The sequence below is a fragment of the Lathamus discolor genome, chromosome 7 (assembly GCF_037157495.1).
Source record: "Lathamus discolor isolate bLatDis1 chromosome 7, bLatDis1.hap1, whole genome shotgun sequence".
Classification (NCBI taxonomy): domain Eukaryota; kingdom Metazoa; phylum Chordata; class Aves; order Psittaciformes; family Psittacidae; genus Lathamus; species Lathamus discolor.
Genome location: NC_088890.1, coordinates 12,828,324 through 12,972,502, shown reverse-complemented (window position 1 = coordinate 12,972,502; position 144,179 = coordinate 12,828,324). Strand labels below are relative to the sequence as shown.

The window sequence follows — 144,179 nt, the reverse complement described above, 5'->3', positions numbered from 1 at the left end:
AGATTTCTGGTTTCTGGACCCTACTGATGTAGTTGTCAGAGTTCCCAAGTAAAGTCCTGGAGAGTTACTGTGGCTCTGCTGAGCCGCAGTAACTGATTGCTTATGTCCTCTGCCTGTGACAAATACACGTCTGTACCCCAGTGCAATAGGTTTATGCTAATACATTTTTCTCAATTTGCACTGGGCTGAAAGCGTTGGTACAGTCAGCTTAGTGAAATGTAGTTGCTTGTTGATCCATGGCAACTTAATCATGCGTCTGGGTTACCCTGTTACCAACCAGCTGTGCTGGTTGGGTAATTTACCATGGCAGGTAGTTGTTGTGTTTATGGTTTTCAGACAACTGATACTGTTCAGCTGGATGATAAACATTTCAAAACCACACAATGATTTAGGAGCTGTGGACAAAATGTATGGGGGTTGGGTATCTAAATTCATTTAAAGATCTCGCTGCATATTCCTGTTTCTAAAATGTGGCAGTGGGCCAGTTTTCATCAATATTTAAATACTGACAGATGCACTCAGAATAAAAATCTGACGAGGTGACTGTTTGCATCCTTCAACTTCTCCTTTCAAGTATCTAGCATTTAAACGCTTAATTTTCCAGTCCCATTTGCTTGACATAATTTAATGAGTCTGTATTGCTTTTAACAACTAAAGATCTTGGTTAATACAGGTAATTCTGAAAAAAGGTTAAGTTTCATAATCATTCAGAAAAGGCCCTGAAATGGAGTATACGTGAATGGGCTGTTGGAGAAACAGTTCCCCTTCCTACAGCAGGGAAGTTTTTAAAAGTACAGCTTCATGGAGTGATGCTGATAAATAAAGAACTTTTCCACCAGCTGTGTTGCAAAATGAACGAGGTCTGCTTTTCCCCTAGAGCTAAAGTGCTTGGGCAGAGATGCAGGCACTTGAGTGCTCTTTTAGGACTCTCCAGTTCCAGTGGATCCATCCCTGGAAAGTTGCCATCGACAGAACTATGATGAGGGTGATTCACCCCGTGGGATGTTTATGGCAGAGGAGCATCGCTGCACCCTGCCACAGCCCAGAGCTGATGAAATTGCCGAGGCTTGACCCCGTGTTGCAGGAAGTTTTCTTTGCATTTGGTGCCAAGAGGGTGCCCAGAGAGCAGGGGAAAAAGATTAAGTTGAAGCAAATGAAGTGTTTTGGGCTGGGTGGTTTTACGTGTTTCTTCTGATCCGTGGGGTTGGGAAAGAGCTCTCTTTAATGGCATGCCATAAACTTCTGCAGAGTTGTGTCTGTGAATTGCAATAGATTGTTCCTAACACTAAGTAGAGAGAAATGTGGCTTTTTTATTGTTGTTTATTTTTTAATCAACCCTGTGTTAAGCCTGTGCATACATCTGTCATCAGAGATCCTCTTCCTTTTGCACTTAACGGCATTTCTCCTGCCAACCCAAAGATTGACTGTACAGGGCTGGCAATTTTCCAGTGTCAGTTTTTCTTGTTGTCAGCTTTTCTCTTCTTTCTTTTTTTTCCCCTCTTTGTTGACAGTATTTCTTTGTTTGGCTTCTTTCCGTACTAGACTTTTCCACACCGAAAACCCTGTATAGGGACTTCGCTGTGCATGCTAGCGAGAGATAGCAAAGCATGCTTGAAAGTTGCTTTAAATACTCAAACACATGGGAGACATTAGCTAGCAAAGGAAATGTTTTACTGTAAAATAATCTGCAGTTCAATGAATTTATGGAAAGAAATTTAACCGCAAGCTGGGCCTGAAAGGTATGAAAACATGCTGGAAGGAGGGGTTCATCAGAGGAAAACTGCATAAAATGACTACTCCAGAGAAGGAAGAGGGCAAGTTAGCAGGGCATGAGGATTCGTGGCATGGATTTTGTGGTCTATTTCATTATGCATTTGTACATTGGGTGCTATTCATTCATGCATCAGGGTCTGGGCTTCCCCCCACCCTCGCCCCTGCTTTGTATCAGCTATAGCAGTATTTGCTGTTGAACTGGTAGCACAGGCAGCTCAGCTCTTCACAGCTCCTGATGTCTACCAGTAGGCTGAAGTATGTTTGCATGTCCTGTGGACCTACTGGCTTCCTGCTGTGTTGTTTATGTGGCAAGCCTGGGACTAGGACACGATGCTGACAGAGGATCTGTCTCCTTTGTAGGTCCTGGATGCAGGAGGTTTTTAGGGTCTGTTGATTCCACAGGGCTGGAGTGTGTGTATCTGGCTTTTTTTGCAGCCCAAGTCTGTGCTGCTGTGTCAAGGCACAGAGCATGGGGTTTTGAAGCCTCCACATCATCAGCTGGAACAGAAACCTGATGTCATCACCATGTGGAGACCACCTATCGTGAGGACAGCAGCTAGAAATGATAACAAGGCATCTAGGGGAAATGGAAAGTGAGAGCACCTTTCAGGTTTTAAAGATGAAAGGTCCGAATAGCGCTTGTACCCAAGCTTTACTACTAGCTTCAGACAAGGCAGTGAACAGGCTGACAGCGTGAGCTCGGAAGGCCCCGTGAGCTGTCAGCATGTTAATTCACTCAGACAAAAAAACTTCCTGGCTTGGATATTTGCCTCAGACCTTTCTGACTTCGCTCTATTCCGCAGGGCAGCCTGTCTGGAGCTGCATGGATCCAGCACCGCCTGTGCTGGTTCAGGCTCAGCATGAGCAGCTGCAGCTCTATTGCCTTGACAGAGTTTAAGTTTTCCTGTGATCAGATTTGACCCCATCTCCCCCAGCTCTGTGCTGTATGAAAGCTGCGGGCAGGAGACATGCAATTTAGATGACACCAAACTGTTTTCTAAGAAAGTTGCTGTAGTAAGTGCTAGCAGCTTTATTGATGAAATTAAATGTATATCATCCTAAATGATGCCGGTTTGTAGATCTTTACTTTGGCACATTATGGAATTTATGGGGTGTAAAACAATTTCAGAATTGACAGCGCAGAGATCAGAGAACACTTGTGCATTTGGAAATGCAAAGCAGTGTGTGTGTCGCAGTGGGAGAGGTGTTACTGGCTCCTACCCCAGCTGTAAGGGAAAGCAGAGCTGTTGTAGCAAACAGTGATAGTCCTGGTGCTCTGTCAGCTCCAAGTGAAGCAGCTTGGTCAATGCCTATGGATTATCCAGTGAATGATTCAGCTTGGGTGCAAGTGCTCAACAGGCCAATACAGTTATATAAATACCATGAAAACAGAGACTCCGGTTATCAGAGGTAGTAGTAGCAGCTATGACTAAATCATATTTACATCAGTACAACTGATTGCCTGAGCTCTAGATTAGTGAGTTCACACCCAGCTTGGGGGGTTTGCCCATCTGATGGGTTACAGTACTAGCAACTATGGTGGTCGATGGAAGTTGTGTCTGCTCCCAGGCTGTCCTCCTCCGTCAACCTCTTGTGAAGCCAGTGCTGAGGTTAATGTTCCTCCCTTAGACACACGTGAACCTGTTCTGGAGGCAAATGCTGGAACAGTGGAGTTTGCAGCCCTTGGAGAGCCTGATTGTTTCATCCATGCTGCTGCTCGTTTGGATGTAGGGATGGGGCTGCCCTTAGAGGGGAACTGAGGGATCCTGGAGCAAGGTGTGCTGGTGGGGCTGAGGCTGGGACACCAACATGCCGTGTGTCGGGGTCAAATCCTGGTTGCCAGGTCTGGTTGTAACTCCCATTCTGTCACCTTGGGCCTTTTCAGATTGCTTCCTATTCCTGTCCGTGTAATTTAGGGGAGAAAAACAATTATAAACTAAGGAAGATGGTTTGAGTTTGGCCTTTGGGGATTGAGGTCTTTGCTGCTGGTGCTCCTGACAGTGGGAATTTCTTTCTCGCACTTGTTCAGTTGATAAAGCAATGATTGCCTCTAGTACTGCATGGGCAGTCCTCTCTTAAACAGTGGAGCTTTCCATTTGGCAATAAAATATTTGAAGTCCAGCAATTAATAAAAAACAGGAGTGTTTAATTCAGACAGTGAGAACTGACAGCAGTATATGGAAATATTTGGCTTGTATTTCCTTGTGGATAAGGCTGTGGATAAGAACAAAGATAAATTGATTTTCCTTAGTGTCTGTGGCAGAAAAACCTCTTTCCTCTGGAAGACTTGCTTACACACTCAGAAACTTGGAGATAAAAGAAGGCTTGCAGAATAACTTGGTGGAGTCCTTCCTGCACCTCAGACCCCAGCAGATGGGAACGGGTCCTGGTGGGGCGAGGAGGAAGGGTGAAACCAGTGGTGTGTACATGGCAGAATGGAAAAGATTTAAAGAACTACCGATTTGGGAATGTCTGTGGGTTTATGATGTGAACATTTTGGTATTAGTGGAGAATTCAAAGACAGTTGGTGGCAGAAAGAAACTTAAAATAGCCCAAACCGGTAAAATTAGCAACAGTAGAGGAAGCAGCAGAGATTTTAAAAGCAGGCACTTGGGAAACAGGGACGATAAAACTCAGTAAACAAAATGCAAAGCTGTTTGTAAGGTGGTTAGGCTCTTGAGAGGCGTTTCCACTGTGGAAAGACTCATTCTGCATCTGTTTGCACATCTAAAATGGCCCAGAGCAAGATTCAGAGGAGAATTTTAAGTGTTGCAGCTTAGCTGAATGTAACAGAATTTAAGCCTTTGTAGAAATCACATCCGTATTTTGAGCCTATAATTGCCTGCTTTATGTGGTGGGTGAGTTTTCCTGAGATTTATTACGTTTAATTGTAATTAAAGGAATGAAAATATCTCAAGTTTTCCGTGGCTGTGCTATAGGCCACCTCCAGTCTTCCACTCTCAGTAGAAGAGTCTGGAAACATGGAAGTACTGCATTTATTGTTCAGCTTTATCTCCCTTTCAACACAGCACCTGTAGGTGAAAGCCAGCCTGGCAGGAGCTTTTCCTGAGTGAAATCTCAGCTCAGAGTTTTCTTTTCTCAGAGTGCTCCATTACTCCAAGGATTTATGTTGGAGAAGAAGCTGGAGAGCAGCTTCTTTCAACTTCTGGCAGTAAATAGGTTCCCATGTGGAGATTTTTGAATGGGAATATATTATTCTAGTAAAAAAATCTACAAGCAATCAAGTTGGTGTTAAATGTGGCTGAACCATTGTTTGAGGTTGTTTTTTTTTTTTTTTTAACCCCTGTTTACACTACATAAGGAAGAAGCTACCACCTGAATGTGAAAATTAAAATGCTTTTCATGTTTGTATTTCATGGTGGGCTTTAATTGCTTTTTTAGATTAATGTTTTCACCTCTCCTTTGCCCTAGTATCTGCATTTGTATCTGATTTCCCAGGGCCAGCTGCCCGAGGCATATCACAGACCTTGCTACCCTGTCATGCAGAGCAGAGTCTGAATTCCTGAACTTGTCCCATCCATTTCACTGAGGCAGTTTGTAAAGGAATTGCTACACAAAAAGTCTATATTTTCCCTGTCCATCCAATTGCCTTTGTGGAGAAATTCTTGGTTGGTTTTTTTTCTTCCCTAAAGTTTTGGAAACGAATTAGGTAATACTTTGGTTGGGTTTTGATTGTTTTAAAGCTGTCAGCTCTGAGATTTATAAAGAAACCTAGAGCTTATTCTTTCACAACAAATTGTCCCAGGGACAAGCCAGCAGTTATAGCCCATAATGAATTATTCTCCAAGTAATTGTAGAAATAGTCTCACTGCCTGGCTGTATGCAGTAAATACAGTGTTTAATGTCTCAATTGTTTAAAATTATTTGCATGGATGCACAACTATGTGTATATTGCAGTCACACCAGGGGAGGCCTAATGAGGGTTTGCCATGCATTTCTGTAGGTGCTTGCTGCATGAGCTGACTGCTCTTGGGTGCTGGGCAAGCAAGGTTGATCCTCTTTTTGCCTTTGTCCACTTTAACATGTTTACTTCTGGTTGACAGCGTATTACAGAACATTAGCTCTAAATCCAGCCCTTTCTCTGAATTCCAGCTACTGCCTGGATTCTTTTTCAAGGCTCCTCAAGCCTTGTCCAAACACCAGCATGCTTAAAGAGGATCTCTACGAGTGCGCTGCATGAGCCCCTGAGCATGTGGAGAGAAGGTTAATTATTGCATGCTTGCCTTTGGTTCAAGGCACGTTTCTGTAAGGTCATGGCTGTGGTTATCACTGTGGCCTCCAACCCACACATTATGTGTCTGAGAATTTCCTTAAGAGCATTCTTCACCTACAAACAGGTACAAAAGTCTTTGCTTTCAAGAGGAAGAGACCTCACTTCACTGAGTGCCTAGCTGGAAGTCAAAGGGGTTTTGATCCCTACATTGAAAGCAGTTTAAGCAGTCCAGGTTACAGATGAGTCCAGAAAACTTCACAGTGATTCTGCTACATTGTCTACACTAAAAAATCCATAGTTGCTCACATTTACAACTTAATTACTTATTAAGTTAAAAATTAGTTATGTTGCTTGAGAATAATGTACTTAAATTGCATTACAAGCATTGTTTTGGCACTGACTCGTAGCCAAGTAGTTTGCTTGAATTTAATCAACTGTTTGCTTGAGCTCAGACTTGAGTTTTGCAGAATCAAACCCCATATGTTTGTTGTAGGCTCCGAAACTGCGACATTGCTGTATGTGTTGCATGACAGCTGTCATTTTTATATTAATAGTATAATCTATTGAGAACTTTGATATAAACACTGTAGTTGACGTGTTTATGACAAAGAATTGTATGTAGCATTTAGTGCCGGAGGCTTTAGCACTGTGTCTGAGCAGCAGTTCTCTAATGTGCCCATTTGTTTCTCCCACATTCATGTTTACCTTGTTTTCCCACATCCTGAAATGTCAGAAGCTGCACACCTCAGCTCAGGCCACTGTGCCTAACAAGATGAGATTTAGCTAATACAACAAAAAGCAAATTCCTGAGTGGAAGTGAGGTCTGTGCTGATGCTACTACTTTTCTTTTGAATCGGCTGGTTTTACAACTGATTTATATGATGGTGTGTCAAAGGATATTTCAGCATGACTTTGAGTAAGGTGTACCTGGTTGGTGTCTCAGTGTGGACCCTAGAGTAACTTAGCGTGGCAGAGGTGTGAAGCTGCAGTGTCCCAGTGAATTGCTGGTGGTTTGGTAGAATGGCAGGAAGTTGAGATCTGGGTAGGACACAACATACTGATCCCCTTTTGAGCGCTGTTGAGAGTGGCTATGTAGGAAGAGTGGGGTCAGGAAGGAAAATGTTGCATTTGCTGCAGTTAATACTCATGTCTGACCTGGATCTAGGCTCAGGCTTGCTCACCAACTCCTCACTTGTAATGTCCATTAAACACAGGCAGGTCTGTAGGCCACCTCTCTAGAGCCTGCAGGTCCCAGTGGTGGAAGGCAAGCCAGCCTGATGGGCAGCAGGAGCAGAATAGCAACTGAGATGATTTAGGAAGCTGCTTCTGATCAGCCTTTAGTTAGAGCTGCCACTTTGGGGATGGTGCAATGGTCTAACTTCTGGAAGGATGTGATAGCAGCAGCAGCCAGCGGCTTTTGTGGCAGAGCCAAGGAAGGCACTGAAACAAAGTGCTTTGAACAGTTCATCTGAATTCTTCATACACAGTGGCAGTTCAAAAGCAATTAGCATCCCTGCCAGAGCTTGGCTGCAGCACTGTGGAGGGCACTGCTTGGGAGGTGACAGGTCTGCTCTCCATTCGTGCTCCACCAAGTGGTCACCAGGCTCATGGGGAGGAACCATGGCACACTGCCCCCAGCTAAACAGATCCCAATTATGGAGTGCTGCTGCTGTGCTTGATCCCAGCATTATAGCATGGGCAGGTAGCAGGGATGTCCCCCTCTCCCTTGCCAGGAATGGGAAAGTGGCCAAGAGGAGCAGAGAAATACGTAGATATTTGACAGCATGTGACATCCCAACTGCACCGGGCAATGTAACTGTGCTCAGTTCTACCATCATGTGTATTGTTTCTGGCACTCCCTCCGAAAAAGTGTGTCACAAAACAGGGGCTCACAGTCAGTTGTACCATCTGTTGGAAAGGTCATTAGCACCATTTGCATGCCCTCATGCCTAATTTGCACATACAGAATAGTGACCCAGTTGCACGCAGGTGAGACTCTGCCTTTGACTTTTTCCAAATGAAGCTACAAATGGCCACAAACTTTGATAGTTCTCCAAGATGTGCTCTGTTTGTACCATCTCAGTGCTGGGACTGGGAAGGATCATTGGTTCAAAGGGGTAGCTGCTGCTACAGCCAGCTCGGTGTTACACAGCATCCTGACCCCAAACGTGTGATTCTTATTGACAACAATGTCAATCAAAATTGCTAGTTTCTGCAGTACTGTGACACCTGCAGCTCTGTTTGGAAGTAATCTACTGACATGCAAGTATAGGTTTCTAATTCAGAAGGGAGCAAAAGAAGGAATGGAAAATTGTCTTTGTGCTGGATTTAATATTTACATCTCAGACTTTGCCAAATAGGTTTGTTATTTATAGCAGTAGCAGCAGTAATATTCATCAGTTGCCATGGACATACTAAGCTTACCAAGTACAACAGTGAACCACAATCTGCATGGGAATAATTTTAAAATGCTTTCATGCTGAGTGAAATAGTTTGTATTAAATGTAAGAGTTAAGTGCTAGGTTTCTGTAGTGCCATTTCTGGGATTTCAGATATAAAAATGGAAATAATTTATTGGAAATGTAATGGGAAGGGCAGTGCTATACGCAAGAACCCTAAAGAGCTTACTTAAAGAACTAGGTACCATTTAGGATCATCATTTATTGTGCTTAAAAAGCAGCATATATAATGAGAACATGTAGAATTCCATTAATAAGGATATATTTTTGATGAGCTGAAGAACTAGATGGAAAATAACATTTTGTATGTTACCTCTTAATGGAAGCACATTTAGGGAGCCAGTTACTACCTTCTGCGTTGCTGGCATCTTTCTTTGAAGCGGTTGGTCGGTGTGTAAGACATGTGAGATTAATCAGGCATGCAGACCACTGCTATATTCAAATCCTCCTGTTCTGTATTTGGGGAGGCAATCCTCATTTCTGAAATGCCAGACCTCCAAAATATTGCAAGAGATGCAAATTTATCTTTCTTGGGTTAATTTGGGGTAAGTAAAGACAGAGCCATTATCCATGATTTTCTAGACAGAGCCTGTGAAAAGGGTTGAATCTGAGCAGGGATGTCTCAGTTGATATTTACTGGTTATCCAATTGAGCCTGGCCTTCCACATCCCCATCCCAAAGAACAAATCCAGCAGTAAAAGAACAGCTGAAAGCTGTCAGGTTTCATACCTGTAGATAAGGTCATTCCTTAGGGGAGACCTGCTCAAATGCATAATAACATAACCAGGAATGGTAGAAGGCACTGCGATAATATTAGAAGATAAAATAGAGCAGACTGAAGTTCAAACACAGGAAAATCTAAGCTTTATATGGTGAAAGGTAAAAATATTTTGACAGATGAGTGGAAGCTTTTGAGTGAGGAACTGCTCGAAAGACCTGTGAGGCTGGTTAAATCTTTGGGGATGAGAGTTTGAAGACTTAGATGATACAGATAATGGAAGAGGCAGGTTGGGAGAAGAAGCCCATTGGAGGTGAAAAATCAGCTGCAGGAGCAGGTCTGAAGCCATACCACACTGCTGCAGTGGTTGTGGAGCCTGAAATGGCAGTAGGGACCAAACCACTGGTTTGGCCAAGTGGAGGAGCTGCAGGTAATTGGGGAGCTCTCCAAGAGTAACCCTAAAAAATTAGGTTGAACCCAGGACAAAGCCTTCTATTAAAGTGGAGATTTGGTCGTGGCGTAGCACTGATGGATGAAGCGGGCTCTGGGTTTTTTTTTTCCAATAGTTGCAATATTTTGTGCTAAAATTGAGAAAGTTTGAACTGGACTGTAGATAAAAGCATCTATTTTGAAGGGATTCCTCTACTGCGTCTTTTTGGATTAATATTACTTATTGTTGCTTTTTGTCTTTAACTTGCCCTTTTCTTAATGCAGCATCACGTTGCAAACCCCCTCAGTGGGACTATATTTTGGTGTGAGCCTGGTCTGAAAGCTGCTACATCTGAGGCCAGCATGTGGTTTGATAACGAGTCAATACATCTGTCTCTGTTGGGAAATGAGCCTCATCCTCACCAGGTTTAGCTGGCAGGCTGTAGTTAAACCCCTTCACCATGGTGTGTATTTGAAGCTAGTGCTGGATTTTCATGCCTTCTTAGTGGGTTTATCCTCTCTTGTGGTTTGGATCAGGTCATATTAGTACTCAACCTGAGTTTTGCAAGGCTGCGTTCTTGAATTCATTAAACAGCCTTTTGCACTTAACCTGGTATTTGTGCAAAGACCAAGAAATTGCAACCTGTAGTGATGGGAACGGGGCTCACCATCGCTGGAGGGATAAGGGGGCATTTGCTTGTGGGCAGTGGGTAAGAGTGCCAGCAGGTTGTAGTCAGGACGTAAGTACTGTTTTGGAGGGAAATCTGATTTCTGAGAGAGCTGAAGGCTGCCAGGGCCTCTCAGCACTGGAATCAGGATGGATTATGCTTTGGGAATGTAGTAAAGGAAGAATCCAAAGGTGGGTGTTGCCAATGAAATACTTATGCTTAGTCTAATGTTGTATGGTTCAAGACACAAAAGTGATTATGAGGTGGGTGTAGTGAAAATGAACTTCTTAAAAGTAATATTGCAAATGCAATAGCAGAGTGTTACAGTCTGTAAGAAAACTTTTGGTACTGGCTGAGTGGTGCAGTGGCTTTGCAGGTTGCAGATTGCTCATACTCCTATCCAAGCTCTTTCCTGCTGCCAAAACGGCACGGGAGCCCATCCTTCTGTAATATTTTTCTCTTTTCTTCTTTACATGAATAGAGGCTTGACATATCTCAAATAGACTTAGATGTACTGCAGATACTTTATAGTTTTAGCATGTATTCTGCACAATGTGTAATTGTACTTACTAGCTGACAATAAAGAAGTTGTAGGAATGAAAAAAGCCCACATTACTGCTGTATTCTCTCCCTTTTCATACAGTGTGGTGTAGGAGAGATTACTTTCCTGAGATAAAATTGCAACATATGAAATCCCACACTGAGCACTTCAATGCATTTTTTGTACAAGGAAAACAAATATGAAAAAGAATGGGAACAAAATTCACTGTTGCTTTTGTTCAGTTTTGGTTTTTTCTTAGTGTGTTTTTCATGTACAAACTTTTGCCAAGCAAAAAGGATGTGTGAAGTTAAAATGGAGGGAAAACCCTTAAAATCCAGTATGCTAGTCTATTGAATACAGTTCCTCCTTCCTAAAGTGCAGGGCAATGTGGCTGAATAAACTCTCTGGATTACTTATAATCATCAGAGCCATGGCATTAGCAGAACAAGGAGAAAACAGAGTGCAAATGATCCCTCCTTTGCTGTGCTGATTGCATCTCATGAAAACATCATACTTCATTTCAGGGTGTCTTTGTGCAGCTGAGGACTCCAGCAGGACAAGTTTCCCACCTTTGGTTCTGTCTGTAGCTATTCTTTCCAAATACATTTTGTTGAGATTGTAAACCTCTCTGGAAACAGAGGAGTCATCAATGAGGTCTGTGTACATGCCATAGCTTAACACAATAGCAATGTTTTGTATTCAGAAAGCTTAGCTCCAGCTGTTGCAGAAAAGTTAGGGAATTATCATTCGTAGATAAATCTTGTGTCTAACTTGTACTTCTTGGTTGGTAATTTTACTAATTAAAATATCTATCATCCACACACAGCCTCAGACTGATTTAGACTAGGAAGATGACTGTCTTTAATTTAATGAGGAGTTGTACATGAACCGCAGATTCTTATCCGAATGGCTGTGCTGTAATTTATCACTGTGTTATGGCCAGGGCATTCCCAGCGCTCGAGAGATGTTATATGTGTACTGAGTGAATTTGGACAATAACACGCATACTGACAGTGTTACCTCTGTTTGGTAATTCTGTCGCTGAGTCACTGGGTGCCATTCTACGTTGGAGGAACCTATTTCAATAACGCCAGGGGTAATGATTGTTTACCGAAAAGGGTAGATTCAGACTGCCTATAAGAAAGAGTTTTTTTGGTTTTTTTTATGATAAAGGTGCTGAGGCGCTGGCACAGGTTGCCCAGAGAAGCTGTGGCTGCCCCGTCCCTGGCAGTGTTCAAGGCCAGGTTGGACAGGGCGTGTAGCAGCCTGGTCTAGTGGAAGGTGTCCCTGCCTGTGGCAGGGTTTGGAACTAGATGATCTCTACGTTTCTTCCAACTCAAACCAGTCCATGATTCTAATTCATGCATTTGCTTTGGAGCTTCAGACAGTGAGACCGTAAAATGTACCAAGAAGATGCCATTCACCTCGGGAGCAGGACATGGTTGGCACTGTGAGGGTGAGGCCATGCCATTTCTCAGTGGGGATTTCCACACAGGATGCTTATTTTCGCACTCTTGCTGACATTAGGCCCTGGGAAATCTGTGTTTTCTGCTCTGTCTCTGCCTTGGAATGGGAAACAGTATTCCCTGTTCACTGATGTGCATCATCAGTCTTTCAAAGATGCTTGATTTCTGTTTGATTCTTAATTATTATAATAGTTAAGGCACTTAACATGCTTTAGTGATTTACTTTATTTAATTGGATATAGTGATTAGAATATCTTTTATATTATCCTCACTGCAGTTTTAATTTAAGATTATAATCTCATGGCTCTTTTCAGCTCCTCCGGCTTCCATTGAGATACTGCTTTTTCTTTTCTGATTTCATTTTGTTTATTCACTTTTCCTGCTGATTCAGTAAACGTGCTGCTAGGATGATTTCTCAGGAAACCTGAGTGTGGTTATAAATTCTTTCATTCAGTGCAGACACTAATGAATTAAAACAAATGAAAACGATGCATGAGGCCATTCTCAGCCTCTGGAGTTGTCTGTTGATTTTTGCAGTCATTTATTAGAATTAAAATAAAAAAAGAAATATTTCCTTGATGGTGCCTAAAGGGGACATATAAAGAGATGGAAAAGTCTTCACGTGTGTCATGTCCTGCTTTAGTAGATGGGTGATGTACAGATTAAGATTTTAGTGTTTTGAAGCAGTGTGTCATGTTACCCAGTGTAGGAGTTGCTCTGGTGAAGGGAACTGAAGTCCAAGGTCCAGTCCTCACTGCCCTGTGCTGGAGGGCACCAGCATGGGTATGAGGAAAGAGGATGGAGAAAAGAGGGTGCTGGAAGCCAAGCTGAAAAACCTAATTCTCTGTAATCTTAGAAACGAGCAAGCACTTCTCCAGGCTGACAGTGGTGGATTTTCTAAATTAGTTTGAAATGTAGAATAGCATGTTCTTTTTTCATCTTGGTGATGCACAGTCACACAGATAATCCGGCTGGCTTGTCACTGTAGAAGTACATAGCATCTGTATTTTGTCTCTGCTATAGTGCTAAATCCTGAATGTCCTCTGTGACTATCAGTGCTCCTTTTACGGGGAAAGGGCCAATGCAAAAACAGGCACACACAGGAACTCAAGAGACTTTACAGGTCCATTAGGAGAGGAGTGGTTGCTTTGTGGTATTCCTATTTGTGATTAGGCTCAGAAAGCTCAGAGGTCTGAGGTAAAAGGCTTCTCCATGCTTGGAGGTTTGGCCAGCTGAAATATATGGAAGTAGTAAAAGCATTTAATCTGCTTTCTCTTCACCAGCATAGATGCTGTTATTGCAGCACCAGGACTGTGGCTTGTTGAATTCTGACAACGAACTGCCATTGCAAAAAGAAAAAAAAAATCTTTATCATTAAAACATGCCAGTGATCCTGTTCAAACAGAATAAAGGATGAGGTCCCCAGTGCAGTGCTCCTGATCCTGCCCCAAAGTGGCCACTTGGAGAAGAGAAATAGGGCTCATCACCCGCCATGCCCTTCCAGCCCCTGTGCTGGTGGTGTTCATGGCTGTAGACCAGGCAGGACAAAAGGGCCTATTCCTTTTTCTGTCCAAGACAACTAATTAAGTGAAAGCCATGGGTGCATATAGGGCTTCAGAAACAGTCTTTGATGAATTAGTTATTTAGCCTGTGTGCATTTGTGTGCCACTGTGCTGTATCACCTTCCCAGCTCATGTGAATGCACCTTCCAAGCCAGATCCTGGCGCCTTTAATCACTGTGAACTTTATTCTGGGTTGTATCCCAGTGAAATCAATTAGATTTTGTGCAGAGGAAGGGGCTGCTGAGCAGGACTATGAGTACCAGAGCCTGGCTCTGGGTGACCGCTGCATCTGCTCTGACCATGCCGGAGCATCACAGCACTCAACAAGGAAAGCAGGGACTGTCACTACATTAGCATGAATTATTAAAATGGCTCCAGTGTTTGGAGCTGCCAAGTATCACGCCTATAACACATATCCTAAAGCAGTCAAACTGTTGTTATGAATGCAAAAATACTAACAAATCATTGGTTATTTAAACGGAATCATTTAGGGCTCATCTGGCTAATGAGGAAGAAAAAACTGAACACTTCTTTTCAGTTCTAGAGACATGCGAGATCAGCTGTTCACTGGAAGCTATGAGTGTACATACCTCGTTAGCTCCCTTGTGTAAAATTCCTTATCTGCGTCTTATTAGTATTTCATTAATTAAAGCTACAGAATTCTGTAGTTTTTGTTAGCTGTTCTCTCAGCATGAAATTTGGCTAATTCTTCTTCTGCTGGAAACAAAGCTCAAAGATTGAAGTTTATTCTTATTGTGTTCTTTGAGTTATTTATTTCATATTGCTGTCATGCACGGTTGAATTTATATGACGCTCTGACGACCTTTAGAAATTCCTCTGATTAAATGCTGTTCTACTTCATTACAACATTTCTGTACTTGTACTACCAGATTTGATGTGTACAGCTTAATAACACAACCAGATATGAATGCTAATAACTTTACAATTCATTGCATTGCTTTTTTTAATGTGGATGAATTTTAAAACAAGTTTCTCTTGCTGCAGGCTTATATGAATCATATAAATTAGGAGGTAACAAAAGAACATATTAGCATTTGTTAGCCTGGATGCACAAATTTTGTAGTAACCATTTTAATATGTACTACAACTTTTCCAGCCTCAAGTTTAATGTGTACTGCAACTTTTCACCCTTGATTTTTCAGCCAACATCATAATTGAATTGATTTCCTTCTTGCCTAAGGATAATGATTTTACACTGATGGAATCATTATTAGATTCTAAGGATTATACTGATGTTGCCTGGTTTACACAGAGCTAAAAAAAAAATCAGTGTTATTCAACTGTAAAATACTTTTACACAAAGGCTGCTGTAAGTCTGAGATAGATGAACTAATTATTACATTTGGTGCTCTTAATATCCAGCATCCGTAACTGGAGCAAACTTCTTGATGTAGTGGACATAGAGTGCTTTTGGAGATACTGCCCCATTGCATGTCCTTGAAGACTGGCAGGTGGTAACTTGCTGTTGCAGTCATGAAGGTGATGCTGTGAAAGCATGTGTTCATCAAGGCGGGAGATGGCTTCCTACAGATGTTCACAGAAATTACTCTGAAACCTCCTAATCTACAAACACATCTTACGGTAGTGGGACAAGAAGCAGAGAAAAGGTGAAAGAGGGGAAAAAGTAATGTAGGGGACAAGCGTCTTCAGTAGTAGGGATCTGGATATCATTTCAGTTTGTATCTGCAAGATCTGCCCATGTTCCATCACACCTTCCTAGGTGTTAAAACTGATCCAGAGTAGGTGAGAACCAGCTCACCTGCATCTGCCATTTTCTGTCTGCACATCCAAGCACTGCCTCTTGGATGTGCTGAGGGAAAAGATAGTCCAGGTTAAGCATAACTGATGAATTCCTGCTATCCTGAAAAACATTTTGTGGGTAATTACACTTCAGAATGCAGAAATAGCTGTTGAATTTGTAGATTTTACAGTTACTTTCTCATGTGCTAAGTGGGTCTGAGTGGTTGTGTCAAAAGTCTCAGGATGAAAGACGTTCACCCATACCTGTTGAGTAATCAACAATTAGAATACAATATAAATATCTGCAACCTTTAGTCAGACAAAAGAGGAAGAAAATTTTCTTATTCCCCTTAGGTATATTAAACATATTTTCAATTTTTCTTGTCAAATATAGGAAACCTGACTGCTTGCTTACTGGTATGCTTCAGTCAGTTTTGCTCACTACAGAAAACAAGAGTAAGGAGCAGCACCGATTGTTAACTTGCACGTACTCAACTAATTGCATAAAGTGATCAGTATATGAAATCAAATGCCATGTCCATGCTGCATCAAGATGTTACCAAACTACTGTTCTTCTTGGCTACTTTAATATGGTTTGAAGTATAACACACCCGTTCTGTGTGGTTCAGTAGTTTCTTTAAGATGAGATGTAAATGTGTCTTTAAAAAAAGAAAAAACAAAAAATAGGTGACCTAACACTAATAGAGCTGTATTGAACTCATCTCAAATACATGTTAAACTTTCTGGACACTATTACCCTTTTCCTTGGAAAACTTCAAAGTGTTCTTGGCTCATCTGTTTTCAGCCTTCTGCTCTTTGTCCTGAGTATTCTCGTCAGACACAAAATCCTATTAAGCTTCTTTTCAGTATTGCACAGAGCTTTATACTATTTCCGATGCTCAAGTTTTTGCCTGTAACAACAACACAAAATAATTAAGGTGGTTCTAGCAAAGTTAAATCAAGACAGTAACAGGAGATGAGATCTCTGGATTCCAACCCAGGCTCTGCGACTGATTTATTGAACAACCTGTGCTAAACTGTTGAGCGTATTTGCTGCTGATTGCCTGTCTTTAAAGTGAAGACAAATTAAGTCTTGCCTACGCAGAGAATCAGTCACAGTACTTGTTGACTTGTATTTGTGGGGTGTTTTTAAAACACAATCCTCTGTAATGATGAAGTATGTGGATCTGCTGAGACATGAGAGCACACAGCGGGGAATTGGTCCTGGTGTGGCTTTGCAGATCTTGGTGGCAAATCTCTTTTCTCACCCTATAATGAGAACAAGGGATTTGGGTGCCCCATTGGTGTGTGCCTGCAGTCACATGGTGTGGTGTGAGCTGCTGTATTCCTCAGTGAGGCAACAGCCCCAGGTGAGCATCTCCTATCATCTTGGCTGAAGTTGACGTCCTTGGGTACAACCCAAGGGAAAATACCTCCTTGTGAGATGGACAGAAACAACCCTAGCAAATCCTGGGGCTATTTCCAGCTGCTTGACGGTGTTGGTATGGACATGGCTTATGATCTATGAGGATAGAGTGATACTGCAGCGCCAAGTCCGTGATGAAGTGTCAGCAAACTTCAGCAGGATGAGAATTCACCCACTTTCTTTTAGCTCAAGGTCAAAATCTCTGTCTGCATGGCTGCTGGATGCAGAGCAGGCAAGAGGGCATGGTCCCACAGCCCTGATGTCTCTGCTGCTTGTATCATTTTCATGACTGGTAGCAACTTGGGTGTTTTTTTTTACTCCCCAAAGCTTGAAGTCTGAAAATTGACCAGATTTCTGTAGATCTCTAGAGAAAGAGTAAAATCTGTTGCTGTTGCAATAAAACCTCATTATAGACTTGGTGTTACATTTCATAAGGGATCAGTTTGTGAAGCATCTGTTATTGCTCTGTTGGAGAAGGTGGCGAGCAGAATGGCAGAGAAGCTTTAAGTTGAGTTTGGGGGATCAGACATAATTAGCAAGTTGCTGAAGACTTGCCATGTGCTGTAATTAAAGGGCTGCTGTCAAAGGCTAAGCAGGCATAAAAATGTACCTTCCTCTGCTGCTGTCCCCTCTGGTGAGTTCATCTTAATTTTCAGCATTTGATGGAGAATTGAATTTTGAGATGGAAAAGGGAATATCTTATTTTAGCAATACTTTGGTATCTCTTTGTGCTCTTCTGTGGGTATCCCATCTGCATAGGCATGGGAGGAAAGGAGCTGGGTCCTTCCACATTATGTTATGGGCTCTCTATGGGATATGGTGACAGCAGGCTGCGTTAAGTGACTGTACCCTCAGTAGCTGGACTTGAACAACCAAATACGATGTACTACTAAAGGAAACTTGGACCACAAGCTTGGAGATGATCTTGTCCTTGGCACAGGTTATCCCAGTGAGGAGATGTATCAAGTATGTCTAATGGATGAAGGTGTTCCTAATGGCACGTGTCAACTTTTGGCAGATCCAAGCTCTGATGGTGTTGCTGGGATTGTAGTTTAGGTATGTGTTAGCTGGCTGGGATCCTGCAGCAGTTCAGCTGCAGCAGGGCTGAGCTCAGTGCACTTGTGAAGTCCATCTGAGAACCTGAGAGGAATGGCAATGTTTTATCAATTTCTTCATCCTACAGCTCTATGCTCAGGCAGAGAGTGTGCTATCACTAGCCAAAACTAACTTAAAACTGTGTGGAGCTGACAGAGATTGCTCTCATGGGAGTGACAACAAGATAGATACATCCTGTAGCTCTCTACCCACCACGTCAGACCATGCTTTGAATAATTAGGATGCATTCTGGTGGATTTGGTGGTCTTGTTTTCTAAAGCATAGAGGTAGGGGTCAGCAGTTACAAAAAGATAGCTAGAAGACAAGGTTTATATTTTCTGTTGTTTTCTTTCTAAACAACATCTCATTTGGTGCAAGCATTAATATTGACAAGTGTATTTTATAATTTGCAAAAGCACATTAGGCTGAGATGGTGCATTGGTTTTTAATGTTTAATGCACATAGTTTAGATTGGATGCATTAATCATATTCCTATTGTCTTTGTTATGTTAATGGGAGAAATAAGCTTTCTTTTTTATATAAAAAAAGAAAATGGGTTAGACTTTTTTCAAAGATGCATTGTATATCAGCAGCTAATGAAGAGGAAATAATGATGACTCTGCACTGTAATATGTATTAGAACACTAATTAGACTATAGCAAAACTGCTTACGGATGTCTTTTAAACACCTGCTTGGTAATTTTCAGCCCCATGCGTTACTCCATTTAGCAATGCATGCATGATGAGAAGACAGAGTTAAGACCGAAATATGAAGCACAGTACGTATCAGCCCTCGTTTCTGAGATGTAAAAGCGAATGTCTTACTTTAGCGATACCTTGGTATCTCTCTTGTGCAGATACCCAGTCTGCACAGGCATGGGAAGAAAGGAGCTGGGTCCTTCCAAATTGGCATACGGCCTCTCTAGGGGGAAGCTTTATGTATGTTTTAAGAAAAAGATAACATGGAAGGTCATTTCATGGTCTGGGCTTTCTGTTGCCCATTGCAGGTATAGGGAAAAGAGTCAAGAATATGTTGTTTTCTAACTTCTTTGGGACTTGACAAAGCATGTTTTCAAGGCAAGAGTTCCAATTTGGACAGTGGTCTTGCGTGTATGTTAGTCCAGACTCTTATATATTGTATCTACAACATTTGCTTATCATTAGTTTTGATTGTCTTTTCAAAGACTGTTAAAAGCTGTGCATCTAGAAATAATATTGGCCTTGATTTTGAAAGCTATGCTTTGAAGTAGTCTTCTTTTACTGTAATAAGAAACCACAAACATTTCTACTCTATACCGTATTTGCTTTTACATTTTTGCCCATTATGTAAATAATTGAATTATAAACATGAATTATAAATGCAGACCCTCAGCCTAATAGTCTATAATGAGAATAATAAAAAATACCAATTAGAAAAGCAGTTCCCATGTTTCTGTGATGGGCAAAGGCTTCATTTGTGGGCTTTGAACTTGCACTAAAGGAACTAGATATTATCAGTAACTTGGTTCATAAGAATCTAAGGATAGAAAATCAGGAAATGTTTACATGGGACATCTTTCTTTGTTAAGGCTGAAGCATGTTGGCTGAGGTTTGGATGATCCCTACCTTTCAAATAGCAGGACAGCGTATATGCAGCTGGTTTCAAGCTAAGGCCGAGCCCTTGTTAAAGGCTATTAAATTTTGGTGGCTTTATTCCAAATGATAAATGATGTTTTAAACTGATATAAAAATTGCCATAGAAAATCAAGGATGTGCAGATACTTTGGTGGTCTCAGGCTGATGTGTAAAAGCACTGTTTCGGTTTGTGATTATATTTATTTTTTTAAGCTTCTGTAACAGATTAATGGCCCCTGGTGAAGTTTGGTTTGCTGGTTATCCAGCATTCAGCGCTGCTGCAGTGTTTAGCAATATCTGGTATTACTCTGCCAATAGATAGAAGCATATTTGTTCCATGGGGACCAGATCACCAGGCATAAAGCAACAACACAGGCAGCAAAAAGCATGCCAGACCGAGAGGAAAAACAGTTGGTGGCAGTGCCTGTTATCCCCCTGTAGAATGCTAAATCAAACTTTTTTTTTTTTTTTTTAATGAAAAATAAGAGATTTGGGGCAGGAACTTAATTACAGGTTTGCCATAGTGAAAATCAGAATGAAACGTTTTTGTCAGTTCTCTCTCTTCCTCTTGTAACCCAGGAGCACTTTTGCTTCTAAAAAATTCTGTTTTAATTAATGTGCATCTTTCTGTTGAAATTGATCAGTTGATAAATTCCTGTTTGTGCAGACCCACTGATGACTTTTCTGCTTCTTTGTGAATGCAAGAGATCCTTCAGAATTGCATGCCACTCATGTGAGACTACATGGAAAGGGATTAACAGTAAAGTTGAATCTGCAGAGTGCTATTAAAAATACTATGATCCACTTTGCAGTAGTCTATGAGAGTAAAACAGGCTAATATTTGCTGGGAAACTTGAAGGAGAAGAGGACATGCCCCAGATTATATATCCAGCAGACAGCAGGCTTCCTTACTCCAGCCTCCTCACTTAGACTGCATCGAGGCTGACCATAAGTTGCAAAAAACTCACTTATATTTTGTGTGAAGGTGCAAACATTGGCTACATACTTTGCAGCCTTTGTAGCTGCTTGTGTTGCCCACCTTAGAGCCTGCCTTAGGCAGTGACTCCTCAGTATTCCCCAGACACTACTGAGTCTCTGTAGTGATTCAGCTTCTTTTCTCTCAACTCTTCCCAAAGGCAATCTTTCCTGACCGTGCTGTTCACATGTTGAAAGGCATGGAGCTGTTTGTGCCGAGAGCCTGGACAGACCCCAGATGAGCATGCTGAAGGTGATCAACTCTGATTCAGAGCTTTTGAATTTTTATTTTTTATCTTGACCATGAAAATTTTTAAGCGATGCACTAAATCCTGAGATAGTTACACATTTAAATGCAGAATGACCACATTTCTCATAGGGTAATATATTTAAAATTAATAGGCAATATTTCCATTTCATAGGTCTGTCAGAATTCCTTCTCTATTTTAAAATTTTTTGGTACTATCTGCAGTTTTATATAACCCTATTTCAGGTGGCCCTTGTGAGCTACGAATGTTTCCATCCTGTACGTAAGATCAGTTTTGCCTTACAGGGATGCTGCTGTGCTATGTAACTTCTGCTTTGTACCCTAAGTGTATCAGGGAAGCTTGGGGTAACTTAATGCAACATGAACAAAGAAGATATAGTTGAAAAGGAAAAGAGTGCTGGGGAAGTTCAGTGGCGTGCACTGGTATGATTTGAGTCCCAGAAACGGTAGCAGGTTTATAACATACCCAAGGACCAGATGAGGTAGGAGGTGTGAATGCAAAGGGTGCGAAGTAGCATCAGATGCCGTAAGCCAGCATGATTGACCCAGGTGTGGATTTGTTGAAGGAAGAGAGCGAAAAGGAAAATCTCTTCAGACAGAGCAAACCACCAAGACCTCACAGAGTCTAATATTATCGTGAACAGATGCTCCAGAGACTGCAGTAATGGAAGAAGATGCCCTTGGCTAGGAGGTTTGCAGGCAGAAAGTAACAGAAAGCATACTCCAAGTGTAAGACAAGGGACTTGCCTGGATACAGCAAACAGCTATAAACCCCTGAAAACCGCAATCAGTTTTGTCATGTGCGTCATTAGGGTAAGTAGTGGTCTCAGCATAGCAGGTACTTCAGCACCGTCAGTGCTTGTGGAGGTACCAGAGCAAAGCATAAATGCATTCGTGCAAAGGAACTAGAGGGCCAGAAACTGAGTGTTCCATAGCCCCAGGGGGGTGTTCCGCCTTGCTAAGCAAACTTCCTTGCTTGCTGATGCCAGCTGTACCTACCACCGCCCCTCTAACTCTGGTGGTACCCCTGAGAGTAGCTGCTGTCAGCAACTCTCTGAACTCACCCTTCAATGAAGTGCTGAACAAGTACATCGAAGATTTCTGAGTAGCACATGCTTATCTTTACAATTATATTCTTCTGAGGTTAGGTGCTTTCAACCAGTTGTGTGAGAAATTGTCTCTTGGTACCATGAAAGGAAGATGTAGGAGGGGAAGGAAGGCATCTTGAAACAGGTCTTTTTAAGTCCTTCTACATGCAGTTGTGTTGGGAAGTCTTGGGGGGGGGTTGGCACAAGTCTGGGGGGCTGTGTGTCACTGATGTGACTGAGACAAGTGGTTCCTACCTCCTTACCTTGTGGCTTCAGAAGTTGTGCTCCACCTCCAGAGGAGATGAGACCAGTGTGTGTGAGATAAATGATAGTGTAGAAGAACTGAAATAATAACTCTCTGGAGGGTATCCGCTCCTTTCTGGGGTTAAAGCAGTCTCTCCGTGGGTCCTTCCCTGCTGGCTCCCCGGTGCATTTCAGGTGAATCAAGAGATCTTAGCTTCTAGTGCTATTTAGTTGCTCATCTATATGAGCAGTATACTTAGGCATAAACCTTATCAATCTAATCACAAACCCAAACAAACCAACAATTAATCAAGTCCTTTATTTGTTAGCAGGCAAAAGCAAGCCCTCACCTATTATCCATTCTGCATACATACAGTTTTTCTGCAACCTTCATCAGCACCAGGAATTCAGTAGCTGAGGACAATTTTTGTGTCAGTAAATCCAGTATGTATGCCTGCCCCTTTCCTGAATATTCAGATATGTGACTATATTAGTGCTTCTCCTTTGGAAGATGATGACAAGGGTCATAATTGTAGCCTTTATGTCCTATTTCACCTGTTCTTGAGTGCTGAAAGAAGGGCAGAAACTGTACTGGGGAGATGGGTGGTGTGCATAACAACCTTGCAGTACTCAACTGTTTGTTAGGGCATGATGGGAGGATGAGGAGGAGCAAGGAGCTCAGCTGAGCATCCATGCCCTGGTGAGGTGGTACTGCTTATAGTGGTGGGAGGGAGATGGTAGGTATTAGCCCTGCTTGCCCCTCCAGCCGCATGGTACAAAGCTGAGAAGCAGAATTGCCACATCAGGTAGGAAACCTTACATCCTAATAAAAAATAAATTTGATTTCTGAAGATGAGAAAGGTTAAAATTGAGTTTAAATGTCTTGAACTGCCATCAGGGCTGTGTTTAGTGAAAAGGACATGGGGTTTCATGCGGTTGCTTTCTGCTCATGCTGCATTTACATGCCTAAAAAGGTTTAGCTGTCATAGCCCTGACAAGTGCTAAAAAGGTCTTGTTAAGGTCACTGATATCAGAGAAGTGTCTCTTATACAACATCCCAGTATCGGGGCCATCGTTACTGGGAATGGGGGCTGATGTCAGACACTGTTGGCTACAGAAGGGACTGTGACCCTGACATCCTGGCATGGCTAAGCCGGCACTTCCCTCGCTGCTCTTCCTATGGGGAGCTGTGTAATGCTGTTCCAGCTAAGTGCAGAAAAAGCTCTAAACATGCATGACCTTTAAATTCAGGCTGAGGCTGAAAGATCTGATGCTAACTAAAATCTGGGGTTGCTTTCATGTGTTTAAGCATTCAGGGAATAGATGTAGTTTAACATGCAAATGCAGGGCTTCCTGTGGAACGGCGCTGCTTTTCAGGATCTCTCATTTCACGCTGTTCCAGCTCCATGCCCCGCTGTTTCTGTGAAAAGAGGCTCTCTGAGGAAAAGTTTCCCACAGAAATCCAAATGATATGGTAAAACCCCCATCCCTACAACTTAGAATGTAATTTCTAAAATGTGTGTTGCCCATTCGCAACATGGCAATCAGCATCTTCTCTGCTGCTGGTGTTTAGAAAACAGCCCCCTGCTCCCTGAGTTTTCTGTGTCTATACTTTATTTATTTGTCCTCATCTATTTAAGTGAATAGATCCTCATCTATTTAAGTGAATAGATCTTGAAGTCAGGAACCAGAGCTCCTGTCCTGCCATAGGTGTGCAGAGGAAGGTTTTCCCTGTGTGAACAGTGATGCTCTAGTGACCTCTGACACATAGAATTATAGAATAATTAGAGTTGGAGAGGACCAGATCACCTAGAGATCAGCTAGTTCCAACATTCACTTTTCTTCTCTGCATATAAGTTATGGTGATCTCATAACTTAAGTGTTCTGCACACAAAGAGAAATAGATGTCCAACACTTTGTTTTCTTATTGCTAATGCAAAATGCTGATGAAACCCATATACAGCAGCCATCAGGCAGGTCCTTTCCCTAGATGTCCCAGGTGTGGCACGGCACACCACCAGTGGAGTCTGCTTGCTGTTGTAATGTCTATTTGGCACTTCAGATGTCTTCCCTGAGCCACTTCGACATCATCATCTTCTGTTTTTAAAGCAATGTTTGATGCACTATTGATCTGTGAAATACAATGTTTGACAGTTGTTTGACACGATGTTTGACACTTCTCTAATCCCTTACATTTTTATTCTCTTCTGTTTTTATTTCCCATTCTATGCCACTACCATATAATTCAACATTTTAAGTGTGTTGTTCCTCACTGTGTCTACTTATATTTTTTAAGCTTGTCTGGTTATTTTGGCAACAAGAGACATTGTAAATTATGTAAGCAAGTTCTCCCCTTACAAGCTGGTCCCAGCCCTGTGCTGCCTCGATAAGAGCAGTGAGACAGAAGCAGCTTTAGTAACGGCAGGACTTGTTCAACTGCATTTCAGCTGTGCTGTGAACAGAGACTAGAGCACACGGCATGCTGGAAGTGAATTGAAACTACACAGAATAGGGGTTAAAAACAGATCCAAACCTGGCTGTGGTCTGAGACTCCTCTGCAATTTGGGAAGTGCAGTTTGTGGCAATTTAGTGTTGAAGTTAAGGCTGTGCTCATGCTATGGGCTGTGTGTAACAGAGCCCAGTTAGCACATTATCTGGGTCTAGAGATCATGGTGCCTTTAGCTCTAAAAGCTGGCCTTTTATCCTGAATGTGCAGCTGGGAGTTCAGGTAGGTGTAAGGGAGGGTTCTCATCCATGAGGCTGAGATATTGGGTGAAAGCCTCTTGGACAGGGGAGGGACCTAAACCTATTGCACGCTTTTTAGCGCATACTCCAATTAAGTAGGAAAGTGGCCACAAGCAGCAGCATCTCAGTTCTTGAACTCAAGGAAGAGCAAGAGTCCTGCTATTTCCCTGAAGGAAAAGGAGATGTTGGGAAGTGATGAACTGCTCCTTGTCTCAGTACCTCAGGTTTTATTAGACTCCCCCATGATGTTTCTATTCAGGGGTCAGCTTCCTGACCCTCCTGACACTTCTTTCTCATAAGCAATCATTACAGACTAATTGATAATCCTGAGGACTGGCAGCAGTTATCAGGGACAGATGGCCTCTGCTGGGAAACCTCTGCTTGTGAAAGCTCCAAAACATGATGTAAGTCTCATCTTTTCAAGAAAGTCTTTACCAGATGGGTCCAATTTAAAACGTGGCCTTTCTCATTTCTTCCTGGAGGATAGCTAATTAACAGCAGAACAGATAGTTCTGCTCCTCTGAGGGCAGGGGGCAGGCAAAAGTGGGTGTTTGATATTGAAACGTTGATGGGTTTGGTTCTTGTGCATCAGTGAGATGATGAACTCGTTAGAATAAATATTGATAAGTGTATTGAACTTCCCCTTATTCTGAATTTACTAGAGCTGGCCAAAAAGAGGCCAATTCTTGAGAAATATGTTACAAAAGAAGGTCTCTCATCTCATTTTTATTATTGCTCTGCAATGACTAAGTCAATTTGTGTTCTCTCTCATCAGTCCTATTAGTAGACTGCTGCCAAAATTTGTGGCCACAGCTGTGGAGCTCAGAAAGCAGCTCAGAAGAGGATGTTGAAATGAAGCCCTTGTCTTGCTTTCTGAGGGCTGCCTGCTCGAATCCAATTGTTTCTGGCAATCATTTTCCAGTTGATAGTCAGCTTTATCATTTGATATTTGAACCTTTGGTTTATTTAGCCAGGCTCCTTGTGGTCCTTGGTTTGCTGCTCGGAGAACGTGTCAGCCCCAGCCTGCAGCGAGATGCTTTATTCTCTTTTCCTCTCGAGCATCAAAATGGCTCCAAGAGATTCTTCTCCTTCAGGCAGAAGACCCTGAAAACTCTGTATCTTTTCAGTTAGATGCATTACAAACTATGCTAATTGCTAGTCTTGTCTCTCTTCTCTTAAATGAGCTATAACATACCTCTTTTCCTCCCCTCCCCAACTGCACTAAAAATGCTCTATTTTTATATGCTTTTTACAAGCATGTCTGTGTGGTAGAAATGAGGAGTTCTAACTTACCTTGTGTTATGTAAATATTTCTCTGCTTCTAGAATGAAATATTTCTTTTCCTTTGATCCAGCTTTCTTGCAGTCAGTTTAACCTTAAGAAAGAGTCAAAAGAGGTTTATGGAGGTTGCCGGTGGCAGTATTCTTGAGAAAATTGGAGAGAGAAAACTCAGCATTACCAGTATAGCCCATTTAGAAATAGATGGCTAACTAAAGGAAAATGTCTTGTGGAGACTTTATAAGCAGTTTGTTGCTTAAAATAGCTGCGGCCAAATGTAAAAATAGCATTTTCGATGTTTGCATAGTGTTAAATAATGAAAGCGGTGCTTTTCCAGCAGCCTGGGACATGGCTGTCCCCCATCTCTGTGCTGTGGGCAGGATCTCCAGATTCTGTCCGCTGGGCTGTGGTGGAGGGACAGGGTATGGCCAGATGTGGGGTGTCTGCAGGGCTGGATTTGCAGCTTTTCCCAGCACACACACACATTGACCTGTGGGGACTGTCACCAGTGTCACATATAATCCCTTTCAGCTGTAGCTGTTGAACAGTGTCAGCAGAGGAAAGAGACAGTCTGAGTCTGGTTGTAGATGATTTTCTCAACTAGCGGGTGTTCCTGGTGGATAACTTTGCTTAAAATGTTAATTATGCTTCTTCAGAAGTATGCAGTGAAGCAGCTCAGGAGGGGAAGAAGCTGCAAGAGACCTGGGAGAAGTCGCAGCCTCCAGTGTGTTTTGCTCATTAAGCTCCAAAGTGGAGGAAGCAGTTTGAAATGCTGCTGGCACATTTTCCCTACAAGCACTGAAATTGGGCTTCCACTTCATATGTATAAATGCCAATGCTCGTGGGGCAGAGTACCTTATAATGACATGGTTTGGTGGTTGATGTAACAGTGGTTTAGTGGTGGACTTGGCAGTGTTAGGTTGACTGATGGACTCAGTAATCTGAAAGGTCTTTTCTAACCTTAATGATTCTGTGGTTCTATGAGAGTATGTATATATGATGGCAAAGCTGTAGGTATGGCTGGAATTAGATGAGTCAGATGCCTGAGGTTAAGAGGTGAAGTAATCTTTGGGTTTCTGGCTGAACTGTACCCTTTTAAGTGCCAGCTGATGTGAAGGTGAGGCCGGAGCTAGGCCATGCCTGTGGAGACAAGGAGGGGTTGGTGTGGATGAGTGTGCCCATCACACAGCAGCAGGGAGCCGTGTGCTGGTACTGCTTTACTGTGTCCCCTGCTACACCTCAAAGAAGCAGTCGCAATGCTGCAAGGTCCCATATGCTTGCACTTGCCCAGGCTGTGCAAATGGGCTTCTCTGCCCATTGCACATGCAGCCATTCCACCCAGCTGCAAATAGTGGAGCCTCTGGCTCTGCTGTTTCTCCATGTGCGTGCCCATCTTTGAATGGGATTTCAGCCCATTTCAGCATCTATTTGATGAAATACATGTAGTGGTGTCAAGTATTGCTGCGTTAAACCTAGCCCAAATCTGAGACCAGATAATCAAAGTACTTTAGCAAAGATGGTCAACCTTGTGAATGTGAATGATTGGAGAATACTCTAAAATTGGGTTCTCAAATTAGAATTACTTTATTAGAATTAAATTAGAATACTCTAATGCTTGAGTTGGTAGACAAAGATTAGTATTCACTGGAAATGAAAAAGAAGGGACACTTTGCATAATTCATAACTGAGAAGGATTCCTGGTAAAAATTAAGAAGATTTTACTGGAATTACTTTTATCTTTCCTTACCTTTGTGGCTGGAGTTTTAGCTGATGGCTTTAGGCTGTGCTGGCAGGGGAGTGAACAGTCATTCCAAAAGAAAATTTTAGGATAACTTCAAACTCCCTCAAGAAGAGGTTGATCCCGATCTTCACCTGTTTTGTAGAGATGGGAGCAAAAGAAGCAAGCAGTGTGTAGTTAAAAACCATTTAAATAACAGTAAAAGTGATTATACAGAAGATATAATAGTAGGGACTTTTTTATTTGGTAGTATTTTGGGCAGAAAGAACTATATATCAGAAGTTCTGCCTTGGTCTTCCTTTTGTTTTGGAGGGCTGATCGATCAGTCAAAGCTTGCTGAAACTGGGGTAAGGGTTTTATTAGCCTTGGATCAGGCCCTCAGCACTGGATACTCTGGTTGCTTGAAAATAGGTAATTAATAGTGCTTTATTTTTCATGTTTCCAAGGCAACACAGAACCCCGAGACACTGTTTTCCAGTACATGAGCAGAAGCTTTTGGCTGCAGCAGAAGAGCTCCCCTCTTGCCTCGTATGGAGCTGCTGTAAAGGTACCAAAGCCTTATTTTCTGTCGTTATAGTCAATTTACATCCTACATCCAAAAAGTAATGACAGTCAGATGCGGCTGATGAAATGATCTGTTCTCATTGCAGAACAACTCATTCAATCAGCTGAGAGCTCTGCTGTTCAAACAGATAATTAGTGTTGTGACAAGTGTAGCTTTAACTGCCTCAGTTTGGTGGCAATGTTAGGAATTGTGACTACAATTAAATCATTTGCCTGCTTTAACCATGACCCTCCTTGGATTTCTAATGAGAGCAACTCTTGTTAAACACACGTCCCTTTTGATAGACTCCTTTTACAGGTCTTCAGTTGGGAAAAGTGATTTATTATTTGTATCATAGAGGGAATGAAAGAGAGGGGTTTCCCTTATTTTCTCTGAATGTTTTCCTTTTATATCTTTAGCTGATGGAACAGGTCATTGCTTGTGTTCCAGCATAAAAAAGAAAGATCTTCTAAAAACGACATCTCCCGGGAGACTAATCCCAATGAATGCCTTTCCTTCCTGTCAATATTCCTTCTAAATTAATGGGCATGGGTAATGTATTTATATGCTTAAATCTCAGGAGCACCTGCAGTACCTTCCCTGAGGTGACAAAAAAAAAATCTGCCCTTCTGTTTTGGGCTGCAGAGCAGTGAGTTCAGAGTGCCTGCAAACATATCCCTACGTGTGCTCTGAAGTGCCCTGATGTGCTGTAACTCTGTCCAAGGCCCCTCCAGCCTCAGAGCAGGAGGATGCTGCACGCAGTCACTTTGGAGCACAGCTTGCTTTCATTCAAAAGGCAGTGTTTTCATGTTTGCATTTTCATTAACGGCCAGATGGTTTGGTTGCTGGTTTCCAGTCCCACCTCTGACCTAGGGCATGCAAACCCTCCCTGTGTGCAGCTGGAGGATTCCCATCCTGCACCCTCAGCTGGTAATGGAGCAGGGGAAGCAATTCAGTGTTCCTTCTCCACTTGCAGCTGGGTCATTCTGAATCCTGAAGGGAATGGGGTTTGGGAGGCTGGAAGCTAAGTGGGCAGCCGGGAGCTGGAATGTCTCAGTTGCTCTTTCCTGATGGATGGTTCTGGGATGTCTCCCTGCCCTAGGAGGTGCTTTGAGTTTAAATTATCATGAGCTGATTTAATGAACATCTTGGAAGTTACATCCTTTCTGTTGGTGCCTAATGGGATGCTTTTGGTTCTTCCTTTTTCAGCATTTGCCGATGCCTTGATGCTCTCCTACCCAAGGGGAATTAATCGCCAAGATGGAATGAAGAGCACAGCACAGAGAACAGCATGGTCCAGGTCTCACAGGACTTACTATGCTTTTGAAGGGTAAGAACATAATCTTAGATATATTGGGAAGAAAGTGTTTTAGTAACACTGCATAGGGTTACTGGCATGTCTCATGTATTTGTTCATTAAGAGACTTTCAAAGATACTTCCTGATCTCAAGATCAGCAAGAAGTTCAGAAAAAGAAATTTAATACCAATTGAGTTCATCGAGTTTTCTTGACCCCTAAGGGTGGGAAAAAGTTAAAAGAAAAATGCACGTGAGGTCTTGTGAAATTCTATTACGAAAACTCATTCACGAACTGAAAAGTCTCAAACCAAAGAGTGTTCAAAACCAAATGAAAAGCGTGGTGTGTATTACAGCAAATACCACTGCAGACACTGCAACGTGGCAGTTAAAGCTGGTGTAGATGACCTATGGAAGGAAAGGCGAGTGTCTATCAAAACGCTAAACTCTTGAGGAGGGGAGCTTTTTGATGCACCTACAAGAGGCAGGACAGAGTCAGTGGTTTTGATGCACCTAACAAGAGAAAGGACAGAGTCAGTGGTCTGGCAACATACAACCACTGTCAGCAAGAGGAAAATATGAAGATAGACTCAAAATTGGTGAGGGCCTGGGGCTATTTTTTACTGCCAGTCTGTTTTAGTGGCAGGTGTATGCCCAGACAGACACATCTACCCTGAAGCTATCTCATAGAGATACATGTATTCCTCTTGGAAAGATGAGATGCTACCTGCTGGTCAGAGCCACTGTGTCAGAAGAAGCGAGCAGTAGAGGCAAGACAGCGGCTGTGTGGGAGGAATGAAGGAGAGGATGCCACCAAGGAAGTGTCGGCTGCAGCTCTTCATCCTGCAGCCAACTGGTGCAGCAGTGACCAGTCCCACTGGCACTATCGAGGTGTCCACATCCTTAGCTGACCCTGGGAAACACTTCCAAGCCAAAGGTGAGACATTACTAGCACCTCTGAGAAACAGCTCCTGCATGCACAGGGTGCAGGCAGGGTCTGCTTGCTGAGGCAGTTGAAATAGCTGTTAAATTTGGAAAAAGATAAATATCTATCCCTTTCTATAGGATTCACATCTTGCTTCCTGGTGGGAAGCAGGCTGCATGCACACCAGGGAGGCAGCTATGAACTCTGAGAAGTCTTTGCAGGAAAGTTCTTCTCTGAGAGGGTAGGACTGGTATCAAGAGATACACTGAAGTGGTGTACTTTCACCCCCCATCATGTTGCAGCTTGCATATGTATGCATCAGACTGAAAGCAGTGCCTCTTATAAAACAGGCTTGATAAAACAGAATTAACACACATTCAGTTATATCTCTGCTAAACGTATCCTTTTTTATTGCTTTTCAGGAGTTCAAAGCATTAGCATAAAACAATTGAGGAGGTTGTTTTTCCTAAGAGAGTAAGTGCCTGTTTACAAACTCATTTTATTTTCGCAATATTCCATTGTTACTTATTTCAGACAGAAAGCTGTCAGATTAATGCACTCCCTCATAACATATATAACCTGACAGGCACTGTCCATGTCTGCATTCCACCAGTGGAAGGTAAATTAAGTAGAAAATGTAAATCTCCAATACTTCTTAGGGCTAAAGTGATATTAGTTTTTAACTCATTTTGTATTCATAGAGGATCCTGTGTGTTCACAACACATCTGATAAACTGTCCAAATAAAAAGTGTGGGTGTTTTAATTCTTATACCAGCTGCCTCTGAGGAAGTCAGACTTTGGAAGCACAAGGAGGTGTCATTGAGACCCCTCTTATGAACAGTTGTCAGGCAAGAATGGAAAAATTAGATTTTAAGCACAATCAACCCTTTAGAAAAGCAAATCTTGGGAGAATAGGGGTGCAGGATGAGAAACTTTGAACTTAAAATAACCTCACAAGCAGCCCTAGCCCTCCAGACCTCCCAGTCTTAAAGCACAGCACACCTATCGCCTTTGGTACTGGCTTCCCACAGAAGCCATTGTGGCTTCCAGAGGAGGCACACACAGTTGCATAGTATTTCTTTAAGCTGTTTCAGTTCCTTTTTCTTTGGAGTGTGTATCCAGCTGGTGGCAGGACTTCTGTATTTCTTCTCCTTTCCACAAGGACAGTTTGAGTCATTGTCCAAAAAACACCCAGTGGGTTGCCCGGTTTTGTGGAAGGAATCCTGTGGATGCCTCTGTGGTGATGCTGAGGAATCCTGTGGATGCCTCTGTGGTGATGCTGTTATGGGGTGCAGCATGCACCTCTCACCCTGCAGGAGTCAGAGAAAGGCTTGGCTCATCCGTCCTGGGGTTTGCCTGTCCAACTACCCCCAGCTTCTGGCTTCATGCTTTGGGAGCCTTCAGTGTTACTGCCCAGTGTGGAGGAATACAGCTACACTTTGAGGTATTGGAAAGAATATACTTTACAGTAGTGTTTGTTTCCCTAAAAACTGTGACTCAGTCCAACTGTTCTTTCTTACTGGATTTTGCATAATAGCAATTGTAAGTGATAAAATGTTGGCTATTTTTGGTGCAAGTACAAGAAGAATGGCAGAAATACCCTCCCACCATCCGCAGTTCCAGTCACACATGTGATTGATGTTACTCACATGTTTCATTAGTGTTGATTCTTTTTCTTTCTCCTCCCCAGGACTGAATTGCAAACCTTGGTTAGTTACAAAAGCTGCTCTGGAAAAGCCTGCACATGGCATGCTGGCTCAGGAACCTCTCCCCTCATCCTTTACTGGCTCTTCACCTCTTTTTCTAGCCTTTCCCAGTGACAACTTACTTTTACTTACAAAATCAAGTCTGTGTTATTACCACAAATAAATATTGACCAAATTAACATAAAGTGATGGAACAGAGAGAGGTCAGCTTAATGGAAGACTAATCTAAACACTGGGGGGAACACGGCAAGGCTGGTGTCCACCACAACCATCTGAAAGGTAAAACTCTCTTTACTCGAGAAATTACTTGTCTTGCATATACACTTGTAAACATGTTGAGATTGCTATTAACCCTTACTGCAGCATTTGGATCAGCTCCCTATTAGGTAGGTAGAAGCAACACGCTAAAAGCTTGAAATATAGAGTTCAGATTTGTCTGTGTTTCCAGTGAGAAGGTTTTAGTGCTAGGAAGTCTGTGGCTTTAAAATGGGAAGCTGCAGTATGAAAGGAATAGGCAATTTGCAGCGAAAAACAGGCCATACAATTTAATACTAGACAGTGAGACACTAAATAAATTATTATAAAGAACTTACTCTTCAATATAATTACATACAATTTTTTTTCATGGTAAACAGCCCGATTGGATAGATGGGAAAGAACTGGCTTTTTGTCCAGTGCCACAAGCCTGCAGGCAGACGAAAACCTCAGAAGTTCACACACAACCTTTGGTCTCTACCGTGTGCCTGCCTCTGGGACAAGACCGGGATGTATTTACATCCTTACACTTTCCTTCTCCCTCCTGCCCTGCTTTCTGTACAGGTAGGCCTGGGTATATGGGTTGGGATTTTAGTCTCTTGGCAGCAAAACTACCGTAACAGAAGATCCGATGCTGCCAGGAAGCACCAGTTAGCAGAAATATCATGAAGATGCTGTATCATTTTCAGATGCAGTAAATCCCATGTGTGGAAACACAGAATCCAAACAAGCAATAATACTTCGAAATATTTGAGTATCCCTCAATGTAATAAATATTTTATTAGAGTAATAGAAAAAATGCATACAGATAACCATAGGATACACACACAACTGGAAGTTTAAGGATAAAGTTCAAACTTTTCAATATGAAACAAGGTACTTGGTACATATCTCATGGAGATATATAACTAGAAATTAACTAATACAATGTAAACTGCATGAAAATGGCAATACAGGAACTTGGACTAGAATTTTGTGAAACAAGAATAGAAAGAGTCACCCTTTGTTGCATGAAACATAACTATATACTTACTAGTAACACCTGTTTTTCCATCTCCCACCCACTCCCCCCACCCCATTTGCAAGTGTCTGAAAACATCACTGGTTAGCCACATTGAAAAGCAACTAGCCATTTATAACTATGTATGTACAGTATATACAGATCTTGCTTACTTCAACAGTTAGCACGTATTTCCATCTGGATGTGATATTAATAAGGTAATTTGCTATTTGAATGCATATAAGGTTTTTTTTTTCTATAGTGCTACTGTAATTTCATTAATCCTGGTTCTCTCCCTTTATAGTTCTGTGTGTTGTAATAGTACTGTGAGACTTTAAAGAAAGATAAGTCTTTAAAAGGATATGGTTTTATGTCACATGAACACTTGTGCTCTGCCATGTACGTAGGCAGCTCTCTAAAAGCTGTTTCAAAGGCTGATTTGACTAAATTCACAACTATGGAAGTCAAATGGACCAGGTTTAATGTATCATTAATGTATTGCTATGAAAGAAAGCATAGATTTCTCCATAACAGAAAGCCTGCAGTGTCCTTGTGTTTTTATTATAACCTACAGTATTGCCACAAACTTACTAGAATTATATGACATTAATAGGGTGCAGAGTGCCAGACCAGGTGGATATTCTGAATTAGTTAAAAAGCATCAGGAAAGGGAGTTATGAATGAGACACTGAATTAACGATGCATTTACAGTGTGGTGCAATAGACAAAAGAGCAAAATAATTCAGGGCTGCATATATTTGGAAGCACCACATGACAAGGTAGGGAGGTGGTAGTAATTCCTTTTTGTAAGGCCATGGTGCAACGGCATTTTAGTAATGCTCACAACTGGGCACTTTTGTTAGTGAAACACACTGACAGGAGTTCAGAAAAGGGCAATAAAAATGATTCTGAAGTTGGGGGAATTTGGTTATGAATAAAGAACCCAATTAAGAAATACAAGGTGGTGATATAAGTAACTAACTTCAAAATCTATTGATGGAGAGGAAAGTTAGGTGTTTGAAAAGGTACACAAATATATGCTGTGATAAAGCAGAGAACTGTGAAATCATTTCTTAAGAGCAGTAGTGGAAGCCCTGCCTCTCAGACATCCCAACGTGGCCTGTGCAGAACCAACATTCATAATGTGACTTTTCTTTATCTTCCAGCTTTGATTCCTTGCTGTATTTAGAATTACTAATAGAATGGGCAGTAGGAAAACTGATCCAAACCTACTGGATTATGACACTGTCTTAAGAGCAGCTGCTTGGTGGACGTGTTTGTTACTATCTGATTGAAGCGCTGTGTCTCTGATTTCATCTTCTGTATGTAGAATGATGTTATCCTAACAATGCAGAACGTACCCAAAACATTGTCACTGCAAAAATGGAGTTTCTCACTGAGCTAACTCTCCCCTGAAACTCTGATCACAGTGCCACTGCTCTCCCTCACATTGTATCTGAAGTATGTAATATGTAAACTGCTTTGGTTCAAGTATTAAGGCATTTTAGATTCCTCTTTAAAGGATTTGCTAAAAGTTACATGGTATTTTTACTTCAACCTACAGTGAAATACAAAGAATTTAAAACCACATCAGGATAGAAGAAAAACATGCATTAACCACTGCAGGTTTCTTTTAAAAAAAGCACTTTTCTGTAGTAACCATTCCTTTTTTTTTTTTCCCCAGCAAATGAAAATGTATCACAACACTGAATTAAGGGTCAAGGAAAATAGCATTGGGAAGAAGCTGGATACACTGAAGATACTCAAGACGGATGGACCAGAACCTCTTGCATCCATACCTGTGACAAAGGAAAAAGGTATGGGTTAAATGAAAGCATGAGTTTTGTCTGTGCCAAATTACTATTCTTTCTAGATACTAAGCAAAAATTTTATTGTATATTTTTATTTTTGACAAGCAATGAAAATTTAGAATAGATTTACCAAAACTACAGTAAATATTGTAAAACTATAGAAATACCTTGCAAAACACTGGAACTGTATAAATGATCCTTACTTTCAAGGTAATACAAAAAACAATAGTAAAAGTTTCTAATGTTTTTAATACCAATTTACATTATAATTTACCAGTTCAATAGAAGGAAGTTTGTCATGCGTAAGTGCATGAAAAACCGCTAACTGCTTTTCTTTTTATTACCTTATTACCATACAACATACAAGTATTCTTTTTTTCTCCCCATCAATAAGTACTGAATTTCTGCAAAGACAAGCTGTGACAGCTGCTGGGTGTCAACTGCACATTTAGTAATGATTCACTATGCTAAGGCAGAGATGCATCTGTACTGTGGGCAGTATAGAGGAGGTTCTGTCATTGGCTAGGGAGCCTATATAAGCAGCAACAAAATAATAGAGATTCATTTTTAACCTACTAGCTAGCCTGGGAATCAGGATCTGATCGCTGCTAGTGCCATCTCCACCCTCTGTTGTTGCTTTTACTTCTATAATGTAATCTTCATTAAAATGGAGCACAAGTTCAGCTGTTGTCTTGTCTGTGTTCAGCACATTCATATTGCTCTGACTGATGGTCCTGTACAAAACCTGCAATACAAGCAAAGAGCTGTAGTGTGACATATCTTCCAGTAGGACCTGCCCTGCAATTTATATTTGTTTCTTAGAAACAAGGTTTCAGTCTTAAAAGAGATGAGGTGAGAGAAAAGATCCGGTTTTTGGTTAACAAACATATATACTATGGCAGAATTGCATTTAAAGAAAGAAGGTAACATCAATCAAGTGCTTTTATTCTAACTTTAATAAAAAATGACACAATGTATAATGACAATATATATTATTTCATTATATATTTTATATAATTTTTTTTGTTGTTATTATTGTTATTATTAAATAATTTAGTGTAACAGGCGGTGAGTCACTAGCACAGGTTGCCCAGAGAAGCAGTGGCTGCCCTATCCCTGATAGTGTTCAAGGCCGCGTTGGATGGGGCTTAGAGCAACTTGGTCTAGTGGAAGGCATCACTGCTTATAGCAGAGGAGCTGGAAATGGATGAGGTTTAAGGTCCCTTCAAGCCCAAACCATTCTATGATTCTACTGACTACAAATGAATAATATATTCTGTTGAGTACCTTAATGTACTGTTCTATAAATTATCCCACTGTTTGCAGTCTGTCATTATCTAGATCAGCTTCATATCGCCAATATGTAGTTTGGGAAGGAGGGAACTAATCAGTGTTACAGACTGTGTTGGATGCTTAATGACTATTCTGTCATGAAACTTCACTGCATTCTGTGTCCTATGTAACTGGACTATGTAAATACATTCAGTAAAATTAACCAGTTTTATCAAAATTCCGCTTATCCTTGTGTACTTAGCAATGTTTGTTACACATACGGAACCTGAAATTGTCTTGGGAGGCAGAGTATGCAGTTTGAGACTCTTCATGGTGTGTTTTTTGGGTCAGCTACCATCTATGAAACTAGATGGCTCATCTGAGCTGTAAACATGTCATTCTTGTCCATACTACTCAGAACACTGTGTATTCAGATCTTCAGCATAACTCTTTTATGCAGGAATGTATCATGTAGGCTCCAACTGTATGCAGCTCTTGAAGAACATCCTTGTTATTCTCTTATGTATGACATTTAATTACTTGTATGTTTTTGCGCCAGTCAGATCTACAATAGGTGGAACAATGTATCAAGCCGATGAGAATGTCTCACAGTAGGTAAGAAGAAAAGAGTCTAGAGTATCAGTTTGTTAAATGTGGTACTAATAAATATACTTGGCCAGCAATGGGAATTATACCCATCACCTAAATTTTGGATTTATTTGGTTTCTTTCAAAATATTATACACTTGGATACATGCATGTTACACGTGATAAGTATTGTTATATATGTTGTGACAGTCAAGCGTTATATATCATCTGGATAAGTGGAATCTCAAGAGGTGGCAACTATACCCGCAGCTCCCAGTTTTGTTTGTGTACGGAGAAGGTATTAAGTGTACCACTAATAGTAGAACAGCCACGGCTTGTGAGACATAGTTAGAACATGATGTAAAAATCTATAAAAAGGAGACGCTACTGAAGTGGTTTAGATGTGGCATTGTGCATCTGCTGAACTTGCTGCCTTGAAAAGAGACAAGAAGAAGCAAATTGTGGATTGCTTTCAGACAGTTTTTGGGTCTGTTTTCACTTACCTTATACCCAATCACTTCAGACTCATTCTCCATAGCTCTTACTTCTTCCCAGCTAAGGATTACTCTGGAGTTGGTGACATTCCACACAACGTTTCCTGGAGGTTGACTGGGTGCTTCAAATAAATATATAATAAAAGCATGACTTTAATTTAATTGGTATCAGTGATTTATTAGCAAATAATAGTTGAGGTAATTGACTGTTACTGCATGTCAGATGCAAAAGCAACTCAAAGGCAGCCTTAGTTTGTAAACTTCCTTATTCAGAGACTACATTGAAAAAAAAAAAAAAACCACAGAAGGAAAGAAAACCAGAATGGCACATAGATGTTATTTCTGAAGTTGCATTATCCATTGATGATCCTTCATTAAATACAGCCAGATAAAAGCATGTATCTATCTTAAGATGTGGCTGATCAATTAGAACAAACTAATGAAACTCAGTGATGGTAAGAGACAATTTGTACCTTCAGTATATTGCCAAGAATAAGCAAATACATCACAATAAATTATTTGTTAGACAAATGTAGTGTTAGTGAGTATTCAAATCTACACAGGGCTGATTTACTGTAACATTGTCTCTAATGTAAAAAATATCTGACAGATTTTTTTTGTTCAGCTTGAAGGCATGATTTTGAAATGCAGTTTGTACCATTTCTGTATCTGCAGTTTGAACAATAGTGGGCTTTGTCCAAGTACATCTATTTGGGTGCTTTTGTTCATTAACAGTCTATTCGAGACTGTAATTTTCAAGGCAAGTATAGCATGCCTTTGGCTGTACACTTAAAAATATCTTGAAGTTACCTTTGCCTTTCCTGAAAGCTTGGCTAATACGAACCTCTTAAGATGCCTCAAGTTGGGTTCCCAGAAAATGGGTCATTTCAGTGACGCAATCAACGATTAAAATCTTTTCTAAATGCATTAAGGAAAACAATTTACTGTTGCTGTCACCTAGTGGAGGCAACTGCTGCTTAGGTGGACTGTGCTACACTTCGACGCTGAAGGTTTCAGCATTTAACACTGACTGGTTTTGAGCACCCTGTGCATGTTCTTATTTTCCCTCTCTCTTTCCCCCGCCACGCTCCCCTCTTAACTCTTTCCCACAGGTAATTCCCTGCCTTCTTTCCTTTAGTAGTCAGATCAAAACCCACCTGATTATATTTCATAAGACACAAAACTTTTAAGAGTGAGACTCAAAAGAATTACTCTGAAGTCAAACAACCACTCACAGGTATTTTTTTGTTGCAGCATTTGAGTCGTTCTGTATACAAAATAGGATTTAACTTGATGCACTAATAGCCACTTCTTGTAATGTAAGTAAGTTGGTTTTTACTTTACACCTGAGCATTAAGTATTACAAGGTATATGAATAGTTTTCAAACTGAGATATTAAAGCTGAATTTCAAAAGAAATGAGTCATTCTTTTAAATCCCCAAAACCTTAATATGGTAACTCAGTGCCTGTAGCCTGTATAGAATGATAACAAGTATCATTCTGTCACTAAGGACTAAACCAACTCAGATTAATTTACGTTATCTAAAATTTATACATATATATATATACATGCATCTATATAAACTCTAGATTTAACTCAGATTAACTTGCATTATCTAGAGTTTATATACGTGTATCTATATATATCTAGCTTATATAGATACAGAAATCTAGATATATGTAGAGCTTATATATATAAAAACTCTAGATAATGTAAGTTAACCTGAGTTAAATCTAGAGTTTACATATCTTTCTATACTGGAAATAATGTAAATTAATCTGAGTTGGTTTAGTCCTTAGTGACGGAATGATACTTGTTATCATATAAGCATATATATGTTATTATATATAAACTCTAGAATGTATATTTCTAGAGATTATATATATATAATCTGAGTTAAATATAGAGTTTATATATAGATATAAATGTATATATTTAATATATTTGTATATATGTAAATTAATCTGAGTTAAATAGAGTTTATATATAGATAATCTCTCTATATAAATCTCTATAATCTCTAGATATATGCATTCTAGAATTTATATATGATAACATATACATGCTTATATATGATAACAAGTATTGTTATGTCACTAAGGTCTAAACCAACTCAGACTAATTTACATTATTTAGAGTATAATGTATAACCGATTATTTTAAATTTTTTAGAGTTTATGTATATATGCTCATATATAGATAGATATACATATGTTCCATGTATATTTATATATTAACTCTAGATTTAATTCTATTTATTATAGATTTATTCTATTTAATTCTATATTTATATATAAGAACTCTAGATATATAGAGATATCTAGATATCTAGAGATACCTTTATATCTATATACATAGATAGATAGATATGGATATATAGATAGATATCTAGAGTTTATATATATAGATATAGATTTAAATATATATCTCTAGTGTATATAAACTCATTAAACTCATATGTATATAAACATATATAAACTCTAGATAATGTAAATTAATCTCAGTTAAATCTAGAGTTTATATATAAATATATATGGAGCATAACTATATCTAGATATATTTATGAGTGTATATATATATATACGTATATATATATATATATATATATATATAAACTCTAGAAAATTTGTGTCCTGGGTTCAGCAGTAGCAGTTATTTTTCTCCTTCTTGGTAGCTGGTGCAGTGCTGTGTTTTGATTTTTTGGCCTGGGAACAGGGCTGGTAACACCGATGTTTTCAGTTGCTGCTCAAATGTTTGGTCTGACCAAGGACTTCGTGAACCTCATGCTCTGCCAGGGAGGAGGGGAAGCCAGGAGGAAGCAGAGACAGGACACCTGACCCAAGCTAGCCAAAGAGGTATTCCATACCACAGCACGTCATGCCCAGGATGTAACGGAGAGTTACCCCAGAAGGGCTAGGGACTGCAGGGTTGGACGAGGTATCGGTAGGTGCTCGGCTGGGGGGAGTGGGGCGAGTTATTGGTTGGCTGGCGTAGAGGTGTTGTATACTTTCCTTTCGTTATTTCCTTTATCATTATTATTATTGGTGGTAGCAGCAGTGGTTTGTGTTATACCTTAGATTCTAAACTGTTCTTATCTCAACCCATGGGAGTTGCATTCTTTTCGATTCTCCTCTCCGTCCCTCCAGGAGTAGAGGGAGGGAAAGAAGGTGGGGACTGAGTGGATGAGCTGTGTGGTTTATGGCTGACTTTGTTTAAACCATGACAATTTAAAATAATTGGTTTAGTCCTTAGTGACAGAATGATACTTGTTATCATATATAAACTCTAAAGTTTATATATATATATATTTTTATAAACTCTAGAGATATATATAGAGAGATATATATAAAGATATAGATATATATATTTTTATAAACTCTAGAGATTCTCTATATCTCTCTATATCTCTCTATATCTCTCTATATCTCTCTATATCTCTCTATATCTCTCTATATCTCTCTATATCTCTCTATATCTCTCTATATCTCTCTATATCTCTCTATATCTCTCTATATCTCTCTATATCTCTCTATATCTCTCTATATCTCTCTATATCTCTCTATATCTCTCTATATCTCTCTATATCTCTCTATATCTCTCTATATCTCTCTATATCTCTCTATATCTCTCTATATCTCTCTATATCTCTCTATATCTCTCTATATCTCTCTATATCTCTCTATATCTCTCTATATCTCTCTATATCTCTCTATATCTCTCTATATCTCTCTATATCTCTCTATATCTCTCTATATCTCTCTATATCTCTCTATATCTCTCTATATCTCTCTATATCTCTCTATATCTCTCTATATCTCTCTATATCTCTCTATATCTCTCTATATCTCTCTATATCTCTCTATATCTCTCTATATCTCTCTATATCTCTCTATATCTCTCTATATCTCTCTATATCTCTCTATATCTCTCTATATCTCTCTATATCTCTCTATATCTCTCTATATCTCTCTATATCTCTCTATATCTCTCTATATCTCTCTATATCTCTCTATATCTCTCTATATCTCTCTATATCTCTCTATATCTCTCTATATCTCTCTATATCTCTCTATATCTCTCTATATCTCTCTATATCTCTCTATATCTCTCTAGATACGAGTTTTTATATATATATATAAACTCTAGATACTGTAAATTAATCTGAGTTTGTTTAGTCCTTAGAAGGATACTTGTTGTCATATAGAAACATATATGTTACCATATGTAAGCTCTAAATATATATAGAGGGTTTATATACATATAAAAACTCTCTCCCTCTCTATATATATTCTAGATTTAACTCAGATTAATTTACATGATCTAAAGTTTGTATATACATTTTTATATCCATATATAAACTCTCTATACATGTCTAGATATATCTATATATGTACATATCTATATCTAGAGGATATCTAGATATATAGAGAGATATCCAGATATGAGTTTATATATATATAGAAAAACTCTAGATAATATAAATTAATCTGAGTTCATATAGTTCTTAGTGACAGAATACTTATCATACATAAACATATATGTTATCATATATAAAATCTATATACGTCTAGAGTTTATATAAACTCTCTATAATCTCTAGATATATACAAGAACTCTAGATTTAACTCAGATTAATTTACATTATCTAGAGTTGATATAGAGATATATTTATATACATGTCTTTATAAACTCTAGATATAGATATCTATATCTACAGATCTATATCTATATATAGATCTATATAGGTATATAGATCTATATATAGATATAGATCTGAGTTTATAGATACAAATATAGATATCTAGGTATCATACCTAGATATCTATCTCTCTCTCTCTCTATATATATATATATAATATATATATAAAACCTCTAGATAATAGAAGTTAATCTGAATTCATTTAGTCCTTTGTGACAGAATGATACTTGGTTTTGCATATAATAATATCTGATCAAATAGCTTATTTCATAATAGTGAGGATGTAACTACTTTGGTAGAAGGATTTTAATGACTATTCCAGGGAATTTGACCTTTCAGACAGATTTAGTTGTAGGCTCTTGCGAGTCTGACTGAAATACTTCAAGATTCATGACCCTGATTGTGAGCTGTATGACAATACAACAGCATACTGAAAATATTTCCATTTAGTGTAGCCTTTGACAATCTGTTCTTTAGCTGAATTTCTCCTTAATAGTAAAGTTGTGAGTCTTCAAGGGGAAACAATGGACATGAAGGATTGCATTTCAAAGGCCATGTGCTAGAGAACTTACAAATATGTTACAAAACCCTGAAAAATTCAGGAAGTCTCTGTTTTTCTTCCCTCCATATAACATATTTTTTTTCTTTTAAAATTCTTTTAGTCACTACAAGAACAATAAAGGTTCAATGCAGAAATTCTGGATCTTACTTCAGCTCTCAGCTCAACTGGCACTGTTGAGTTTTACTTACTCATCCTGCTTAAGACACAGAGGGTAGAAAATAGAAGACCTGGGCTCAATTCAATTTTGTAACTACCTCCTCTTGTCTGTATGAAAATTTAGGTCACTTACACATGCAATTCATGTTATTTTTCATTTCTCAGCAAGTGCTAACACACCTTTATGTCTCTCTGCACTTGAAATTCAAGATACTTACGTGTCTTTTTTGTGGTAGCATTTACTGTGGCACTGAAGGGACCTGCTCCAGCACTGTTGCAAGCACGGACAGCTGTGTAGTATGCTAAGTTGCTCTTCAAACCTGTTATTCTTACTGATGTCTCATTCCCTGCAGCTTTTACTCTGTTTGAAGATTCTTCTTTTTCACCATTATTCCAGTACCTAACCTAGTAGATATAAGCAAAAATGATGTAAAATCGTGCATTGAATGGACCATTCATCCACAGCACTGCGACTCCTTTAAGTGCATTTTTTTTCTCAGCTGAAAAAGGCAGAAATACATTCAAAGTTCAGAAATGTTTACTCTGTAAAAAAATAAATTCTTATCCATCTGCTTCTCACACTTGCTGCTCTTTCAGTGTGACGGTAGGAGAAAGGAAACTGATCTATTAGATGCTGCTTGAATTAAATAGTGACAGGAGGAAAACCATTACTTTATCATCTTAAAGTAAACAAGTTAAAACTGTTTTGAAACAGAAACCTGTACCTGACTAAACAGTTTCTTTGGAAGTAACTAATTCTGAAAGAATGTCAGTTTGAAAATACTGTTAGACAGACGCATGGCTATCGGCACAGAAAGCAAAACTCAATTTCATTCTATGTTCTTTGGCTTCAAAGATACTTGGAAGAAAGTACTGGCTCCTTTAGAAATGGGAGTGTGTTTCAAATGAGCTTACCTCATAGCCAAGTAACCTTCCACTACTCATCTTCCAAGGAATGGCCGTCCAGGAAACCTCAATGTCTGAGGATGACAGACTGGTCGCAGATACACCGGAGGGTGCTATGCTAGGTTCTATAGTCAGAAATCAATAAATGAGAGGTGATCAGCAGGACTGGTGGCTGTGGAAATAAACATCTGTATTCAAACTGATCTCATTTCTATTAACTGTTGCTGGATTCTCTGATGAAACAGATTAAATATCTGGAAGTAACTTAATTAGTCTGGAGATAACTCAGATCCACATACCTTCTTCAGCTGAAAAAACAGTGGTCACTGAACTAAACGGCCCTTCTCCTTTATTGTTATAGACACCAACTTTGACTTCATATGGTGAAAAGGGCAGGATGCTTTCATTCCTAAAGACGTATCTTGGTGTGTCAGGAGAGGTGACCACAGTCTGTATCCACGTTGTGGTGCCAAAGGGGCGGAAGGCAACAACATAGCCAAATCCTTCTCCATTTTGTAACTCTTCAGGGATGGGCTGTGAAAAAAGCAGCAGAGGACATTAAATGTGATACAACATCCAGGACTGAACATGTTTGGCAGAAAGAAAGTACTGACAGACAAACATACATGATAGTAACCAGATTCTGGTACTGGATTTGGGATCTTGCCCATCAGCAAATTAGCTCTGATACTGCCGAGCAAAATGTGTTACTTTGAACCTAATTTAAGGTTTGCATTTCAGTAAATCTTTCAGGTATATTCCATGTTTTCCACTAAGCAGCCTGGTTTAAAACACTCTTCAGTAACTACCGTCTGGGTTTTTTTCAATTTCACAATCCACAGTTCTTACAAAATGAATAATTACTGAGTCAACTCTTACAGAATCCTTTATATAGTGGCTTATAATTTCATCTGATGTGATAAAGACTAGATAGCCACACAGAGTAGTCAATGTTAGTAACAGAATGCTAACGTATTTTTAACTCATTAAGATACATAATATAAAGTACTATCTGATTGTATTGGCTAACACATACATCCAGAGTTAATGGTAGGAAAGCAAGAACTGTTCATTTGCACTCTAACGCATAATTCTGTAGCTCAGACTTTGAGCAATACCCCTTCTTCTTCCCACCCTCCTGCCCCCTTTTAGCATTAACATTTGTTTGAGAACAGAAACAATCTCAAACTAACTGAATTCCCTACTGATTGCCACCTAGCACACTAACACATGACAGAGGGAAGGCAAATGCACATAGCTCACAGTACAGAATGTTACTGAGCACATATACATCCTAGCTGGGAAGCTGCTGGAGCCAGGGAAATTCATCATTTAAGAGTTCAAATGAAAACAATTATACTCTGAAGGAACTTGCTTTCCAGAAAACTTACATCCCATGTTATGACCAATTCAGACCTGCTGCCTCCTCCCCCACTGACTTCCGAGGGGGGAATTTCAGGAACTGTGAAAAGGAAACATACAGCTGTCTACACAGTGTCAGTACAAGACATGACATGATATCATATAATGTTAACCCGGCCGTACTTATATTGCTTCTGCAAATGCAGGCAGGGTGGGCAGCCATGGAACACCCCAGCCCTGTCCTGCATTCCCCTTGCTGCTCTCCACCACCAGGCAGGACAGTGCTTTACTGAGCACTCCAAGAACCTTACTAGCTCACAGACTATTCCACTAATGCTTATGAACTTCTAGAAACTGCAAGCCTGCTTCATTTTTTTTTATAATCGAGTTGACTTATGCAGAGGTATTGGGCAATGGCCTTATTCCACGTAAACTCCTGGGGTTTTAACTGATGTGTTCTTCTGAGCCACCTGCTTATTACAAGGAAGGTGTACACTGATCAAACACTAGGAATGAAAAAACCCTATCAAAATCAACCTCTTTCCATCTATTTATGCCCTCAGACTCTGCAGCTCTGCCTGAACTGACAGGCTTTGGCATACTAAATACAGTTTAAATGTATTTAGATGTTATGCTTCTGTGATGTTCAGTAATGCAACACAAACTGTCCCACAGCTAAATGGAAAAATCATGAACAAACTAGTTACAGGCTTTTATATTCAGTGTCATTTCCAAGCTTGTTTGCAAAGAGCCAAGGATATGAATGCTTTATTTTGTTAATATTCAAGATTCTTGAATTAAAAGCAAATAAAGAACCCACTAACCTGCCTCTTCAGTTCTTACTTTTTCTGAGGGTAAACTAGGTTCTCCACCTCCTATTTTGTTACTGGCAACTACACGAAATTCATATTCAACCCAAGGATTTAAATCCACTACTGTGGTTGTGAATGTTTTCCCATCGATCACATCTGGAACTATTAAAAACAAAAAGAAAGAAGAAAAAGGAAACTAAGCATATAGTGTCCTTGGTCAAAAACATTGCAACAGCCTGTGATAAGGACTCTGTTTTACCTGTTGTAACTCGCTGCCAGCCAACTGAAAAGGGCGTCCTTGCTTGTATGGTGTAAGTGGTTACTGGGCTGTGATTATCTGTGCCTTCTTGCCAGGAGATCTGAGCTGTGGTATCAGTTATTTCATCCACTTTCACGTGTTCAGGGGGCCCAGGTAAGCCTAGAATCAGATTGAAAAACACATGGTCTTTTGTAAAGCCAGTACCCTGGAAATCACTAACAGAGCAGTATGGATTGCCATTTTATCAGTGCCGTGGGAGGAAGAAAACAATTCAGCTTGGAATAAGAACACTTGTAATTATTGTTTTACATTCACTGAACTTAACTCTGATAATCTAATTCTGAAATACTCTGAACTGCAGCACAGGCGGCATGGTTTTGTTTTTTACAAGAACCTTTGTTCAGCATGATCCCTCTATGTTCCCTTTAATCTACTAATATATCTCTGCAGTCTGCCAATTTGTTATCTACAGCTGCTTTACTGTACAATGCACTGGAGCAATTTTTCAGCACAACGTCTGATCAGCACCCTGAGCAGCAATTCTGTCAGGCAAGATTTCTATTGCCTTCTGGAAAATCCCATTTCTGGGCATCCTGGCAAAAATGTCTCTAGCAAAGACTGAAATAACTAACAGTACATCAGCAATTAAAAATATCTGGCATATTTTAAAATATACTGAGTAAGTGTCAGTCATATAATGTGCTTTTTCAAAGACCAAAGCTTTTCTCTTGCAATGCAGCTGTATATCAGCAAAGAAATCTACAGTTCTTAGCTGTGAACATTCCAGCTCCGAATGACAAGGAATAAACCTGCATTATAAGCTTTAAACTACAGCGGGTCCCTAGGACAAAGCCTCTCCAAGGCTGTGGCAGCTGTTGCCCAATTCTGGGCAGGATTCTGGAGTCACCAACCCCAATGGTTCAGTCTGCAGAGGCAGCAATTCAACTTGCTCACAGCTGCCAGTGCAGAGTTCCCTCCTGTCAGTGATCTGCAGGACTGTCAGTGAGAAAAGATGTGTAGTCAAAATTATATCCTCCAGCTCTTAGTTTCTCTGGGAAAAAATTAGGTTTCCAATTAAAAACTGAGCTACAGTTCTCCCAAACTGCAAGGCAGAATGACATAATTCACAGTCATTCATCAGTAATTCGTGAATTGGGTTTGCAATCTGCATCAGTTGTTTCTGTAATCTACAGTATAAAAAAGTTAGAAAATATGATTCATGGTAACTGAAGCTGAAATTTACCTCGTACGATAAGGTCCGCTGCAGATGCTACGCTATCCACTTCTGTCTTCACCATACAAACGTATTTTCCACTATGTTTCAGCTGGATGTTTCTAATCATTAAATCTCCCGACGCACTCTGTTGAAAACCACAGTTCTGATTAACGTAAATGTACTACCTTGTAATTTAATATTAACATTGTGTTTGTAAATAGAAATCAACCAAAAGTGTGGAAGATAAAGTTGCTCAAAAACTGCACTGGCAGCCAGCCTGCAGGATAGCAGGTTATTATCAGCTGCTCCATGGTAGTTGTCTGTAAGCATTTTCCTTTTAAACATGACATAGTATTCCTCTTTTAGATGAGAAGCAAGCTACATCATGGTTAGCTCATACTGGGAATGCACCTCCTGACTGCTGTTAGGAACCATGAAGAAAGTCAGTGCCCTGGGAGCAACCAGTTCCCTCAAAACCCTAAGGAAGAGAAAATCCTAATTTCTGTGACCATTAACCAGTTTTTACTTCTAGACAAAATTTGCATGTCTGGTTATCGCAGATTTTTAAGGAGTTCAAATGTGTAAAAGGCAAAGCTGAATTTGGTCCATTCCCACAGACTATTTATTGCAGGCACATCTTCATTTACAGGTTGTACATTTTAGGCTAAATTCCCTATTTTATAAATCTAAAGTTCTATTCTTTATTCTTCATGAATAGTTAATCTTTGGTCATTTTTTCCCATTGACTTACTTATGTCATGGCATATGGTTGATCTCCTGAATCAAGGGAAACATCCATAAAACTCAAGTGATAACTAACTTCATATCATGTTAAGGCTACTGTATGCTATTTGTTTCAGAGGAAAATCTCTCAGATCTGAATGTTAAAAGTTTGGTTGTTTTGCTGTCTTTTTTTTTTTTTTGTTGTTTTTTTTTTTTTTTTAATTTTCTGGAGAAGCAGCATTTCACCCGAGGACAGAACCCTGGTTTGTGGGTATTTTAAGCTCCTCCAGCCACATGACAGATTCTGGGCTGCGGAGTACTTTGGGAGAAAGGGGAAGACACGAATCTGGAGTTTATTTTAGTCTTGGAAAAAAAAAATAACCACCTTTCCAACCATTTCATTATTTTTCTTTGTTTAACACCCATTATTTCAACAGTACAATGCTTCACTGTTCAACACAAGCTCCAAACAATTCTGCCTGATCCCCTTCCATGTGTGTATAAACACAATGGCTGGTCTGTGAAAGCACAGATGTAACAGCAGCATTGCATACTCACAAGCAAATCATGTTCCACACAAACTTACTTTAGGAAACCAAATTATTTGACAGTCACCTTCATCAAGATGTTTTAGAGTAATTTGACTGGAAATAAACCCCACCAAAATATTATCACTGCATTTAAATTACTTGTGGATATTTTGGGGAAGAATCCCAAAGTACTGGGGAAAACACGGAGACCTGCAGCAGCAAAAAGCTCCAGTGTAGCCAGTACCCTCACCTCCCATGGCTCTGCAGACCATCAGTGATATCTGCACTCCTGCCTAGCCAGACTGAATCTCTGTCAGCATGGACAAGTCCAGGTGACAGTAAGATCACCTTCCTTTCTCCACGCTACACAGAATACAAATACAGAGAAGCCCACGCAGTATAAACAGCTGCTGAAATAGCGTTTGCTCCTCCTGACTGCGTAACCACCTCAGCCATTGCTGGGCTCTATGTGCAGGTGATAACCTGAAACAGTTTAGGAGGCAGTCTGTTCAAAATTTGGCATCTGCTTGGTTTGCCAGACTCTGTGTGTAAATCATGTGTCTGACAAAACAAGAAACAACCCCAAAAAGAGCAGTAAGACAGTGTTACATTCTATATTTTTCTGACCATCTGGAAGACCAGGTGGTGGTCCCGTAACGTTCCTGCTAACTACTGCATGTCGGAGACCTCAGGCATGCATGACAGGGACTTCCAAGACATCACTACATAGAAATCTATCCACTGAAAAACTATTTTCCTTTAGCCATGTTTACAACCAAGAAAGCTGAAGTTACTTTTGCAGAGAGATTCTCATTTAACAAATACACACAGCAATCATTGGAAGGGTTAGAACGTATTTATACGTATTTACTTACCATGACCCACATATAACTCTGGATGAAATTATTCCACTGACCCCGATGTGATACAAAGCCCATAAAATGTTTTTGTGGATCTCTTGGTAACCTATGAAGTTTTCTACTAAGAAGCTTCAATCCCTCTTTACCCAAATATGAGTTTAAAAAAAACACCCTATAATGTCTATATTCCATTTCTATATGTCCCTTAAGACAAACTTCCAAGTAACATGTTCTAGATTCAGAGTTCTGAGTCAGGCAATATTCACCCTAGATTTTAAATCAGCACTGACAGGATTTTGTGTGTGTATGTGGGGAAAATGTGACCCCCCCCCCCACTCCCCCACCTAAACAAGACTTTGATTTGGAATTATGTCTGTGTTTGGTTTTAGCAAAAAGATGGAACTTGCAGTGAGAAAAAGCACTGCATTTTCCACAATCAGCTTTTGAAGGCTTAATTGAGCCAGTAGAACTGTCACAGCCAGGTTTTGATATGTTTTTAACCTTCCCTATCCAATATTACTATTTGTGTACACAATCAGAGTACAGCTGGGGGGAAATATTACTAAATAAATAAAGCCCATGTAGCAATACTGGGAGGTAACGGGCTATGAAATCGGAGCATTCCCATTACAACATGACAGATGGTCAGTTCCCAATTCCCAAACCATTTCTGTGAGAATGTACATGATATATGAATATCTCATGGCTCCCCTACAAGGAAATCTCATCATCTCCACATGCACTTATATATAATCAATTGCAAACTGCAGAACGCTCTGTGCTTTTGGTGCCTGCTGATTAAATGCTAAATCTTTTGAGGTTTTACAGGCAAAAAGAGTTAGGTGCTGAAATGTCAGTTTCAGTGGCTGTAGTGTCTAACCCACTGCTGTTCCTCTATAGCAGGAGAGGTCCACCAAGAATATGTGAACGGAAACTTTATGAAGGCTTATAATGGCCAGTTTCATGCTTGTTTTGTTTTAACTTGGCCATGGCTTTTGCTGTGCAAGATCTTCCGTTGTAATTAATTTCATTCTCTTGATACATCCTTTGTCTGTCTTAACGGTTTACTTTTCATCTTTTAATGTTTTGATTAGAAGACTAAATTCTAAAAACTATCAATGTCACCATACCTGTTGCAGCATCTCTGCACTGGAAAAATGTAATGAGATACATGGCTTCTCACCTGAGGAGGCTCAGGCAGAATATTGAGGGATACAATAGTGATTCAAGTGCAGGAAAAATAAGGAAAGATGGGATGGTTTTGTTCAGGTTTAGGCTGAAGTTCACAAAGTCTGTGTCAAGTTCCTTAATTTCTCAGTGCTGTGTTTTATGTGATCTTAGGTAAAATCATGTGGGGTCAGATGCAGAAACAGAGGTAGGAACTTACAATACATCAGGTCTATAATACCAGGTTTCTGAACAGTGGGTTACAGGCAGCAAGCTAGCTCAGTGAATGATTTCCCTTCAACACAAAAGAAAATTCTACAGGCCCAAGAGAGGAGAAACATCATAGAATCATAGAATAGTTGGGGTTGGAAAGGACCTTAAGATCATCAGGTTCCAACCCCCCTGCCATGGGCAGGGACACCTCACACAAAACCATCTCACCCAAGGCTCTGTCCAAACCTGGTCCTGAACACCACCAGGGATGGAGCATTCACAACTTCGCTGGGCAACCCATTCCAGTGCCTCACCACCCTCACAGTAAAGAACGTCTTCCTTATATCCAGTCTAAACTTCCCCTGTTTGAGTTTGAACCCGTTACCCCTTGTCCTGTCACTACAGTCCCTGACGAAGAGTCCCTCCCCAGCATCCCTATAGGCCCCTTCAGATACTGGAAGGCTGCTATGAGGTCTCCACGCAGCCTTCTCTTCTCCAGGCTGAACAGCCCCAACTTCCTCAGCCTGTCTTCATACGGGAGGTGCTCCAGGCCCCTGATCAGCCTCGTGGCCCTCCTCTGGACTTGTTCCAACAGTTCCAGGTCCTTTTTATGTTGAGGACACCACAACTGCACACAATACTCCAAATCCTATTTCTACTGTGTTGAAAAAAGAAAAGAATCAAGCTTGCTATGCTGAATACACCCATAAGGCAAATGAAGAGAAGGTGTTTGCAACTCACCCCTCCAACCTTCTCAAAATGAGATGCGTCCTTCTTGAAATCAGTGAGTGTTCCATTGAAATACCAGGTGAAGCTGATGTCCAGTATAGGATCGTGCTGAACTTGGCAAGGCAAGACGACACTTTCTCCAACAGTGACATCCATGTTGGAAGGTGCCAAAATAATCCTTGTTGGCTCTGTTGAGAGCAGAAGTATCAGTTACTGGATTCCTGTACTGCTGAGCTTTGATTGCTACTAATATCCTACCAAGTACTTCAAATCTGATTAATGACAGTCGCTTCAAATTATGCAGCTGGGATATAAATGCTGCTGTCTGACCCCTCTTGTTGGAGCATTGTGTCCTTGCACATTTATCAGCAGGAGCTACTTGACATTGAAAAGGCAAATTCTGACCTGCTATGTACAGCCCAATATACTTTACAAGGCTAAATGCACTGTAACCCACAGCAATGAAACTGCTATTCAAGAGCGTGTGTGGTTCTCAGCAGTAACGCCCACATATTGGGGCAGGAAGCTGTAGCAGCAGCCACTGGAAAGATTAAGAAGTGGGAGCGAGAGAAGGAGCTAATAAAATCTGGAAACTAGAGGAAATCCACACAGGGTGCAACACATTAGATATCTGGGTCTATATATTGCATAGAACATAAGTAGAGCCATTAAGAAAAGCTGCTTGTTATTCCAGAATCACATTAATGAAGACAAATGTCAAGGACTGTAAATACTGTAAATAAAATTTAATTCTAGAGCTCCTTTGTACGTAATTCTATTATTTGTATAAAATGGGACATGAATCATTTAGGAGCACAGTCTGAAAATGTGAAGCTGTTAATTCACTGAACAAAATAACTCTGTTTGGATCTATGAGATAAATAGGATATGTAATGCAGTAGGATATTAGATCATTCTGAGTTTGGAAAATCTTTCAGATACTCCAGTCTTTAAAAAGAAGATAATGAGAAAAAAATTCTTCAGATAAACTTCACAGTCTACTGGTCCTTTCAGTCCAGTATCTCAGACAGCAGCAAGTAATGGATGATTTACAGGACGGGACAAGAACCCCTTTGAAAATTATGTATACAATTTGCTTTTGAAAGACTTTCTACTTTACTGCCAATAGAGACCCTGAATGCTCCTTGCAGCTGGAGTCTCTACCACATCTTTTTCCATAAGCAAACAGCATACAGTTCCTTTGGCCTAAACAGATTTTGGACTGGAATACAGAATTACCTCAAATGTTTTTTATATTCCCATATTTCTTTTCCACAACAAATTAAAAATCCCCAAAACTTAAAAAGCACAATTGCACTATTTAGTACTTAGATAAGGGAGATAAGGGAGGACAAGTCTTCAGAACTCCCTCACATCTGAGACATGCCTTTTTAAGGAAAATCCCTCAGTCTCTTTCCTCTCAACTAAGAAAAGATTTCTAACAAAGATCTTTTTATCTTTTTATATTGTTAAATTCGCAACTTCTCAGTCTTTACTTTCCACCACATTTAGTATTATTTTTCCAATAAGGAAACGCAGACTCTACACACACAATTCTGCTGCAGAGTTTGCAGTTCAGTTTACACAACCTCACAGATGACCCTCCGTTCCAGCTCACCTACCAGTAACTATTAAGTTTGTTGAGCCACTGGCTGTTCCAAACTGGTTTGTTGCCAGGCACGTGTAGCTTCCAGCATCAGCTTTGGTCACGTTGGCTATTCTTAGTCCTCCATCCTTTAATAACTTGATTCTACAAAATTATCAAGAGATTTTAAAAGATTCATCATTGGTTTGTAGACAAAAATACTTTATTCCTCACACTGCTACACAGGTATCTACAACTGCATCAATCACCAATCTGATGGTTGGCAATCTAAAATCCATCTGACTAGATTGGACTGCGTGCCTTGCCCAGTAACTTTGAAATAACTGTTTGCCATTAGTATGATATACAATAGAACTGTTCATAAACAATCCACATTTTCACTTCTCAGGATTCACAGATAAAGCCTAGCTCTGACTGCACTAACGTCAATAGCTCATTTGCACAACTGACTCTCTAGACTAGGATTCTGCCCAAGCAAGTACAAACTCCATACTTGTTTAGAAAGCAAACCGAGACTTCACATTGCTGCAGACTTCTGTCTCAGTTTACCAGCTATGCTGAACAGGAGTGACCTGCAGACATCACAGAGTTATGCTTTGTGGAAGGACTGGAAGGAAAGAGAATTCCCTCCACCCCACATAGACTCTGGCAGTGAGAGTCATGCCTAACAGACAGATAGCATGGAACAAACCAGAGAGATGTTTAAAATGTGGACAAAATAAGACCCACAGTACTGACACAGACAGCAGAACATGACATCCCAACAGCAGAGATGACATCCTAGACAACAGCACTGGAGGAATGCAAAGGTAAGGCTAATATGACTCCCTCTTTCCCTATTTCCAGACCTCCCATCTGTCATATCCTTAGATGCAGAGCCTTCTAGCAAGTCTTCCCTAAGATAACCCAGAGCAGCTATATAACTAACTCTATATAAAAACATCCAGATTAATTAACCAAAAAAAGTAAACTGTTTCCTTATACACCTAAGTCAAAAAAGCTTCAGAGCTTCTCTCTCGGAACTCATCACTCCATTTCAAAGGCACCAAATGAATCCCAGTGAGGCTATTACGTCAGTTCCCTAAGCATCTCAGCTAAAAGGTACTTCGGAAAAGCCCCAAACACCCACACACAGAATCAACAGAACAGCATTAACACTCCAGGCAAACCTCTAACCACATTAGTTGCAATCTTACACAGGTGTCAGAGTAACTATCAGCTAAGAGAGCAGCAAATGCCACAGAACTTAACATTGCTATCATCCCTTTCTCAGAAGAGTCAGGAAGATTTCACCTTCTCACTTGCATGTACTTCATTATTAACCTGCTTCTGTATTCAGAGCAAAATTAATTAAATACACACCCCTGCTGCTTTTTGTAACATACTTGAGGCAGCTGAGTATTAATGGAGCTCCATCATCTGTCCCAACTGAGATTTAGTTCTCTATAGTTAAATATGTACTACAAAAAGTAGGTGGGGAAGCCTGCTGTGTTAGGTGGGAGCTCAGATCACTGCCTTTCTTCTCAAGGCCTGTCCCAAGCCTGGGAAAAGCAGAAAGCTCACTTGAAAACAACAGATTCCTTCTGATCTTCATGCACTGTAACTAACAGTCCATCGTAAGCAATTCTCCATGCGAAGCTCCACATGTGCTGTGGTAGCTGATGAAGAGTAACACAGCTCAAAACTGCTGCAGGGCAAGCCTGTGAAGATGTGTGAGTAGCACGGCTAGGACAGCCCTGGTGAATGTGCCATCTTAAAAGTTAATTGCATTCCCAAAATAAAAGTTGGCCCATAAAAGGTATATGCTTCAGTAAACTGCATTGCCATTAATTATTTATACTGGCATATTATAAATAATACAGTGTTGCAAGGGTTTTTTTTTTTGAAATAGAAGTACAGCTGAATCTGTGTTTCAGAGAATGATTAAGCTGGTAAACAAGGGCAGCAGCACATGACTCAAGTTTGATGGGTTCAGTGATCTTATCTTTCACCCTTAACTTCTCCGATCCCCCAAAACCACGTTCACTAACTGCGGACCACAGCAGTGGGAGTCTGTCATGGCTCTGTAGTTACGCTGCTCCCTGCCCTTAACAGCAAGTTCACCTAACCCTTACAGCCACATGGAGAGTGCATTTTACATGGATTCCTTCCACAGCTGCACTGCTCTTTACAATTAAACATCCTCTAGATATAAATGTAACTTTTAGTTGCTTTTCTTAACTATTTTGAATAGAATTGTGTATTCTCTTAAAAAAAGGTGTTGCAACACTTCATGCTGTAGCTGAGATCTGCTTCCTCTGGGCAAAGGTGATGCATTAACAGATGCAAATTACAAGATATAACAAGTCACCTGTTAGAGCAACAGGCAAAAGCATCTTATTCGGGGGAGAAAGAGTTATAAATACATGGTTCAATCATTTGCATTTGAAAGCAACCATCTTTGAGTCTTCCAGAGTACTGAGGTACCTGAGCCAACATGGTGGTGGTTGAAGCATATTTGTAATGTGCTTCAGTCTCAGCACAGCCGACCTCCCTCAGGCTCATTAACTTACTTTAGAAAATACGTAATATTTGGCTGCACTTTATATTAGATGGAACATTTTAAATTAATTAAATCTTACCATATGGTTTATGAGTATTTTAAATGTGTTGGAGACATGATTAATACACTGTACAGGTAATTATAATGACATCCATAAAAGGTGTTAAAATATATCAATTACTGTTGCAAGCAAGCTACTGAGTTGTTGGATGTTCTAGCTATCTGTATGCTTTGGAAAGCCTTGTATTGCAACATCTACTTTGAAGCAGTTTCCAGTAGGAAAAATGCAAAACCAAATAAAACCCCAACAGTGTTGAGAAAGCCTGAGATCAAACAAAGGAAACACTGGGATCAGGGTATAGACCAGAAAATGTCTATGTTTATGTCTATTGTTTAATTAAACCAAATCACATTTAGAGTGCTCTGAGCTATCTGCAAGTGTAGCTTGCCTAAAATAATTAAGCAACAGGCTTATTAAAACCAAAATATAATTAAGATTCAAGTTTTCCCCAAATTAAAGCCAACAAAAAAGAACCCAAATAAACACCCCCCCCCAACCAATCCTAGAAAAAAATACTGTCAAAATAAAATCTTCGCTGGTAAATTCCAAAGAGAAACGCTTTACTTTTTCAATTACAGAACAGTAAATGCAGCACACAGCCTATGAAAACACTAAACCCAGAAACGGCTCTACCCCTCCTGCTCAAACATTAGGCAAACCGAAGCTTTTAGTACACTTAAAATTATTAGATATTCACAGACTGTGATAAAACAGATGTACTGCGGCTGGCCCACTGCCAGGAAGCAATCTACATCTCTTAAAGAAACTAACACATCCTTTGGTGTTCACCGTATCTGCAATCACCAATGCATTTTGCTGAAGGCCGGCAATTCTCAAACTGAATTCCGTTTCCAAAACCTGCACATTTTCAATGCACTGGCAAATGGCAGAAACTTTCAGCCCTGTAAATCAGAGATAATTGATGAGTAATGCTTCAGCACATACCCATTTGCACCACTGGAGACTGATTTAGGACATGTTCAGTCATCAGATCAAACTGTTAACAAAAGCATCTCTCCCTAACTCTGGAGCAAAATAATCTTTGAGGAGATTTTGGTTTTCTCCATAGTCAAAGGGATGGCATAAACCCAACCCTCCCCCGACTAAAACCTACAAGCGCCAAATGTCTCAACTCATGCCCATGCTCTTTGAGAACAGGAAGAGGGATTAACCAACTTCAGGGTTCCTGACATGAGAGGCCCATGTTGGTGTAATTATCAAAGTCTTCCTTTCCCACCCGAACTGGGAGAACATATTTCGCATTACAGATCTTCCAGACATCTGAGGGACTTCCACAGGGTTACACTCTCCATTAATTCTGCACAGTCTGTCAGGTTTTATTCGTGACACTGTAATTTGTCATTAGTTACTTAGTCATAACTGACCATGGAGAAATCCAACTGTGAAATGAGCGCATGTACTTCTCATACTGATAAATTTTTACTATTGTCACAACCTGCCCCAAATTTTCATATTTGCAGCTATTGAAACAAGTATTACCTGGTAGTAGACAGCAAGTGGTGCTCCAGGATGCCAATCCAAAATTTATCAACTTTAGTATCTGTAATGTATGAGTATTCAAGCTATTCTGCATTTGCTGTCCCATATCCACCGGTTTACAGAGCAGAGACCTACCTATAGGTTTATATAGTACTACCTTACCAAAATCCTGTTAAATGGAATTGTTAGTGCAGTGCAACTACATACACTTCTAAGGACCAGAATATGTCTTAGGATCCAAGACCACAAGACTGTCACATGAAACTTGGTGTCATTAATTAAACTGTTAATGAATGAAAAGGCATTGTCAATGGGAACAAGTTATTACTAAAATAAATAAAACTAAGTAATCACTGACTTTTTTATTTGACAGATTATTCAGCAGAAAAGCCAAATATTTTAGACCCTTATTGATATGATAATAAGGACAAACATATTACTTTCCAGTTCATAGCACTTCAGTACAAAGGAGCAGTGGAAAAGTGGGGCGAAACTGCCTTTTATGTATCAATCAAATTCAAACGAAATTAAACCAGATTAAGTAACAAGAAAGTCAGGGAGGGGAAAAAAAAAAAAGCTCGCACTGAAGTACCGGTAAATAAATGCATTAATTCCCACAACAGAGCATTTCAAACTCCCACACAAAATGAAATGAAAATACTTAATTCAGACTGTAGGGAAGATAAAACCAGTAACTGATACTTCTAAGAATCATGCAAGATTTTATGAACTATTTCTCCTCTCCCCCCCCCCCCCCCCCCCAATTTGACATAATTTCGCCCCAAATAAAGATGCTAAAACTGGGTTGTTTTTTTTTTAAGAGAATTACACTGGAATGCCCTTCAGCATCTTTTTGTCTTTTTCTAGTCTTGGTAAATCTAGAAACATCTGGGAATCAAGGTGGATTTGTTTACAGCTGAATCACTGCTCCTGCACATGATCTCAAAATCCCTTTTATTAATCTGTGTCCAGACAGGTATTAGAGCCAGGAGCACAGGACTCACTACAGCCAACACACAGCAACTGTCCAGTACTACAGATAAGTTAAGAATCATATACATATATAAAACACTTAAATAAATCTTTTAGGGGGTTATCTAGGTTGCAGCACATTTTGATATGTCTTCTGGTTTTGATGGGTTAAATGAGCATCAAGTGCATTTAACCTTCGTTAATTGTCTAATCCTTCTTTTCTGGAGGATAAGAGAAAAACAGAAGTTCATCCATCAAGAGATATACATGTCTTAGGCCAGCTTTTCATCACAGAGGAACATACAGGAAGGCAACTATGGTTTGCATCCTTTGTTCTCTCTACCTGGAGACCTGGGGGACTATGGTCTGCTATGAGTAGAAGCTACTCCAGATTAATTTGGAATAAATAAAGCCCAGTTGTGGCTTAATGACTGCAGATAAGAGATACTTCAGAGAAAATTTTTAAAGGTTTTATAATACAAGATGCTTGGCAATGAACAGCCTAAGTACAAGATGCTCCAAGTATACACACTATAACCATAATATGGGGCAATAATTGACCTCTGCCAGGTAAGAGGAGAGAATTCTTGCTAATTCTTATGCTCATTACATCACCCCAAATTATTTATTTCAGAGGTGCAAAGCTGCATGCTGGTGGGAAGCATTTCTTCTTTCAGTAGGTAATTAATTTAATTCCCATTTTCTGTCTTTCCTTCTGCATGTTCTACAGTGACTCCTATGCTTTCACTTCTCCCTGCATTCCACTGCTCTTCACTGTCTAGTTCTTTTTATTCATGATATTCTAAAAAACACCCTGAAAATAAAACCTGTCCTATACCTTAAAGAAAGCAATATGCACACACTGTCAGTGCTCACATACAATGACAATTAAAAACCAAACAACTCCACGAGCTAGACAGCCTTCAGAAAGACTTTACAACTATTTCAATCTACAGACAACACTACACTGCACTAAAATACAGAAACAAGCTTTTTGTAAGATTAAAACAAATAAACCAATGTAACTTGATACCTTTCATTTTCGTGTAGCTGCTCACCTCCCTTCTTCCAGGAACTTTTGGCCTTAGGGAAAGCTCTGGGTTTGCATTCAAAATCAACTGTACTGCCTATTTGAACCTGAATCAGTTTCTTCATTGGATTCTTGGAAAAATCTGGAGCAGCAGCTACAAAGAGAAGGTACAGTAACAGTGAAATAAAGCATCTTTAGTAATATTAATGCTACTACTATTCAGAGCTTACATGACACTTCTCAGATTCCAAATATAATTAAAAACTTGAATTAGTCAATTCAAACAGACCTTTCCATTGGAGAATTATGCATTTCTCCTCTTCATACTGATACTAAATAAAGGTCTCATTTATGCAAAGTATGCCACCTAACAAAACCTGCACAGAAGATCACAGCAACTTCAGCTGAGGTGAAGCTCAGCAAACCCAATGAGCGTTAAGCACGTGCTTAACATTGCGCTTTGCTGAACGTGAGCATACATGAACTGTGTAAGCTCAGGCAGGGCAGTCAACACCAGCAGTCCCATCAAAACTCAGGGTACTGGCTGGCTTCTAGTTTTGTGTGAAAGTGCATGTCAGATCAGGTAGGTTAAATAACATAAAATGACAGCACAGTGTATTCTGAGTATGTATAGCTTTCATTAACTGACAGTTAGGAAAAGGCACATGGCTTCTACCTGTACTAACAATGAACTTCTAAAGGAAGTTCAGTATTCTAGGGGAACAAGGCTGAGGGAGCAGTCTGCTGATTGACTGTGACTGTAATGATAGGAAAGAAATAACTCATGTCCCCAAAACACGATCCTTTTACAGGCTTTGTTTTGAAATCAGTCTACATTGGAGGCAGAAATTGCACGAGCATATGCGCATGTGAGGCAGTCCCAAATTCAGTGTTTCCCTCAAATGACTGTCACTATTTTAGACTGAAGCACACACTCTTTGAATGACGGAGCAACAACCCCTTGTCCCCTCGACTGAGAAAGGCGGCACACAAGAGCAACCTATTGCTTTTAAAATGATGTGGCTGCCCTGGGAGCAAGCACTGGAACGGCAGTGCAGGAGGTGAGTGCAGCTGACTGATGAGTGGAGTCAGGGCTGCCTCCAGACCATGCAAGCGGTTTTAATCTTCAGGCCCGTGTCCAAGCTCCCATCCCTGCTCTTCCCCTAATGAATAATTTAGCTGTGTTCTGTTTTAAAGCAATGAATGACTGGACTGCAAATCCTCTGGAAGCAGATGAGACAATTCCTTGGCACTGCAGATAAAGATATTAGGTTGACAAAAATGTTTATTTCAGTGATAACATCTGAGTGAGTTAAATTTGAGATCATGATGCAGTGGAACATGAGGCAGGTGGAGGGGGTGTGGAGTGGGAGAATGAAGCTTGGGTGTTAGTGAAAAAGGAAGATCTTACCTACAACCCTGAGCTCTGCACTTGAATAGATGAGACCATGTTTATTTTCAGCTATGCACTGGTATCTGCCAGAATCTGTCAGATTTAGATTTGATATTGTAAGTGCACCATTTTCAATTTGGATCCTTCCCTGAATATTAAGAAAAATATCTTTATTGATGATATATTCCCTGTGGAAAATTTAAAATAAGTAAGAAATAGGACAGCATAAACACAAAAAATGGGGTAAATGTAACGGCCTAATCATAACAACAGTTCCAAAGTAAGTGACATGACTGCACCATGGTATGGCAATGGTGATCAAATATGGAGACTTGGCAACACAGTATGAAATAGATTCTTAGAACTTGCTCAGTTTCACAGAGGCTTTGCAATTGCAAATAGCCTTGTATTTCCCCAGAAATACGGACAAAAACTAGACGAGGCTCCTCATGACAGACCAGAGCATCCAAACTACACAGATGGCACTGGCATTTTGTACTATTTAGAGATTTCACACATGCCATTTGCTAATGAGCTCTCTGTAATACTATGCAGAAAAAATTCCAAGTCATTAAACACATATCTGAGTGCTTTAGAGCCGACAAAGCAACTGAAGAACAGGGGACTTCTCACCTTGTTTATTCTTGGGAAGCTGTATGAATTATGGTAAGAAGTAACTAACTTGAGGATGGAGTGAAAGGAAATGGTGAGAAAAGGAACCAATGACAAAGAAAACCCAAAGAAGCTTGTCCTTTGAGGAAAAACGGAGAAACAATAACTGACAAAAGAACAAATTATTTGCTCAAAAAAACATTTTCCCATTATTTCTTTTTTTTTGGTGGATCTGGACGTGGCTTACAAGGCCTAATGCAACGGTACTCACTTTCTGCCTTTTCCCAAGGGCATGTAGCTAGAGCTGGCTCCATAGCTGGGTAGATAAAACAGCTTAGCTCGGCTCCTTCCCTGACAGGTCCCCTCCCAGTTTAGTGCAAGGTGCTCAGCCAGTTAGACCACATACATAACACTCCCAAAGAGGAACCAGCCTGAGTTTCCACGTCCTGATCCTCTCTCTAGCATCCCATGCTGCTCTTTTTCTTCCTTACCAAAGATGGAGAAGGGGAGCTAAGCAGAACAACCTCAGCAGATTTTTGTGGTGGAGACCCATCATGAAGAATCATTGCACTCAAGGAGCTGAAGAAAACTGATCACTGTACACAGAGTACTCCTCTCTTACGTCTCCTCAATGCCAGCTTTCAAAGACTTAGTTCCGCGGTTTACAGTCCTTAAATATTTCCAGAGTAAGCCACGCTAAAGCCCTGACATCATGCCAAAAAGCTGAACAGCAATACTCAAAAGTGTAAAAATGGGAAGACTGAACAAGAGAATATATTTTTGTACTTACCAAGGTAAAAAAGCACATGACCTAGGTGATACCATAACAATGCACTTAATACTCATCACTGAGATGAGATTTTGTATTTAACCTGTCCAGAAAACACTACCATTCCTTTGAGTGAGCATCTAAGTATAACATTCTGACAGGAAATGTTTTTCAGTGTTTAGATCAAATGTCATAACCATCCACTAAATTTACTGGAACAGTCACGCTTTCTTCTTCACCTCTGAGTGCCAATATTGAGGACAATGCACTGGCCAAAGGCAAAATGACTTCCTGTGATGGGCTACTGCTGATAGTTTATATTCCTGATAACCTGAACTGAGCAGATTTAAAATCAATAAAGGTATCAGATGCTTTTCTGCATTTCTGATTTGGGAGACCAAGTACCTTATCTTCCAAGTACAACATAGAATCATAGAATAGTTAGGGTTGGAAAGGACCTCAAGATCATCTAGTTCCACCCCCCCTGCCATGGGCAGGGACACCTCACACTAAACCATCCCACACAAGGCTTCATCCAACCTGGCCTTGAACACCGCCAGGGATGGAGCACTCACAACCTCCCTGGGCAACCCGTTCCAGTGCCTCACCACCCTAACAGGAAAGAATTTCCTCCTTATATCCAATCTAAACTTCCCCTGTTTAAGTTTTAACCCATTACCCCTCGTCCTGTCAGTACAGTCCCTGACGAAGAATGCATTACTCCCCATTAATTTATTTTAACAACTGTATTAAAAAAAAAAAATGTGTGTCACACTGAAGTTTAGATTTCATTCTTTGCATCAATTGTGACATTGTGAATTTGTAGGGTATTTCCCTTTTTCCATCAGGAAGTTTGAATGTTTTCTCATTACCTTTAGCGAAACACCAACAGCAAGTACAATAAAATAATTTAAGTTCTCTATTGATTATTCATGGTTCTTAAGGTACAACTTCAGTTAAACTTCCCTCTCCAATCTTTCCCTACATACTTATTTTGATGCCTCTATCATTGTTTTTTAATCTGCTTTTAGCTGGGATATTTTTGTCCACTTGTCTTTGTGCATCTGGTACTGCAATTTTTTATGTTTCAATCTGGATGCTCTTAACAAACATACAAAAACCAGTAATTCGACTAATTACGTGGACCTCTGCAAATTCTCACATGAAGTATTGTTAATTTTATATAGCATGTTTTCAAAACACAATGTTACCTCTATTGACAGTTGTTCTCCATTCTTCAGCCACCTATACGATGGTTTGGGCTTCCCACTTGCTCTGCAGTCCCAGTATAAGGTGTCCTCTACAGCAACTTCAGTATCTTTTATTGTCTGCACCCAGTGAGGTTTTGCTGCAGATGAAATATACATCCTCATCAACAAAGACCGTAAAAAGCTATTGTTCCATATGAAAATCAAAGGGTTAATCTGCATGGCACTCATCAGTTTGCTGTGTAGACTGGTTTATACCAACAGATATTCTCACTAGTTCTGCTTCAAGTCACCTAAAGGAACAAATTGCTCCCTGTTCCTTTTATACATTTTTATTACAAGCAATAAACCAAAAGAAAACTGAGATTACAGATCACTAAAGCTGAACTAGTGAAGCCAGTATTGAAATCACTCAAGATTAAACAACACAACTTTGAAACTGAGGTAAATGTAAGATGAACAAATGAGTGGTGATGCTCAAATTAAAAAATTGATGTAGCTAAATCATCAAATTGATGCTGAAGAGAATCCTTTAAGCCCTAAAAAAAAAATTAATGGCATGTCAGCCTAAGGTCTAAATACCATTTAAATTGTTTTCTAATTCTAGTCAGTACTTAACTGGATGAATACATGGATATATGAGACTGTTCTAGAAAGCATCAGTTTTACCGCAGAATTTCAGTGATGCAAACCAGAATATGACCTTTTAAAAGTCCATTAAAACTGCTATTTTTTATACCAAATCTTGATTATTAATAGCACAGCCTTCAGAATTACCTAAAATACAATTACAACTATAAAGTTTAAAACATCTGTTACAGCTTTCATAGGGTAGGGAAGAAAAAGGTCATTTGGCAAATAGACATCTCTGCATGAAAGGCAAGAGTATTCCTTTAGTGCTGTTTCACACAACAGCACAATACTGTTTTACAGCTAATTCGTGTGAACTTCCTTTGAACTTACTCAATTTACCAAGAATTATATATATCATATATAGATACATAATACCTATATATGCTATTTCTCCAAGAAAATGGACACTGCATATAGAGAAAACAGGTAACAAGTATGATGAAACTTGGTTGAAAATATATAGCTAAGGGCAAAAGAATTTTCCAGTGTTAATCTGATTACCTTAAAGATTTTCCTAAACTAGTAATTTAGGAGAATCGCCTAACACTCATATCAATATCTGTATATAACACATCTATATAATGTATATATCAATATATAACACTCATCAATATACACACGCACACACACATATATGTGTGTGTTGGGGGGGAATAACTGGTGATACATTAGGAAAAAATATTAATTTATAGGTGAGTTTTGGAAGCACAGAAGGTCAGATCGATTCCTGCTGAACTTCCTACTACAATGGAGTTACACCAGCAATTATTTCAGACCAGGGAAATTAATGACTTGCCTATAGACACAAGGGATATCTGCAGTACAGCCGAGAGCTGAACCTGTTTCCTTGCCATAGGCGCAAAACCAGCAGACCAACAGCTGGATGGGGGTTGGTATTAACTTCATCAAGAAAAGATTCATTCTTTTCTAGGATATTAATTTTCTCTCTGTTATATATTCTTCAATGCAGCAATAGGATCTCAACTTCCTCATGTACAGTATCATACTTTTATAATATCAAGGATTAATGCTGTTTGTGATTTATGTATACATACTTAGGATTATCTTCTCATAAAAGAACTTACTAAAATGTATTCATTGAGATATCAATTTAGGTGGTTTTGGAACTCAACCAGTATTTGCTGATAGTGAAACCTTCTGTTCTTTTGCTCTGTACATCTCTTATAGCCCAGTGTGGGTTAACACATTTCACTGATTGTGGGGATGATCTTTATCTCTTTATCAAGGTCAGGTCTAAAAGACTGGATAACCTGATCTTTGTGTCAGACAAATGTAGTATCTTACAGATGTTAATTCTGGTCCAGTCTTGAAAATTACTGTTACAACACTGCAGTTCAAGAAAGAGCCATTGTTTTAGCTTACATCATTTGCCCCATATGTGTCAAGGTGAGATAAGCTCAGGACTCCATGTCAGCATGCTTCCTGCACTTTGCATACCTAAATGTTATGCAACAAGCAACAGTGCTTGAATTATTGATGAATCCATACGTGTGCAGTATTTCACATCAGCTGCCTGTCTTCATTTGAAAGTAGGTTAACTATAATCTATTTTCAAGTTCCAGATCTTGGATTCAATTCCATTGACAAGAAAAACATTGTCTACACCATAAATCCTCATTTTAGGACTCTTCATGTCAGTCTCTATAGGAGGGTTTCTGAAGTCTCCATGGTGCATATGATAAATGGAAAGTGTGGGAAAGACAACCGCTCAAAGCAGACATGAACAGAACAGAGCTTTCTAAGCCACAGCGTGAGAAATTTACGGTGCTTGTTCATTCGCAAGAGTGTTGATGTAGACTTCACCGATTTTCTTGAAGAAGGGTCTTTTTCTCTTCAAACTACTGATGACGGAATTCAGCAGAAAGAAAAATACCCTCTTCAATCTGCCACATCTCAAAAGTCGTTAAAAAAGGCTATGAAAGTATTAGAAACTCTTCGAAAAAGAACAATTCAACTAACCAATTCAAAACTGAAAAGGCAGCTAAACAGGGGCAATTCCAGCTGGGAATATCGCACTGAATCCCTGAATCTCGGTCCACATTGCAGCAGCCGAGAAAAGGGCACAGGTCATCTATCAGTAGACCTGTTTATATTTTGAGAGGGTGGACACAACATTCCATGCCCAGCAATGTTCTTTTTCTTGAGCTCTGTCTGACTGCACCTAAATGATTCTGAATATACAGCTTTAATCCTCTTGAGATCTAGTCACTGTTAGGCACATTTGCTTGGAACATCTGGTTCCACCACCACTGCCACACCTGTGTTTCTGAAGGAAGACTAAGGACTTGGTAACAAAGCCTCATTCCCTCATGGAGCTACTATGTTGGCTTGGTGTGTAAGTCAGGTCTTCCTGAGGAGTCACCATTCTTCCTCCTTCAGGAAGTAATATGCAAGCAGGTAACATGTTTTCATTGAGATGAAAAAAAGATGATATCCTGTAAGTCAAGAAGTTGGAAGTTAATGGAGCTTGTAGTGCAGGATCTAAGACTGTGACAAGAATCCATATTGTATGATAATATTAAGAATTCTTCGGAACCTGCTGTACAATCTTCATTAAAGATTCATATAGATTTCCCTCAGGATGAAATACTTGTAGGTAAGTGATTTTCTAAAGGAGGTTATTTGTCATCCTCATGGTCAGTCACTTGGAAAAGCACCAACCTGTATTGTGCTTCAGCTGCTTTTGCCTAATATATTCCTTACAATAGTCGTGGCCCCACTGGCAAGAAGTGATACAAGTATGTAACTTCGTACAATTTATCCCAGTGAGAAGATTCAGTCATCTTGTTTTTGCTGGCTATGATCACCCTTTTCTTCCAGCTAATTAGACCTGGCAGGTCTTCCTGAAGAAAACAAATGTTGTTTCATTATGCTCTAGGACATCCCTGCAGGCCATAAGCAAGCACCATTTTTTCATACTTTTAAGAAACCCTTTGCAATGACTGTTCGAGGGGGTTGATGTGAACAAAGACCAGCTGCAATAAGTGACTGTGACGACGCTCTTGGAAGCAGCTGAAGGAGATTTAATTTGCAAATAGCTTGTGGGGTACCCCGCACAGTGCACACCAACACATGGTTTTATACAGGATTTCCTTCAGAGTAGGAAAGTCCAATAAAAGTCTGCTTTTAATTCTGTAAGCCACAGAACAGCATGAAGAAAAGGCAGAGCTCCAGGCCCCTGACTTTAGTCTAGGCACTGTGCTCTCCCAGAGAGTACTGAGGTCTGCCATGCCTTTGCTTGGAGGCAGAGGACTACGGGAAGCCTTTCCAGAACAGTCCCTAATTGGGACTTGCACATAAGATGCAGTCTACTTATGCACATACCTTTACTTTGAAATTTACAGTATGAAAACTGGACTGGAAATCTCCTTTGAAAATACCTTTGGACAGCTCAGCAGTTGGGCAATAAATCAGAGTCAAAAGGAACTTTCCATAGTTCAAGAGAAAGCAGCTACGAAGCATACTGGGAAAACCCAAAACAACCAGAAAATTTAACCTTCCTTTTTCTGTGCAGCATATCTGAAAGTCAGGCTATGACACTCATACCGATGCCTACAACAGTGATGAAACTTACCTTCAAACTCTGAATGACTTTAAGCATGAATTACACCTTTCTAATAAAACTGTGCCTAGAGAAGCATCCAAAACATCCCTGAAGATGTCCATTATGTGTATTTAACTCAAAAATAAGAAGGTCTCAAGTTACAGGTAATTGCTACATCCCTGAGGAAAGTTTTAGCATCTAAAAAGAGAAGTAAGATTTGTCTCTGTAGCAAGTCAATTAAATTATTAGATAGAATTGACAATTAAAATCTGTATTTATCAAACACAGCAATTCCTTAATATTATTTAGTCACTTATACCCCTGTAGTTAATGTTTTGAGGACATCTCCATGAACAACAAAAATACTGGGGGGGTCTGCCTCTACTATCACAGACCACAGCAGCAGAACTTTTTTCTCCTTGTTAAACATTTTGCTTTGGCAGTGTCAAGAATGAGTTCCATTAAAACAGCACATACTAATTAAGAATGTCTTCTCTTCAATTATGCTTTGAATTAATTGCCTCACATATCTCTAGCACGTTACATGTTTAACTGCATCTTAAAATACAAAAATGTAATTGTTTTATCTCTTCTCATTTTTCCATGCCATGAAACATGCCCGTGGAGTCTTTCTTCTTCTGTTATCTCTTTATGGAAAGGGCTAATAGCAATAATAATGGAATATACTAATAAAATGAAAGCAAATAATTTATATATTCAGGTTTTATATTAAATCAAAGTTAGATAATTTGTCCAATATTTAGCACATTCTGAACTCCCCAGAGGGGAAAACTGGCATTAAACAAATGCTGAAACTGTACAAAGGACAAAAACCTGAACATTTGATGCTGGGCTTTTCTTGTAAAAATGCTTATTTTTACAGAAAAAATGAAAGATTAATAGCCTGTTAGTTATGGTATGAAAGAATTCAGAATATCTGGCTTAAGAGTATCTGTTTTAATGATAGCCTTCAACTGTGAGTTGAGAGTTATATTTAAAACCCACAATAAGTTAAAACAAAAACCAACCCCACAACTCATTTTATTTTGATGAAGAGAGTTACAGATGTGCACAGAACTTCTAAACACATTTATACGTATTCTTCAGAAAATTACTATGGTCATGAATAAAGTTGAGCCTACATTCAAGTGATTTGTGGTTTCAGGACCATAATTCATGATTGGAAGAAGCGGCAGGAGAGCATGGGACAGCATGGCAAATGTAAGTAGGCTGGTTTTGTGATGTTTTTTTTTTTTTTTTAATCAAAAAATTTATGGCCTGAAAAACCCAATTTTCAGATTGCAAATTTTACAGCTTCAGCTCATGAAACTAATCAGGAAAATAAGAATGATTTGCTTCACAGCAAAGCAATGAAATGTTTCAAGCTTTTGTTTAGGATTAGCCTGTGTTTCACTTACAAAGAATCTTTCAAATCTGTAAAGAAAGAAAAACATTCCATTTTTCAGTCACATGGAAAATTATTGTCTTTTTCCTCTCCCCCAGTTTACTTTCCACATTATTTCACTACGACAACTTGGAAAATGTTAACCCCCATTCTTGACTCTTGGGTAAGCCAGAAATGTGCTTTGTTCTACTGAGGACAGGAAAATAAATGATGTCGCTGTTGAAATAAAAAGGCATTTGTCCATTTGCAATGCTTGTATTTTTCTGTATATGATTAGCAGACATTAGTCTTGCACTTCTACCAATAAAGTGTTTTAACAGCAGCCAACAACCACTAACATTACCACACAGATTTGTGTCATCTTTGCCAGTACTGGTACCCACTTTCTGGCAGATGGATATTTTTTTAGTCTGAGTCCTCAGTAGATTGCATTAGTTTCCCCAAATCCTCATCTGCTTTTAGAACAACTTCCTTAAATATTGATCTTTTATTGGAAGACTGAGTGGCGTATGGTTAAATTTCTTTATCAGACAGATTTCTGAGGTTTGATAGGAGGCGCAGTGACAAGCCATCAGAAAATACTAACTTCATCTCTACGTTATTAATCTATAGACAGAATTAAAATCCTCCAAATCAAAAAGTGTTAAAATGATCCTATCCTGAATACTGACTTATTCGTATTTTATCTGCAACAACAAAGCAAGTAACAAAATAAGAAAGATTACTTAAATCTACTTAATTCTGCAGAATGGGTTTCATTAAGCAGAACAAATGAAATGAAACAGTTGGAGTGCCATTAATGCTATTACAGGTCTCATTATTCTTTTCAGTATAAACATCCATATAAGGGATGAATCTAATATGGGTAGACATTTACACTGGAATATGAACTCTATTCAAAGGTTCAAACCCTTTCTGGATTTGTAATGAAAATGTTCACATTGTCACAAAACTGCAACTTGCCGCTTTTAGTGATTAGCAACATCCTTTATTTCAGCTCTTTTTTTGAGCAAACAGAACTTGGGAAGCAGACCAAATATATCAAGCTTGTGCACTATCGTAATTGTACCCCAAGGACTAATGAACAAACCTACTCGATTTTGCATGTAGTTAACACTATGTCTTAGAACTGCCCTGATTTAAAACTCGGGTAGAAATACTGAGCCAGATATAAACCACAACTTGTTTGAAACTTTCAAGTAGTTAATAAAAGTAGTTTTATAGAATCAAATGCATAGTGCCAAGTTTGGAATGACAGATGACAGTGGCAGATGAAGCATCTTCGTTATTTTGCTCTTGTGTTATTAATAGGATTTCTCAAAAAGCAGTAATTGCAATTATTATATTAAAAATTCAGGCTACTCAAAGTCCCCTGGTCCAGCTCCATGATGGAGCATTGATTCAGCCTAAATATTAACTGAGAAGTTGGGAAGTCTTATAACCTTATAAACCTTATAAAACCTTCTGTGCCTTAAACGGAAACTTTCATTGATAATATCTACATTGCAGCAGTCTGTGTTCTAGGAAAGAGCAGCTTCCCATACAGAAGTAGCACACAGAAGGCACAATTGCTCAAAGCTGCACAGTAGATATGCTCTGTGCTTTTTTACACAACATAAAAACCATCTCTTTCCTCAAATATTCCTACATGAGGGTAACATTTCAAAGCACAGTCTGAAGCACTCCTAAAATTACCATTTACCTAAAGAAAATTGTATTTGCTGAGATCTGGCTTTAACAAAAATTGTCAATTACCACTTTGCTGCAAATCACTCTAGCTGTAAAACACTACCAGTGTGCTTTGCTGATACTCATTCCACTTTATAGCCTTAAATGCACAAGAGACCCTATCTTTTTCCCAGTTATTAAATTTCATATTATTTAATTTTCTGTGCTGGATTGTATTATCTCTTTATTTACTAATTTTAAAATAAAATTGGCATTTTTAAAGCAAAGAATTGAGAGTATCTATCAGTAACCTTTTCCTAAAGCAAGAAAAATTTGCATTTCCTGTAAATGTGAGGCCTAAATGATCCCTCAAATAAATCCAATAGAGTGAAAATCTAAGGGTTCACCAACGGACCAATAAGTCTCTAAAGTAAAGCCTTTTCATCATATTAAAATAAACAGAAGCACTTCCTGCACTACACCTGGCAACCCTGTTGAGCCTGGGCATTTATTAGACATGTTATACAAAACCCTTGTGCAGAAGTTTTCATTCTTTGCAAGTAGTTAAGATGCCATGGATTTTTCAGCACAAATGCTTGGTAGTATTGCAGAAGCTGTAAATCCCAAAGTACCCTAGGGTAGTTTGTATTTCATGTGCAAAGAAGAGTGGGAGAGAGGGAGAAAGAAAGTTTCCTACCATAGTAAGTGAGACGCCCTCTTGCAATATTTTTTCCTCTTGAGTTTTCAGTAATACATTCATACAGTCCTGCATCCTCCTGCTGGAAATTAGGGATTTCAATCATGCCATTGGATTTTCTCAGCTTTATTTTACTTGGAAATGGCAGACCATCAGTTCTTCTCCAGTTAATCTGAGGCACAGGGCTAAAGGGAAAATAATGGGATTTTAAACAGCTTTGCATAAAGTATGTGATTGTCAAAATTAGATACTTAAACTCAGAAGTGACTAAAAGCTTGTGTTAAAAGTGGTATTCATACTGTATATGACAGATGGGCAGACACTACAGCAACACATTTGCATACACCGGCTCTGTTTCATGTGCTGTCATTCGTGATACTGAATTTTTCATGAATATCTGTGTGAATGTCCAGCAATTTCTTGTAACTCTGCACTGGCCCCCCTAAAGACAGGTGAGATTTACCAGCGAGTGCCATGGAAGGAGAATCAAAGCAAAGTCTTTGGAAATTCCTATCCTACAACAGTCATTCATTCTCCGATTTTAAAACCTTCACTCACCTAGCTGGGGAACCAAAGCAATAGCATGTGATCAAGTTATCAATCTGGCACATACAATTACGAACATCTGACAAAGCTGTCTGAAAATAAACCACAAAGTGGTAAGTAAATACATTTACCGTAACATAAATGTGTTCTCAGATCATTTGTGAAGTAGAAAAGATATCAACTGTGTGTGAAATATCATTCAGAAGTGAAATGCATTTTAATCTTTACTTCAACTATAAAGGAAGAACAATATTATGACAGCATCAAGTACATTTAACAGTAAAACAGAGACTTCTCACAGACTTCATCTCCTTCTACACAGAGAAAGCTGAGTTAGGTCAAAGAAGATATGGAAAACTGCACTGACATTAACTCAAAATAATTTGAAATTAAATGTAAATTCCTGCATTGGCAACAGACACATTTTAGTTCTAAACAAAATCAAGAATTACTCCAAAAATCTGCCCTCTTATTCCAAGGCAATAATTATGATGACCAAAATATGATCTTCAGACCATATATGACTGCCAGAACTCTGTATCTCTTGTGTGTGAACCCTTATGTGCTTCAACTTTCAGTATGGATGAAGTTGAAAACTTACTTTCCTAGTGCAAAGCATTCTAGCTTCACAGTTGAGCCTTTAGCTGCAGGAAGTGTCTCAGGAAACTGAACTTCTATTTTGGGTTCGTATTCCCCCATCACACCTATAGAAGACAGTTGAAAAAGGTATTTTTCATTTTTAAAAGCCTTTTATCTCACTTTAGTATTGCATCACATTAAAAATCAAGTTTACTTCTCTCACACTCTATTTACAGAGAGAATCATAGGGACCTGCAAGCGAACTCACTGTCAGGCTTCACAGAGAAAGAGAAATGTGCAACACAAAATACTTTATCTTCTTATAAAGCAATCAACATTCTGAGAATGCATGAAAAGTTACACTGTAAGAGACAAAAACATTCACAGACGATAACTAGATATGTTACTTAGTCACAGTGCAGAAGGGAAGTCATACCATCAGTGCGCAGCACTAGAGGCGTTGGTGAACCAAGAACTTGGCTGTTGGTCACAGTGCTGGTTACAACGCAGGTGTAATTTCCCACATCTGACGGCTCGACTTTGGCTATGTAGAGGTGACCGGTCTCTTGAGATACAAATCGCCGACTGTCCTCTTGCACAAACGATGGATATTCATTGAAGATCCAAGCAAATGACAGTTCTAGTTGGTAACAAAAAAAGAAGCAAAGATGTTTGTTAAGGTTTTTCACTTTTTTTTTTTTTCTTCAAAGATTAGGTTTTTCATTACCGAATTTTACAATACTGTACTGTGTAACAAATAGGACCAGACAGCTAATGATTGTCAAATCTGTATCTCCTCTGGCAGAAGAAAAAGGTAAAAGGAATTCAGTGCTTTATGCACAGATATATTTTTTTTAACTACTATTTGATATGCATGGAAATCAGGCAGCAACAATGAGACAACACTTGGCTAAAATGGAAGCATCATTCATTTGAGGGTTGAAACTGGATGATCTTAAGGTCCTTTCCAACCCTAACTATTCTATGATTCAGTAGCTACTTAACAACTTAGCTACATGCTTAGCAGATAGAACAGTGTAGGTGTATGCAAGTGAAAGGAATGTCAAAAGAAGCATGGATTTCCAGTAGGGCTCAACACACAACAAATCTCTATTATTTAAACAAAAATCCATTAAAATTACATTTTAGAAATCTCTGTATATCAAGGCAAAGCAGCCCTCAGTACCCTTCATTATGGTCATCAGAAAGGAAAAACCACACTTCAAAAAGATAAACTCACACTTGGCAAAAACTGTGTTAGAACTCTGAGCTCTGTGTATCCAATTTTAATTGGCAGAAGCTCCTTCCTGTGTGAGGCCATGTGTTTGTCTCATTCCTATCCTACATTATCAAAGGAAATTAATTTTTAATGGTTTTCCAGACAAGACATAATTTTTCACCCAAGTGCCACTGAGTTGAACGTTTATAAAAAGATCACAGCTTCTGCAAGTGCTAATTGGAGACCGTTACCGCTTGATCGACCTGCTGTCATGTTAAAATATCCTGTAGCATTTGCACTGCCCCTACAAAATGGAGATCATCCCTTTTTGCACAGGTTTAATTTGAAAGCGCATAAATTTGGGTGCAGCCATGAAATGGAGAACAGGCATCTTCCTAACCCTCAGTGTTGAGTACGAATGCAACACTCAGGAAAGTGCTAATAGGGCAATTTAACACGAGGTAAGATTGCGTGGATGAAAAAAAATACAGTAAATTATTAAAATATTTATGGACTGGCTAATGCAAAAAGGGCACTGAATAAAATGGCTTATCATAACTGAACTTGATTCTCTTCTATCCGTATTTAAACTCCTTCCATTAACATAGTTTCACAGGGGCAGTGGGTATGAACAATTAACAGAGTCAGGACTTTTCTCAAGAGTTTAACTTCTGTCATGTTGGGAAGTATTTACTGTTAAAAACCAGCTATCTACCCTTCCAGACCTGCAGTGTGTCTCCTCAGTTGAAACTATGGCTTTTACTAAGAGTTCCCTCCTATATGACACGAGAAGTATAATTAATTTATGGTAAGGAAGGCTAACAAGGATTTGCCAAGTAAAGAAAGGGTAAGTAGCACAGCAGACAGTAAAATCCTAGGATTTAGGTTGACTTCAGTCAGACTTTTGACATGTGCCACAAGAGTATTCATACAGTCACCACCACCAAGAAAAATTGTACATCTGTTCTCCCATCTTACAACACAAACACCGAGATGTAGTTCTCAATGGTTTGTTGTTGAATGGAGGGGGCATGTTGAGTTAGTGCTGTGCAGCGGGGAGGTGGCATCTGGGCATTGCTCTGGCTGTGGTCTGGCATTATCCTATAACAATAACAATAACAATAATAATAATAATAATAATAATAATAATAATAAAGTACACATGAGGAGTTTGAAGGGGACTGTGACCTCTTTGACAACGAAGATTATATGGTCTTGCTAAATGGGAAAGACCAGAAAATAAAGCATATTTCCATTTCTACAGAGCAGCTGGATGAAGAGGGTGAGCACAAGGCTGAGGGAGAGGCTGTAGACCAAGTCAGGTATCAGTTCAAGAACTGTAATTAAAAAACAAATAAATTTACATTTTCAGCTCTACATCAAGCTCAGACATCCACAAGACACAAACGTGTGGGAAGCCAGGCTTTACTGGTTCTGGTATTTATTGACCTACTTGTTTTCCTTAGCTCAAACTATTATTTTATTCTTAAAAAACCAAAACCAAAACAGAGTACATAATTCAAAGCATTCAGAGGGGACGGACGTATCTGGATACACAGCAGGAAAATAAGCAGCTTGATTTCGTTCATATTATATGTGGTTAAGTCAAGAGTAAACTCACTGAAATCAATCATTATGATTATGAAAGCCATGCAAAGTGTATTCCAGTTTAATTGGATCCTTCAATAGCCTATGAATAAGCACTCCTGGAAACCTAATTTCCCATTCAAGATATATTTTCATCAACTCTCTTAAAAAAGGAGCAGGGTGTTTCTTTACCAGTGCCCCACAGCCACTCTCCAATTTTATATTTATGGTACTTTACGAAATTGTATTCTTATTTTCTAAAAAAAATCATATTAAACGACTTGTTCTGTGATTTATCGTGTTTACACCATTTGCCTGTTGCTGATCCTAGCGCATCTCAAGGGACATAAACTCACTCCCTTTCTGTCAATTACAACTTTTCAGTTGATTTCCTGTTATAAATGGAAGCAATATGTCTCTCCTGGGCTTCCTCAAAGATCTAAGCCTTTGCTTTCCAATGCATTTTTTCCTTATTTGGTGACCATACATGGATAAGGTATTGGAAATTACAGTTATTACTCAATTTTTATTTGCTTACTACATCTTGGTTGGCTTTTCCTCCTTATTTTGCGTTATTTGACTATTATTTACTGTGCAGTCTACAAGCCACAATGCAGCAGCTTCATAGTGTTCCAGGCAATCTGTTCCCCTAAGTGTTCAATTAAAAACTGCTTATAAAATCACCTGTCATTTTTTAACTTAAATTTTTACATAATTCAACACTTAAAACGGCAAGGCCTTTGAGGTCCACCATGGTCATTGCCTGCCATCTACGAGCCATAAAAAAATAACCCAACACATACCTTCATTTCCTATGTTGTTAAAGCAACATAAGGGGGTAAGCCCCACACATTCAGTTTTTAACTGGGTACAGAGTTAAGCCTTAAGCTCATCTCCATGCTTTTAGAAAGATTGCTTTTAATTGTATTACACATTTTCTCTGAAAGGCTGCAACACATCAGTAGGAGACTGCTGATGGAACCAGAGCAATTTCATTACAGTAAACAGAAGGATGCTGGGGACGGACTCTTCATTAGGGATGGTAGTGATAGGACAAGGGGTAACGGGTTCAAACTTAAACAGGGGAAGTTTAGATTGGATATAAGGAGGAAGTGCTTTCCTGTTAGGGTGGTGAGGCACTGGAGTGGGCTGCCCAGGGAAGTTGTGAATGCTCCATCCCTGGCGGTGTTCAAGGCCAGGTTGGACAGAGCCTTGGGTGACCTGGTTTAGTGTGAGGTGTCCCTGCCTATGGCAGGGGGTTGGAACTGGATGATCTTAAGGTCCTTTCCAACCCTAACTATTCTATGATTCTATGAAAATCCAAAACTATAAATTAATTCAGGAATTCAGCAAAGCAAAAGTTTTGAGTGTGAGGGGAAGGCATATAGACATATGACCAGAAGGAGAAGGATAAAGTTTTATCCACCAAATACACAAATTTTGAAGGTCATCTCTTGCTCCTTTTGTTCCAGACCATCACTCCTATATACATGCTTAATAGTATCTGCTAGCCCCAGAATTCACATCTAAATTAGGTTTCTGAAATAAATACCAAAAGTAAATGCTGTGAACAATGTTCTTCTGAAGCAGATTTAAGCTTCTGTTCAAAACTGACTAGGCTTCAGTTAGTAAAGCAGATGTTCCCATAAACAGTCCTGAAAAGAAATTAAATCCCTTGATTTTGAATGCATCAAGCTCACTGAAGTAGAGGTTTTATGTTTGACTTTTTAAAGAAGTTTCATGTCAGTCATTGATACCCAAATCTATGTTATTTCATACAGTTCTCCTATTCAGATTTTACTCTATTCTGTAATTGAGGTATAGGGGCAAGCCAAAATACCCTAGTATTTTCTGGCTTCAACTGGCACTCTGCCTAACTCGCAGAATCTTATATGGCTTCTAAAAAACTGTGTGCAAAAAAAGCAATCAGACAAAATTTAGCAATGACAGAAACTGTAATTAAAGACACTGAAATTGGTAACAACCAGCTACTTTGAATTGTGAATTATCTACCTTAGAGTTAAAAGTAATGGAAAAGTAACACTGATTTTGAGAGGATAATGACAGATTTCATAATTAAGGAAGAAACCAATTAGCTCATCATTTGGCCAGGTTTCAGCTCCAACTGTGACGAAATGTCAGAAAATGGAGAAAAGCCTCTTCCTTTGCGGATGAACATCACTCAGGAAGGCGTAAGCACTCAGGGCACAGACAGGAAGCAATCGGGTACGGTTTTGTGGGGCACCCACACACAGTCAACACTGCTGAGGACAGCTCCGCACGTCTGTCCACAAAGGAACCCCTAGGAAAGTGCCAACAAAGTATTTAGAAGTAGGAAATTAATCTGCATGAGGTGGAAGTGCATTGAATTCCCAGAGGACGCTCTTAACCTTGACGCAAACCAGCCTTAGCGCACTGCAGCCTAATCCTCAACAGGATTACACTATGTTCTATCTTACATACACTACCTTCAAACATATCATTAACTACTTTTCCTACTTGGGCAAACTCCAGCTGTTTTATTCCACTTAGTTCTCTGCCTCAAGTAGTCTATCCTTCCTTTGGCAAGCCAGCACAACCAGCTGCAACTGGACTTTAGCCAAGAAAATAGGTAATACTTTATTTCTGCCATAAAATAAATCACATCTTTGGGGTTTTTTTGCAAACATTAAAGGATGTTTTCAAATAAAAATCTTATGCATTGCTGGCAAAAGAAAAAAGTTAAAATAGGTGTAATGTCCTCCCAGAGTGGGGAAAATGATCTGGAGATTTATGCATGCTTCTGAAATTCACCCCCAAACCCTTTAGAACAATTCCCTTCTTTTGGCTGAAGATGTTTCTGTTCATACAAAATGCAAATTCCATGATGGGAATCCAAGCCCAGCTACAAAAAGTGACGAACATATCCTGAGAAACAAACTGTATTCCAGAGTGTAATGGAAACACTGATTGGAAACTAACATAGACCATTAATCATTCTGGCATAAAAGGTGAATTATTTTATAGATAAAACAGATCAATATTCAGCATGCTCTGCAGGTAATCAGGCATTAACTTCTGCATATGGAATAACCCAAACCAAGGAGAGCAGTGCAAGATACCTACGTAATATCCTGCAATTTCAGTCTACACATTTAATGAGAATATTAAAAGGTTTTAGCTGAAATTGCAAGGTTCCTACTTCAGGCTAATACCTAATTTTCATTTTTTAATGGAACGTGGTCAGAGTCCACTCATTCTCTCATTTAAAACAGAACTGGTGTGATGTAAATAAAAGTTAGTTGCGGCATAAAGTGTGTTTATCTTTACTGCCTCCTACCTACACCACAACCACAGAACAGGCCCAGGAGTAATTGCACACACTGCTCTGTGACCTGTCACTGGCTGCCACTGGTGGCAAAGCTCTGGTGATGTAGAACAGCCCACTGAAGGTCTGCCTTTCTCTACACTCAATTTTTTTATTAAGTCTTTCAAAGCAGCATCAAAAGCAAAGCACAGCATTCTAATTAAAACATAAACATTTCTGAGCTCATCCTTGTGAAACACAGATGTGCCAGCCTGGCAGTGTTGTTTTGTTATCAATACCACAAAAACCCTCACAGTAAATAGATTTTCAAACGGCACATCCACTGGAAAAGCAGCTCAGTGACACGGCCCTGCCTGCTGTCTGCCTTTTCACTCCTGCTCTCCTGTCACACAGGGGATTTAACCATTAGCCAGTGTTGTTTCAAACTGAACTTGACCTTCTAGCATCAAAGTGCCCCTTAACTGGCAGGTTAAATGTTCCTTAGTGCTCCAACGGAAACCCAGATGCTAATGGGAAAGTCAAAGAAAACGCTTTTCTACATTTAGTTTTCAGTGCGGAGTAAAACTCAGTTTTGCTTCCCCTGTAGTTGTGCTCGATGATGATGGATTAGATTCTCTTTATCACACCTCTGAACCAACTGTTTCAGACTAGCTGTGTCATTCAAAGTATACAGGCTCTGATCAAATCGCCTGTACTTTGGAAGTATACAGCAGAGTAAGAAACTGCTTTAGAAAGCAATATTTAAATACATACCCATTAGCCATACCCATTTCCAATGACAAATTGTTCTTTTAATCACCTCCCTAGAACTTTACATATATTGCTCAGAGCATTTCTAACAACTCTGTTGTGCTTTTTCAGTAGTTAAAGTATTTTAAAATTGCTTCCTGCCTGTAATAATTTTGAGGCTAAAAAGATCACAGTTTAGTTTATTGCTCAACTGATTTCTTCTGAATGCTAAATATTAAGAAGATAAACTAAGGGAAACTAATGGAAATCCCCAAGTGTAAATTTTCCAAGGAACGCACTAATGTTGATAGGTGGAAGTAGTAATTAGTGACAAATTTTATTTGGTTGTCTTGCACTGATATAGGAGAAAGTACTTGGTAAACCCCTGTGAAAAACAAAAATCACTTTCAGTACTCTTAAGGAGTGTAATGATCAGCTACGGCTGCGTGCTGGGACCACAGCCATCTCCCTTCTGCTTCTTCCTAATCAATTACTCTGCTTCCAAAGAAAAACTCAAACAGTTTAGTAGAGAAAATAAAGAGCTGGGGGAGAAACCCCCTCAGGAACAGTTTAGGATAAAAATAATCTTGGTAAAGGGCCAAGCCCAGTTATTTTCTACAATTTCCTCCTCTTTTTCCCAAGGCATACTTAAGACACCTGGGATGAGCCAAGTGAAAAAGCTTGACCAGAATTTTTTCCTTGCACTTTAGTTCATCCTAATCTACCTGTCCCTCTTTCTTTCCATTCCCGGCCCCTTCTTCCAACAAACACCCCAACAGCAAGAGGCACAGTTTCCCTTTAAAATACTCTAATCTCATACTGATGCCTCTTTCGGTTTGTTCAGGAAAAAGGGCTAATGAGAGCCAGCCTCAGCAATGAAGTGCACACCCCAAAGTCTTTTGAGGTCTTCTGGAGTGCCCACAAACATTTTGTTCACGAAAATTGTGCAGTATTATTCCCACAAAAGCCTGCGCTAGTCTTTGCTCGCTCTGACAACAGCTACACTATACATGCTACTACTGTATGTACTTAACTCTTGGTGCATCTTTAGTGGAAACCAAATGCACTGCAGACAGGAAAAGCTGATCCAATCTTACGCAAAACTTCTCCCTGGGCTATCGGTGAAACTGGAGCACAGGTTTATCAAAAGAAAGTGTTTTGGAAAGTCTGTATTTGATAAAGTGCAGAACAGACAGAGAATCTCTGTAGTATCGGTTTGTTACCAGTGGTAAAAATAATGCTCTGACAGACAGAAATCACTGTAAAACCCAGCTGTGAATGGGTATTACTGTCCCTCATACGGACAAATGCAAGTGCCTCTTGGGTACCATTTGATTTGAAACTGTCAGCTGAAATTTGTGCAGATGAGGATGACAACACCAGCAGGACTATTGCAAAATATATTTTTAAATAAAAACACCATTTCTCCTTGGCAGACTGAGAACAGCTCGACAACGCTACGGAACCAGTTTTATGGCCATTGCTTTTACAATATTCAGCATACTAGTCTCTTTAGAATCCATTTTTGTGCAAAGACCTCATAATATGCCTACTGGAAGTATGATTTATTGCTCTTGCCCAGATAGGTGTCATCCACAATCTACAACAAAACAAAAAGTGGAAAACCAGGGTGTTTTCAGCCTTCTGAAAACACACTGATGGGCAGCTGAAAAGAAACCATATTTTGGAATCCTATCAGTTTGGTTTTGCTTTGCTTTAAGGGTATGAACTGCTTCCAAAGCCAAATTAAGTTAAATTAATTCAATTTACAGGAAAAAAATAACACACCCCAAACCCAGTATTCTGATATTCAAGAGTTGCAGAAAAATAATCAAAGCATCAAAATATTTCTGGCACATGAGATACTTTCCACGCCATGTTATTCACGAATAGCATAGATTTGCTGGAACATGTAGGTCTCCAAATGGTGATACAAGAGACATTAGCAAAAATTTGCAAGTCTAAATACTAATTCGTAAGTGACATGACATTATCCATTGAATAACTTGTCATACCAAACAGTGAGCAATAAATTGGGTCTCAGGTTTTCATGATCTAATATTTCCTGTTAGCATGTCACAACTTCAAAAAGATATGCTATAAGCTAAATTGATCCCTATCCTTCAAATATGGCCTCGTTTATTAATTAGGTCCACATTTATCAGGCCATGGTAATAAGATGGAGCACATATTTCTGCTTTATATGTAGAAATATCCTGGCCATGTTGCATGAAATAGGAACTCTGAGGCTAATCATGACAATAAGATAAGTAGAATTTCCCTGCAACTTTTGAGCTACAGCTTGCCAGCTCCTCAGTGTTCTTGTGGGTTATGGTCATATTCCATGTAGTAACAGGGTAACAGGGAGTCTATCCACCAACGTAAGTCTAATGCCTGTTTTTTCCAAGTAAGCCTTAATTCTTTGAAATAACCGAATAACTATCAAGTAAATCTTCTACCATTAAAAAAATCCCCATCTTTTCCTCTGTGTATATAGCAGCTCTCAACCCACCACAGACAACAAAAAAGGACTATGCCTCATTGCTTCCTCCCCTCCTAAAAAACAGAATATACCTCAATCAAAAATGTCAGATCAGTAAAACTGACTATATTAAACAAATACAAATCACAATATACAGCTAACAGAAATAACTGAAGATAAGCTACATGATAATCAAGATACACACACAGTAGTAACAGTAGGTAAAACACTAAAGGAATTTGCAGATTTGCTTTACTCTGGGCTTTGTCACTCCTTAGATACCGATTTTGGAACAAAATCAGTATCAGAGAAAAATCATTTTTAGATCTCCATATGCCTAGCCTTCTCTGTTCCTGGCAGGATGGAAAAAATTAGCATCGCATGAATGTTTTTTAGCTGGCTGCATGTTAAGTGTGCCCAATATTAAGTTTTGTATGTTGAGATGTTTGTAATAGCAACAGTCCTTCAAAACCATCAAGACATAACAGTAACCCAATAAAAAGTGAAAATAGCTGTAGAAGCTTCCTTAAAATTTAGTGGTTATAACAACTGAAAAAGATGGCAGTTCTACATAAGTCAATTTTAGATGTCAGATTATCTTTTGAGTATGTGGGTGAGAAGATTTACTGATTTGCGGAGAACATAGGGTATTTTAACAGGCTCTCTGTAACAGAATTAAAATTATATACAGAAGTATGGTCATGCAGAACGATGACAGATGACCATCTTAATTAGCCAAAACTCACTGCTTAATTACAATACAACATACATTATCCAACATAAAACTCAGTTGAATTAGTAAGATATTTAGGGGGAAGTCTAAACACAGAGGTAGTCATTTATTCCCTCTCCCATAAAGCGAATTTCCAACATGACTGTTAAAAAAAAGATGAAATGCACGAACTCTAAGGAAAATATTCTTGTGGTTTGCCACACAGCTCATGTCTAATGGCAGAAATGTAAAACTGATCAGAGCATCCTCAGCTCGAAATACTGAGCGCCATCTTCCTCCCATCGTACACAAACAGCCAACACACAAACAAAGCTAAAATACAAGCTCAGGATATGAGTTGATGTGTACAAGCTTAAACAAGGTTTAATTTTGGTTTAAATGGTAGATGCCCATATCCTGATGGAACTGGAACTGCAACCTTCAAAAGAACAAAAGCACGGAAGGAAGATATTCCTTATCACTTATGTAAATACCTATGGCTAAGATAAGCAAACAACAACAAAAAAAAAATACGCTAAATTGCAGAGAGGAAGCAGTTTCCTTTTTTTCCATATTATGAACTGGTATTTCTTTTGGGATTAACATTGGTTACTATTGTAACTGGGATGCTGCATATGGAGGAATAATTCCAATTTAATCCATCTCTTCTTGAAGACTTCTTACAAGAATATAAAACATAAGTGCAATTAAGCTAGCAAGAACTTAGAAATTGCATGAACATGACAGAATATTAAAGAACAATATTTTGGAGGCTAAAGGGGAAGAGAAAACAAAGTATTTGAGAAGGTTTTTACAATCAGTATTGTCTGAAATTATTCAATAGTTTCATTCAACAAATACAGAATCCAAGAAAAAAAATCTGATCAAGGGTCTGGAAAGGGCTGAACAGCCCTCAGGCCAGGTCAGCTGTTCCTAAACCATTCCTGCTATTCCTAACAAACTAGCTTTGCTTAATGGATGGCTATTTTATCTAAGGCTTACCAACCTGCATTCTACCACACCAGATCTAAAGGCACTCTATGTTTGATGTCACTGCTGCAGGTATACTTTAGTAAAGAAAGAAGAGGAAGGAACTTTTCCACTTGGCCCCATGTCTCCTGAAAACTTTACTGGTTAATCCTCCATCCCTCAGATGAATCCAAGGACCTTAAATAATTCTGGTACCAGCCCCCAATTCCACTTGATAACTCAGGGAGCCCTCAGCTCTCTCCTTTTTTTTTTTTTCCACAAATAACACAGTATGGGGGTGTCATTCATACCCCATCTGCTGACTGCAAAATAAATTCTCACCTCTTCCACGTGTTGATTTAAACCACTGTTCTTCGCAATGTGAGCATGTTTTATATCACCTCCTGTTCAACACTTCAAACTTGAACACTGCCAGAGTCAGGCAAAGTTGTTGTCAGTTTGGCAGTCACCTCTGGGTGTATACCCATGCAAGAGATGCGAGTATACGAAAGGCTGGGTTAATATGGTCTTTAGACTGCACAGAGAAGCAAAATTCAATCATTCTAATTCTTATAGATAGCTGGGAGAATGACCCATTTTCTCAGCAACTGAAAAGACAAAGCTGTTGCAAGGCTATAAAGATGATTTAAGAGTACGTATCAGTTTAGAGAAAGAAAAATTCTGCAAGCTCAGACAGTTGTAAAATTGCCACTTTATAGCTGTGTCTGCTTGGACTCCGCCAAATTTAAGAGGCCACAATACCTATATTATTCTATTCAATGTTTAGCTTATATTACCTTGTCTTTGCAATCAAATCAAATGTTTTAATATCACAGCCCTTCAATAATGAGACTCCGCATCAATTAAAAACAAATAAACCTAGTTCCTTTCAAATATTACTTGAGGCTCAATAGCAATTAGTCAAAGACTGGAGATGCAGAATGAATCATAAAGTGTATGGGCAATTTCTGGTGCAGCAAGTATCCACACAGGCAGTTTTGTCACCCCCCTCAAGACAGCAGTGTTTTAAATTATGCCATCATCATTACGTTACACTAAGAAACGTCTTGATTGCAAGAACACAGGCAGATACTGGCATAATTAAAGACAACAATCTACTCTTTGCAATAGTCTAGACGTAGAAAAAACTAGATTTATCGAGGCTTGGTAACTGTGACTGGGCAGAATTTAATTCCAGGAAAAAACCTCTATTAATTACTAGAAATATCATAAAAATCAGACATGTTAAGTGCACAAGAATTACTAGGAACTAGAAAGGCATTTCAAGATAAGTAAATCCTCTTAAGTACTTCCCTCCCCCTCTTTTGGTTTTATTTTTCTTCTCTGTATTTACTTCACAAACCAGATTACTTTCTTGCACTCTCTGAAAGATCTCCCTTCTGCATTTCCAGGGAGATATTCCACTTTACAGTCAATCCGCCCTGGTTGAAGCACAAAGCCTGGAAGGTCCTTACCTCCCGTGCGGGGGGGTGGTCCGCAGAGCAGCACGACTCCCTGCCCCTCTCGAACTGACACGGCACTTCTCATTTTCGTTCTGGAGTTTTCAAGATCTGGTTTTGAAAGAAAGGTGAAGTGGATATTAGGAAACAGAAAACACTTAAATATACAGGAGCTTCAAGTTCTCAAATCACAGAATCACATCTCTTTGTATACCACTAACTACAGCAATTTCAGTGGACCGATTGCAAAAAAAAATCACTGATCAACACAAGAGGGAATAACAAAATTAGGATTGAAGTCAACTAATTTCTAAGAACATGATTGAATAGACAGTATGGAGAATTTTGTTCTTACTCTAGGCTTATGCTATTATAATTTTGATAACGAAAAAGGTGTCATAAGCGTAATTTAATAACAGGTCCATAAGCCACTGTTTCTTCCAAAATGAAGGCTCTGATGAAAATAGCATCACGAGCCTACTGAGCTCCCATAGCCAACCGTAAAATAACACTAATATCACAGCTATTCAGGAACTGGATATCTGTCTTTTAAAACAGAAAGCCCTCGACCATCTCCCTGCAGCCTAATCCCTGTAACATTACTAAACTCTGTAAAGGCATGGACTTTGCACATCAGTGTACTAAACAGTGCTCTGCTCTGTCTGGCTCTAGGTCTTCTGTGATCACTTTAAGCTGTATAAGAAGGGGAAACAAATGCTACTGTGTGTAAACAGGCAAGTATTTTATCACAAATCTATAATAACTTTCCCTTTAACTGGTGACTCAAGATCCAAGAAAGTATGGCCTCATTATAGCCCTGAATTAAGCTGGATGTGACATGCAATACAGAGATCAAGGTTCTACAGTTTTTCCATGAATAAACCACTTCTTCTCATAATAAAACCAAAGAGGAGAAAATCTAAAAAATGCCTGTTTATAACCTTTTAAAGGACACTAACGCATAGCTTTAAAATAAGGCTGTCTTTATAGCCAAGCATAAGAGAAGTAGTGAATTGACCAAGAGTAGCTATTTCCCCAAATATCTTTTCCCCAAGTATCTTTTAATATTGAAAAGCAACAGCTGTTACAGTCAGAAAACTGAACAAGAGCAATCAGAATTTCAATGCTTCATTTAAAAAAAATACATTTAATGCTGCAATAAGATATTGCTGTATTAGTCTTTGTTACTGCACATAAAACTCATAAAAGGGTTTCTTAAAAAGGCTATTTTCAGCTTTCCAACTAAATTTCTTTGCAGGTAGGTATCAGGGCCTACCTTTTCATGCACAGAATAAATTGTGAACCTTCTGCTGGACGTGTTGTGGAGGTCACATACAACCACAGCCAAACCAATTTCACCAGATCAAAATAGCATGCCCTGCAATTTGTTTCAGGCCCTTAAGCATCTTTTTCTCTGCTCTCCATAACAAATAAGATTGATTACCCACCCCAACACAATTCCCCTGAGTCAGGAAAGGAAGTACCAAGAGCTGACAATGTCCCAGAGGACACACACTGTTCTGTATTAGGATGAAAGCAGCTATGCAGTTTGGACTTCAAAATTTACAAAAAGAAAAAAAATCCATTTTACATACACAATGAATTGCACCCAAATTTTGCCCCCTCACCTCACAACCACTGCAAGCCATAAATCTTGTGTAATACACTTAATCTCTGTAATTAAAATGGACTTATTCATATCACTACTTTCTAACCACACATGTTGTTTGATGTCTCCGTGCTGCCCAACACACTGTACGAGCAGGATAGGACTGGGCTGGGAGCACTTCCGGAAGGGATGCGACCTGGGAACATGCCAAGGCATTCAGAAAGGCACATCCTTATCATCCCGCAGGTACTCGGTGGGACCAACCACAGCTCTGCAGTCTGATCTGTTGCAATGTTGTGATGCAGAAGTTATTAATCACTGACTGCAGATGAAGACTGCTGTCACAGCGGATTAGTTTTTTGGGAAACAAGCAGCAATGCAAAATCCACCAGAAAATGAAGAATATGAGCTATGCTACGATGAAAGAGTAATTTTTCACTAATTAGCAGGAAGCTCTCCATCCTACCTTCTAGAGCGGCGCAAGTACCAGACTAATCATGCAGCTGCAAAAATATCATCACTTAATTCATTTATAGACTTGTATATACTCTTGACATATTGTCTGGCACCACTCTGAAAATAACTAACAATCACCGTGCAAAATAATAATAGAGTTAATTCTCTACCAGCATTATACAACAAAGTCCAAACCTCTGACCTTGGAAAGTACTTGCTGCTTACATGCAAGATTATAGTCTGATTTTCAGGCATCTCTGTAGCATACTCAAGTATTAAAGGTCAAAGCCAGTCGTGTCTGGTAGAATAGCAGAAGAGATTATTTGGTTCTGGGCTTTTTTTTTCATGTTTTTTTTTTTTTTTTACCAATAAAGCCAGTGTTCTAACTGCAATAACACCAGGGAGTAGTGCTGCATCTTCTAACAAAACTTGATATTACATGAAATCATTGGGAAGGAACATTAAGTTCTCAGAAAACTGGCAGGGTAAATAAAATGCCACAAAAGGTGGGCAAATAATGGAAATGACTGTTTACTTTTCAGAGATGGATTTATATCTCTGAAATCAAGAGGCTCTTGCTCTGCTGAAATGTCTTAATAGATAAAATAAAATTGGAAACAAAGGATGAGGATAAGAACAGAACAGAAGATAGTTTTGAGAAGTGATAAGTGACAACAGGACTTGTTTTCTAGCACCCCAAGGAGTAGCAATATCCCGCTGTTTTGTTTGAAAGAGAAGGGCAAAACCATATATATACACACATACATACATGGATTGTCTTATCAGATGTTTAAAATTTCTACTTTCTCAAACTGGTCACCTAAATAAAGCTGTTCCATTAGTTCCTCTTACCTAGAGTTTCTTTACTTCTTGCTTGCAAATTTCATCTCAAAACACTGCCATTCAGGTATGAAATGAGCAACTTTATAACTACTTTACCTGGCAAAGTCTCTAATCATAACACTGAAATTATTTTGGTAAAAATGTTACAAATACCTGACTACACAAGAAGAAAAAACAAAAACATCCAACTTAAAACCAGTCCAGAACTGTGTAATCTGTAAATTGAGTGGCTTTATTGCCTGGTTAGAGCTTGCCATATAGAAGAAAGTTTAAAATTAGCAACTTAGGCTTTCCTGACTCCAGAAAAAGCATTTTCTTCTCCCTTCTCCTGCATATTTGCCTCATTTCTTTAGTACCAAGTACATAAAGTTACTTCAACTGAAATACACATGCCAGTGCAGTAAAATGGGAGCAAGAAAACGTAACTCAGCTTTATTGAAAAGTCTTTCATTTTGGCCAAGGAGAACAAAAGTGTTCTTGAACACACAAGCAGCAAGGATATGAAAGCCACATATTCCAGTAGGTTCTCCCCTTCCACTTCGTAAGTTAAGTCTCAAGCACAATGCTAAGAACCATTTTGAAATATAGAGTAACAGTAACATTAGCATTGTACCCTGTAATACTCATTTTATGTATTTGGAACAGAAGCATTTAAAAGTTCACGTGATATTCATGACAATTAAGAGATACGGGTTTGTGAACTTTGGGGAGGAAAAGAGTACATTACATAGAGCATCTGTACAAGGTAAAACAGACCTTGTTCTTGTCTGACATCAACACGTGATAAAGAATTAAAAACAACTTCTCTTCATCTGCAGAACGCACGCCTGCTGACTGCAATCACTGCAGTTCACTGCAAGTACCTTCTAGAACATTTCTGGCTTCTGTAATCTTGCATAATCAAGGAAGGTAAGCAAATGGATCACACAAGATCAGATCAAATGTTATGCCCATGCTTTGAAAAGACACAGAATACCCCGTTATGAAAATTCAGAGAAGTTTTGATTGCAAAGCTGCTCCAGACGCATGACTTGCAGCTTATGGCAGCACTGAATTGTATCACATTTCCCAAGTAACCTGTGCAATGTTCTACCCCTAGTTACACATATCTCTACATAGGGTCTTCAAAGGATGAGTAGAAGCTACTAAAAATATACCAACTTCTAATTATTTGGTTGTTGTTTAAGTACTGCACATGACACATTCACTGCCTGGAGAGAAAGAGGACTTGGTAGGTTTCCAACTCCAAGCCCGGTGACATTCAAGTATCTTGCTCCACTTACATCAATTGATATGTATTGTCAGCATACATTTATTAGCAATCTGACCGTGTATTGATAATTGCAGAACAAGGGTTCAGGCTCTACAATCGTCCCAAGAGCCACTAAAATATTTATTACTTCATTAGACTCATTCTTATTAAAACAGCCAAACTTGTTAAACATACTTTATGTATATTCCGCACTGGTAGGATGTTCAAGTACCTAAATGAGTCAGGCAACCAATTCTTAACTGTTTTCCTGAATAGGCAGTTCTGATGTAGGGACTTAGTTTGATGTCAGCACATAATGAAGTACTAATTCACGACCCACTCACCCTGGTAAAAGTCACATTATTAAAAAGAAATTAAATACCAGTCTCTCAGCTCTTAAGAAAACATAACAGCCTCAGTGTGCTGTAATAGCTACCTTGGTCATGACAACTTCTGGAGAAAATAGAGTAAGACAAATTTGTTTCTTCACCACCACCTAAACTGCATATGTGCGTAAGAAATCTTCTTCCCCACCGTTCTACCTCCCCAAATTAGCTATACAGAAGCAATTCCATGGCTATTGATTTTTATACTACTTTAGACAAATACCAGAAACTGAATGTATACTTGGGCATAATTATAAGTTTCCTAAAAATACATGTATCCCCTCAACAGAATAGTTGGAATACGTGGGCTGTAAACCCCAACACATTGCTTGCAGACATAGAGAACTTGGAGAAAGCACAGAGCTCATATGGAGCAAGTGAGACTTTCTGCTGCTTTCCCCGAGCTTCAGATCAAGCCCAGAGGAATCATGCTGAGGTGGGAGGGAGGGATAAGACCAAAAATTATCTCTGTAATCATCAATTGCTGGAGGTAGAGAGGAGAAAAATATTATCAGTGCAAAAGTGAACATTACTTAAAGCACGCAAGGAACGAGGGTGATTTGTCACTTGAGAAGAGATTCACTGGCTACTGGGGAACCATCTCCAGCTTCTTTTTTGTCAGGCTGGTGTTGTAGTGAAATAATATCATTTCACAGCAACCTCTACAAAAATCTCTTAATGCTGTGACACACTGCTGAACTTCCATTTTATGGAACAACATTTATCTGTATGAAGGCAACAGTACAGCAGGTTACACACACACAGTGCAGTGTAGTTTTAAAACCCCATTGTGGAAATGGGAACGTAGTTCTGCAGCCCACAGCCAGCAGCACTGCCCTGTGCCTACAGCCAAGGATGTCAGAGGCATCCTAAGCCCCAAAAGCTCCAGGACAGGGCAAGCAGAAACAACCTCCCAACCTCAAGGTATGTTTCATTCACAACCCACTGCTTAGACAACTGAGTTTTTAGTTTGAAATACTGCTCCTGTCTCTGCTCACATGACACTAATCTCATTCAGCAAAGCCCATCCAAGACTGTGTTCTCACATCCATAGAAATATTGCCAATAAAATGCAATAAACTTCCACATAGAGAATGCAGGTGAAGGAAGAGACCCTGCAGGTTGTTTCCGTTGCATGAAAAGCAGAAATCTAACAAGTGAATCGCCCAGGGCTTAAGGGGCTGCCAGAGCCCTTTACAGGGAATGGCACCAAGAACTTGCAACACTTTTAAACTCTTCCCCCCACTGCCAAATCACTTGGGGTGCAGCAAAAAAAAAAAAAAAAAAGAAAACCAGGAAAGAAATAAACAGACTTATACCAATTAAACAGGAATGGTTTGAAAGTCACACATCAAAGCCCATGTTGTATAAAAACAAATAGGAAAAGCTAACAAGAAACTGGCACAGATGTATCAGAATGCTTTTGTGGGCTGTGTGGAACGGAGAGAAGAGACCAGAGACAGCAGAGAAAAAAAAAGCAGTAAAGGAACATGAATAGCACGAAAGTTGAGTCAACATCTGATGAGCAGGGAATTCTTTTTTGAAACCTGCTTTGCACTGGCAAAAATGACCTGAACTGGAAATAAATGAGTGTTACAAGGGAAATGCGAGTTTCGAAAGAAAAACATTCTCCAATAGGTATTTCCAAAAACATGCCTTCCATAAATTCATACTATCTGGGAATCGCCACTCAACTCCAGGCAAACACAGCACTGAACAAAGCAATTCAAGCAATTTGAGAAGTATCTCGTGAGGGAGGGATGTTTGCTCAAGGGAATTATACCACAGCCAAGTTCCCAAATGCAACACAGATTCCTTCCCCCCTAACACTTGCCTAAAACAAACCCTAAGAATACCCTGGCAGGCTACAAAGCACCTCCATTACTAACCACTCCTGACCACAAAGCAGCTTCAGTGCTGAAGAACACCAGGTTATTCACTTTTTAATAGGTAAACTGATGGCTAAATGCTTTGCCAGATTTGGGTCTAATTACCTAAAGGTTTGTTTAGTTATTAAATAAGTGGCAGTGCTTCCAAGAAGACTTCTCTCTATAAATAAATAAATCAATAAAATCCATCCTGTAACAGTTCAGTTTTGAAGCACTGGGAACATGCTGACAACAGCAGGACTTTTTTGTCCTACTTACTTCACTCCTTTACCTTTCCAAAGACAGCCACCTTCCTTAAAGAAATGGATGGATTCTCCCACAGGGATTACAGAATACCTCTGGGTTGTCACCAGAAAGTATTGCCAGGATATGGGTAACCAAAATTTGTCATTTTCCCCATCTCACTTTGTATGGAGCACCGGGCAAAATGCCCCACTGCTTTGATTAGGGCCATGTGGACTATAACAGATGTAATGATGACAAATAACAGATACAGCAGATGACTAAGTGTCCTATCAACAGATGTCTTACCACAGCTGCTACTTCACACCTAAAAATACACTAGCTTGTTAGTCAGCATAAAACCCCAATATGCACAGGCCTTCACAATGTTTGTAATTCCCATCAAAATGTGTCCTACCTCGGTTAAGCAAAATAATATGAAATGCGCAAGTTCATACACAGCTGCAAACGTAATGAGTGCCCTTATCTCTAAAAGAGCTAATTAAAAACACAGCCCCTGGAGGAAACTATACCACCTTTACGGAGCTGCTCCAGCTCTCCACAGCAAACTTCCAGTTTTCACAGCCTGGAAGTGCACCACCTCTTCGAGGACCAGCCTCCCCAAAGCTTTCAACCACCAGGCATGTCCAATACCAGAGTCATCTGCCTGGACGAGAGCAAACCTTAACCATGACCTGTCCTGCCAACGTCACCTGTGCCATCTTCTTTTCCAGAATCTGCTGGGTTTTATTTCTAGCACCAGCTGTTTTTAACTTGGCAAGTTGGGAATCCTGAAAAGCTAACACCAACAGATTTGGTTTTACGTTAACAGTTGTCCAGTATATTGTTTCTCACGCTAAAATCAGGGGGGGTTCTCAGGTACATCACACCCCTTTAGTGCAATAAAACAAATACAAGAGATCTTAGAGAAGACAACTAGATCTACATAAGTAATTTCAATAACCTCCTTGAAGTAAGCCATGGAGAGGATAGAGCACAAGGACAGAAATTAATACTGTATCAAGAATGGTATTTACAGAGGAACTCTGAGCAAATTAAAACTTTTAACTTAATTATCCCAGTTCCTGGTAGATGAAAAATGCAGAGGCAGAAGTAAAGTAATACATTTTCATGGGAGCACATTTGCCTGGAAGAACAGTTATTTTACTGTATTAACTATTCGCACCACAATTTTACAAAAGAGGTAAGTGAATTTTCACACCTGACAAATAAAATAATTCAGCCTTAGTATCCTGAACGTAGCACATAATACTGACATTAATTGCTTCTGTGATGTTCAAATCTAATATTTCTGCACAGGGATATAATACACTCTTCCTTGGGTGCTCCACTACAACTGCAGCAGTATGTAACAAAGACATTGCCACAGCATAAAACAGATCCTGGAAAATTGCTGCAAACATTTATGACTATAAATCTCTTGGGTTACCAGCTAGGATTAGACTACATTAACTGGCTCAGGAGGACAGGATAGATAAGAAAAATGGTCTATTTCTTATCCAGGCACCGTACAGCCACACTAAAGTTGTAGCTTAATGGATGTTCAGGAGCACATCAAAGCAAACCAGACTATATTCTGTTCATTTCCTTTACAGTAGCCAGAAGTGGCTAAAGCAGATGGTCTGAAGTTGCTTTCCTTACAGACTCCAGGGGACAGGGATGCAGTGAAATGCATTTCTCACCACAATGTCATTTGCAGCTGACAAGCAAAACTGGTATTTTCTGCTACAGATAAGGCAGGAAAAAAATAAATAAACCCCACACCATTGTGATGCTGACAGCAGAGATGTTTAAAACAATAAAAATTTGCCAGGTTCACATAAAAATGCAAAAATGAAAGATAAAATTCCCTTCAGGAGACAGGACACTGTGCAGTCCAAGAGGCAGAATAATTTCTTGAATGCTGAAGATGAAAGCCAAATGACTAAGCTTTCGATGAAGCCGTATCTCCACCTCGTGCACAAGCACATGCTTTTAAAAAACGTAATAAAAAGCCAAAAACCACTGCATAATCTAATTCAGTATTCTTGCGCAAACATATTGCTCTACAGTCCCTAATAAAGTTAAAAGAACATAGCGAGGTTGCAAACTCAATTATTTACCCCTAGAAAATGCCAGAATTAAGACTGCCTCAGCTCACAAATATCAGCCAAAAAAAACCCTATCCAAATACCCCCAAGTGGTAAGATTTCAGCTCTGATGGCTTAGATGGGAACATGAGTTGGTCCCTCTTGGCTGGCAGTCATGCTGCAGCTGGGAGAGGCACTGGGGGGCATTTGCCCTGCCATTAGGAGAGAAGCCACCAGGAATGTTTCAACGCAGGTCTCTGTGAAGCAGCCACCCAGAATCCTGAATTCACCTGGTCCAGGGAGTTCCAGTCCCAATGCCAGGGTTTTCCATAGGGTCTGGGATGCTTTCACTTGAGATGTGAGGAATGGCAGAAACATGTAGGAACCACAACACCTTCACCCTGTCCCCTCTCCCCAGTAGCTTCCCTTCAATCCCTGCTCCTCATCAGGTCCACTCTCCTCAACTCCTACCAAAACTTAGGCTCAGCATATTCCTCATTTTTTCTTAAAATCCTTTTATGCCCAGTCTTGTAAAGCTCACTCCACCCATCCCTCATTTGTGATCATGATATTAATTGCTATCAATTAAACTCTTATATCTCCTTTTACTTTTCATCCGGATGGATTTCATAGGTTTTGCTGCTGGGTATCTGGACACAAGACAGACCTTCTGATCTCAGTAGCAATGCCAGATTCCATTAGGTGAATGTTACAGAGAAATAGCAACAATTTCTTGCAAGGGGAGCAATCCAGAGTTTGGACATACCCCCATGATAAGACTTCAAATGGAGAGGAAGACCTAGAAAGGGATTTTCTTACCTGTATGTAAAGTACGAAGGGGAAAAGATGCTGCAGTGAAGCTGGTAAGCTTCAGGAAGCAGAATCTGATGAAGGTGTTTCTTAAATAGCAAATACTAAAAATCAATTCAACCAAAATAGCCTAAAGGCCATCTGGTCTCATTTTGGAGCTGCTCAGAAGAGGGAGCTGATGATTTGTACTGAAGTTTCCTGCTATTAGAGCAGCCAGTTTCTTGTCTTATCTGGAAACCTCTTCTTTCCTCAAGAGCTGCTGAATATATTTAATTAGTTTTCAAGTCTGGATATTCAGCGGAAGGTGTCAAACTTCTGCACGTATGGCAAGCTACAGCAGGCAGAGTGCATGGCAGCTCTTGCTAAGAACCAGCTACGCGCTCCTGGTAGGATGTTTAAAGGAACAATGAGCAGCTGCAACTAGCAGTTGCTCCAACACACACAGCAAGACTCACTGCAGCAGCCCTACTTACAGATGCTGAAATATGATTTCACTGTAAGTAACTTGCTTACACTTGTACCTTCCCATAAACAGACTCACAGCAGTCAATAAAAGAAATCATTTAGAGTGAAGGCACCCTGGACGAGTAAACACTACCAGGACCTGCATGCCAGTGCTGGCTTTGCAGAGGCCACCAGCAGCACTCTGCCTCTTCACCCGGCTACTGCATTTTCACAGGGGTTTCTCTTGGTATCATTTCTTAGGTAAGAGAAACCCAAAGGCTGGAGCCAGATAAACTCAAGTTAGCATTAAAAATCCAGACAGTTCAAAAGAAGCTGTAAGTTAGTACATACTGGATAAGGGCTTCATACAAGGGTTATAGAGTAAAACTGTACTGCAATATGCAGGAGGTCAAAACAGATAATCTAATAGTTTTTTCTCTGATCTTTCACCTCACAAAGACACGAATACCTATAGCATAGCTTATTTTCTCAAACCTGAAGTACTGTAAGCACTACCTTTTATCCTAGTGAAGAACCACTCTTACCCATCTACACAAACACACTCTTCAGACTAACCTGAACTATAGACAAAGTCTGCAATTAAGACAAAATTTCATTAGCTCTGCACACATTTACTTTGGCCCCTCATATCCTTTGTAAAATCAGAATGGCCTTTTCAGTCCATGTGCCAGATACAAAACCTCTCTTCCAATATTAATCATTGTTGCGACCCAGATATAATAGAGACACACGTTAAAGGAAAAAAAAAGGCAGCAAGCAAACAAAGCAACCAACCCAGCGCAGTATAATCCCCATGCAGATAAATAATCCCATGGTTTATAAAAGCAAAGAAAACAATAGTTATGCAATTAAGCAGAGGGTGAATGGATGATAAAAATCACATTTGATCTTGCTCAGAATGAACTGGTATCTGATACTGTGCTGTTTGAAGGTAGAACTGGAGACCCTTGCAAGCCTGACTGGGAATAAATTAAATTCATTACATAAAGCAATGATTTGTGATAAGAACTCACTCCAATGATCACTTGGACACCTTGTATAATGACAAATCAATGCAATCCAGGGTGTGTGGCAGACATGTACCACAGCATGGCTAAGTGTCTGGCTTTCAGCTGAAAACAGCTGGGATGCATAGCAGCCTTTTTCCAGCCTCCTAGACCAACATCATCTTCTCACAGACACTGGGATGCGAGAAATCGATTTTACCCTTGCCATAGTCAGTAAATATTGGAGTCTGGAAGTATGTTTAGGTCCCAGTTTAAACATAAAGCTCAGAATTGGAATCTCTGGACAATTTTTTTCAGTAAAAGAGGATTTATTATCAGGCAAACAGGGTTTTAGAAGAAACTAGATAGTAATTCCACTAAAACCCCATCGGAAAAACTAAGAGAAAGTATAAAATGGATAAGATAGCAATGGCTTAAACAGAAGCTATAGTTACTTTTAAATGGAAGTGAAAAACAGTTATAAAGGGTAAATAAGAGCATAGAATATATTATTAAGAGCTGGAGTTACGAAATCCTAAGGAGAAAAATGCTAGATTCTGCTAACCAAAAAAATTGTATGTTCAAAAAAAAAATCTTCTGAAAACAGTATGAAATAAAACTAGAAAGAAATCAGAGGTTCAAAAATAGCTGCACTTAAAGGAGCGTGAGCAATTGGTAAGAAAATGCAAAACACAGCAGCTAGTATCAGATCATTAATAATTATAAGCATCGTACCTCTTTGGTACTTGGGGAACCAATGAGGAAGCCTACTAGCAAATCACAAACCAGTGAGTTCAAGAGAGCTGATGAGAAACTGTGGCAGTGTAGATCCAGTCTCTAAACCAAGAAACCCAATAAAAATCACCAACCCATTTGATTGTTTAACTTCATTACTGGGTAAAATAGCAGTACATACAGAAGAAGCAATCAATATAAGAGCATGAGGAAAATACAAATCATTTGATGTTACGACCATAAGTTCATAAAGAGAAACTGCACTCACTGACATCACAGCTGCTGCCTGACATACCAGGCTTTGAATAGACGTCCCTAGACAGCCCATCATCTACAAGCTCTTTCTATCAGCTCTGCAAGATCACAAGGAAACCCACACTGCCTGCAAAGTGCTAATATAATGCAAACATTAATATAAAGTTGAGAGGATATGTGCCTGTGTTTGCTTTTTGAAATGGTACCACCTGTAAATGACAAAAGTTTATGGACAAAACACTGATTATATATCGAAGTCTTCAGTTATTCTCATACACCATTAATATTTAAAAGCGGTTTAGCTGGTTTTCAGTGAAGAGATTTTCACTTGCTTATTTCCATGGTAAGTGATATTAGACAGAAATTTGCATAACCTTTTGGTAAAAAGCTACAAAAATAAAAGTGGAAACAAATGGGGGGAGGGAAAAAGAAACAAACAAATGAAGGCATTTGAAATTCAAGTGGTAAAGAGGGCTTCCACTTAACTGTTGAGTGCATCCTTCCAGTTTACTCCATCCCCCTAAAGCTAGCGCAGATTATCCAGAATACCTTTGCTTTTGCTCTTCTTGCGGCAAGAGAGTGAAAAAAAGAAATGCAGGGATCATTTGAGCACATTAACCTCCTTGGAAGAGGAGGGACTGGAACAAGGTCTTTAGAGAATTGCTTTCTGTCTGCCTCCACAGTAACGGCATTACACTTGAATGAAAGCAAAATTATGTAGAAGACTGTTAGTTTACTGAAGGGTCAAATGGACGACAGCTGTGGCAGGCGGCAGTAAACCTTTAATATGTCATGATGTACCAATGTGCACATCCTTCAATGGATGAATAAATGTGGCTGAACAAGGGATTACACCTGAGCAAGCAACTGCATAGATTAATACATTCAGCATCAGACCACTCAACAACAGAAACTGTGGGAGTAAAGGAAAACAACGGCCCAGAAACACCTATCTGTTCTGCTACGCTGTTTGTACGAACAAGTACTGACACATGTACATAAGGAGAAAACCCCCAAAACACAGTGGGACCTCAAATCGTGTTGTTGGTATCTAAGCACAATCATTAAGTGACAGATGCCCTGCGTGCAGATTGATCTCCAGCCTAAGCCAAGTTGCTCCGCATAGGGTGATGTAAACCTCAAAAGTGTGACATGAACTACAATTTAATAAGCAGCCATGGGCTGAAAAAATACAGTTTCATTAAAAAAAAAAGAAAGAAGATCTCTCACTGCACACAGCTGAGAGGTAATAACAGGAAAATAAAGAACAGGTACTGCACCTCTTCTTGCAAGCAACGAGAATTTCCTTGGTTATTAAATGAGACTCCTCACAATTCACAGCCTGTGCTCTCCATCACCGCTTGCTGCCACGTTCTACTAGAACACTTACATAAATATATTATCAATACAAAGATAAAGACAGAAGCAATGAAGTCTAATAAGAGTTCCTCTAGTTTCATTGCTCTGGTATTAAGATACCTGCTTTGCTTAACAAGTAGCTATTTCGACAGTAAACATCAGGAGCAAGGTAGGCAGCTGGGAACAAACTGGAGCCCTGAAAAAGTATATTTAAAGTAATAAGATACACAGTAAAGACATTTAAATAGCTATTCTCAATCCCTCCTAAGTCTGACATTTATTGTATTGCAGCCACGGGCTACTTACACTCAAAGTTTACTATATATTTATATATTCATTGAGTGCTAGTGTTATTCATTACATCACAAGACAAATGCACCCGTTATACATCTTTTATCAATGCTATTCTTTCTATATCAGACCTTGTTGCATTATTTTAAATATTTATTCAGTTTGAGGAGGCCCCAAACCCAATAGTTTTAACCACAAAGAGTGAAGTAGGATGCAGATAACACAGGTGTGTTTATATTAACTGAAATGTTTTTTATGTTGGATTTTCCAAGTTGTAAAGCTACAGTCGAAAGATCAAAGCATCAAATTCCTACTGAACATTCCTATCAATGTCAATGGGCTTTAGATCGGGCCCTCAATGGAGTGTTAATGTAATATACATGTGTTTAAGCATTACCTTAGTGTTACCTGTAGAATGCTAAATGGGCTAATAAAACCCCATTAGGCCAATTATGACAAATAAAATAAAGCCTGAATTAAAAACAAAAACATTTTTATTTGGAGCTTTACTGGGCATGGAAGCATGCAAGAAATGCCAAAATTATTAGTTACTTATAGAAATTCTAAGCACTTCAAAAGGTTCCCATTAAAGATTTCAGAGTTCAGGCATAAAGTCTAAGTATCTAAAAATAGACCATATTGGTTTAATGGACCATATTGGTTTAATCTTTATGTATACTGTGTGACTGAAAAAAAGCTTTTAGGTTTTAAAAGTATTTCTCTCTGAAGAAAATCCAAGTTAGCAGAATTATTAAGTCACAAATAATTATTGCCAAAACGTAGATACTTTAGAGAAATGAACAAGATGGATTACAAGGATGAAACATGAATGGCATAATAAACAGCCCATTCCTCCCCCACTGACAATAACACAGTTTTGAATGCATACAGGAAGTTTGGTAGCAAAGTGGCTCTCAGCAGGACTCTGACAGTAATTAATAAAAGGTGGTGGACAAGCAAAAAATCAGACAAATATCAAGCTGCATGCAAAACTGCAGCTCCAGAAGACCCTTCTTTGTGTCAGTACTAACGCTGATGCAACTGGGCTGCATCTCTGGTTCACAGTAAGCTGTCACTGCTAGAACTGAGGTAGGAGAGAGTTAAAAGTATTTCCATTACAGTTATAGAAGAAGACATTTTTATTCAGATCAATTTACATAACTATCTTCTATTGCACTTCAGTTCAGACACTTATATTAAGCAAGTCCAATCAAGTGAAATATGTAATATGAGGAAGAGATGTACACAGATGAAGCAACAGCTGCTTTTTTTCAACCTCACTGAGTGTCTTACAATGGCAAGTGGATGCGGCTAACAGAGGATGTGAACACTTTCATACACACTGGTTTTAGACTCTCACCTGGTGTGATAAGGAGAATTCAAAAGACCTGTCCCAGGCCATCATATTCCCAGCTATGAAGCTTTGGACTTCCAGTTATGGACCGATAGGCAGAAGGGCTGGGCATAAAGCCAGGGTCAACACAGCACCCAGGTAAACCTCTGCTTGCATCCAAATGTCTTCCACATTACATGAAGAGCAAAATCACAGCCTGTTAAGACTTTTCTTCACTGAAAGTGGCAGTTTTCTTTTGTTACATAAGCCATAAAGTTGCAGGTCATGAAATCTGTATTTTTGGCTGGGCTTGTAGGTTGGCCTTTGACTTCCTGAAAGAATTTTGCCCAGACAACCTACAAGAACTGAGTAAGTTTTAGTCTTCATGAAAAATTACACTGAAAAAATGATGTAATAAAAATCTCTGAGTTAAAAAGATTTGTATAGAGAGACATCTCTCTCTCCAAAACATTCTTTCCCTTATTTCCTGTGCCAGAAAGTCTCTGCTCCCTCCTCACCACACACTCCCCTCCTCCACAAGCTATTCATGCACAAGCTTTGAAAGATATTAAGAGACAAGCAGATTTACATCAAAAATGAAAAAATGAAAGAAAAAATAGAGAGAGAGATAAGGTTGCTATGGGAATAAGACAAAAACTGTTACTTAATCCAACATAAAAGGATAAGACCTGGAGCGAACTCTAATGGAACTGAAACCGTCAAGCCAAACGCTGAGGTTATGCAACATCAGTTTTTTCTCCCTCATTTACTCTTTGCTTTTACGTAATTTCATTTTCTCCTCAGATACTAATTTACAGAATACCGGAATTCATGTTAAGATTCAAAAAACTTTACAAATCAGAAGTAGTAGTTTCCAGTATGTTGTCCACTACTGGCACACGCTCAAACTTAAAAAAGCTGAAATATGCCCACTCCGCATCAATGCTATGGATGTAGATCCAGAATTTGGGATTAATCTTTCGATTATATATATAAAATATACATTAAAAATAGATTTAAGCCACATAATTTCCTTTTGGTGTATGGTCTGAAAGAAAATTTTATGCGGGCTAGTAAGTAAATCCGGATATTTGCCCCCACAGCTGTAATCAGAGGTAATTCTTATAAATTCTGAGGGCAGAAAGAGCTGTCACATTCTCCCTCACCCCCCCTCCCCCCCAAAAAAAGTCAAGGCACCATTTATGTCAGTAGTTTATCTCAAAAACCACTGTCTCTTATCAGAGGTTGCTGGATTCACTTCCCAGCTAGCACAGAACATTGCAGGAAGGAATGAATTTGTCTCATTTTTAAGCTGTTGATACAGGATGTTTCTTGGCATTTTGAAAAGTGTAGGAAAAATGTATTTCCTTCCATTACACATCCCCATAGCTGCCCTGACTCATTAAATAACATATGATCTCCCTACACAGTGAAACTTAAAAATGAGAAATGTGATGAAAACTTCAAAGACCCAATTTACAGTCTCTACCGATGGATGATCTCCGGCAATATAAAGACCAGAAAATAATCTCCAATGAACTAGCTAAAAAATGTCTCAAACATACAGCAGAGCTTTAAAAGATCAGTTTTCAACTGCACTTCAGCTCTTCCAAGCTATGCAAAGGTCTCCTAAAAATGACCAAGGAGCAGATTTAAGATGCCACTGCTAGATTTATGTTGGGGTATATTCACATCAGCGTGAATCAAATCTTATGTTTGGTATTAAGACTGATAGTGCCATAATTTGCCCGTTATCTTCAATATAATAAAATTTGCCATTCAGTTGTCTACCAATAGCAACACCTGTCTGACACCTCTGAAGTATGGGAGAATCCTTACCTGTACCTAACACTGAATTATTTGGGGATTTTCTATATAGCTTTCAGAGTTATAAATAGTTGTGCAAGGAACCAGGATAAAATATACACTAATTATCCTGGACTATGTAAACTATGATGCTTTTAATTCATGTCTAAAACATCGTGAAGTTCTCTTTGCACAATCACCAAAGGCAAATTGACACTCCAATTACTTCGCAGTCCTTCGCCTCTTGCTGCAGAGCACCCCAAGATGCACTGAATTATTTTACAAAGTGCCTTACGTGTAAGGCAAGATTCACAATGCGCTGGGGACAAGGTGGCATTTCAAGTCTCTCCAGTCTATAATGGTGGAGGAGTGGCACAGGAGTCATGAAGGGTTCTGCTTTCCTAAAAATAAGCTCCTGAGATAGCCCACTGCCTCTGCTAAACAAAAGTGATGCTAATCCACTGATTCCTCACACTTCATACTTCTTAACAAAATGTCACTTTAGAGACAGGAGCAAACCTTGATGCATATTTAGACCACCACAGTAAATCTCAGTTTTGTGACTCTTCACACAGACCCGTGTGACTGCACAAAAACTTGTTAAGTGTCAATATGCTTATTCCTAGCAATCTGAATTGAAACAAGCTACCTGGCACAAGGTCACAGCCATTACAATTGGAACCCAGGTCTCCTTAAAACCCACACCCGTTGCATGAAGCTGTTCCAGGTTTCATATTTTACACCACAGGGTAACATCCAGTAGGCTTCAGTATAGTAAGTTCCTCACTTCACATATCATGCATAAAGTTAGCCCGCACCTCCCCTACTTCAGTAACACTTTCTCTTCCTCTCAGCTGAATTAAAACGCTACAAGTACTTGGAGTGGCTGGTTCAAATAAAGTGGTTTCTATGTTCAAATGTTCCTCCACAGACTTCTCAGTTCCTAAATGTCTGACCCTTGACTATACAAAAGTAAAGGATAGTCAAGCACAAACATATTTACCTCTATGTCATCTTCTGCTTTTCTTCCAAGAGAGCCAGCAGCACTTACCTAGAAAAAGGTTTACTTTCCAGCCAAAAGACATGAACTGCTTTTGACTTTAAGACTCCTAAAAAGTCAACAAGAAAGTTGCAACTACTTTTTTTCCATCCACAACATAGAAAACCAACCCAACATCATGCTACATTAGACAGGTATATTTTAATATTCTGTTTACGGTTATGGAAATTTGGCTCATTTTAGCATCAATAAGTTCTGATTGTGCTAATCAGACAAGAATATAAATGAGCTTTTATTTGCTTAGGTTTTTGAATGTGTATAGTAACATGGTTGAGCTTCAGGCTTTGCTTTACAACCTTGTGTTTTTTACTGAAAACCCAGTGTGAAAATTGTGTCCTAATCCCTGAAATCTCATAACTGGTATGTACACCCTGTACTGGAAATGTTAAAGGCTAATATTATTCCATTTGTTATTGGACAAGAAACTGAAAGGTAATTACTGCAAAAATAAAGCTTTTGTCCAAGAGACTAGCAGCTGCTTATTTAAAATTACCAAAAATTAAAAATCTAAAGCATTCATTTTGAACATTATCATTAAGAACAACAAAATCAGTCCAGTTTCTTCTTGAAGGCTTTTTAAAATACACTAGGTGTTTATTCTCAGTTCTGTTGTTTTCATGAACATCTGCCAAATTATTCGTTTAATCAATTAAGATGGCAGATAAGCAAGCCTGGGATACTTCTGTCTAGTTTGCCATCAAAAGGTAGAAGAAGCAATAGGATGCCTACTCAGGCAACAATGTGAAAGCTTCATCTTAATTTCATTACACAAACCAGCACAAGATAGGCAGTTGGGGTGGAAGCCAGCAACAACTTCCAAGACCTCACTTCTTCTGAAGCTCAAGAGTTGCCAATGTTGGACCATGCTAACCCAAACAGCGTTTGTAAAGAAGCTCCTGTCCTACCTTCACCACATGTGGTCTGCTACATTGCTAATGCCTCTGGAACAGTAAACTGAAGCCTTACAAGTAAGTAGCCAGACACTAAATACCAGACAATGATCCAACAAGATACTCAGCAAATATAATTCCTAAGGCACTGGAGTTATCACCAGTCTTGTTTAATATATACTTAGGGTATAGATTTAAGTATTCTCTTAGGGGTTACTATTCAGTGCAACCAAGCTCTATAAGCTTTTCCAAGAAATATATTAGAATTACTTGCTATACTGTATTGCACTTTAAACTACACTAGGCAGAAGCACTGTGTAAGTACAGATGTACAGCCTTCATGCTTAGTAATATTCGCAGTAACAAAATTTTATTGCAAGACAAAGCACTTGAAAATGTATTCTCTGTAATTTACGTAAAAATCAGAACTGTCACTATCCCAAATGTCTTCATTCAGATGTCATAACATTTGCATTAAGTTTAATTAATGAAGATAAAGACAGCATTTGTCTGTGGCAATGAAGTTGTCTGGAGGTGAGGATTCAGCTTTAACGTTAAACAGTATCTGCATCAAGAAGTAGCTTTTCAAGAGAAGGTTTTCTTCAGTTTGAAAGACAAAGGAGAAACTGAGGAGACTCTTCAGAGGTACTTAAAGTGTCTTCAAAAGGAGTTTTAATATCACAGCAAGTTCCACACTTAAAGAATTAAATATTTTTACTGATAGGAGCATGCCCACCACAAAAATACAGACCCCTGTAAATCCACCGAACTTGGAAAGAGTCCGTTACATCAATGACAGCATTTTCACTGACTTGGACCGCGCCAGGTTTATATATAGCTAACCACAAAACAAACTTCAGATCATGACCACAGCTGGTCTGGCAGAAGGTGTCCCTGCCTCTGGCAGGGAGGGCTGGAAAAAGATGAGCTTTAAGGTCCCCCCCATTCCAACCCATTTTATGACTCTATGAACAAGAGACATTTATTCCCTCAATTTCAAGTGAACAGATTAGCATCGTTCTCCACTACTCACCTGTCCTGGGTTCAGCAGTAGCAGTTATTTTTCTCCTTCTTAGTAGCTGGTGCAGTGCTGTGTTTTGATTTTTTGGCCTGGGAACAGTGTTGATAATGCCGATGTTTTCAGTTGCTGCTCGAATGTTTGGTCTGGCCAAGGACTTTCTGAGCCTCATGCTCTGCCAGGAAGGAGGGGAGGCCAGGAGGAAGCCGAAACAGGACACCTGACCCAAACTGACCAAAGAGGTATTGCATACCACAGCACGTCATGCCCAGGATGTAATGGGTTGTTACCCGGAAGAACTAGGAGGACTGCAGGGTTGGAGGAGGTATCGGTCGGTGCTCGGCTGCGGGGAGTGGGGCGAGTTATTGGTCAGCTGGTGCTGAGGTGTTGTATTCTTTCCTCTTGTTATTTCCTTTATCATTATTATTATTGGTGGTAGCAGTAGTGATTTGTGTTATACCTTAGTTACTAAACTGTTCTTATCTCAACCCGTGGGAGTTGCATTCTTTTCGATTCTCCTCTCCGTCCCTCCAGGAGCAGGGGGAGGGTAAGAAGGGGGGGAGTGAGTGAATGAGGTTTGTGGTTGGGTTTAAACCACGACATCACCTTACTGCCACACTGACAAGGACAAGCCTTAAAAAGAGGAAGAAAAAAAAAAAAAAAAAAAAAGCAGCCTTTCTCAAAACAAATATGCTCCATTGGTAAGCTGAAAACAAAACTCGCAATGCTAAGGCACACACACAAATGTACAAGACTACTACACAAGTTGTAGGAACTACAACTACTACACAAGGTGCAGAAAGGCAGAGGAAAGATTTATACTGGTTCATAACAAAAGGTAAAACTGGGTCTCTCCAGTAAGCTACCACCATCCGTCAGTTTACAGGCAAAGATGCCTGCAGCAGGGTGAATTTCTTGCCTCCCAAAGCATCCATACCAGGCTTTTTGCTATATCTTTTCTTCACCGTAATAGAGGAGTAGTTAGGCTTGACAGTACAGAATCACAGAATGCTGTGTTTAAGTACAAAGGGTTAGCTACAATGGGTGCCTTTTCAGATTTACAGCAGCAATTTTGTTACCAGGTCTGTATGAAGCACCCATGACATTAAACAATTTATAGAAAAGCAGAACTCTAGGATCAGTTCCTCATTTTGTAACTAATTCAATAAGCAAACAGAATTTTCTATCAGTGTAATGAATCTTGTCAGTAATATACAAGCAATTCAAGCTAAACAATTCTGACAGTCACTATTGGCACAGATGCATTTTAACGTTACGACTATGCATATATAAAGTACAAAAAGCATATTACTATTAATATGCAAAACCATTATGCATTAAGATACAGACTAGCTCTGTCTGAATGCTGTAACTCTTAATGAAAACAGAATTTTAACAAGAGCAGTGTCATAGTGGTAAGTGATGATAGCTATTTATTTTTCCTACAAATGGGTTCTCACCCATACAGAAACTCCTCACCAAAGACTAAATCAAAATTACTGCAAGTTTCTAAGAGCTATATCTGTTTTGCACAAGGGAAGACATTGTTGACATTCTGCCAACATCCAACAAGCCTACACTAGGAATTACATTTATGACTGCAAATATGACTCCTACATAGGATTATTTTCAATACAAGAATTCACCAGAAATGCAGGAGTTATTTCCTCATCTACATTAAATCAACAAAATGTTGATATTTAGTACAGCCCTTGGTTTCAAGAAATAATAAAGCCAAAAATAAATAAGTAAAAAAAAAGCACTCTTGTGCCTTCAAAAGATGCTTAGCCACTAGGAAACAGCATCTCACTATGTGAGCGCATACCAAGAGGAAGGTAACAGATGCATCCACGTGTATCAGGGGAAAGACTCTCTTAAACGGATAGCACACATAAATGCAAGGTAGCACAGAAAAGAGGCCCCAATATCACACTGTTTTTCTTAGGACTCCTTTTTACTCTCCAAATCAATATGGGACAGAAGATGCAGAGTCAAAACACTAACCTGACCAAAATCCTTTGCATGTGCCCAAGCAAATCACCCACCACTTTATAAAATGGTATTCCAAGTGTGGAAAGCCAAACTTTTCCTCTGAAAAGGATACTGCTACTTTCCTAATGGCAAGATTTAATAGCAACAATGCATCAGTAAAGACATGGACAGTTTCTTTTCATTCTCTTTGGAAAATACAGAAAGAGTAAGAATCAAGGCTTTCCCATTTCATAAGTTTCCTAAATTTAATGCTAAGAGAGAAGAGCTGTGGATCTGAAACATGACATTGGTGAGCCTGAGGGTTTAACAGAGTTGTTTCTGTATTAGGCAGAGAAAACCAACAGAAGAAAAAATGAAAATGAAAGCAGTGAAAACACCTGAATTTACATTAAGTAATACATAGAGCATGGTCTAGTTTTAAACTCAAATAGGCTATTAAGTAAGGAATTAGAAGGAAAACCTCCCTGTTGGCAAATGTCAGCGTAAAGGGACAGAATAGGAACTAGACTTCAATGTCCAAAATACTTCCTGTATGCTACAACAGTCTTTTAGATGGCCGATTTTTGGGCACATTTGTTTCATTTTGTTTGGGGGCTTTTGTTTTGCCAAGGCTTGGAATGGCTGGGGGAAGAAGATAGTTTGGGGTTTTTTTGTTCTGTTTGGATAAAAGTGCAGTCAAGACAGAGTTAGGATACAGTACCTGTGGTGGCAACAAGTTAGAAGTTTAGCATAGGAAGTTAGTCAAAAGGGATTCTACTGATCTCACCCTGGTCACGCTGCCTGAGATGTGCCCTTTCATCTCCTGAAGAACAAAATTTTCATGCATTTGCACACATAGTTCTCCTTGTTTAATTTCTTTGAACTTTCTCTTTACTCACAGCTCTCTTTCCCTTCTAACATCCTTCAAAAGTTGTTTTTCCTCTTAATTCTCAGGAGAAACTTTAAAAAGATACCTTTCCAGGGAGAACAAGAGTAGTCAGTTTTAGCAGTATAAACCAGCTGGAAACAGGAGAAAATTAGGAGAAAGCAGAAGAAACTAATGCAGTGCAAGCACAGGCATGAGGTGCTGCTGTGAAAGGCTGGGTGAGCAAATGCAGAGCTCTCCTGCCAGCCGGGGCTGCCGGAGGCAGCACTCCCCATGGAGCTTCCTGCTTCCCTCAAGCTGAGCAGTTCAATAAGCCGTAGCAGGAAAATTAAGCCAAAATTAGCAAGAGTGGTAAGAAAAGCCAGCTGTTGTGCACACTGCAGAGAAGCAGTTGACACACGTGATAGGTGTTCACCGTAATTATCTTCAATTCACCATATTCACCAGTCTCTGCAAAGCAGCACATCCCAGTCTGCAGTACACTTACCCTCCTGTGTTCTGGAAACACAGGCAATGCTACCCAGTTCACCGAAAGAGTAAATGAAATCAGGTCAGGAGGGGTGAAAAAGTCCATACAAGCACCAGAAGTACCACACCCAGAATCAATTCATGACTTCACCAAAGATCATGGCTTAGTTTTGCACTTCAATTGTTCATAGTGTTCTGCATGTTTTATTCATTTCTATCTTTGAAGTTGTTCTTCAGATTAATTTAAACACAGTATTACTGAAGTATGTGTTTTGAAATTCCTTTCCTAACAAAGTAGACATTTTGAAACTCCATACATTATATATTTAATGCTAAATAATCACCTTTTTGCTCCCCAAGGTAAATGGACAAAAAGACTGCAGGATCATTAGTAATACAGATCTAAGCATACATCAATAAACAAAAACCCAGGGGCCTTTTTTTTTTTTTCCCCATTAGGTACTCTCACATCCCCACTTTGATGAACTATGAAGATGCACATTAGATAAACAGAAAACAATTCAATATAGGCTACTGCCATAAGGGAACTAGTTTGAAAAACATCTGCAGGGACAGAGAATGTCAAGGTTTATAAACTAAGATCAGCAGCATCTCCATTTCTGTAGCTATGACATTATTTCATAACACTGAACTTCAGACAAGTCTTAGAAAGAACTTTTTGCTTACAAGCAGAGTATAAGACAAATTGTTTTCTATAGAGAGTGTCAGAATACCTGCTGATCTATCTTAATGATACGCTAAAAGTAAAATGCTCATAACTCTTTAACCTGTTTTATATTTACAATGTGCTCTTACTAAAATGTCTTGAAATAAATTCAACTACCACATTCCCAAGTGAATTTTAGAAGCATACTGTTTCAAAGGTCCACTAATAATATTCAAGCAATTGAACCAAACAGGTAATATTAGCATTAACTACATGTCCAGTCTCCAAATAGCAGAAGATCTGTATGTCAGGATTGAGAGCTTCCTTGGAGCTTCAAGTAAGATGTGTTAGGCAGCTGGAAATGCTCAATTCAGGCTGTTCAACAAATTACACCTGGCTCAAACTCTTGTCTCTGCAAGAGCTGACTGTAACTCCAAGCAACATCCTCAATGAAGGCAATATAACAACATTAAGTTAGGGATATATATCAATTATGGGCACTCAAGGCTTCCAAGCAGTCCTGCTCTGTTCAAGCCATCTGGCTGCTGGCAATGTGAAAAATGGCTTTTCCTTGACTTCTTGCTGGTCCCCCAGTCTAACTCTCCATGGTTACTAAACTGACATTTAGGCAGTACCCTAATTGAAGGAATATGACATGAAATAGATGCAAAGAAAGAGCTAGCAGGATGAACATTGAAAGACGCATTTGCGCTTCAAAATATTAGCAACATCTTCCTTGTTACTGCAGTGGTCATTGGAAATTAAGTGTTCTACCAGTAATGAGGTAATCAGCAAACATTTTTTATTAGCAAATGCAATGGTAGTCAAGGTAAACCTTGACTAAGGCAGCAAACTTCGCTACTGAAAATACTTGACTTTGAGAGATGCCAATTGCTGAATTTGCAGTTAACATCATCCCTTTCATTCCATGCCTCTTTGTATAGTTACATTTCATAAAATCATAGAATAGTTAGGACTGGAAAGGATCATCTAGTTCCAACCTTCCTGACAGGGGCAGGGACACCACACACTAAACCATGTCACCCAAGACTCCATCCAACCTGACCTTGAACACTGCCAGGAATTTGCATAGAACCACTGGCTTATGACTAGATTTTTTTTCAGGAGATCATTTGGTACACTTGGTTTAATACATTTGAACATAAGAAGTCTTCCTGTTCATCCCAGATCCTTAAGACTTCCATTCTTCATAGGCAGCAAAAACAAAACTTGCTTTCATCTAAGTTGCTTTTAAATCTGACCCAAAAGAACTGAGATGACATAAAAATCTAAGAGATTAAAGGATAAAAAACCCCCTTCAACAGATGGGTGAAAATCTTTCATCCTTGTAGGAGGAGGTTATGTACTTCTCCACACAAACCATGGCCCGAGCAATCTGAGCAAAGCTTTGAGGGTGGTTCTGCACATGTTGCAGCTCACACTCCAAATATTTGTTTACAACTCTCCAAACACTGATGTTTACAGACTTCTCCATATTACTCCTCCTAACAGATCAGCAGTGCCTGGGGGACAAGGAGGACCCTGTGCTTTAAAGTTAGCCTCCCCTGCTGTGTCTGGATGTAAGTCTCATGTAAATCCCAAAGAATTCTATTCCATTGAAAAGAAGCATATCGAAATTCAACGCATGAAGCCAGAAGATTTGCATGCTTTGCAATTTAAAAAGTTACAACCTCAGTAAAGTGATGTTTTTCAAAAGAACATCTTACTGTATGTTATCTATGAATGGAATATTGGGCCTTTCACCCTTCCTTCTCATATTACCTGTATCTCAGATGTGTATTAAAATTCAAAGGATAATAACTATTAAATTGTATGAATGTCACTGAAAACTTCAGCAAGATAAAATTGCTAGTCCCTATCTTCCTTACCTATTACTAACCAAAAAACTTACAAGAAATTTTTAACCAATTAAAAACTGAGCCTTTCTTTTAGCATCAATACTCATCTGACACTAACATAACCACAAAGCATAAGGAAATCATTCACTCTACTACAAATAACATGCATAATGCCAATTACCAATATCACATGAAAATTATTCATAACTTACATTGCAATACTTAACTAAAATATAACAAAAACCATACCCAGCAGATCAACACCAGCAAGGCTACACTCTGAGAGAAAGCTTTAGGTAGCTAATGATTTTTAATGTCTCAATCTTACCTGTTGGTTCTTTTTCCCTACAGTATCCTTCATTACATCAAATAAGCACTTGAAAAAAGTTTGACTTAGTCTAGATTTAAATTAAAAATAATATATCTCCTTTGAATGACAGCTCTACTGAACAGTCAGCAGAAATCCGTTACACATGAGGGATTCAGAAGCACATACATACATTCTGCAATAACAAATCATTTTGCTGACATTTATAACGTTGAATTTTGCCAATTCAGACGTGGAATAGCTAACTGGCCTTTTAAGTAACTCACCAACAATAACAGAGCTATAGTGGTAGGCATTACAGAGTGGACTTCCTTCCTCCAAGACTCCATCTGAAGACTAAAACCACATTTTCAACTTCAAGTATTTCCAGATACAGCCCAAAAGAGAGGCACAGCCCTGACCGGGACGTTTGCTGCTACACGCATTTGCTGCTACAAGATAAGAGCTAGAAGTACATGAGTGGCATCGAGAAGTGCAATATAACGCTACCTTTAATCCTCCCATAGGGAAACAGCTCCCTGTCACATTCTCCCTTGCTGTTTTGGAATTTTCGCAGGCTCAAAGGAAGTCACAACTTACTGCATGGCTTTTGCCACAGCAGCAGGATGGGCCAGACTGACACAGGCAAAGCACGGACCCTGCAGCAAGGCAGGATCTACGCACAAGTAGTACTAAAAAGGCAGCTTTGCTCCCAGCACTTTAAAGGAGAGAAAAGCTAAGCCTTTCTGTTTCAACCAATAATTCTGTGCAAGTCTTGTATGATTGTTTCCGTACCACAAACAGCCAAGACATCTTTCAGAGAGCAATCTGTAAAGTAGTCCTGCAGGAAAAATAATTGATATTTTTGAGTCTCTTAGGATTTTCCTTTTCTATAGAAACAGACAGAGACAATTTTAGTGCCTTTCGCTTTAGAGATTGGTTTAACAATGTGACTACCCTTTCTTCAAAGTTTTTTACTAAGGCAAAAGCAAATCCTGGCCTTCTGAATCTTCATATAAAGCTAAATCCACACACATTACTCAGAACTGTGTTTCTGAGCATGTCATGCAGGAATTCAATCCTCCTGAAGGCAGACAGAACACAAGCACTGGTTACAGGAGGAAGGGCGGAGAAGAGGTTGGCACAGCACAGGCTGCAGTATCAGTAATCACAGCCGAGTGACTGCACAGGCTAATCACAGCATCTCTCTATCCATCCCTGCGTTAGAGTTGTTGCAAGGAAAACGTATCTATTCACAACAGACTCAAGCTACAAACCATTTGATTTACATGTTTCAATTTAAGTACATGCACATGTACTACCCTCCTTCCCAAAGTAGTGCTGGACCTTCCGAGGAGATGCATGTAGGTAATTTGGGCACTATCAGTTATACCTGCTCTTTGCAACCCTGGCAATGCCAACGTGCACTGAATGACAGAGCCAGCCTCCAAGAGCAGAACAGGGGCCTCTCCTTTCCCCCTCACACACACTTTGGCATTACTAGGGATGCTCAAGCAGAACACAAGCTGAACAAAGGGATCACTAAGGAAGGCGAGGGGCATCTGCTGCTGCTTTAAGCATTAACCTCAATAAGGTAAAGAGAATTACTCAGAAGAGCTAATGCAGCAGGAAAGGGAAGACCTGAAAAGCAGCGCAAGTTCCAAACACAGAATTGTCTGCACAGTAGGACAAGCAAATCTTTGAACTGCTGAAATGGTGCAGCAATAACACAGTGCTACTCCTTGTGAATAAACCCATTTTTAAGTAAACAAAGTTTTGAGAAAAGCTGCAGCAATCCTTCCCAGTTCTAGCAACAATTCAAAGTTTCCAGTTAAAAAAAGCACATACCACAGCTATCAAATCAGCATACCTACAATGCATGCTTTATAAATAACATACTTAATGTATTCAAATATCTTTCATTTGCTTTGAAAGCATACCCCTACGTAGTTACTTTGGAAAAAAACTGTTATTCATTCAATGTTAACATTTTGTAGTAAGATATCTATTGCACACTCAGTTTCTAAACTCTGTGTAACATTTGCATTTCAAAGCCTCCATGATTTTGCTCCTCAAGAGCAGCTCAAATCTGGACTCTGGAGACTTACAGAATCATAGAATAGTTAGGGTTGGAAAGGACCTCAAGATCATCTAGTTCCAACCCCCCTGCTATGGACAGGGACACCTCACACTAAACCATGTCACCCAAGGTTTTGTCCAACCTGGCCTTGAACACTGCCAAGGATGGTGCATTCACAACTTCCTTGGACAACCCATTCCAGTGCCTCACCACCCTTACAGGAAAGGATTCCCTCCTTATATCCAATCTAAACTTCCCCTGTTTAAGTTTTAACCTGTTACCCCTTGTCACTACAGTCCCTGACAAAGAGTCTCTCCCCAGCATCCCTATAGGCCCCCTTCAGATACTGGAAGGCTGCTAGGAGGTCCCCACGCAGCCTTCTCTTCTCCAGGCTGAACAGCCCCAACTTTCTCAGCCTATCTTCATATGGGAGGTGCTGCAATCCCCTGATCATCCTCGTGGCCCTCCTCTGGACTTGTTCCAACAGTTCCATGTCCTTTTTATGTTGAGGACATATGCATGGCTCTAAACTGAAGTTAGAGATTATTGTACATTGTTACCTCCAAGACATCCAACAAATGATACCAGGAACAACTGTTTCCACAGCAGCAGCATCTTCAGTGAGCCAAATTCAGTAGTTCCGGTCCAGTCTCAGGTAAACCGTATGTGTAGTCTTTCAGGTGGCAAGGTTTAACCTGTTAAAAAACCCAAAGATAAAAATGAATCCCTTGATGATCCCCAAGAACTTGCTTGTTAATGAAGTTTTTAATAAATACAAAGTCGACAGATCATCTGATGTTCCTCTTTTATCCCGTGACTTAACCCTCAGCAGAACGGTATGTGTATGTATCACCTTTAGGCACATGTATGAGATGGCAGACATTACATTGCCCAGCAGAAGCAGAGCTGAGGGATAAGTGGATTTTGCAGTTCCTACCTCCCACCAATCTCCAGCTTTTATTTGTAAAATACACTAAAGGAAGACAGAGTACATGAAGTGCAATCATACAAAAAGCTTAATACATTTGTTACAAGAGCAGCTTGCATTGCACTCGCACACGTTCATGTTGTAGCTAGCATAGTGTATCCAAGGCCATAACTGATTTACTTAAAGCCATGTCTAACCCATTCCTTTTATTTTCAATACTGAATCTGTACTTGATACGTGGAAAGGCATTGCATAAATCTGAAGAGGAATTAAAACTGACGCCACCACCAGTGAACATGTCGCACTCTAGCGCATCAGGTATAACAACACGCTATGAAGTAATTTACCAGCTTCCATTTCTACCTTTGTTGCTGGCTAGATGATAAACTGTTTGCCAAGGTCTACCAGCCCAGGTGTGATGTTATTTTACCTTTATTTTTTCCTAAAAAAGCTTTACAGTAAGTTTTCTGAAGTTGTATGACAACTGCAGCTTTCATATTTTGTGTGTGTTGCTCACACAGCATCCTCTTTCTTCAGAGAAAGAACAGCCGGCTGTTGTGGTTCAAACCAAAACACGAAGTTCTGCAGTACATAAAACAGACCAAATAGTTCCTTCTGGAATCGGCCTGCAGACAATGCACAGAAGTATTATGCTCAAGAAAGCAAATTCTAAGGAACCAAATCGGAGATGCCTGAACTTGATTTTTCCACATGGTCTGTATTTCACATTACAGTTACAAGTGTTTAATAATTCTGTAAATTGAGTGTCTGAATTTCAAGCTAAGTACCCCAGAAAAAGAGATCACAAGGTCTCCTCTGATACATTCCCACTCCATGATTCACCAGCAGAATTTAATCTCCTCCCAAAAACCATTGCAGGGCCCTTCGCCACAAGAACCCTACTTTTTCCTCATCCCTGGCTCACCCAGGGGCACTATCAGCTTTCACGGCAAGACACACGGCACTGGCAGCAGCATCCTCTCCCCTGTAATGTCAGGGGTATTGCTTTCTTATTTTCTCATGTGTTTCTACACCAGAAAATAAGCAAAACCAAACCCTCACATTTCTATCAAGCAATAGGTATTGATCGCTCAGCAGGTAGCTGCTGCCAGCAAAGAGGAAAGCTTACCGTAGGGGTACAGCAATTCCCAAGTACCTAAAAAGGGAGGGAACAGCCCACCCCCAGGCGGCTCTCAGGATCAGACAGTTTGAGCAATCGCACACAGTTCTCAGATTTAATCTCTGCACAAGTTTTACCATACGCAACAAACATTATTGGTTTCCAAAGGAAGTCATGCAACTACAATCAATTCAGTCAAGTTTGCATGTTAAAAACACCGTAACAGTGCTTTTGCAACATCATAATTCATCTTTGCCTTGAGCCAAAACTCCCTCGAGGTCTGATGCACATGCTTGAAGAGAACACATAAAGTAAAGTAGAAACTTGTTTTGTGTCAGATTCGCAGTTATTTTCTTTTTTTCTCTCTTTTTTTTTTTTAATGACCAACAAAGCAAAAAGCCCCCAAAGAAACAGAAGATGAGAAAAAGACTTTTGGTTGAAACTGAAAACTTGGGTTTGGGCATTCCCTGCCTTGTGTTTTCAGGGCAGCCACAGAGGAGCAGCCGGACAACTAAGCACCAGTCCAGGATACAGCCCCAGATACTCCCACAGCCATGTCAGTGCCACACCAGCCTAGTGCAGAGACATCTCAGGATACCCCCGGGTTTAGGCTGCAACATTAAATCCTGCCCAAGCACCGTGATGCTAGCTCATGGAAACCACTGATTTTAGAGCTGCAATGACTGCCGTGAGCAGTGAGGATAGCCAGAAGGGCTAGGAAGAGGAGAGGGGACAAGGTAATACCAAGAAGGAATAATAAAGTAGGTCACTCTCCTATGTCAGCTTTCTTGCAATCTTACAGAGAATTAATGAAAAAAACCAAAACCATGCAAAAGCTCAGATTAATTTAATTTTGTACTTTTAGTGCTCTGGGCAAAGCAGAAAGTGATAGATTCAATTCGGGGGGGGGGGGGGGGGGGGGAGGGGGAGTGCTTTGGTAGAAGCTGAAGTAATTGAGAAGTTTTATATGTGGGTATAAAATCATAAAAATACATCACGACCTCTGCCTGCATTATATGTTAATAAATTTTAATATCTAAAATAGACCATGCCAGTTACCAGATAGCAAACACTGTAAGATTTAAATTACTTAAAATGCTTTATTTTCACTCCATTCTGAAAGATTTTGCTAATCTAGCATCTATTCCTGAATAAGAAAATTTCATTTTTAAACTATGACACTTAGTAATGTTCAGATTTATAGCTTTAAGCCAGATAAACATGTCTTTATGTCTAATAACACATCAGTTCTTTACAAAGGAAAGTGCAAATTCACATGCACAGTCATGTAACACCAACCAGACACCAAAGTATAGAAGTCTTTATGTTTATCCTCAAGTTTATTGTTGAACAGCCTTCCCATTGAAGAATGGAAGCCAAAAGGTGATTTTCTCTGCTGACACCATCCCAGTGCTGCTGATTTGCTTTGCAGCCCTTCAAGCACCTAAGACCCACCATGGGCTCCCTGCCCTCTCCTTGGCACCAAGGTCACCTCTGACACAAGCTGGAGGATGGTATTTGGCTGCTTATAGACCCTCAGAGACTGTTTGTAACTGGACTAAGCTCATTGCCCTGAACTGCTCCAAAAAAAAAAAAAAAATGATCATGAGTAGCACTGCAGCTCAGCTTTACTATAACCACTTCGGAATAAACATTAAGAAAAGTTACTGTATTAATTTAAAAATCAGACACTCATCAGAAGTAACAGACGAAAATCCATTATATCACGAAGGCTGCAGTGAGTTCATAATATATGTATTCCAATTTTCCAGCATGTGAAAGTAATCTGCATCAAAGCTATTCACTGCCAAGGCAGAGATTCAAAATCAGATGACAACGTTGAGCATCTCCGTCACCTTCAAAGCTCCTTAGACAACCCTCGTTATATTTCAGGTCATCCACATTCAGAAAGTGGTGAGGAAGAGTACAAAAAAAGAGGTCCCAGCTCCTTTCCACTTGACTGTAATGCTTCAAATAAATCTTACAAACAGAGATTAATGTAGTATCAATACCAAAGAATAATTTCACCTCCCCCTCATTTTGCAGAACCAAAGGGGTAGATCCACATCATCCCTTTGGTGGTCTGGAAATAACTGGACTTAAAAGTTACCTCCACAAAAATTCAGCACTTTGTATGTAAAGGTGAAAAAGAATAGAAAAGGCAAGCAGCACTTACTGTGGTTGGAAAAGAGGTAAAAGAAACAAAGAGAGGCACACCCATAGAATACATAAAAGGAAATATAAATATATTTATAAAATCAGAAAGATTCTGAGTATTAGAAAGTGCTCTGGTTTCAAGAAAAGCCAAAGATATTTCAAAAAAGTAAGAAAGCAAAACTGCAAGGTGGTGAGAACACAGCAGGAAAAAAGTAACAGATTTAATTTATTATACATTTATTTGACTTTCAGAGGTAAGTAAATTCTCGTGAGTTTCTCTGAGCTGTCTGTTGAAGACAACCACCGCAGGATAGCGAGTAAGAAAAAAACCCAAAACCCAAATAAACCATCAGACACATTACATACAATGAACACACACACATAAAACCCCCATAAAATTAGCTGTCCCAAACCTGTGCACTTTCAGATCATACAATATAGCCAGTGATGGAGAGGCATGTCTGGAAAAAAGAAAAAAAAAAAAAAATAGATCGGGAAAGGTTCAAGTCTGTAATTTTATTCAGTGACCCTAATTTGTACTACCCAGAGCCAAGTCCAAAAAACAGTAGTTCCCTATAGGTGGAACTTTTATCTCTATATATAGTAATGGAACTTGTCAGATCTAGCTGCCAAGTTCAAGTTAAAGTTTGAATTTGAGCTAGAGGCATTTGTAGCATCACCAAGTCTAAATTTATCAGAAATCCCTGGAACTTCGGAGCGCTACAGACATAGAACTTCTCTGTATTGATCACAAACCACATCACAGAAAACCTGATGTACTGACACTAGAGGTCAGCCTATCTTTGCAAAGGGAAAGAATTATTAGAGTCTCAGCTTGATAAATTATGAGATTAACACTAGTTAATGTTAAAGTCATCCCCATAGGGCATCATAAAAATCAGATGTATTGATTACTGTATACCACCCCTCAGCAACTTCAAGTGTCCCATTTCTACTTTTTGGGGGGGAATATACATTTCTTGTTTCCCTCAAAATGAAATTACTGGCTGCGAAAAATTACCCAATATATTTTTTGTTTCAATGAAGAATACCCACATGGTGGGCTGTTACCTTCCACATCACTGAATCGAGCCTCTGCCTCTCATAGTCCTCACTCTAAGACTAAAAGGAATCAGTGCCATGATGAAAACATTCTGGCTTTGTATGGTAACAACACACTTCTCTATGCTCACTTAAAAATAAATAAATATAAAATGCTACGCAACTGCAGGCTTTTGAAAATCGAAAAGGAAATACGAAGAAACAACTACAGAAGAATCACATTTCCACGTAATTTATCAAGTTTGTCTTTCTCTAATAGCTAACCTCTAGTCAGTTTTAATACTAAGAGAGACCAGTTCACTTAGATTCATCTCTGTTAAGTGCGAGAGTGCTGAACATAACAGAAGCATCAAATCAAGGGCAGATATATCCAGTGCCAGAGTAGACCACAAATTTTATTATTCTTTAATAATTTTTTTATTCAAACCAGTATCTGTTATTTGTTCCATTGATGCAGACATGGTGGCAGCTCAAGAGAAGATCTCAGATGGGATTTTTGTCACTTGAAAGAAATAGCTAATTCAACTCTGACATCATCCAACAGGCAAATCTAGAGAGTAAGTTATCCAAGTAATTTGATGTTAGAGATTGGAAAGGCTTTGGAAAAATAAAATATAGAGGAAATACTGAATATTTTGGAGCCAGCACTGCCAGCGTATTTCTGAAAGAAATGCAAATATATGTAATTTACCTGAAAGACTGTAAATAAGTAAGAATTGACTTGTTAAAAGCTAAAAGCAGAATGATAAACAGTAGAGTTAAAAAAAGAAATTGCTAAGCAATACCATGGCTTGTTCCAAAGAAAAGTTTAAAATGGTGCTCCAAGGAAAACTGCAGTTGCTCTGACTCCTTTGGGGTCTCATTAAATCCTTATTCCATAGCTGCATGGCAGCACCACTCATTAGGAAGTGGCCTTTGCAGGTAGCAGTTGTGAGGCTGCCTGTGGCTCTTCCACAGCCTTCCCATCCCTACAGGGGCATCAAAAAATAGACAAATGTTTCTCAAGAAGCTGGAGTGCAAGTACAAAGGGAGGAAGAAAGTTTTAGGGAACCTTCACCATTACCAAGCACTAAGTAGGATTAAATTCATCTCCAGTGCGTCACTAGCAGAGATTTCATTAAAAGCATTATTTTAAACAAAATTAATTTGCAAAAGCTAAAAACAGAAACAGCATGAACTGTTCTGCTGAGAGTTGTAATACAGCTTCTCTTGTCTCACTGCATTTATCGACTTTTTTCAACCACAGTCCCCTGCTTCACCTGCCCATCCAACCCTGGCATTTTATCTAAATCTCTCCAGTACATGGACCACACTGGTGGTTCTGGTTTACAAAGCATCTTCCCTAGCCCTATACTTGTTTTAGTCCCTCCTTTGCTCACTTGAACAATCAATGCTTGTAGTAATTCAATGCCCACCCTCCCTGTATACTAATCTTTCTACAGGGTCATGAGGCATGTCTGCTTTATACCTCTTTTATTTGTTACAACCCTCTCTGAATACACCAGAGTTTACTGAACTCAGTATCTGCAGATCTTCCATTTAAGAGCTAGAACCACTGCAGGAAGCTTTAACTCAGCTGAGTCTCTTACCACAGGGAGTTATTTAACATCGACAAAAGCAGCAAAGTTGCAAAAAGAAAATAATTAAGGAATGGCATTTATCTTAAATTCCTCAGGAATCCTCATTTATTTTAAGACCTGCCATGACTCTGTATCAACAATTTGAGAGGCTCTTTAAATCTAGCCAGAGGTCTTTACTTCCCAACACCTGCAGAGACAGTCCGCCTCAATCAATGTTGGGACCCCCATGGGAACACTTCACAGAAGAACCAGCTTTGCATTTTCCCTTAAGATTACAGGGGAATGTTTATCAGCATCTCTTAACTTTTTCAATTAAGCCAATTACGTGATACAACTTAAAATTAGGAAGTCTTTTAAGCAACAGCAACTCCAGGCCCAACATACATGGAAGATCCATTCTAAATGCAGTGAATCAAGTTTGGTGACATGTTTAGTTACTGTCAAAAACTAAATTACACCTATTTTTGTTGTTGGTATAATGAAGGCGTTATGCTGATAGGGTAGATTAATTTTGCAAATTCAAAATACAGGTATTAAAACCCAATTACATTATTCTGTTCCACATTACTTCATGAAACTTCCACACACTGGTAAATATGAAAGTTGATGAGACAAAGCAGACTGGCAGAAACAATCACTTTTGAGACCTTAAAATCTTACCAACACTATTTGCTTTTTCTATCCTGTCAGTCAGCTTGTGATTAACCAACTTAAAAGACATAGAAATATTAGATTTTTTCTACCCGTAATACTTTGAGTTTTAGCTACATTAGCTGCTAGTATTAACAAACAAGACCTCTCCTCACAGAAGAAACTGAATTAAAGACACCTTTTAGACAAAACACTTTCTATGACAATGTTAACTGCACAGACATCAGTCAAGAGATTTGATTTCAAATGGAAGCACATGGTCCCCGTATGGATGCAAGTGCAGATTCTGTCCATGCTGTTGAGGGATGGCTCCCATGCCCCAAGGAGCAGACTTGTGGGTTTGCTACAGTGTTCATCTGAATACAGACCTGATGTGCCCTAGTTACCATCAAGCTCACGTCCAGTTTCCAAGCAAAATCTTACTTTCAGGGCCAAAACTGTACTTCCAAACCATACAGGAGGAAAGGGCGTTTTATAGTGTACCAAAACATTCAGTCTGCAATTTCTTGATCAAATTCTTTACCTACAGTAATCAGGAATCTTGTCTACTTAGCACAAAGAAAAGCTGGAAATTCCCTACAAGTGTTATTAAAATTTAAAGACATATATTCATCTTCAGTCATTGCCAAAAGCTAACTTCTGCTGCTACTTTAAATACCTCCATTTATTACCCTTATATAGACATATTCCTCTACGCTTCAGCAGGTTATTAAATACCTTCCCAACCCATGCTACACGATGTCTGCTCAATAACCCCTTGCATTTCCAAACCCTATGATTAACGTACCACAATGTTTAAAATTGCAAGGCACCCCTGATGTCACAACCTGCGTTCTGTCCATTAATTCTTCCTTTCTTGGAATAACAGTATTTCAATCCAATAACCAACTTCAAAAAGCCTTTTTTTTCCTCCACAAGTGACCTATCACAAATAAAGTATTTCCCCCATTACTTTCAGACCCCCATGCCTATAATTTGTATGCCTGAGGCTTTCCCCCTGTAACTCACCAATTTCAGACACCCTTTTGATAATACACTTGGGTCATCACCTTCCACCAGGCATTCTAAGACAGGTACTTTCAGAGGTCAGAAATTCTTTGAAGCCAGATCACAAGACATCACAAATCACTTCAAAATAATCCAAGGCTCTAGAATTACAATAAATATATCAAAACTACTGGGGGGGAGGTGAAGAATCAAATATGAAGTCAGATGAACCATGCCTTGTGTATCTGCAGTGGGGGGAAACTAACTACCTGTCATGGTTTAACCAATTTCTACTTCCATGTCCATGTAATTTCTATTTCCATGATTTGGACAACTATGTCTGCATTTGCATTACTACTTCTCTAAGGTTCCTGGAGTACATGCTGACCTTTACCGTGGCAAGCCTTAGGATGGCAGATGCTGCTGATGAGCCATTAGTTAGCGTCCTAGAATAAGACTGACCTTTGGCAGTCAGGGCTACTTTTATTAGTTGTTCTTCATTCTCACACAAGGAGCCTTGGCATTAAAGTATGCATAGCAGTCTCTGGAAAGGTACAAATAATACAGGATTTCTTTCAAAACACCTTTGGCTCCATCTCCTACAAATCATAACTTCAAAAGCTTCTTGTATGCTGGATGGTTGCCCATATATAACTCATCACTTTCCATTGCATGTATAATTTCACTTTGATACTCTCTGACCAGAGCAAAGTTGATCCTGCTGCAGGGCAACACCTCACCTAGCTGCAGAGCACCACAAATGCTCACCAGGGCTTGCTGACCTGGCTCCAAGGGTTACCTACAGCAATTTGTCAGCAGTTCCCTCTTCATTAAAAATTTAAAGACTGCTGAATTTCAATAATCCTCCTGCCCACAGTAATACCGTCTCATTTCCCCTCACATTTCTAAAACACAAGTGCACTATCCACATAAAATGAGCATATAGGACAAACAATGCTCATTCTACCCTTGAGGTGGGCTTCAAATCCCAGTAACTAAAATTCAGGTAGTTCCATTTACCTGAGCTGAGGCATCTAGGAAGCAAAAACGTACCACAGAGTAATAACAGACTGTCTTCAACCACTTGCAAAACCAAAACAAAATCCAATACAACCCCAAAGCATTTCCTAATCACTGTCCCAACACAAAAGATTACAAAACAAAGCCACAGACAGACCAACAAATGCCACCAGATGAAATAGTAATGTAGTCAATTAAAAAGTCTTGGAGTTATTGTCAGGACACTGACAGTACAAAAGCATATAAAAATCAACACAAATACCCTCAACACCAGACTGCAGCAAAATTACTACCAACAGGACCCAGTGTTTACCTGAACTTTTCCGAGGAAGTTACTCTGATCTACAAAGCTTTCCGCAACAAATATTGCTGCTTTTAGACCCCCAAAATACTCATTAAAATGGGTGCTTTAGCCTTACTGGCCTCTCTCATTACAGAAGACCTTAAAGAAACTCAACATTTCTGTCCTGTTAAACTTGCCCTTAAACTGAGAATTTCAACAGCAACACGGGAGAAAAACCATTCTGTGCCCAGTAACTTCACAGCTGACAAACTCAATACTCGGTTCACTCTGGCCTTGAAAAAACTGAAGAGATTTCTAGGTTAAACAGTAAAACCTGATGCTAGCTGTGTATATATGTATATACACATATATACTTGCAGCTAACTATATATAGATATATATTAAAAAATATGTAACAATCTAATAATATACACTAAACAGAACTGTAGAAAAATTCCTTCCTTCTCACCCTCTTCCCTCCTTCATTAAAATTCAAATAACTGGAAGAAATTTCCTCAATTTTAATGGCATTTTTGATATATGCATAACAATACAGGCAAGAAATCCTCAATGCACAACCACTTCCATAGTTACTCAAAACACTCCATCAAATCTTAAACCCATGACCTGTGCACAGCATTAAGCAGGCATCTCCCAGAAAAAACAATGCAGTTACTTCTATTTCCATCAGAAAAGGAAACAAAAATCCTAATTGAGATTTGAGGACAAGAGCCTCTACGTGCCTGGGCACCACCTGTACCTCTCCCATCTGAATACCATCAACCACAGGCCTTGTGGCTTCCCACAAAGGTTTGGACTCAACTTTGCTTATAAATGGAAAAAGTCTCCAAGATTTCCTACTTTAAAGTCTTTAATGATACATTTTAATGTAGGCTTTTATGGCCTATTTACTCAGCAAGAAAGAACAGCCTTTCCCGCACTGTATTTCAGAGGTCTTACAGTAAGGTTTTCTGCAGGGTTTGGGTTGGTTGTTTGCTTACTTTTGGTTTTGTTTGTTTTTTTTAGCCACTAATTCAGCTTTTTACATAACTTGTCGGGGAGACATTAGAGGGTAATGTTAAAAACCCAAACAAACAATTGTATTAGAGGACTCTAAGGCAGATGACTGTCCCCTACATGGTCCTCTGGCACCTTTGAACACTTGTACATAGGTGTGAATTTAACATTTTACTATTTGTACTTACTATACATTTGTTTTTTATTGACTAATATGAAGAAGAGAAACTCCCTAGACCAAAACTGACATAAAATTGATGTAAACTTCTTGGTGAGACACGCTGCTCCATATGAGCAGTGATGGAAAAGTTTCTCTTCTTTCCATAAGCAACACACACAGGTCTCTTTTTTCTTCCTCTGAGCAGACACAAGCCAAGAGGAAGAGATGACCTATAGGCAAGCTGATCTGAGACAGACCCCACAGGCTTGTACAAGGATGAGGTGTATATACATCACAAAACTAGCAGTAGATCCTTGTTTTTAAGGTTAGCAGACACCTCTGACTGTAATGGTCTACAAGTGCTGGGCAGATTTTATTGCAAATGGCACTCAGTGTTGATCATGTGGGTGGGGAAGCCAACAGCAACAGGATACTCTGGACAGTCTTCTGCTTCAAAGCTCAATGCATTCTTCGAACTACCTCCAATGATGGAGAAGATAAGCATAACACTGAGCACAGCACTCTATGTCAAGGCAAATACAGGGAATAACTCACATCAAGCCTTCTTACATGGCCAAAATCAGCACTGGGTGATGCACCACTGCACTCCCTCAAGCTGAGACCTCACCCCGCAAGCTGAAGGACCAGCCCCACAACCCACAAGCTCCAACCATAACATTTGTTTACATTCTGACAACTGACATACAGTGGATAAGGAGATGTATTGTTTCTGTTTACTTGCAAAAGAAAAATCAATTCCCAACAGGGGCAAAACAGCATAAATGCTTCAGGTATATAGGTAAACGAACAAAGGTTTAAAAAAGGAAAATTTACATTTTACATACAGTTTCATCAACCTTTTCTTATTCTTTTGAAATATCGATAACTTGGAAACAGAGGATCTAGGCAGAATTCACCAATTTTAGCAAGGAACTGAGCTTCCGGAGATACAGCCACGGGTACCCTTAATCTAGCCTGTCTGTGACTATCTCACTTGAAGTCACATGCAAGAAAATAATCCCCTGCAGCATAGAGCACTGATGTGAAAGGAAAGAAAAGCTCAAAGTCACAGCTGAATGGCTACGGTTGAACCCATTTCAGCAGGTTTTTTCCCCTTCTACTTCTTACTTGAGACCAAGGCAGCTTAATCTACATTGATGTCTATGAAGTTTCACTTTAAAAGTTATTCAGCCTGAGAGACTTTCCTCTTACGATTATAAATAAAATGCTCACGTGTTTTTATGCATAGCTTTAACAAAAATAACTATAAGATATTGCCTGAAAACTTAAATACTGCTCTTCACCCAAATTTCTAACTAGTAGCAGAGATATTAACCCCAACATGAGATTTTAACAGAAATTAACCACTTAAACTGACCAGCAGGCAGAATAACAGCCACTGGAGAATATGATAAAGCCATTACAGATGTTCAGTTGATTAGCAGGGCTGATTAGCTTCCACACCACAATGCACTGTTTAACAGAACCAAACCATTTTCTGGTTACTATTAAGACCACAGAATATGGTATTTTCAATTATAATTTTTATTTTAATAGAACACTTCTTCCCACTCCTCATTTTCTGTTTTGCCCCTCACACCATGCTCCCCTTCATTTACTGCAAAAAAACCCTTCAGTATTAGCTTAGATAAACACTTGCTTCGTTTAACTCACCACTAAAAGAGGAGCTCTATAATGGAAAGTAAAACAGAAGGGAAAAACACAATGAAAACTAAAGTGACAGGAGGTAATCTCAGTTTTGCAGAATTACCTGTGTCTCCAGGCAGAAAACCAAACCTCAGCATAAGACCATAAAATGGAAAAAACCCAGAACACTAAATGTTAAAGAGGAATGTTAGGGTCCATCCCAAGATTAATGCATGCAACCACAGTTTCTCTATGGCCACAAAAAGCAGTAAAGGAACTACTAGACTTGCTAGCAAAACAACTGTGAAATGTCTTCCAGCCTTCCCACGTAATGAGGCCTCACTTAAAAACAAAAAGGCCTTGACAAAAGGCAGTGTTTAAATTACTTAGCAAGATTTCTTTAAATGTCAGTGCAAGGTTAGATTTGATAAAGGCTACATTGGCTTTGCTGGGTAAGTGTGATAGCTTTGGTTTAAAAAGAGCCCAAAGAAAACTGGAAGGGCCAGAGCACTACACTGAGATAGCATTCAGGTGATGAACCCAAGAATATCTAAAGTACTGAAAAATCAATTTCTTAAATGAGCGACTAAATTCAAGTAAGGAAATCTCTGTCCGACAGAGGTTTGAAAACCACTAAAGGAAAAGAAGATAGGAGGAGATTAATAGGCTTGTAAAGTATTAAGAGCACCTTGATACACGATGCCCTGGCAGGAAAACAAACCTGCAGAAGAGTCATCCACAGAGAGCATGCGGAGCTCACACCAGGGAGGGGGATGCAGAAACAACCCCAAATTGAACTTCTGAGGTTCAGAAATTTTATTTCATCTTCATAATACTACTACTGCACTAACATAATCCACGGCACCAAAGCAAGTTTGAAATACCAGCTTCAGAAAGCCTACACTTGGAGCTTTGCTCACCAAAAAGCTCCACTTCCCAAATGTCACTACCTTTTCTTCAGACAATAAAAATACTTTTCTGCTGAGTCTAACAGGAAAATAGCAACAAGTCCCAGACCCCAGAAGATGTTGGTTTTCTTTTTGATCCCCAAGGTTCACCTCATGTCTTAATGCACTTGGAACTGCTCTCACTGTTAATCGTGTACTGCAGACTAAGAGATGGCTCTTTTCCAGAAATTACCTCAGACTAAATTCACAATTAAGAACCAGTAAACCTACTGAACCAGAAAGTTCAGCCCTTCTGCAGTGGGCTACAAGCAGCCAGACTGCTTTACTCCCTACAGCAAGATTCACTACCACCTTTCATTTAAAGCACGGAGTTGAAACTGCCTATACAGTTTAACAACATACCTGTGTTTTGAGCCAGAAAAGGAAGGAAGAGTCCAGAGGCAACTGAAATGCTTTATGCACAGCTACACTACAGACATGCTACATAACTTTGATCTGTCACCAGATTTGTATTTTCTTGTGCTACAGCCAAAGAAGCAGAAGCTCCTGGACAGTCCTACCTAATACTTTTTTCTAATCCTCTAGGACATAGGGAAGCATCCCTTAGCACTTCCCAAACATTCCTACAGAAATCACTATCTTCAGCATGACATTTTTCTGGAGTTACCCTCATCAAAAGGAAAGATCCTTTATGAGGAATGGGTGCGTGTGTCTCAACGCATTTCACATATGTATATATATTTTTATATATAGACACACATATACATATATAAGTGGTTCTTACTATGCCTTGCAGGGAGAAATGATTCTAAGTTGAGTATGAAATCTGAAAGGTCAGATCTATGATGAATGGATATATGAAAGACTCTTCAATTACTAAAACATTTAGGACATGTCTGCATCCTTCATTTTACAGCAGAGTGAAGGTGAAAATTGGAATTTATGGTGAAACAGAGCCTTAAAGAACATACTATGTCTGGCTTAATTGCTATCATTAAAGCAAGAAAAAGTATACTTATCTGTGAAAAGCCTTGTACAACAGCACTCGAAGCTGCGCCTACAATGCATATGTTTAAGTCATGAAAAGTAATTTTAATTTTACAAAGGCTTTTAGAGCCTTTTTGACTAATAAGACCATTAAAATTCACCTGACCACAAACAACGAATCCAGAAAGCAGGATTTTTCAAAGCCTAACATTAAAGGGGGCTTTCAAGACTTCTTTCACATTCCTATAATACTAATTGCATCTACATATATTTGACATAGAAGAGAGGAACAACACCATAATAGAACTTTGACGATGATAAGCCTTTCTGGGATTTTGTTTCTAGAAGTACCGGCACTTTTAAGACAGACAAGCCTAAGATATGTAAAATATATCCCAGTGAAACAAAGAAGTGTATTTTTTTAGAAGTCCCCCACACAATGCAGAGAAAATGTGTGGAATTTATCAGAATAATACATCACCCAGGAGGATCCATGAAGGAACCAGGTAAGTAACACAAAACACAAATGCAGGCAACTAAATTCCAGGCTTGCCTGTTAAGTAAACAGGGGCTGGTGCCAGCAGAAGGAAGAACCAGCTATGTAGAGCAGCAGCTGTAGACACAGAGACCCTCATGGGGAATGTTGCACCCTCCTCTAAGTGACTGGGGTTGGCTGTTGGCTCAGAACATCCACCCAAATACCGGGTGTGACTTTGCGTAACTCAGACTTTGACAGCAAGTGGTGGCAAAAGGCAATTCTAAGATGACTGGGGGGAAAAAAAAAAATAAATAAAAATCACTGCTATCTTTGTTGACAAAGCAAAACTTAACCTGGTTAGGGACAAAAAACCCCAAACAATACCACTTTTCCACCTCCAGTTCAAGTAACACAGCGCATTTCCATAAGCCCATTATGGGTTATAATTAACAGGTTAGATATAAGGAAGAAGTTCTTTACTGTAAGGGTGTGAGGTACTGGAATGGGTTGCCCTGAGAAGTGATAAATGCTCCATCCCTGGCAGTGTTCAAGGCCAGGTTGAACAGAGCCTTGGGTGACAGTCTAGTGTGAGGTGTCCCTGCCGATGGCAGAGGCATTGGAACAGGATGATCTGCAGGTCCTTTCCCATCCAAACCATTCTATGATATGTAAAGTGTAAATATCTGCTCCATCACAACATTGTTTCTTTCATGCAAATTACAAAATAAATAAATAGAATCAGCTCTCTGCTGCAATATCTGTTCGTATCTCAAATGCCTTTCACACACGCCATTTAGCTGGTTCAAATGGCTAAATACTACTACTGCCCAGGAAGTATAGGGATAAATTAATCCATTAGCACCTTCATTAAGCTTATTGGACAAGGTGCTGAGTCTTTCAGAAATGAAAAATGTGGATCCTTACGAGTTCAGGATGTGAGGAAATTCAAATTAGAATTGCAGACAGTGAATTGTCTGCAGTGCTTATTCCCCAGGCTTTAAGCTTTTCTGAAAACATGGTGGAAATGCTGATCCTTCCCTCCCTGCTGCACGGAACCAAGGACTGGGAGAAGACCGCCTAAGTTACAGTATTGTAAAGGGTCATAAGGATAAGAGGAGATTATTTTCTTCAGCTTATTTTGCCAAGATACCTGCAGAGAAAACAGGATTTTCCCCTTCCAGATGATGTTGTATGCATCAACTACAAATTACAAACCTGGTTCTCTCAAAAATGTCACTGCAGACTGCTATCTGCTGGAAAGAGAGCATCCCTAGACACAGAAGGGTAAGTATATCTAAGTTATTAGCGATTTATGCATGTGAGCCTTTTATGTAATTCTTTTCATGCTATAGCATAAAAAAAGCTTCAGGGAGCAACTGGAAACTTCTACCATGACAGTATCCGAGGTTCCCAGAAAGGCAGCAGATACCCAATGAGGAGTTAAGCGGATCAAATGACCCAGACAAGAACTCATGCTTACTATGCATTAAGTGATCAAGAGTCCATCTAAGATTGAAGGCAGACTGGAGAAAACTTCAGGGGGAACCTCACCAAACTTCACTACGGTTTTCTATCAGTTTCACACATTTTACCAATATACTTGGTTTTTAAAAATCACAACTACATGGGAAGTCAGGGAGCTTTTTTCTCTTTCAGGATAACATATAAGCAGCTAACTATGCAAGTTAGCAAAAACCTAACATTAGGATGTTCAGATGCTGGGGAAGAGAAGACTGTGTGTTAAAATAGCTCAACAGTAGAAAGCATAAGGTGATGGAGCTTTGCAACTTCCTTAAGCTGCTTAGCTTCAGATAAGGAGCTTATGCAACTTTAACTCTGGAGTACATTCCGCAAGTGGTATCAAAATAGTTTTAAAGTTAAGTTACACTTGGGACAGATGGCTCTTGAGTACTGTGTCATTCTGCCCTCTTACCAATGAAAGCAGTCAAAAATATCAACACCTCCCCCCAAAAATACCCCAGAAAACACTCAGGCAGCGTTTATAAGAGGAGGTAAGTACCATACCTGTTTTCCTTATTATTTCCTTTGCCTGACATAGTATATCTGCATAGGAGCCCAGCTTCTGAGCTTTGGCATATGAGCAAGAGTGTTTCACAGTTTCTAAGTGGACCCTGACTACAAAGAGGCTGCTTTACAGTCATCTGGAAATACTTGTAGAAATTAATATAAATAGGGCAGTTATTCTAGTCAGAAAGCAGACATACAATAAGTAGTTAAGAATTCTTCATCTTAAAATAAACCAATCTACCCACAATGCACCTACTCAAGAATATTCTTGGGATGGGATAGGGACAAGGTCAAAATCTTAATGTCTTACAACAGTCTTGATTAAGTTGCCTCAAAGCTGAGACTTGAATAAATAATGACCATGAAAGAGATGCTACACTGCTCTTGGAAGCTGTTGAAGAAAACATAGAAAAAGCCGAGCAAAGTCCATGATCCTCTTCTGGACCCCAGTGCCTTATGGAAAGGTGCCAAATGCCATCACCACCTCCAGGGGAATCACGACAGTGGTGTCCAACACCAGGTCAGGGCACACCACAAACCACGGCAGATGCACAAGGGCCAGGTCCTGGAAAGGCTGGGACCACTTGCCTCTCCAACCAGGGGCTCCTGGGGGCTGTGTTTTTAAAAAGGATGGTGTGTTTCTTGATGAAAACTCCCTTATTTCAGCTGTTTTGTAGGACAGACCTGCAGAATGGCTCTCCAGTCTGCAAGTACACACCATGGAGCTTTCTAGTACCTGGATTTTGGGGTGCCCACCACAGTTACATGGTGGGGAAGAACTTACTACAAAACAAAATGACAAGCAAGACCCACAATCCTTTGTTATTGTCCAAAGGAGAAAAAGGAGAAAACCCTACTTGCTCTTCATGTAACAGTCAGAGAAGAATAGCATGGTTAGATATAATACCACCTCTGTTTACTTTTTGAGCTTATCAAGGAAAAAGGATGCTCAAGTAGACTAAGCTAAACAGCTTTTAAAGCATTCAAAGCACCAGTTCTTCATACGCAGCCATACAAATTTTAATTTTCTTTAGCAATACAACAGCAAAGACAGTCAACATAAGATTCAAAATCCAGTAAGTACAACAATTACATTGAGAAATTGATAAACTGCAAGATCTATAAACAGATTAAGCTAAACATATAAAAGGAAAACTACCACATATATGCAACTACTTCAGTAATTGTATTTGATTCTACAAATCGTTTACCAGTTCTCTGTAAAGGCTTCATAGCTTTTTGTCCCTGCAGTTTCCACAGAGTTTTTTAGGAAAGAAAGATGCAAGAGTAGCTACAAGAGGAATAGCAATATGTGAGAGGCAGACCCTCAAAAGCAGAAGAGGAAAATAACTCCTATTTACGTTAATTTAGCTACTTCTGGGACAAAAGCTAACTCTTGCTTAGTCAAGAGTAGAAAACAGACAACAAACAAATGTTCAAGAATGGAAGAAGCGTTACACACGAGCAGCTGCTGCCCTTTATGTTGTCAAGAAGAGACATTTCAGTGCACTGCCATTGCATATGGACAACGACAGCAACAGAGCCCACCAGGGCTGCACGCAGTGGCGCTGGGCTCCAGCAGCTTCTGCAGGCTTCAGCACCACTCCAAGTACAGGTCCAGGTAAACTATTACCCAACCAAATCCTAATACTAGAAAAAAAAGTTTTCAGCATTAATTTTGCCAGCCACCTTCTACCAGTTTTAACAAGGAGATGTTTGGTCAAGTAAATGTATATACATCTTTCTTCTTTTGGTATGAACCATGAGATTAATAGCCTACAGCAACAAAACACATTTTTCTCAAGTACAGAAAGTCTGGTGGACAAATAGAGGCTTTTCTAATGACATGCACACAAACCTAATGAGCACCTAGAACATCTCTGCAGAAGCAATAAGTTTTATCCGGAGGTGGTGCACACTGCTGAAAATATACACTTAAATGCTCAGATGCTAGAGACTGCACAGTTGAAGATCTTGCAGGAAGGACTACAAACCTTAGGAACTTAAGGACTTCTGGTTTTAATAATGAAAGGCAAAGACTCAAAGTGCATGCACATACATGACAGCGTATATGCTAACAGCTCTTGATCACTGTGCTAGGCTTCTTGAGAGCATTTGTTTTTAAAAAGCACTACAAGTATTTTACTGTTATTACTTAATTGTGCACCATGTTCCCCCAGCATAACACAGTTAGTGGGAAACTGGTACTGGTGTCAGTGACCTAGCGGAAATGCAGTCAACCCATGCTCTGCTTAAAAATTACCTTAATAAAGCATACACAGATATACAGCCATTTTGTCGCGCGCAATCTACATCACCACACTTGCCTGAGGTGTTAAATAACCCAGGTTCCTGAGGAGAGCTTTCCTCCCACTGGTAACCTCAGCATCCAACACAGAACCCGCACCAGACTTGTAGCGGAAAGCATGAAAATGTTACCATTTAAATAAAGTCCCCACAGTAAACAGTGACATTTTTGTCATGAGCTTTTGATGTGAAAACTGCACAAGATCCTGCACTTCTATGTTCTACCAACACACAGTCACAACACCCAGGAGTGTTGCTATCTTGCACCTACAAGTTCAGGACCACCAAGGGTTACTACCTGCTTCAGCATCTAATAAGCATCAAGTCGACCCTGATGCTTGTCTGTCGTCCGTCCCCCCCCCCCCCCGCCTTGAAGTGAGAGCACCAGCAAGTGGTTGGGTTGTCCCAAAGCCAGACCCAGTTTTCATGATTTTAGCCACAGATTATCCTCAACCAGCAGGACACACACACATTCAGGTGACTACAATACAGCTTAAGAAGCCAGGATGAAATCAAAACATGATTATATTCAGGAAAATTAAATTACGGTTTCTGCATCAACCATGCGAGTCCAATTTCCCAGTTTCTCCATGTAAAATATCTCCACAGTAATATGCCATTAAAACAGTATTTTTCATCTCGCACGTTTTACTGGAAATGCTAAGAGACTCTGACTTCAACAAATGGAGTCTCTTCAAAGGCAGAGCTGCCTGATTCTTCTGTAAATGAACTATGAAAATCAGTATGCTTGCAAGCTAACCAAAATTCATCATTTACTGACCTGCTCTGGATTGGATTAGACAGGATTGCTTCTTATGCAGTCAAGTAGCACAACACACTGAATATTATTGTTGCCCTGACCGCAGCACAGGCAAAAGGGATGCTGGCCACACTTTATATTAAGTCAGATTGGGGAAAACCAGTTGATTTTCCCCACCAATTTGCTCCAAAGAGAGGCTTACATCTACAAACAGCTGTAATTTATTAGGTTTTAAATTTCATAAGAGACCTAAACATGCTGAGCAGTAATACTCTTCAGAACAGTCAAGGCCTATTGAACTCAAGCATACTCCTAAATTATGAACATGGCACTACGATTTCAGCAGTGCTAGAGAAATAACACATTTTTTTTATTATATTTTAAATTAGTACACAAAAAATGGGAATAAGGAGGAGAGCATTTTTTAAGAAAAAGTAATGCCAGGGTGGGCCATTACTGCTTGGATTAAGACATAGATGGCAAAGTAATCTGGATTTAACCATAAACCTTCAATAAAGCTCAAACTACTGTTCTAAGGCTACAGCAAAATTCAAGATTTCTCTCTTCATTGTAACTGAATGTACAAGTATCTTTCCCCAACTACACATCTCAAACCCAAAGAAACAGCATGTAGGAATATACCTATAGCAACAGATACAAAACCTGCCCATACCTGATGCCTCTGTCTTGTCCTTCTTGCGCTGTATCCACCTCACTGAAGCAAAACATGTCTCAGCTCCACAGCTTCCCTGGCACCATAGGACGGAAGTGACTTAACATGGTAAAAAAGACTTCTGCTGCAAATAAGCTGCAATCAGAGGAACTGAGACACACCTGCCACAAGCAGACACACCTGGGTGGATGTGCAGCACTGGTGGGGGGGCTTGCTCTATCCTCAGCTGTGATGCATTAGGATGTTCTAGCACAAGCCCCAGCATGAGGAGGTTGGTGGCAGCTGCTTGTAAGTCAGGTTTAAGTTGAGCAAAGATTTTATAAGCTCCTTCATGCTCACATTTATGAATCCCTTTTCATTATAACGTGCATTTCCTCCTCAAACAGCAAGTCAGAAATTTAAACAATATGCACTGTATTACTGAGACCCTCATGCCTGCCCTCTGTCCATCACAGCAGCACACGAGAAGCAACAAGCCTTTAAATAAAAACAACTTTTCCACTGCGTCTTCACATTGTTGTTTCAGCCCCTGTATACATATAGGTACATCTAAAGTCATATTAGCACTGCACAACACGTGATCTGATGTTGGGAGACCTTTTTTTTGTGGGTGGAGGCATATTTGGGTTTGCTTTGGGGTTGTTTTTTGGGTTTGGTTTGGGTTCTTTTGGGGATTTTGGGGGCTTGTTTCCCCCCCTCCTCCATTTGGTTTGCAGATTGGTTTTTATTTGTCTGTCTTGGGGTTTTTTGGGGGGGTTAGTTGGTTATTTTTCCCCAGCATTTGGGTTCAGCTACAAGACTTTCAGACACAAGAAATAAAGCAGATAACAGCTCAGGGGAATTAAAAAATTAGAAAAGACAATTCAGTCAACTGTTAAATTTCAATAGCACGCTCTTCATAACCATAAATGTCAGCCTTTAAGTCTGGAATTAGTTTCTCTGATAACAACTTGCTTATTTCCAATATTTAAAGAAAAAAGGAAAAGTTAACCTATTGCTGTGACAGTACCGGTCAGAAGAAATACTGGTCTGAGTTTGGTGCAGGGGGTATGAGGTAGCAGTGTAATTCTCAAGGAAAACCCTTGAGGTTTATCCTTGTATTTTCCAGCACCCAATAACTGGTCAATCAATAAGAACCTCCCAGTAAGTCCGGTCACCTCTTGTCTTCTCTTCCTATTATCTGAAGCACTTGCTTAAAAGCCCTTTACAACCCATGCTGCTGGCTGATTTTCTGAGGGCCCACCATATTGATTGCTCTGCAGTACCTGTTTTAAATGCTCCACGATTTACAGTCAAACACAGACAAGGTATCTCCTGTGTGCAAACAGGATTAACACCACACTAAAAGCCATATCTAGTTTCAAACACTGTCCATTCTCAAGAAGTTCCTGCAGGTAAGCACATGTAGGCTTCAGATGTGATTGTTCAGGGCTGAGCACAACTTCAATAGCTCTGACTGCAGTGTGGCTCAGCTGGAAATGCAGCAATTTTGCCAGTTAATTATTGTTTACATTGATCAACAGATACATTTTTCAAGAGAAAAATACTTAAAAGTTATGCTTTATGGAAAAAGAAAATCCACATCTGCTACAAAAAAATAAAGCATCATTGATTTTTACAGAATAATATACTTTATTACACTTTAAAAGTGAAAATTTAAAAGTATAAAACTGTTCTTTCAAATAAAGACAATGCTATATACATTGAGTTGTACTTTAAGTGATCTTTTCTTGCACCAGATTTCAATATGCACATTTTAGTTGGATGCAAATTAAACCCCTATTATCTGCATTATTTCACCAGCTGTCCACCTCCTTCTCTCTTCATTTAACCAACTACAAGACTGAGAATCCACTGAGATTTTTGGAACTCTTGCCACTTCCCTTTATTCTGCATTAGCTCCTCTCTTCTTTATATTAAAGATCACACTAAACCCAAAACCAATGTACAGTAAATTTAAGTTGACTGCAGTCAAAGAGCTCTCCCCCTCCCATTTTTGTTATCCAAACAGTACTCTCCCTGGATACACTTTCATTTAAAAGGCCTTCAACTTTGATCTGTTTTTCATCCGTCTCAATGGACACAAGAACAGTGTGGCCATTTCAGCACTGAATCAGTACCTGTAAACAAGAAAGTACTTCTTAGTTTGTGCAGACCTGCAGCCTTTACCTAATCCTTTCCTATGCTAAAGCACATTATGATGATTCTTCCAATTTTTTTCCTCTAATGCATTCCTCTACACCACATGCTATAAAATGTGTATATTCAAATCTACATTGAGACATTAGGGCTATGACTCTAAATAGTTTCACCACATCAAAGGTAGAGATGTTAGCATAAGGGAAGATCGCAGCTCTGTCAACTTCATGTTTCTGCATTTTAGTTGTTTTTAATTGGGATAATCACTGACCTTTCCCTGGTTGGGCTGAAAGAAGCTGCCTCTGAGGGAAACTTAAGCTGTAGAACTGCAAAGCAAAGCAAAAAAAAACCCAAAAAAAGACCTGGGAAAGGACTTACTGTCACTGCAGATGTGTTTTGTTAAGGAGAGCAGCAACAGAGTGACCATTTCAGAGCATGAGCACCAGGGTAAATCTTCTGCTCCACCATTTCCAGAGGCAGTTACTGTGCACATCCCATTTTGAAGAATTAAAACAATAAATTTCTAAATTTCTTTAAACAAAAGTTGATTTCGAAGTATCTTGCTGTTTAATCCATCTTGACATCACCCCTGTACAACATGAACTTAAGCAATGCATTCATCACAAAAGCATCTTGAATAAGTCATTTCCCATCACTTGTAACTCTAGTAGTGTTCCACTTCAACACATGTACATGACTATAATCTAGTGTTTGCTTGTTTCCAAATACAAACTAATACAAACTAGAAGGTTACATCTTCAATATCAGAACAAGACAGACCTAGCTGCCAAAGTCAGCACACCAAGGATGAAAACTAATACACACAAAAAGTAACAACTATACAGATGAACAAACCTCCCATTTTCCTTATATTTTCCACTAAATTAAGCCCCATCTGTAATTATTTCTCAAGTAATCCAAAGTCTTCTTTATACTCAGAAGAGATACTCACCACCAGCCACAGTCATTCCTCATCACTAGTAACTTCTTCCCTCTCTCTATAGGCTTGCTGGTTTCTCATACAGCAGCACCACAAAACCATGCCTTTCGTAATTTCAAATGCATGAAAATCTTGTTTGCCAATTGCAGTTAATCTCTGTCTTCTGGTATCAAAGTAAGACCTGATAATTACTTATGCTCACATAAAATCACTGCCTTATGCCACTCGTAAGAAGCGGTCTCTTCCAGGAAGAAGAGTACAAGATTGAACCTATCTGCAGAAATTCCCCATTAGAATACCACAAGAACAAAGAGATGTGGCACTAAATGAAAAACAGCGAACCTTGCTCAAAAAATGAAACCCCAAACCAAAAAATAACCCCAACCCTCAAACCACCAAACTCATCCCCCCCTGCAGAAGGGATTGGAAACTCATTTAAGAGGGGTGGGAACTCCAACACTAGCGTTATAGAAAAGTAACGATGAAAATGTGGCATCGCTATGTAGCTTCAGTGACTTGCTCTCCAGGAATTTAAAAAACAGATTTTTTTAGTACTTCCATAACTCACATTCATAAGTCCACTAGCACAGATTTGCAAAGCATGCAACCAACACACCCATTTCTGTGCAAGACCCCAACTTGCACAGAAGGTCACCAGTATCAGAACTACTGCCAGGGCTACAAGAGCTATGTGCAGGGCCAGAGCTTACTGCAACAGCTCCAAACCGCACAGGCTCTCTTAAAAAAACCTATTATTTTTACTGCCCTTAACATAAAACGTACCGAGTTGCGCGTTAACCAGACAACCCCTACCTGATGTACTTGCTATTCATTAAGCAGCAAGCCACAAAACCAACTTTGGAAAAATCCAGCAGCAAACCCCAGTGCCAACTCGCAGCTCCTCTGCTCTGACAACACGGACCCGAGTGGCACCTCCTACTGCTTTACACACGCCTTCAGCTCAAAGCCTGTCGTTCATTCCCACAGTCATTCCCATAGCAAGGCAACGCCAGGAGTAATTCAGAGAAGTAAATACACTACAAAGCCTGCAGGAGCCCTGGTGAGCGAGGAGAGAGCCTGCATGGCAGGACAGAGAGCTCACAGCACAGGGAAGAGCATCAACATGCCTCTGAACTGCAGACCCGAAATCAAGTCAGCAGCTTTCTTGACTAAGAATTATACACCTGCACTACTTCCTCACATGCTTTCATAAATTCATTTGCCACATTAATATGGAAAGTCTCGTTATAAATAACTCCACAGAATAATTCTACACGGAGTAGCAGTACACTTGCAATGCTTAAAAGTTCAGCATTTTCATTACAATTTTAATAATTTGTTCATAACTTTCCATACACATTAAAATCTACATCACTGAACTAACCTGGCATGCAGCTTCACCTCTAGTTCAAGCTTCTCTCACAAAATACTGCAGTCAATACTTTGTAGAGTTTGCTTGTCCTTCATAAGGTCTTGATTTTTATATTTTTGCACTAATAATAAAAATACTGACATTATTTCCCCTCGTGTAAAACCACCACTTTGACACACACACAAACAATCACCAGCATACTGATTTCCAGCTGTCCTCAATGTCATCAGTAAGGTAATCACGACTAACCAGTTAGCACCCAAGGCCATAGCTGGCTCATTTCACATCTGAAATGGACTGATCTCTCTCTGATGCATGCAACAAAATGGTGTTCGGATTTGGGTTAATCACAGCCAGGCACCACGCTTAATTGGCAACAAGGTCACAAAGTGATACTGGGGACATAAGCAGCTGATACGCAGTAAGGTAAGGTACGAATCAAATAAAACCCAGAAAGTTCCGAACGAGGATGTAAGTCACTAGTTAAAGAACGAACACACCACAGCAAACGAAACCGGCTGAGAGGCTATTGCAGGGAGCTTCAGAAGCAGAGGGAGAGCAGAGCCCTCAGCTGTTCACATCATCTTACCGCCGACAGTATCGAGAGACCCCCCGGAAACTTCGTGTCTGGCTCACTCCTTTCCCTGTGTCTGACGGGAAAGTTCTGGTTTAGTCAGAATATAGCAAAACTGAACGGTCCCGAATGATGCACAGAGAGAACAACGTTACTATCCAAGGGAAGAAATGAAGCGCTTTCAAAAGCCTTTACTGGAGTGCTGTGGGGTTGTTTGGGTTTTTTTAAACCAATATACTAGCACTCCCACCGACTCGCAGAGAGAGGAGAAAAACCTCGTATACTCACGTTCCTGAATTTGAGACGATTAGTTGTGCTTAATGAAAAGCAACCCGCGAGAAGCACAGCTTAGAACTTGACTAACTCCAGACCCACTTAAAGCGATGCTCGGGGAAGAACGAGCACGCAGACGAGCGAATGCTCCGAGGATTCCGGCAGCCGGGTCTTGCGGAGCAGCGACAGACTCCCGGCCCCGGAGCGATGCGACCCGAACGCGGCTGCGGAGCCTGGGGGGTCTGCACCCGGAGGGGAACACTCGAGGAAGGGAAAGCGGCGCAGGCTGGGAGAGCTGCCTCGCCAGTGCGATTAGCGGCGATCAGTCAGGCGGTGCGCTCGCACCGGTGCTGCAGCAGCACCGCGCCTCACCTGGAAGAGCCTCATTTTCCACACCGGACTGTAGATGCGCCCAGCGAGGCGGCGCTCTGACCGCCGCCGCTCCCAAGCCAGACGGTGCAAGTAGCGCCCGCCGGCTGCCGCAGGCGGCGATCGCAGCCGGGGCCGCTCTCCCCAAGCCGGTCGCCGGCACTGCCCGGACCGCGGCCCCCCCACGGCGACAGCAACTTGGCTGCCCACGAGGCGGCCCCACGCGCGGCGCTGGCCGCGGCTCCATCCCTCTGTCCCCCGGCTTCTCGGGGCGGGGGGCAGCCGCCGCCACACCGCCGCCCTCAGCCGCGACCCCGCCGGGCGCCCAGCCCAACTTTGTTCCCCGAAGTTGCCCACCTGGAGCCGAGCCCTTCCCGCGGAGCCAGCCCCGTAAGCCTGCGGCTCCCGACCCGCTCCCAGCCTACTCTGGAGCCGCGAGCGCCGCGCTTCAGGCGGCGCGGCGGGGCGGGGCAGGCGCGGCCCGGCCTCCCGCCCACTCGGTCCCCTGCTGGCCCGGGCGCCGCGCGGAGCCCGGCGCAGCCCAGGCTGCTGCTGCCCAGCCCCAGTGCCGGCGGGGCCCGCTGGGGCTGGGGGGGAGCAGGGCGGCTTTCCTGAGGGCCCGGGGGAGCTCCATCGCAGTGTACCTGGGGCCTGAGGGGGAGAGAGGGTGACACGAGTCCTGCAGCGAGGGCGGCCGTGTCGGGTTGCCCCTTGCTGCCCGGGCTGAGCGAGTTTGTGGCTAGCGGAGGAAACTGACAGAGGAGAGTTTAAATAAAAACTCTATCTAATTTCTGGGCTGGAAGCCCAGGGAAAGGATCAGGTTCACGTAGGTCTCTGTGCAGGAGCCGGATGGAGGTTTTATTGAATCTGGCTCCAGCGGATCACGGCATTATAGCAGCGGTGCTGTAATTAAGGCTGAGCAGAATTCTTCCAAGTCCCTTTGTATTTTTTTTAGCAGGTTATATAACAAATAGTAATAAGTTTCCTGAAGCCTCTATTATCTTTCAGGATCCAAAAGCACAGTGGAAGTATTACATTATAATCAAGTGCACATTACTCTGCTGTGCCCCGGTGGAAGCCGCGAATTACACCCAGGACACATTTGGCTTTGCAGCCACAGTGAAGCTCTTTGATGCAAGAGAAGAGAAGAGCTTGGAGTCTGTGCCCGACTGCACAGAGGACTCTTAGGCAGGGGTGGTGATCTCCGGCCATGGAGAGGGGGGAAGTGCAAGAAGAAAACAAGTCTCCTGCAACGAGTTCAGGTTAAGTTGCTGCCACCTCTGTTTCCCTTTCTGGTTTTGTGGTGAATTTTGGAAATGCGCTTGCTTGCTGGGAAATGGTGGCATCTCCTCTGGGGACTAGTAGAAATAAACACAGCATGTGTTGACCCAGACTTAGTGGAGCCCTGACCCGAAGAGACATCTTTGCTTTTCTATGCATGTGCAGGTCTATAAGTAAGTAATGTCCATCACTGAAATGTAGCCACTTCTGTAATAAACTTAGGCAGTGATCTGATGAAGGGATGTCAAAGAATAAATTATCTCAGAAAAATCAAGATACATTTTTAATTACCAGAGTGTGATCACACAGGACTCATAGAGTTGATAGAATAACCGTGATTTAGCAAGTTACTGTACATGAGCTGGGTGATGAGATTCATGCTAATATGGTTCAGCTCAGCTTTGGCCCTGAGCAGGAGGGTGCACTCAGCATGTAACTGTCGCTCAGCTGGTGTATTACAGCATAGTAACCCCATCACATCTCTAAAACTCCACTTTGAGCTTTTGCCCAGAAGATAATATTAACTTTTTGTTATTGTTACACAGAGTCTTATGGTAGGACTAGGGCTGAGCCTTAGTTTTACAGAAGACTCAAGCACAGGTAGGAGTGCAGTGGCTGTGGACACCTCTGCATGGCACAGGCTGAGCATGAGCCCAGGAGCAAAGCCCAAAATGCAGATTTGGCTTCCTCAGAGGACTGCAGTTCACATATTCACTGTACCCGATTCACTTGGGCTTATGAGAGCTGACAAGGTCATGGACCTGTGGCATAGTTCTGCACTTGGAAATACCAGCTTTAGCTGTGCAAGACCACATGAGAAGGATAGCCTGTATTTTTATGCTTGACCGGCCACAGGAGCTGTTAAAATTTTGAAAATGCATTTTGCAGTTTGCCCTCCCTGCTGTCCTCCGTCACCTCCAGCCCAGCCCCCATTTTGTCTACTTTGGCCAAGTGATACATTTCTTCAGTTTCAGTTAAGTCAAGGTCTTCAAATTCCTATCATAGGTATCACATTACACCAACTAAAAGATGCTATTTTTTTTTCTTAGTTTGTCAGCAAGGCGCTTTATGAGATTGTGAGGTCAAATGGATGACTCTAATCTTTGTGATGACAAGTAAAAAGGGACAAAAAGCACTCTTCCCCTCACCTATTTTATAGCAACTCTGGCACATAGAAATAGTGGTTTTGTAAGTGCTCTTCCTGTATTCATTCCAGAAAACACAGCAAACATGCAGTTTCACCATGTGCTTACTGAAGATAATCAATTTGTAGACGGTACATTCTCTGAGGCTAGGTGGTTTTTTTTTACACAGTGCCTGGTACTGGTGATGCCCTCTGCCTTCTGTGGCTGCTAGACCAACTGTAATACACATGTTCAATAATAACAACTTAATTGCAATTCTCATACTACTTCCAGCTAATGATTTTTTTCATTTCCACTTGTCATTCAAACATCACTGTCAACATGCCTCAGAAATCATATGAGAAGAACAGGGATGCTTTGACTCTGATGTTCTCTAATTAATGCTTCCTAAGGATTAAAGTGGGAAAAAAACCCACCTTAATTCATGAGCAGGTGTAAGCAGGTAAATAAATATGATATTTAAAGTTCTCAATAAGTAATTTGTTTGGAAGACCTAATTTGTCCATTCTGGTGCCAGCTGGTGTAGACATAAACTATCAACTAGGACTCAGATCCATCATAATTTCCTCCAGAAAAATCAATCAGCACTTGTTTCCTGAATGCTTTTGCTTTCAAATGCTTTCTCTTACCACCAGCAGAAATACAAACCATCTCACCTCAATCTAAAATTGAACTTGTTTTGCAAAAGACCTCTAGGACGTTGTCAAAAGGGAATGTAGTCAATCAGACTTGATGGACCATTAGTCTGGTCTTACTACTGTAAATCCCTGCAATCAGTTTCTTTGGAGGTTGGTAAATCAAATAATTTAATCTGACACAGCCACTAGACAGTGGAATATTAAAAATAAAATAAATAAAAAAGAGTTGGAAATTCAGTTTTCTGTCTTACTATGTGTAAAGGTTGTAGTACCCCGCCTTTTCCAATCACACTTTCAAGCATAGTAATGTCAATGTTGAAAATACATGAACAAAATACATGATGCATTGGATGCAGTTAAATGAGTAGAAAAACTACTCTTCCTAGTTACGGGAATTTTATTTAAAGTCTTTAATGTAAATTTAGTCTTTCTAACTTTTAATATTTTAAGCTTCTCTCCTTAAGCCGACATTGATATCAACTTATCTGAGGCCTTGATCTGCAGACGCATTTAATAGATTATGCATTTCTTTCAAGACCGAGGTCAACTGTAGTAACTAGATGGTATTTTAATATGTATATCACAAGATAGCATGCCAGTTCTTTAAAGCAGAGGGAGATTCCTTGTTGTAGTGGTATCAGGGAGTAAGCCTCATTCACTATTATGCCTGGTCCAGCAACCTGATCTAGTGAAGGTGTCCCTGCCCATGGCAAGGGGTTGGAACTGCATGAGCTTTAAGTCCCTTCCAACCCAAACCATTCTGTGATACTAAATATATGTCCATGGCAGGGAGGTTGGAACTAGATGATCTGTAAGGTCTGTTCCAACCCAAACCATTCTATGTTTCTGTGATAATCCTGCTCTCCGTAAGCCTACGAGGCATTATGTTAAAAAAGGTAGAGGTTTTAGAAGCATCCAGCAATGGCTAAATTTCCCCAAAGTTCAATGGTAACACTTCTTTTAGCATCAAATAAAATCAGGTAGATTGCCAGCATCTTAAACTGTCCATTTCACTGTCTCCATGAGCTCCTGTTCATGCTAACAAGTGAGATTATAACTGGTGTTTGGAGCAGCAGAAGGAAAGGACCAGGAGGGGAAAGCTAATGAGAGGCCCTCTCTGTAATAAGAAATTAATAATGTGACTGAATTAAACTGCTGCACTGAAAGCCTCGCTTTGCCCTGACATGGACTATGTGCATTAAAGGTTTACACTGCTGTAATAGCTACAGAGGTGGTGTTATATGGATGCAAATTTCCTTAATGCAGGCAGGACTTAGATCAGACC

The 144,179-nt window shown here is 39.8% G+C and overlaps 1 protein-coding gene across 4 annotated transcripts; it reads right to left on the bottom strand.

Moving 5' to 3' along the window:
* Positions 1-33,886: 33,886 nt before the first annotated feature.
* On the bottom strand, positions 33,887-140,240 carry LOC136018536 (contactin-3-like). Of its 4 annotated transcripts, XM_065687851.1 has the most exons (21): positions 134,164-134,241; positions 113,971-114,105; positions 85,433-85,528; positions 73,389-73,592; positions 72,975-73,077; positions 71,828-72,012; positions 63,863-63,999; positions 61,289-61,418; positions 59,881-60,031; positions 53,789-53,916; positions 52,179-52,354; positions 47,972-48,089; positions 46,729-46,887; positions 46,482-46,631; positions 45,687-45,757; positions 44,595-44,829; positions 44,305-44,420; positions 43,608-43,794; positions 37,981-38,093; positions 36,195-36,363; positions 33,887-35,606 (listed from the first exon to the last, which is right to left on the bottom strand). In XM_065687851.1, exons 2-21 carry the CDS (start codon positions 114,023-114,025, stop codon positions 35,506-35,508), a joined length of 2,784 nt encoding a protein of 927 aa, XP_065543923.1. In that variant the 5' UTR covers positions 114,026-114,105; positions 134,164-134,241; the 3' UTR covers positions 33,887-35,505. The 4 variants fall into 4 exon arrangements, with proteins under 4 accessions (XP_065543923.1, XP_065543922.1, XP_065543921.1 ...); XM_065687850.1 differs by lacking the exons at positions 33,887-35,606; positions 134,164-134,241 and adding an exon at positions 140,188-140,240 and having other exon boundaries at positions 35,919-36,363; XM_065687849.1 differs by lacking the exon at positions 33,887-35,606 and having other exon boundaries at positions 35,919-36,363.
* Positions 140,241-144,179: the final 3,939 nt, after the last annotated feature.

Excerpts from the sequence above, each read along its gene's own strand:
- LOC136018536 (XM_065687850.1), bottom strand. The coding sequence starts at position 114,025 with ATGCTGCTGCTGTGGAAACAGTTGTTCCTGGTATCATTTGTTGGATGT. Across the intron at positions 53,917-59,880 it reads CAGCTACACGAAAATGAAAG|AATCAAGTTATTAAAGGATG; the intron begins GTATCAAGTTAC and ends ATAATTTTGTAG. Across the intron at positions 43,795-44,304 it reads GAAGGTTACTTGGCTATGAG|GTTAGGTACTGGAATAATGG; the intron begins GTAAGCTCATTT and ends TATATCTACTAG.